The sequence below is a fragment of the Lissotriton vulgaris genome, chromosome 11 (genome assembly GCF_964263255.1).
Source record: "Lissotriton vulgaris chromosome 11, aLisVul1.2, whole genome shotgun sequence".
NCBI lineage: Eukaryota > Metazoa > Chordata > Amphibia > Caudata > Salamandridae > Lissotriton > Lissotriton vulgaris.
The window spans coordinates 479,990,883-480,135,061 of NC_141699.1; positions in this window are offsets into that span (position 1 = coordinate 479,990,883).

The following is a 144,179-nucleotide window of genomic DNA, read 5'->3' on the forward strand; positions in this document are numbered from 1 at the left end:
TACTTTTGGTATTCACAGAATGAACTTACTCATTTCGGTATTCACAGAAGTTGGGACTACTAACTTTAGGACTCCTAAATGCCTTCTGTGAATACCGAAAGTCTTAAAATTAGGGTTTTTCTCAATTTAGTAGTAGTAAAGTTAGGACTCCTAACTTTAGGACTCCTAAATGCCTTCTGTGAATACCGAAAGTCATAAAATTACGATTTTTCTCAATTTAGTAGTAGTAAAGTTAGGACTACTAACTTTAGGACCCCTAAATGCCTTCTATGAATACCGAAAGTCTTAAAATTAGGATTTTTCTCAATTTAGTAGTAGTAAAGTTACTAAATTGAGAAAAATTAGGATTTTTCTCAATTTAGTAGTAGTAAAGTTAACTTTACTACTACTAAATTGAGAAAAATCGTAATTTTAGGACTTTCGGTATTCACAGAAGGCATTTAGGAGTCCTAAAGTTAGGAGTCCTAACTTTACTACTACTAAATTGAGAAAAATCCTAATTTTAAGACTTTCGGTATTCACAGAAGGCATTTAGGAGTCCTAAAGTTAGGAGTCCTAACTTCTGTGAATACCGAAATGTGTAAGTTCATTCTGTGAATACCAAAAGTAGTAAGTGCATTCTGTGAATGCCAAAAGTAGTAAGTTCATTCTGTGAATACCAAAAGTAGTAAGTGCAATCTGTGAATACCAAAACAGTAGTAAGTTTAGGAATGAGTCTTAAGTTCATTCTGTGAATCGGGCCCCATGTCACAGTGCTACTGTGCTTCATGCATGACTCATGACTTCCACTTTTTGGGATTGCCTATGTACAGGGGTACAGTGAGCCCTCCCCCTCCCACCCCTTGCTTTAGGAACTACAGCAGGGGTGAAGCACTTGGAGGGCCCCTTCTGTCTGCAACTCTGCAGACAAAGGCTCAGCTCATAATTAATGTGAAAAAGTGAGTAAGTGAAGAGATGGGTAGATGGCTGGATGGATTAGTAAAAGGGTGGATGGATGAATGAAAGGGCGAATGAATGGATAATGAGAGAAAGGATGGACGGATAAGGGAGTGGACGGATGGATGAGAGAAGGTAAATACATGGATGTATGGGTAGAAGAGTAGATGGGCGGGTAAATGGATGGATGAGTGGGTGGATGAGTGAAAGGGTGGATGATAGGCGAGTGAATTGGTGGATGGATGAGTAAACTGATGGGTGGATTGATGAATTGATAAGTGAAAGGATGTATGGATGAGTGAAAGGGTGGATGTAAGGCTGGATGAGTGAGTGCAAGGGAGGGTAGATGGACAAAAGGGTGGATAGATGAGTGAAGGAGTAAAAGGGTAGATGGATGAGAGGAAGGACGGATAGATGAGTGACAAAGTGAAAGGGTGGATGGATGAGAGAAAGGATGGATGGATGGATGGATGAATGAAAGGATGTTTGAGTGATAGGGTCAATGGACGGATTCATGAGTGGATGACTAGATGGATGGGTGGTTGGAAGGATGGATGACTAAGTGAAAGGGGATGGAGAGAGAAAGGGAGGATGGGTGGGTGACAAATGGTGAATGGGTGGAAGAATGAGTGACTGGGTGGATGAATGAGTAAGTGAAAGTATGGCTGGAAGGGTGAAAGTTTCAATGGCTAGATGGATGAGTGAATGGATGGATGAATGGATAGGGTGAAAGGAAGAATGGAGGGATGGATGAATGAAAGGGTGGATGGAGGGATAGATGAGTGGAATGATGGATGGATGGAAGGATAGATGATGGATAGGTTTGCAAATGGTTGAATATTGATATGGATGGGCACACAGATGAACAGACAGAATGAATGGTGAAAGATTGATGAATGAAAGAATGATTACACCTTAAAATGCCCATTAACTTAAGTAACATTTCCTATACATTGACTTTCACATTTATTTGAGTCATTGTCTCTATATAATATGTGTGTGATGTAATGCACCCAACACTCTGTCCTACTTACTTGGGATGAGTAGCACTATAAAAGAAATTAAATACACATGAGAGAGGGTCTTTGTGGAGATGAGGGGCACCATTGGAGGGTGGTTGCAAGACCGGACTGACTGGACCGGGCATCATGCGTTTCCCTGGGAGGCTGGAAAGGTGGGGTGGGGCGGTTTTGTTACTACAAAAAGACCTGCACATTTGCTCAAAGCTGCGCATACTGAAAAACAATTAAGTGCACAATTGGCTCAACCTAATATAAACTTATTTTCACTTGTACTTAAGTGGTTGTCAATTTAATAACTGATATACTTTTGCGCAACCTCCTCTGATGTGTCTATAAAACGTACCTTCTGTCCAGAATTTCGACTTCCTGTCCGGAAATTTTGTCCTGAATTTTTACACTCACTGTCCTGAATTTGCACCCATGCCAGTTGGTCACCCTAACTAGAGTCGATGAAGTGGGTTGCGAAGCCCTATAAAAGACTTCACGTACAAGAATCGAGATACAGCAGAAGAATGTGTAGGGACCGACCTAATACAGAATGATGCAGCCAGTCCCATGTGGAGAATTCTTGACGCCACTGACAAGGGCTTTATGTGGGATGCAAAAAAGCAGGGGTGTCTAAAACGGGGGTGGTCTATGTAATTAAGGGTATGGTTTAAAGAAGTAAACTAAATTTCTGTGATTCTGATAGTGTGCAAACCAATCGGTATTTTGGTTCCTCTCTGATTTTTCTGTACTTGTATCCAGTATATAACACAACTGACAACCTAAAATCAGCCAGGACTATTGGCTTTATCACTGATGGTTAGCTCTTCAAGATAAATAAGTAACAGCAATTATTTTGCTGTAAATAATTACAATTGATTTTTTCAAATTCTGAAATTGTGGGACCTGTGGAAGCTGTAGTGATCTTCAGAGTGTTTTAATCGGTCAAACACACAACGCACCCACTCATCTATAAACACTGTATTTTATTTTGCTTTATCAGCCTTTAGACAGCTGTGTATCTCCAGCACAAACATTACACAAAATGGCAACTGGAATAGTGACCAATTGCTCTGTGCGCTCTACAGAGAGGCCAACGATTGGATGGCTGTCCTCTGAACAACTCTTTCGACCCAGTAAAAGGAAAGTCGTAGGATTATTAAACCATGTGGATGATGAGGAGGAGTGAGTGGCTGAGTGCCCCTGTAACTGGTGCCTGGGTGGCTTTTGTTGATTGGCCATCTTCCGTTTTTCCTCAAAGGCACTTCCTAGTTACTGATAAGGCCTTGCATTGGGTGCGTGGGTAGCACCTCTCGCTTCCGGGAGTGAGGGTGGAGCTACGCCTGGGGTGCACAGTGTGTCTCCTGCTCCCTGTATACAGGGGACATGCCATAAATTTGAACCACAGGCGGTGACCTGGGGTTGAGGTCACAGGTAGGGGTTCATGGGTAGGACACGTGGGTACATGCAGGTAGGTGCACCGATGCTACACACGGGTGCATGCAGGTAGGTGCATGGGTGGGACACGTGGAGGTATGCAAGTAGGTGCATGGCTGGGACACATGGGTACATGCAGGTAGGGTTTCATGTGTTGGACACGTGGGTATATGAAGATAGGGGTTCATGGGTGGGATCACGTGTGTGCATGCAGGTTTGTGCAAGGCTGGGGCATGTGTGTGCATGATTTGAATTGGTTGCAACAAACAACAAGGCTTTTTAAAGAGACCGACCAGCTATGGCACCTGCCGTGTGTCACATATTTTAGTTTTAAACAATCAATTAATGACGGTGCCCCAGAAAGGAGGAATAGCCTGAAACCCCCCAAGAAGGCCTAGGTCCTTAGATGCAACAAAACATAGGATCTGTGCACACGTCAGCTATCTCACTGTACAGAATTGACAGGCAAATCATGCACAATATAGCACAGAGTCAATGAAGTTGATATGATCTTGATTGATGTTAGTCTTCAGTTCAGAGTATATTTGCAACGCCCAGCCAACACGTGTTTCGTCAGGGTGGTACACCCACAACTTAGTCAGGGCTCTAAAATGTACAATGGCCGCATGTTACATACATGTAATTGCACCACATACATCATAAACTCATTTGTATCACATTAAGGTGCTTAAGGGTTAGTGTGAGTTTACTAATCAGACTTGAAGAAAGGGGTATTACAAGAGATAGACCTGGCCCCTAGACAGGCCTGATCATATCACCGTGAGTAGCGTGCGCCCACTATATCTTAGTGTCGCAAACATGCACTTTCCATTTTAGTCATTATAATTCTTCCTAGTGATTGAACAAATGTGCACTGCAAACGGTCACCCAGGCTCGTCTGTGACCCCATGGACACCCGAGTAAGAAGAAAAACGGCGAAACCAAGTAGAAAGGAAAGTAAAATATAAATAAGTATGACCTAAAGTACAATGGTAAAGGGTTTAGCACAGCTATGCTTCTTACCCAATGGGCAGTGGTATCTCAGCTTATGTTGTGAAATCTCAACGCTGTAGGGGATGTCAATAAATTTGCCTAAATCAGTATTCAATCTATGCATATCTAATTGTACATGGCACTATAATTATGCCCAAGTGCCTATGGAGAGTACCTCACATCTCCGCCGGTTGTACTTCCGTCCCGGCTGCCAGGTTAAAACAGAGTAAAAGTCGACACTGCGTGTAATCAGCAGCTTGCGCTCAGTATGGTATCCTTCTGTTGTGGAACACTGGGGAAAGGAGAAGGACGTGAGCACTGTTATCCTTTTGCCTAATTATGGCAATTGATAAAACCGATTAAATTCACTTAAAACACTTCTAACGTACTTCCTATATTAAGCTTATATGTCCCTGTTAGCTACTATCAAGCTGTTGTCATGCTTTTAAATATGTCAAAACCAGGTACCATACATTAGCGTTATCCCTTCGACACAGCTAATCTGTATAAGCCTCTTTTTATATAATAAAATTAGGGAATGTCTGACATAATATCGACAGACAGAATATCGAAATGCAAAAATATCGGAGCAAAAATATCGACAGCAAAAATATTGGAATCCTATCTTCATTAAGGTAAGTACAAAAATATCGAAAAAATAATATCGTAGTACAAAAATATCGTAATCAAAAATATCGTTTTTTTAAATGTATTAATAATAATGTAAAAATAATTTTAAAATACATATAATTTTACAAATATTAAATAAAATATCAAAACAAAATTAAAACTAATACATATACATTTAAAATAAATAAAACACTTAATAATGTAATGTAATTTTAATTTTTATCATGTAATTTATTTGATTTAATGTAATATTTTTTTGTTTTTACCCTGTACCCCTGTACCCCAAAAACCCAAAACTGACCCTGAACCCTAAAAATATCCCTGTACCCCAAAAACCCAAAACTGACCCTGAAACCTAAAAATACCCCTTTACCCAAAAACTGAAAACTGACCCAGAACCCTAAAAATACCCCTTTACCCATGAACTGAAAACTGACCCAGAACCCTAAAAATACCCCTTTACTCAAAAACTGAAAACTGACCCAGAACCCTAAAAATACCCCTTTACCCAAAGACTGAAAACTGACCCTGAACCCTAAAAATACCCCTTTACCCAAAAACTGAAAACTGACCCTGAACCCTAAAAATACCCCTTTACCCATGAACTGAAAACTGACCCTGAACCCTAAAAATACCACTTTACCCAAAAACTGAAAACTGACCCGGAACCCTAAAAATACCCCTTTACCCAAAAACTGAAAACTGACCCTTAACCCTAAAAATACTCCTTTACCCAAAATTAATTAATATTATTTAATTACCAATTAATTATTAATTAACAATAACAATAAAGTAAATATATTAGCACATTTGCTGGAATTAATTTAATTTAATAATTAATATTATTTTTCCCAATTAATTAATTAATAATAACAATAAATTATATATAAAAAAATACTATAATTAATGTAATTAAATAATTAATATTAATTGATTACCAACTAATTAATAATTATAAATATGTACAAAATTATATTAATTATTTAACTTATTAATAGAAATTAATTACCAATTAATTATTATTTAAAATATGTACAAACATATATCAATTAATTAATTATTATTAAATTACTTCCCACCCTATTCCCCTATAAACCCATAACCCGCTACAGAACATATTTATCAATTAATCAATGAATTAAAAATAATTAAAAATTATTTCTCAATTAATTAATTAATAATTCCTTTAATTAAAAATTAATTTAACATAATTAAATTACTTCCCACCCTATTCCCCTATAAACCCACAACCCGCTACAGTAGTAAAAGACAATATTTAATTAAATTACATTAAAAATAAATAATAAAACATAATAAATACAATATAATATACACTAAATTTATTTAAAAATTGATATTAGTAACATCGAAGTTATTAATTTCGATATTATTGACATCGATATTTACAACTTCGATATTACTGATATCATACCAATATCGATATTAAGACTGTCGATATTACTTACCTTCGATATTTTGTCCCATCGATATTTAAACTTCGATATTTTTGTATATCGATATTTAAAAATCGATATTTTGTCTGTGTACCAAAATTAGGTTAACACATATAAATACCTGTATGTTCTACTCCAACGATATTTACACATATGTCTATTGGCCGCCATTCTTGTTTGAACTCCAAAATTGTATCATGGCCAAGGTCAATAAAAAGTGAAAGACTGCTCTGTCCCTATCTTATTCAATCTAGTGCAACAATCCAGCCATAGCATAGCCCAATTCCTCAATGCACTACCATGAGGACATCGGTATGCCAAGTATCCTGTCAAGCCCAAAATCGGCAAACTCTCATCCTATTAAATCCTGTACTTAGCGCTCAATAAACAGCTCCTCTGTCTGCCCTTCCCCGTCAAGTCAGGCACATTGCCCCCCTACCCGATCGTGTGTCAAACGGCGATTCAAAAGTAGACGCCGCAGCTCCAGTACTGCTGCTGGCTCGCGTCCTCGCGTGTGAATGCGGAAGTGCATTCCATGCGTCCTTTTTCTTTCAGTCCTTCAGCGCTCTCTATGGAAGCTGGAGCGCTCACCCTGCACCGGAAGAGGCATAATGGCCCACCGGAAGGGGATAAACGCTGTACTCCATCGCACTAATATTTATACGTTACATTTATTAATTTGACACCCTCGCAACCTTATTAAAGCATAATACTGCTATATTTATATACTATTATATATCTAAAATTTGCGACCGCTCAAAAGTGCACCTAATTTCAAAATAATCATTTCCTTACATCCATACCATGTGCAGCCACAAATAATTGTCTAGGCTCACAAATGGTATCAGATGTCAGTATGCTAATCTTAGGAGAGGAAAATGACCCTACCCATGTGGAATCAATCAGAGGTGGGCCAGCCTATAGAAAATGTAAATGAAGACAGATATGGTGATCAAAGAAGGAGAGGAAAGGTGATTTTGTGACTGAAACACTATCTCCCATGTAACCCTAATGTGGTCACGTGCGTTATCAATGTGACATCATAACGCTACTGTAATATCCGTGTGTGAATTGGTTGTGCCTCTGGTTTTGCAGAGAGTACCGAAAAGCCAGGGTCGGGAGGGCTTGCTAAGTATTGGAGAGGGAAGGGGTGGTGTCTACTTTACACACAAACTGTTCTCTCTTCTGCCAACCGCTTATCCTCTCATCTACTGCCAACTCCTCCTCGACCTCCAGTGCTATGAGGCAGCTCAGCTGGCGCGAATCGCTACACCCATGCTTTCAAAGCAGCAGGAGTTACCTGGGAGTGATGCAGGACGGCAGAGGGGGTGCTCAGACTGAAGAGCAGGCGGGGGGCATGCAGGGCCCTGGGCTGCAGCAGCAATGGCCCCGCCATGGCTCGGGGCTATGTCCTGCATGTGGACCTCCTGGATTTGGTGTGGGTTGGGTCCGAGGCCTGACAGGTTGTGCTTGCACCAGGGGAGGGCTCTGATGTGCAGGGTCCGGGGCTTGCCAGGCTGCGCTTGCATCAGTGGGTGGGTGGGCTCAGGGTGTGTAGGGAGGCAGGGCAACGGGGCAATCTTTGTCATGTGCAGTCTGCAGGAAGCAGAAAATACTTACATGTGCAGTGCTCTCGATGCCAGGAAGTGGCCCCCTTACAGAGCGAGTACTGTTCTGCAGAGTCTTGCCCTTATGAATTTGACTAATTTTTATACAAATTCTTTAAAATACAGTTTTCCTTTAATTTATTTTAATGTGGGTGATGTGTGAGAGTCTATGACGTGGATTTTGTTGTGTTTAGGTTTCATCAAACATCCATAAATATTTTTCTTTTAGATCAAAACCAGATCCCATCTATGAGAAATGGGAGGGGGTCTCAAGAGATTATTTGCAGTAATATCAGTGAGCTGCTGATGTGTTACAATATTGAAAACACACGGCAATGTCCCTGAATTTTTAGAAATAAACACATTTAGAATTTGGATTAGTGATTCTGTGCATTTTCAGTGACCTGGCCAAAGATGGCATGATAGAGCTGAGACAGGATCAGAAATTAAAAACTGTTCTGAACAGGGGCCCCCAAAATCCGTTTTCCCCAGTGCACCCAAATTCCTTAAGATGTCCCTGATCACTGGGTTAACAGGCCTACTTACAGAGATCCCTCTAAATGCACATCCCAGGCTCTGACTGAAGAGAAACAATGTAACTTGTTACATTGTTTCTCTTCAGTCCTGGGTCAGAGCAAGGGGCTCAGGGCAGGCTCACAGTGCAACTGCTGCTTCAGAGACAGAGGGGCTTGCTTTCCAGCAAGCCTCTCTCTCACAGCTCTCACCCAAGAGCTGAGGGGCCCCCTTCACTCACTGCAGACTGGGCCCCCCGCGCCGCGGGGGCTACCGGGATGTTTGTTACGCCCCTGTCCCCGGTGGCCCGAGGCACTGCCATTCTGTTCCTGGAGTATCACCAGGCACTAGAGAGCCCATTTGGTAAAAATAAATACTCCTAACTATGCGAGCACAAAAAAGTGCGAGCCTTTAATTACTTAAACAAGAAATCACAGGAAATGAACTAGGACAATAAAAGTGGAAGCAAATGGTTAAAACAGGCATTGAAATTGAACAAAAACAAAGGGAGCGTGAAAGGGCGGGCAATTTAAATCTCAAAAGGCTGCTTTGAACAATTTAGGCTTCCTTCATCAAACCAGAACGTATTTTGTGACCCATGGACACCCTGTCAGCCCAGTAGCCTTCTGCGTGCCTGTGTCTATCTCAGAATCTGACACAAATAACATATTTGTCCGTTTCAAATAATCATGTCCTCCTTGGTACATTAATAATGCTAATGTAGCATTCACACTCCATATCACCAGCATAATCAGTAAATCCACAGGCAGTGAAGCCATCTCATAGGCTGAAATCCATTGTCGACCCAGTCTAACTGACTAGAGACCCATTGGGTGGCTGCCTGGTTTTGCAGCAGTGGAAGCCCTTTAATTGTCGTAGGTAGGTAGACACTTTATTGTTCATTTGATTATTACTTACAAATTGTCACTCTTACATAACCATATGACACATCATAACTTAATAAATGTTTTAAAAGGATTGGTCGTTTTAAAGTACAGTTAAAATATTCGTAATAGATACAAAAATGGCAAAGTAACATTGATTTTTAACCGCACCAATCTATGGTTGAAACATTTGATGAAGTCCTACTGCACTTAGTATGCCCATAATGCCTTAAATGTCCTATTTACACTGTTGTGGATTAGTCCTTACGAGAGACAGTGAATCAGAAAACCTTGGCCAATCCAACCCAAAAGAAACTTCATCAAATTTTTTACGAGAGGTACAGACAATAAGACGCGAAAACAGAACGCAACAAAGACAGGGTCCAGGAGACAAAAAACCCTGCAGAGGGAAAAGAGCCGGAAAAAAAGCAATACAAAAAAAAACTGAGATCAGGGGACGGAAAGAAACAATAACAGACACAGAAGAAGTTTAAGTGGTGAATCTGTCATGCAAACCACTCACTAATGATATGATCTTCCTCTTGAGTAAAGGCCTTAGCTTCAATCCCCACAAATCAGGTGACTTGTGTAGATCTTAAGTAGATTTATTTAAATTCATTAGAGGCTTGAAACTAAAAAAAACATTTTACAAACATGCCTACGGGAAACAGCTGTACAGCTAATATTTACAATACCAACTCTCTTAGCTTCCAAACCATCGACGACATCAAAGACACACACTTATTTTTATCCATCACGGATCACTGAAATATTATCGAGCCCAGTAATATCGACTTACAAAAATATCGATGAGAAAATATCAAGGGACAAAATATCGAGTTTCTATCTTTATACAGGTAAGTACAAAAATATCGACTCTAAAATATCGACTGTAAATAATATAGACTGTCAAAATATCGTTTTTTTTATATGTATTTAAATTAAGTTAAAACTAATATAATAATAAATATATTTAATATAAACTTAGTCAAAATGATTAAATGAATGTAATATTAATAAATAATTAATGTAAATTACAAAAATATATAACAAAAATATTAAATATATATATATATATATATATACATATTATTAGCTAAACATATTTAATATTATTACCGTAGCATAGCAAAATGGTTAAAATTTATTGTAACAACTATAGTGAATTCAACACTAGAAAAACGCTGGATAGCGTGGGGGAAAAATTACTATTCCCACTCCAGTGGGTGCAACAGTAGGGAAAACGTTGGATAGCGTAGGGGTAAAAATTACTATTCCCACTCCAGTGGGTGCAACAGTAGGGAAATCGTTGGATAGAGTAGGGGTAAAAATTACTATTCCCACTCCAGTGGGTGCAACAGTAGGGAAAGTGTTGGATCGCTTAGGGGTAAAAATTACTATTCCCACTCCAGTGGGTGCAACAGTAGGGAAAGCGTTGGATAGCTTAGGGGTAAAAAATACTATTCCCACTCCAGTGAGTGTAACAGTAGGGGAAGCACTGGATAGCGTAGAGGTAAAAATTACTATTCCCACTCCAAAGAGTGCAACAGTAGGGAAAACATTGGATAGCGGAGGGGTTAAAATTACTATTCCCACGCCAGTGAGTGTAACAGTAGGGAAAGCGCTGGATAGCGTAGAGGTAAAAATTACTATTCCCACTCCAAAGAGTGCAACAGTAGGGAAAACATTGGATAGCGGAGGGGTTAAAATTACTATTCCCACTCCAGTGGGTGCAACAGTAGGGAAAGCGTTGGATAGCGTAGGGGTAAAAATTACTATTCCCACTCCAGTGGGTGCAACAGTAGGGAAAGCGTCGGATAGCGTAGGGGTTAAAATTACTATTCCCACTCCAGTGGGTGCAACAGTAGGGAAAGCGTTGGATAGCGTAGGGGTAAACATTACTATTCCCACTCCAGTGGGTGCAACAGTAGGGAAAGCGTTGGATAGCGTAGGGGTTAAAATTACTATTCCCACTCCAGTGAGTGCAACAGTAGGGAAAACATTGGATAGTGTAAGGGTTAAAATTACTATTCCCACTCCAGTGGGTGCAACAGTAGGGAAAGCGTTGGATAGTGTAGGGGTAAAAATTACTAATAATTAACAATTAACTATTTTAATTATTTTACATAATTAATTAATTAATTATTATTAAATTGCTTCCCACCCTATCCCCCTGTAAACTCACAACACACTACAGAAATTAATTTACTAACTATTAATTATTTATCAATTAAATATTTATAATTAATTACCAATTATATTTTAATTAATTACCAATTAATAATTATTTAACAATTATTAATAATTAACATAATTAATTAATTATTATTAAATTACTTCCCACCCTATCCCCCTATAAACCCACAACCCGCTACAGAAAATAATTTACTAAATATCAATTATTTATCAATTAAATATTTATAATTAATTACCAATTATATTTTAATTAATTACCTATTAATAATGAATTAACAATTATTATTAATTTACATAATTTATTAATTATAATAAAATTACTTCCCACCCTATTCCCCTATAAACCCACAACCCGCTACAGAAAATAATTTACTAAATATTAATTATTAATTAATTATTATTTTTTACCAATTATATTTTAATTATTTACCAATTAATAATTAATTAACCATTATTATTAATTTACATAAATAATTAATTATAATTAAATTACTTCCCACCCTATTCCCCTATAAACCCACAACCCGCTACTGATTTATGTTACACAATTATTAAAAATTATTAATAACTACCTTATTTTCGATTTCTTTTTGTCTATATTCTATCTAGTCGATATTATGTCTAGTCTATATTTTTGATTCGATATTTTGGCTATTAATATCGATATTACTCGATATTTTTGTAGTCTATATTATGTCTGGTCGATATTTTGGCTAGTCTATATTTTTTACTCGATATTTTGTCCAAACGATATTTTGGAATCGATATTATGTCTGTTTACCTCCATCACTGACACAGATGACCCTCCCCGCAGTGTAGAACTCTTGTTACAAGATTTAGCAATTGACCCCTACTCTACCATCCCTAGTGGCCTCAAGAACAAGTCCAAATAGACACCAACCCAATAGGGCGGTAATTCCATCAATATTTTCCACAACCTTGTGCTGGGAGACTTAGACAAATTTGAAAACAGAACTCACACTGGCTCGCACAGAACCAAAGATATTTTGACAAGAGTCTTACGTCTGGCCCTTAAAACACTGAGCAATGAACAAGACAACATCATAAGAGAGGCAGATAAAGGGGGGAACGCGATTATCATGAACCACTTGGATTATCATGATGAGATACTAAGCCAATTAAAGGATGACTCTTGTTAACACCTTAGCAGCAACCCTACAGGCCCTGTGACACTTTTGATTAACAAAAATCTCCAGAATTGGCAGACTCAAGCTCTGATTGACGAAGAGGAAGCCTTGTACATGAAAGTAGTTAGACCCACCATCCCTTGGTTATACACACAACCCAAAGTGCATAAACAAGCCACCTTTTCACCTGGGAGACCTTTCATTTCTGGTATAGGGGGTCCCACAGAGAGATTGGCTCAGTATGTGGACATATTTCTAAACCCAATTGTCAAGAATCTACCCTCCTTCTAACAGGACACTAAACAAAAGTGTAAACTAGGTGTTAATCAAAATGGATATGGGGGAAGAGAATAGCACAATGGACAGAGTACATCATTTACTGGGGACGGTACATTGATGACTGTTTCCTACTTTGGTCCGTATCACAAGAGAAACTTGACAGGATCTGCAAATACCTCAACTCCAATGATATGGACATGGAAGTTTACATGTCACTCCAGCAAAACCAGTGTCAACATCCTTGATGTTGAACTATATGTCAAGGGAGACACCTTCACAGCAGACTCTACCGCAAAGAAACATCCTGTAAATCCATCCTGCATGCGGAAAGTTCGCATCCTCTCCACCAGATAAAGACCATTCCCGATGGAGAATTTACAAGAACGAGGAGGAACTGTAGTGAGGACACTGAATTTGAGAAGTGTCTGACAGACATGAGGTCAGATTCACCAAGAGGGGCTACATACAACAAACTAGAAGTAAAGTTGCTAGGAGAATTGTCAATACTACAAGAGGCACTGCCCTGCGACCCAAGACTAACACCACATCTCCTAAACAGCCTGTGAGACTCAACACGGATTACAATGAGATTAGTGTCATAATGAGAAACAACTTCAACAAACACTGGGGCACCCTACTAGCAGACAAAACCATGGGTGATTCCATCACCACTCGACCCCAGATTACTTTCAGGCGTGGTAGAACGTTAAGGAACAGACTTAGCCCTACGGTTCCACGATCAACTATGGTCTCCACCTGGCTCACCCCCCTCTCTTTGGGCTTCCACAAATGCAGCTGTTGTGGTGTTTGTAAAGGGCTAAAAATGGAACGAAGGAATTTTGTGGTTGGAATCGACATAAATACAACATCACCCACAATATCAATTGCAACACCAAGTATGTTGTTTACATCCTAGAGTGCACATGCAAGAAATACTATGTGGGAAGTACTATCAGGCCTTTAAAGGAACGCATCATGGAACACATCAGAGCAATGCACAATGCAGATGCCAGATAACCAATGTCAGTGCACATAGAGGCATGTGCAACACAAGGATTACGAAATAATTTGACCTTTTTCGGAATAGATGTTACCGAACCCAGCATCAGGGGAGGTAATCGTGAACTGAGGCTAAGAAGATTCAAGGCAACTTGGATAATGCGCTTACATGATGTCAAACATGGTCTTAACATCGACCACGAACCTCAATATTTTTTGGGATACTAAGGTTCTTTGGCTGGTCACTGATTCTTTGAATGAGTTAATTCTGTTTCATTTAAGAACCACTGACCATTCCACTCTGGTCCATTATTACCACTTCTATTCTACCATGACTGATCGTCAATGAAACACCAATGTGTACTTCTGCTTATCTCCATAACCTATTACATGATTTCCATGACTAAACTTTTTTTGAATGGTACCTTTTGTTGATATGTACACTTCTCTGTCAATGATTACTTATCCTGTTAGACCGTTTTCCAACCTGTGCTATGTTTGTTTAAATATTTTGCATTACCATGGATATTGTTCATGCTCACATAATATGATCTTACCAAACCTTAACCTTACTTCAATCCTTTACTTCTTTTTCTAGACTTTTTTCTAAATCTTTTACATTTTGTCTGGGATTACTTCATACTGCAGTGCCGACCCGCATTTTTGTTTGATTTTGTTACTCTCCCCCCTATTTGTGCATTTCCGAGGTTTTTCTGGTTTTGCCAAGCTTTATTTTGCAATTGCTTTGAAATGCTCATGAGCACTTGCACAGACCCGCGTTTTTGTTTAATTTTGATATTCTCCCCCGTATTTGCACACATACGAATTATTTCCGATTTGTCAAGCTTTATTTCGAAGTTGCGTTGTACCGCTGATATGCACTTGCACCACAGACACACGTGCCCACTTGCAGATTTGCGTGTTTTACTTCTTGTCCTCGGTGCGGATATACTCACTTCCTGGGCCATATAATCTTTAGGACTGGTTATGACCCAATGACACACTTGGGAGTATCATGATCATAGATAGCAACAAGTCTCACACTTTTAAAAACAATAGCAGCAAATTATAAATGTAAGAAGCAAGATACAAGGCTCAGGAATTATTGCCTCTAGTTACCGGAGCGGGTCGCAGCATCTGACGCTTTTATTGCATCAGACGTGCGTCTGGTTCAGCTGCTAGAAAGCTGACCCGGCGCCAAAGTGCGAGTGCGAGTGTAGGTTAATTACGAGCCCCACTACCCCCAGAGCATTGAACACAGCTCTCCCTGGACTCCTGATAGTGTTAAATTATTAGGAGCACATTTTTAAAACAATGTCAGCAAGTTCCTCGTTTAAAAACAAATAGCAGCAAGTTACACATTATAAACGATAGCAGCAAGTCTCACACTTTTAAAAACAATAGCAGCAAATTTTAAAAGTAAGAAGCAAGATACAAGGCTCGGGAATTATTGCCTCTAGTTACCGTTCAAAGTACCTGGAACAATCTATGCACATGTCAATGATTGGTTGCTCCAATATGTTCAAAGGTGTGACAAAAGTGCTTGTACAGAGTGACTTGTGAAAGAAGGTAGGCGACTGAAGGTAAAAACACAGTGAAAATTGAATAAAGTGCACAAGCCGCCTGTAAAAGATGTTCTTTAAGGGTCCAGGACACAAGCTTATTCCCCCTTGGGACTTCTAAGGAACTTTCCTAGTTGCCCCTGGCGAATTGGATCATATTTGTATTGGCTGATGACTAACAGGAGGCTTGTACACTGTGTTTGATATTCTCTGTATTTTTACCTTCAGTCACCTTCCTCACAGGCCACTCTGCATGAGCACTTTTCTCACACCTTTGCTCTTTTTGGAGCAACCAATCATTGACATGAATATCGATAGTTCATAGATTGTTCCATGTACTTGTAACTAAATCTATGCAGTGAGCAGTAAAGTTCATCTGGGTTGTGTGGTTTTGTTTGTTTGAAAGGTTATTGAATTATGCTCCCTTAAAGAAATATAGATCCCCCCCCCAACAAATTGTGGTTGGTACAGACAGGGCTTTCTTGGTGTCTTAATTTCAAAGTAAGCCTGTATTTCTCTAGTCAGGAAGTACATACATATGTCATCTTACAGATACCAGGAATCAAGCCTCTAGCATGGTCTCTTGGTGACATTCAATCCCCCCATTGGATCCTGATTTTAGAGTGGTCTGAAATGACCCTGGGAGAGAATATCTTCTGCGGCGACCCACTGGGTATCGGTTGCAGGCGAGAGTAGGAGGTCTACATGGGAGACTGTCTTATGAGCATTCAGATGTGTGTGTGTACTCTCTGCATCAGGGATGCCATGCACAACATATGCCTCAAACGCCCAAGGAAGTTATCCACCTTTCAGTTGGTTAGCCCATGTTATGGGATTGGTCGTGGGGTGGCCAAAGTGTCCAGGTCAATGTCTGGGGTGGTGTTAAAGTCCCCTCCTATTATTGTCATGCCTGTGGGACGATTTGAAAAGATCTTCGTGGGAGCCTCAAATGTTTGGGCTGGCAGGTGGGGCAGCACATATACACTCAGGAGACTGTATTGTTATCCCGCAAGGAGGCCACCCACCACTTTATATCGGCTGAGGGTGTCTGTGATAACTGATGTGACCTCTAAAGGGAAGGTTCTGTGTAGAGTATCCCAATCTTCTTAAATCACCTCGTGAATCCAGCATAGAAGGCCCCGTCATAGCCATTCATTGTAGGAATGGACAGCAGGAGCAAATGAGATTCATTACTTGTAAAGCAGGATAGATGTTTGGGATCGTTTAGCATATTTATGAACAGATGTCCTTTAAATACGGTCTAGGAGGCTGTTAAAAGTCCAGTAATTAACAGAATAGTTAATCTCGGGGTGAAGCAAGCCTAAGTGCCTCCCGGTCCCAGGAAGCACTTGTATTGTAGATTGGAGGGATTAGTCTGGTTGATCTGGTTGGGATGGTTCAGGTTGCTGTTGAGTATGTTGCTGGGTGTGTCACAAGGCCATATGGTTGAAACCAAGAGAAGTGAAATGAAAAAAAAATACATGTGACCCCACCCCCAACATCTCCCCCCATACTTTTACCCCAGCATCTGTCCGTCTAAACTTCCCCTTAAACAAAATACTTGTGCTACAATTGGTGGGCTTTTTAGAGGTGGACTTTCTCCTGAACTCTGATGTCTAGCATCATGTCAATAGAGCACCGTGTGGTGTGAATTCGGTAGCACTGGTGCTGTTTTCCATAATGCAACTCCATCGGCTCTACACAGTTGAGCCGTCTACCCCAGTGAACTCTCTTGCAGTTGCACATCCTCGTGGTATTAGATTCTATCAGCTGCTTTCAGTTGATTTGTGTCAGGTCTTACTGTCTCTGGTGCATCTCCCTCCCACCTCCCCAACTCAGAGGAGTCAGGAAAGCCATGAGAATAGCCATGGCTCCTCCGAGACTGTGACCTTCACTTTGACCTATCTCTGGGAAAATGGACGAAGTCTGGTCAATGGGTGCTGGGAAGTGTGCCTGTGTCTGCAAAACGTTTATTGGAGGGCTTCTCAGCCACCAATTTCCGAGTGTCTTTTGGGGTTTCGAAGCAGTGGAAGGGACCTTTGTGGATCACTTTGAGTCTCTCCGGAAACATGAGCATGTAGTGCAGGTTCATTGCTTTGAGTTTACACTTCGCTTCCTCAAATGATTTCCGCCTACATTGGGTCGCTCGGGTGTAGTTTGGAAAGATCTTAATGTGGGAGGAGTATAACAGTTTCTCAATTCCGATGTCTGAGTATACGTCTGATCAGTGGGTGCGGAGGTTCCTGAATGCAGGGGCTTAGCCAGGGATCAGTGTGCTCTTGATCATAAACCACTGCAATAGAATACACTTCGATATCCAGGATGTCAGCCAGATTTCCAAGAAAGTTGTTGGGTCTGTGGATTTGGCATCCTCCAGGAAAGCAATAAATCAGAGGTTTTTCTTCGATGACCTATGACCTATTCTACGCATCTTTGATCCGTTGTTACAGGATAGCTGCCACAGATGATAGTCACAACACTGTTTGCTTAAGACCATCAACTTTGCCTTCTAGATTCAAAACCCTGTCCTCCACCTCCTCAGTGACCTAGCCTGCGATGTTATAAAGATCTTGGTGCAGTAGAGAAACATCCACTTTCACTTCTCCAATTTGTGAATAGACAATGTCTCTGGAAGCCTAGATAGCTTGGTAAATAGCTGTTACATCAAGAGTCCGAGGTGTGCCGGGTATGGGGACCACCAATCTGAGGTACCTTAGTGAGTCTGTCCATCTTGGATTGTGCCTGAGTTTTGGAACTTTTTTCCTTCCCTATCCTGCCAACTTAGTGGCCAGAGTAGACCTGGTAGTCGCTGTCTCTGGAAGACGTGGGCCAGTCAGGTGTGATAGCATGAAACTGGATCTTCATATCCCAGTTTGGCCTCAGGTTGCCTCTGGAGCTTCAACAATGATCTGTTAAGATCGAGGACCATCCCCAAATGGCTGTGTCTCCTTCTGGTCCACTTGCTTCCCCTAAAAGGGAGGCAGGGTGGCGGCACGAGCAGCTGGGGATCAGAAGGGCAGCAGAGGTGGGTGGGCAGCACAGAATCATCCGGATCCACATGTTTTAGGTTGCCAGCTCCCAGCTGTGTGGCAGATGGGGGGAGGGGCGGCTCTGTTGCACCCTTCCCAGCTTGGCAGTCCAAGGTGGAAGGCCTCTTTAGGTGACGGGAAGTGCCTCAGGCCCTGAAACTCATCTCCTCTACCAGGGCTGGTGGGGAAAGACCAAGAAAGTCCCTCCCCATGCGTGGGTTTGAGATCTTGAATGGTAATACACCCCACAGCTCCGCACCTCACCATTCCAGCTGCACCACTACTCCAGCTGAAGGCCCCTGAGGCCAAGGGGCCTGAGTCCCACAATGTGACTGGGCACCAGTGCTGACTTCCTTCGGTGCTCTGCAACAAAATCAGAAATGTCATGGGCCATACCATGGTGCCAACCGCGATGTAGCGTTGGCTGCTGTGCCTCAGCCCATTTCCCACTTGCGGGATCACAGGCCAGGATGGGAGGCCCATTAATGGTGGCTGCAGCCTCTTCTTTGTAATCTGGTCTCCTCGGAAGGGGCAGATGAGTCAACTTTACTGCCCACCTGAGAGCCCAGAGCATGTTGGATGCAGGCTGCCCAGGAAGGGAAGGCTCAATGGTCAGTCCCTGCCACGTCGGTGGACTGTAAATTCTGGCAACCCATGAAACCACAGCCCCTGCAGAGTATGTACAGCTGCTCCGAGGATGTACAGGAGGAGGAGCGCTACAGATGGCTGAGGATGGCAGAGGAGGTCCGTGAGCAATTCTACAGTGCGGTCGCCATCTTGGCCAGTCAGGCCATGCCCCCATTATAATATTTTTTTTTGTTGTTTTTATTATTATGTTTAAATAATAAATGTATTATGTACAATATTATGTTTATTAGTTTTTTCAATTATATTAAAGTATTTATTATCAATTTATGTTTGTAAGTTATAATTCTGTATATATATATTTTATACTCTAAGTATGGAGTTTTGAAATGTAATATTATTTTAAAAGGTAATCTATGTATTAAAGTGTATATGTTGTATGAGAGTTAAGATTCAAAATATGTACCTATTTATTGACAATATTGCTGCCTTCTATACATTTTTTGCAATATTTTAACTTTAGCTACAAAGTAGGTTAAGTTAATATTTCTGTTCTTGCTATTACTTTCACAATATTTTTGCTGCATATATTTTTATCGCTGACATTTCGTCAGGCAACCCAGTAATTCTTTGTATTATACCTACTTGATGAAATAATAAATAAAGCTCCTTATATTTTTCTTAGAATAAAACATCTGTAAATTAATCACATGTACGCTTCCATATCGGATCTTTCCTTTAAAAAAGGCCAATAAGTCATACATAAAAAAGTGAAATACCTAAAGACTTTTGCAAATGTTACTCATTCCCTCGCCAAATAATGTAACAAATAATACAGTCATCCTAAAAAGAAAGAAATATAACACGACTCGGCCACCCCCGTTCTTAGGTTTGTTAAAAATAAACATATAATTAAAAAGAAAATATTTTAATGAGTATTAAAATGCATAGAGGCATGTTATTAACAGGGTGGCGAAGAGAGACGATAGCCGTCTTGGCTTAACACCTCTCTTCGCCACTTCCGAAATGCAAGTCTGCACCATATTATCAAGGACGTGGTGCAGCCTGACGTTTCCCCTTGCGGTGGTGATACGTTTTACAACGTATGGCCAATGCAGGCACCCTTGCACCAGAGTGCAAGGGTGTCTGCGAGCTGGGAGATTTATTCATGTACAGGAAGGAATTTAATATGTATATTTAGCAAGGACCCCCTGAGTTAATGAATTGAAAAATTCCTAGGTCAGGGAAAGTAGTACAATTGAAAGGTAACAACCTAGGTAATTTAAAGGTTGGGGTATCGTAATGACACGAGATGATGAAGAAATGACTACAGCTAGCTAAAAAACAACAATTTTATTTTTCAATCGACATAGTAAAAAGGTTCATTCATATAACATAGAATCAAAATTTAAAATTCATAATACATATATAACATGAACAGCAATACATAAAAATTAATGAATCAAAAGAGAGAGTGAGTGGCATGAAAATAAAATCTCTACGCGCGTTTCGGCGGCCAGCGCCTTCTTCCTGGAGCAGCCACATAATATCTATAGATAAAAAATACATACAGAATATAAAATTACATCGTTTCGCAGTTACATGTGAATAAGAACAAGGTCTAACAGAAAAAAGGGGGGTCACATTTTTAGCAGCTATAGTTCATAAAACATGATTTCATTGACGTTTATTCTATTGTCATTTTCTTGCGGTATTCTTATTTATACATCAGAGGATTTTCAAGGTGAATATACCGGGTAAGTAGCCCAAGTAAGGTGCCATTGATGGGCATGGGTGCCAAGGAATCATGACAAATTATTTATAACAATGACTTTTGGCTTCAGGATGACTTGGTGGGGGACGTTGTGTTAATTTTTTTGTGTTTATAAAGAGACGTTTACCGGCTGTCTAAGTGATAAGACAACCTTAGCGGTTCGTATACTGTTGTATTGTCAATGATGAACAATACACCTGGTAATCCTATTTACTTATATATGGTAGGTAAAATAAATGGCAAATTTTGATCTTTAAAGATCTGTGCTCAAGCATTTAATTAAATTAAAACGCTATGATCAGGCAAGTAGTGTAAATCAAGTGGTACTTACTAGTATAAAAGTATTGTACTATTAATCAGGTGTTTTTTTCAAATTTCTTTATTGTGATTCCTTCTGCATCCAGTATGGGTGAAACTTAATGAAGAAGGAAAACTGAATTTAGACAAGCTATTGAATTTTTCTAGTAATCGTGCAAGCGGCATTTATAAAGGACGAGCATATTACGTTGTTTTTACCTGGTTGATTTGGTAATAAAAAGGATACTGCCCGCCAGCTGGAACCCTTTATATCGATATACAATGGATGGTTCAGATGATAGATTCTTCCAGCGTTAATTTCGGTTTCTAATATTATGGAGTATAAAGAAACATAGAGGATATTTATTTTCTGTTTTATCAGAGTGCAATTGTTTGGAAGATATCAAAGGCAACTATCTTACCTCTAAGTTTTGGCAAAAAATATTTAACATCTGGGATAAACAGCTTTTACTCTAGGAGTTGTCCCATTAGAGGAGTATTTGTTTCAGTAGCAAGGAATTTAATCCTGCACATAAACAAACCTTAAATGCCATTTTGTAACTTACGTGTGTGCTGCTTCATGCAGCACACATGTAAGTAACAAATTGGCATTTTTAAAAAGAGTATTGTTTATGTACAGGAAGGGACACCTTCCTTTACGTAAACAAACCTTGGCATTTTGCTTTTTCCATGTGTGCTGCACAAGGCAGCACACATGGAAAAAGCAAAAACGAGGAGAAATTAAGCATTTCTCCTCGTTTCGCCACCTTTAGACCAGGATTTTTCTGGTCTTAAGTTCAGCGCTGCCACCTATTATAACCAAGCCTGATAATAGGTGGCAGCATGGAAGTGAATGGGCCTTGCGGTGGAACGCCCACTGCAACACCCGCTGCACACCCCCTTTCACAATAAGTTTATCATGAAAAGGGCCATATTACCAAGGCAGCGTTAAGCCAATTAACTTGGTTTTAAGCCACGCTAGTTGCCTTAATGCTGCCTTGATAATAGGACCATGCAAATATTGTCACGTTATCAGCCTTAAAGTGCCGCTAACTTGGCGATAAGTCCTTGATAATATGCCCCATAGTGTCTATCATTTCTAGAGGTAGACCAATTGTCATTTCAGCAAGAAATAAAAGATATATTAGGTGATCTGCTCCGGCAAGAGGTTATGCATGTGAAATCCCTTCATAGACTCAGTCCAAGGGGGCTCCCAGAACGATGTTTGTGCTGGATTTCAGATTCTGAGCTGGGCATACATTGCACATGGACTGAGTTTTTCCTGCGCACATTTCTCTAGGTGTTACTCAGCGGAAGGTGCACGAGAATGGCAGGTTGTAAAGTAGGAACATATGAAGCAAAACCATTCATTATAAAAACTGCACCTTGACCCTCAGAACTTTGAATTGGGTGGTAAAATCCAACCGGAGTAAGAGCGCCTTTTGTTATGTCGCTTCCGGCGATGTTGCAAGTCTTCTCCCTCACCTACCTAAAATATGGAAGCTGGCTCTTCTACACAACTGAGCATTTTTCTTTCAGTTCAGGCTGGTAGGCATGTCATAGTCAAAACATCTAGGGGCAGATTTACAAGCCCCTTGCGCCACTTTTGTGTCACTTTTCCCATGTTAAAAGTGACGCAAAAGTGGCGCAACGGACTTGTAAATCTGCCCCCTAATTTCAACTTTTTTGATGGAATGATGCTGTACACCTAGGACATTTGCTGGCCCCAATCTCTGAATGAAATGTAAAAGACAGTTGAGGAAAAAATGTTAATACCAGTCCAATGTTGCACCAAGTGAGCATGCGCCACTCTTTTTTCTATTCGCCTGAGGTATTGCTTTTTGTTATTTCTGTTTTTCAAATCCTAATTTATCTAATGTACACTACATTTTTCCTACTGTAGTAGTTTAAAAAGCATGCATTTCATTACAAATTTTCAAGACTGCTCATGATATATTTTTGTTTCTCATGATCTTGCTTAGCCCTCAGGCGAATTATTTCTCTACTGGAGCCACTTAGGCCTGTGCTTGAGGAAAGTCTGTGCTTCATACTACAGGCCAAATTCACCTGTGAATGAGCTGAGTAATACTTTCTTAACCATCCCTTAGATTAGTGCTCTGTTTTACTGCTCACACAGATGACAGAGTGAGAAGGTGTCCCTGTGATCTAGTGTTCTACCCTAAATATCACCATTGCTTACAGACATTTCTTCAAAGGCTACAGTGAGGGTATTCAAACAACATTGGATTGCAATAGTCACGCAGCCTAAATTACCAAGCATTGGTAAATGCAATAGGTTTTGCCCTTGTGATTAATAATGAACTGCTTTTTGTTGAAACTATAGCTTGGTGAGTAGTTGTGCAATATAAGTTACTGAAACCCTGTTAAAGTGTTATGACTTGTTTATTGAAAAAGACAATATATTGTGATGTTACTGGTGGTACTATAAAGGGAGATTAGGAAAATTGGGGAGGACAAAGAAAAAAAAACATGTACCCGATGGGAATTCTATTGATTTTGTCAATTGTTTAAAGAAATATTGCAGAGCATTTTAGATGCTGTGCAATATAACTTTAAGATTTTTCAAAACGTGCCATGACATGGACAATAGGAGAAACCTTTTGGCTTTGCCAATGCTTGTTTTAAGACAGTAAGTGGCCTGGTGATGTCAGGCTGTAGCCCTAGACTCCAGGGAACCCACAACATGTTCGAATGATGACAGTAAAATATTCCAGATTGCATAAGGGCAATTGTTTATGTCTGTGGCTCAGGTTGCCAACATTTTACTGATCGTTAGAAGCAAAAAAAATCTTTTCTTCTCAATACGTGGCAGAGACATTTGCAGGTGCAGCTGGGTTTCACTGTGCCAACCAATATTAGATTTGAAGGTGACCGCTCATAAAACCACCGGCCAGTGACAAGGAAAGAAACAGATAAGTTCCACTACCCCATGCACTGCCATCAACACAGACTCAGCACAAAGTGGGGAGAGGAGTTGGATTAACGATTAGGGTGGGTGACCTTGAATCTGGGGAACTGGGTTGGAGTTTCGGCAATGATGCTGAACATCCTGTGATTCTGGGCAAATCACTTAATTTCCCTGTGCCTAATAAAAATGAATGTGTCCTCAAGTAACACAACTGGTGCTATGTAAAGCACTCTGATATCCGATTGGGGTCAGGTTTGCGCTATATAAAACTCTGTGAAAAAAAAGTGTTCAAAATGTCATCCTTTATGCTTAACACTGGTTTCTGGCTTCCTTGCCCAATCCATTAATGGCACTCCAGTGCAGTGTGACATTGCCTCTTAACAGGCAATATGGATCTCTAGCTTCATTCATTAAACACGCAACATCTCAAATACACGAGTCCTTCTGCAGAGTCCAGTGTTCAGGGTACCCCAATACTTCCATTTAACAAAGCCCAATGCATCATGCACCCAGGACCCATAGGTCCAGTGGAACTAAGAGTAGTTTAATGCTTCACCCGCCCCTGGGGCCTTCGGGTCCTCCAGCCCGGATTGGTTGCTCTGCGCAAGGTAGGGAATTACAAGGGCTGTTTTGTAATGTCTGGCAAAGTTTGCCTCACTCATCAATGGCTCCGGTCCTGTGGTGTTGCTTTTTGTTTCTGTTAGGTGGGGTCTTTATTACTTGAAATGTCATCTGAGGCTGTGAAAGAAGCCTTACAGGCATTATGTGCAGCTGGGCATGATGGCCTAATTAAGCCCAGAGTATTATTCCAGACGTGGGTAGTAATGGGTCTGAGAGGGTGTGGCATAACAGCCAGAGCTACCAACTTGGGAATTGGGTTTGAGTCTCAGCGTTGGCTCAACATCCTGTGATTCTTTGAAAATTACTTAATCTTCCTGTGCCTTAAAAACATGAATGTCTACTTGGCTAATCCTACTGGTGCTCGTGTGAAGTAGGTCTAGTTTGCGCTACATAAAACTACAAAGATAAAATAAAATAAAATGTCACAGTCCAGGAGGGAAGCTGTAGGAGCTGTTGAAGAAAAATATAAATGTAAATGTGCAGTCCCTGTTAAAAAAAGAGGCTGTGGTAAAGGTGCTAGAGCCTAATGAAGGATGCATACATTCCTCCACATGCATTGAGGTCATTTCCCCGATACAGGGACCCGTAGTTGTCAGTGCTACAAGAGCGCTGGGTGAGGTTCACGGTAAGACGAAACGGGTGCTTCCAGCGCCAGCACATTTGGCTCTGTGAGAGATGAAAAATTGGATGAGGGGGGAATTTCCCAACTAATTCAAAGGGGAAGGAGTAGGAGAAGTAAAGCCTACTAACAGGAGGGAAAGGGTGGGAATATTAACTTGGCCACACATGTTGCTGTTTCACAGGATACTCAGACACTGCATGGGAAGACACACAGAGTTACAGGTGAAAAGAAGACGCTGCACACTGGGGAGATGGATGGCAGGGGCAGGAGCGAGGTGTAATTACAACCTGGGGGTTGTCAGTGGTGCACGTTGTGGGGTGATCATGCAAAGGAAAGGGGGATAAGGGAGTGAGCATACATTCAGTGGCAATGGGGGTAGACAAGAAGGAGAGTGATAAGTTGGGAAACAAGAGAAGTGAAAGGCGATGGTGGGAAAGAGAAATTCTGGCAGGTCTGTTCCCAATAAACGGTTGCTGTGTCCACTTGTGGCGTCCCCAGCAGGGAAAGTGGTGTCTGTGAAGGAAATCGCCATTTTGAAGCCTAAGCACAGACAAAGGAAGTACAAAGGGGGCACCCGGCTTGACGAGAATGGTAGTTGAATTCATTCAAATGTCATCCTTCAAATACCATACACTGTTAGTCCCCAGAACAATAATCCCAGTCAAGATTTTGGGTAAAAAAATCGAAATTCTAAATGTGCCATGACCCATAACGATATGTGGATGCAATAGAATTATGTTGGCAGGAAAAAGGGCCCCCAACTCACAGAAAGAACTCTAGTAGAAAATAGTTAAAGAATTCAGCAACCCCGCTGCATGTCAACTTCTACTCATGGCAAGAATGGGTTGACAACCTTTCGTCCAATTTCGTAGAGAAAATAGAGATAATTTACAGTCAGTTTCCACCTAATACTACAACCAAACAAGAGACCAACAAATCTTCCCCTCCATCCACTCCCTCTCTCAAGCAATTCTGCACTATCACTGAGGAAGAGGTAGCTCTTACCTTGAACAAAATCAAATCAGGATCTCCATATGACCCAGCATCCTCCCAGATCTTATCGAAAATTGCCCCAGTCCTCCTCCCACACCTATCGAAAATCTTCAACCTCTCACTATCCCAATCTACTGTCCCCATGCATTGGAAGAAAGCCACAATCCGACCAATTCTGAAAAAACCCACGGCCGACCAAAAACAACTTGCCAACTATCATCTCATCTCCCTCTTACCCTTGTTTGGAAAAGCTATGGAATAACTTATTAATGGCCAGCTTTACAAATACCTGGAACACAACAACCTGCTGGACCCATGTCAGTCAGGCTTCTGGGTGTGCCACAGCACCGAAACCGCCCTGCTCGAAATTGTTGATAACATCAGGCTCCCTCTCGACGCAAGACAATCCGCTATCCTGATCTTGCTTGATCTATCCGGGGCCTTCGACACCATCTCCCACAACACCCTGCTGGAACGTCTGTTGGAGTTTGATATTGGGGCCCGGCATTAAGCTGGATTAAGAGCTAACTGACTGCCAGGTCCTCCAAGGTTCGAATATGCTCTCTCTCTCTTCCACAAAACAGAACATCGATAAAGGAGTACCCCAGGGCTCCATATTGAGCCCTACACTCTTCAATCTGTACGTGTCACCCCTGGCTAAGATTATTCGAAATTATGGGTTCGATACAGTGTCATACGATGTTGACATGCAACTACTAATTACACTCGGGGCAGACCCCAATAACACCAAAATCAGATTTAATCAATGCATGACGTACATCAGTGACTGGATGGCGAACAACCACCTTCTACTCAATGCAAGCAAAACTGAAATTCTACTCTTCGGCAATGCTCAGAAAATATGGACAGACGACTGGTGGGCATCATCCCTGGGCCCCTGCCCACCACCCAAAACTGCAGCACACAACCTGGGCATCATAATAGATAACAAGCTTTCCATGGCTGATCACATGAACACTACGATCCGCACTAGTTTTCGCCTAATGAGAACCCTTTGAAAAATCTTTAAGTGGATTCCTTTACCATCCCGGGTGCCCCTTGTTCAGGGTCTCATCATTAGTCAACTAGACTATGGAAATGCCCTACTAGCCGGCATCAAATGAGGAACATTTGTCCAAACTCCAAGTATTGCAAAACATGGCGGCCAGATTGGTTCTTAACCTCCCCCCTGCACCCCTTCTGCCCCCAGTCTGAAAGCCCTCCACTGGCTCCCCATAAAAAAGAGGATCATTTTCAAAATATGCTGCCTGGTCCATAAGTCGTTGAACAGCAATGGGCCCAAATATTTAGCCAATAAACTGATAAGATACAAACCAGCCAGACTCCTTTGCTCGTCCAGCAAACTCCTCCTAGCTATACCTAAAGTGCGCACACTCAGAAACAGAGACAGAGCTTTCTCCAAAATTGGCCCAGAAACCTGGAATGCCCTTCCCCTACATTTTCGTGCAGAACAAAACCACAAGGGTTTTCGCAATCTACTAAAAACTTGGCTCTTCCAGCTTTAACGAGTGACCATTGACAGGTTATCTGAGTATTCTGCTGGCGCTGCGAGACCTATGGGTGATACACGTGCCTAACAAATACCAAATACAAATACAAATACAAATGCATCTAAAGTGGAAAGACATGAACAAAAATACAATCAAAGGGGCATGACAGAGGATGTGGAGTAACAACCAGAACTGTCGACCTTGGATCTGGGGAGCCAGGTTCGAGCCTAGACGGCAGCTCAACATCCTATAACAGCATGCTTGAAATGTGTGATAACAGAAAAAGATTAAATCAAGGACACTGGCTGCAGACAACAAGCACACTTCAAATACGTGCGGGCAGGGGAAGATTAGGTAAAGGTAAACAAATAACTCAATGCAGACAAAGCGAATAAAAGAAGTTGAACCCACCAACGTGGGTGAAAAGGAGTACTTGGACCAAGGGTCACTGATAAAAGTAACACACAAGGAACAACCACAGACAGCATGCTGCAACCAAGAGAAACAGAGGAAAATTAAGTGGCAAGCACATAAACTAGAGAAAGGTGAGGGTGGGATGCAAGCCCCTTTTAAGATTTATTTTAAATACAATAGATTTCACAAGCACAGCACAAGTGCTGTGCTGGCAAAACCTAAAAAGTAACATGCCCAGAAGATCATAAATAAATAGTTTAGCAGCTTTTTCTTTCTAAGTATTTTGGCTGACAGAGTGGAACAGTGTGAAGGATGTCTTATCTTCTAATCTAGACGATGTCCTCACTGTTATAAAACTCCAATATCCTGCACTCGTAGGGATTCTAAATTGAAGTTGATTTCAGCTTCAACTCATTTCTAATGCTTCTAGTAATCTTTATCGGTGGCTAGTCATTTTGAGCTAAGCTAGGATAAGCAAGCAGAATTCCACTTATTTGTAATGCTAGTTATCTGTAGACTAGTTTGTTGGTAGAAAAGCTAATGCCAATATCTGTGCTGTTTATGAAACTGTTCAGCTACCCAAAGTGTGGTATTATCCAACATATCCAATCCAATACTGATCAACATCCTCTACCTGACTCAGCAGTCTTTTGCTTTACCTTCATCAGGGTTATCTGAAATTGTGGGGCTTTGGCTGCACATGTGTTGTGACCTTTTTGAACATGCATGTGAAAATATAACCATAAATAGGGTTTGCAGCCAAAAAAGACAAAAAAGTATGTTAACTTGGACAATTGAAACTATACATTTTTAAGGGAAAATAAACATTTTGATTTATATGATGTCATTGTTTACTGTTGCAATTCTGCATCAAAGATTGTTAGACTACTTTACTTGCAATGAAACTACAGTAGTGATAATATTGAACTAGAGGGACTGGAAAAGCTTGAGTAACCCTTATTAGTGGAAGAGACAGAGATGAAAGAATAATACAATGAGAAGATCAGGGTACCAAAGTCCAGGAATTAGCCAGAAGTGTAAGTCACATCAAAATATTTGCAAATCCATCACCGGTCAGTTCAGAAAGTGTAAGGAAAAGTGTGATTCTAAACTTGTCTTTAAGCACAGCTAATAGAGTTCAACAATCCCAGGTGAGGTAAATCCAGCAGCAGGCATTTTCCATGCCAATAAACAATTCTACTGCAACATAATTTGTGAGATGTTTCGTAATATGGAACAAGATAACACTGCCCAAAATGTATTAGGAAGACTCTCCTTATCGTGTTGTTATGAGGAAAGTTACAGTAATCCACAGATTTGAGCAAAGATAGACTTTCTCTCTAAACTGTAATGCTCTTTATCAAGTTAGTGAACAATACACTGAAGATCAGAGGGCAGCTAGGTCAAAATGTCAACACTTGATATATTAAATCATTAATAAGTATAGAATGACTAGTTCTTTTGTATTGTAGAGGTACATTGATTTTGATCAACCAGCAAATTTACCAAGGGGCCTAGTCATTTATGGATATATAAAGTAGTACTCCTGTAGTATTAATATATGTACTCGCAAATGCTGTCCATATAAAGACGTGTTTGCACAAGGATCAGAATTTAGCCCTGTACTTGTAATGAGGCAGTCCTTGCAAAATGGGGAATATTTGCTACTAAATAGGATGGGTTTACTGAAATATATAAGAATAAAAATTGTTAAACACTTTTTTAAATAAACAATATAAATTGTAAAACATGCCACAAGTTAAATAAACCTAAGAGTGCAACAAGGCAAAATTCACATGATTTTACACACTGCAATTGCAAGGGTGCAGGGAGTGAAAAGTGAAGACTAAAACATGCCTATCAACAACTGAAATTCATTCTCACATCAAATAGTCAGAGCTTTTTCAGTCCAAGCCCACCACATCTGGAACAATCTTTCTCTTTCCCTCCGTTTAATTGAAGAACTCTTCCAATTTCAAAAATCTTGAAAAAATAACTCAGAGTCCAATAAATTGTTGTTGTAATTGTTGAGTGTTGTATTTAGCTGTTGTCGGTGTCAGGAAACCTTTCTATGTACCTGTAGTTCTTCACAAATGTAGAAATAAATAAATAATAGCAATGTCTCTCCACATAATAAGGTTAACAACTATTAAGCTTTACCATGTTGTGAATTTCTTTGTTGCCTTGCCCTCATGCTGTGAAATAATTGTGTGGGGAAGAGAGAGGGGATAGACAGGCAAAGGATCAACATCTTTGGGATGCCCAGGGAAGCAGTCATTATCAGACAGAGTTTTCCCCTGAAATGATCTTTGACACAGTTCTAGGCTGGGAGCCGGTGCTTGAATCAGGTATACCCCACTTCCAGGTTATCCCTGTTAAAGGCAAAGTACTGGCTTCATGCCATATCCTTTTTACTGGGTCTTTCCATATAGTCTCTGTAGGCACTGTAAGCATCTCACAGGAAATCCAATCTCACTGCTTGCAACAGGTAATGAGATGCGTTACCAACTGCGGGCGCCAATGTGTGTCCATGCCCCACCTACAGTCAAAAAGGGAACCGATGCCAAGCGAAATCCATGCCATTGCCCACATCTTTTGGATATTAGGGCCATTATTGCACCTAGTTGGCTCTTCAGTAGCACCACCTGAGAAAACACTATTTCTGCATCAGACAAACATGGCATACAATTAATATGCTGTTTTCTGGAACCAAATGTGATAGTTATATCTACTGACATTTCTCTTGCATATCAGTTGACTTTTAGCTAAATGAAACAGCTCAATCTAGCACAGTAGTGTGATTGGCAGAGAAAACCCAAAGCACATCCACTCATTGCTTTACCACATAACAATAAACAATAAGGTTTAATTCTAAAAACATCAATGTATAGATTATGTAATATCGTTTTAAGGGATTCACTTTTTAATAAATATCTCATGATTTTGTTTTAGGAGTATGCAAAAACACACAGCCACAACAGAGGTCCTATTAAACATACAGAGATACACAAGCCCTAACTAACTCAATTGTGGTATAGTTTAGCTGCATTTTTCATGTCTTGACGATAGATGGGGTTGCTCAAACACCTCCCAGTAGTTGAGTGCCAGATTGTTGTAGCCTGTTGCACGACATTGCAATTCAAAGTGGCTTACATGTAGACCTTTCCTCAGAACAACAGCCCATCCAGGTTCACAGTGTGGGACACAGATTAGTGGTCAGTGTCTGCCCATGGGTGATCAACTAGTAGCCTATTTTTAGGTCTCGCCTGTCGATGCGCATGCGCATCGAGCAAGGCGAGAGTATTGCGAGTTATCCACTCTTTATCTGCACTGCAAGGAATCGTGGCGATTCCTTGCAGTGCCCGTGACTTTTAAGGTCAATGCGCATGCGCATTAAGGTTATGCGCATGCGCATTGACCTTAAAAGTCACGGGCGCGTGCATGTCCGTCTTTGTTTACCGTGTCGCATTTCTCCTCCCCCCTCCCCTCTCTTCCCTTCGGCTTGTTTGTTGATTTGACCCGCTCCGCCCCCTCCCCTTCCCACCGTGTCACATTTCTCCTCCCCCCTCCCCTCTCTTCCGTGTCGCACCTCTCCCCTCTCCGCCCCCTCCCCGCTCCGCCCCCTCCCCTTCCCTCCGTGTCGCGTTTTTCACTCTTGAATCCTTCCTCCCCTCCTATCGCTCCTTCAATCCAAACACCCCCCTTCCTCATCGGCTTTCTTTTATCCCTGAGAGAATACTTTTAAATAGGCCCCTGCTGGGCATTTTTCCCATTCCCTTCATCTCTGTCACTTTCTCTCTGTTGTATATGCGTTTCTCTTCATGGGAAGCCACTGTCCCCCTCATCGCATGTCACTCTCTCCTCTGAGATGCTTCCTCTCCCGGTCTTTTTCCCCTCTCTCGCTATTGTTTGTTTCCCTGTGTGGTGTCATCCTCCCTCTCTGCCCCCTCCCTTCCTTTTCGTTGTGTATCTGTTTCTACTGCGGTTTCAGCCTCACATCCCGCCCTGGCTCAGATGTCTCTCTCTGCAGCTGGCTCGCAGGCCCTGCTGGTGCCTGACCTCCTTCCGTGCCTGGGAGCAGCCCAGCCCCGCTGGCTCCAGGGGGAGATTCCAGTCTGATGGCTCAGGGCGGGCCGCTCCTGCGGCTCTGGAGAGACACCAGCAGTGTGTGCTTCTGCCTGCCCTTCCCAGAAGAGGCGAGCCCTGGCTCCCACGCGGCCTGACGCTCTCCCTTCGACACCCTAAGCCATGACTGTCGGCCACATGCACACCTACATTCAGACCCTACAATCACAGCACTAACACCGACCCCTCTGCCCCCCCCCCCCGGCACTCACGCCCAGCATTCATCTCCCTGCAACCTACCAACCACACATATCCTTGCTCATTTCTCCTCCCCCCTCCCCTCTCTTCCGTGTCGCACCTCTCCCCTCTCCGCCCCCTCCCCGCTCCGCCCCCTCCCCTTCCCTCCGTGTCGCATTTTTCACTCTTGAATCCTTCCTCCCCTCCTATCGCTCCTTCAATCCAAACACCCCCCTTCCTCATCGGCTTTCTTTTATCCCTGAGAGAATACTTTTAAATAGGCCCCTGCTGGGCATTTTTCCCATTCCCTTCATCTCTGTCACTTTCTCTCTGTTGTATATGCGTTTCTCTTCATGGGAAGCCACTGTCCCCCTCATCGCATGTCACTCTCTCCTCTGAGATGCTTCCTCTCCCGGTCTTTTTCCCCTCTCTCGCTATTGTTTGTTTCCCTGTGTGGTGTCATCCTCCCTCTCTGCCCCCTCCCTTCCTTTTCGTTGTGTATCTGTTTCTACTGCGGTTTCAGCCTCACATCCCGCCCTGGCTCAGATGTCTCTCTCTGCAGCTGGCTCGCAGGCCCTGCTGGTGCCTGACCTCCTTCCGTGCCTGGGAGCAGCCCAGCCCCGCTGGCTCCAGGGGGAGATTCCAGTCTGATGGCTCAGGGCGGGCCGCTCCTGCGGCTCTGGAGAGACACCAGCAGTGTGTGCTTCTGCCTGCCCTTCCCAGAAGAGGCGAGCCCTGGCTCCCACGCGGCCTGACGCTCTCCCTTCGACACCCTAAGCCATGACTGTCGGCCACATGCACACCTACATTCAGACCCTACAATCACAGCACTAACACCGACCCCTCTGCCCCCCCCCCCCCGGCACTCACGCCCAGCATTCATCTCCCTGCAACCTACCAACCACACATATCCTTGCTACTAAATCCACAAAACGTATACTCATACTGCTGGCACCTGCCCAAATAACCACTGCCGCCCACATAACACCCACACACCCCTAGCATGAACACCCATGCACTTAGGACAATCTCACCCACACACCCCACTGCATTGACATTCTAGCTCATGCCCCTTCATCCACTTCCCTGATACTCGCACCTAGCAATGACTACATTGTGGCATCCTGCCCACTCCTAGCGAGCACACTACAATATGCATCCGCCCCCTCACTCTCTCTGCCCACCCTCAACGCCTCACCCTCACTCACCCTCACCCTCACCCTCACCCTCACCCTCACTCTCACTCACCCTCACTCTCACTCTCACACACCCTCACTCTCACCCTCACCCTCACTCTCACTCACCCTCAACACCTCACCCTCAACGCCTCACCCTCAACGCCTCACCCTCAACGCCTCACCCTCACTCACCCTCACCCTCACTCACCCTCACTCACCCTCACCCTCACTCACCCTCACTCTCACTCACCCTCACTCACCCTCAACACCTCACCCTCAACACCTCACCCTCAACACCTCACCCTCAACGCCTCACCCTCACTCACCCTCACCCTCACCCTCACTCTCACTCACCCTCACCCTCACTCACCCTCACCCTCACTCACCCTCACCCTCACTCACCCTCACCCACCCTCACTCTCACTCACCCTCACTCTCACTCACCCTCACTCTCACTCACCCTCAACCCCTCACTCACCCTCACTCTCACTCATCCTCACTCACCCTCAACCCCTCACCCTCACTCACCCTCACTCACCCTCAACCCCTCACCCACACTGTCAAGATCGTTTTGTAATAAAAAACAAGCATAAAAGGAAAACTAAACAGACACTCACACCAACTCGCTCATCCATTTTTAAGACTCACTGCCGGGACCAGGCATATACGCTTCGCTACTCGGTTGGTCCACACTCCACATAAAGAGCCACAGAAAACAGCTGAGTAAACCATTTGCCTCAGACACTGCTGAACCCTAAGGTCTTGTCCCCACCTCACTACCTAAGTATGTACCTAAGCCAAATTGTCATACTCACTTACGAACACATACCACTCCTCCTTCTGCTGGCAGGCAGCCTAGCCCCTTAAATTAAAACAGGGCCAGTACCAAAAAAATGAAATGATAATAACACTATGTCATTATCATTTTAATTTTCATGTGTGGCGAATCTCCCCCGTCTTAGCGGAGGAGCCGTCACTGCTAATGCACCTTCACTTCACCAACTCAGTCGGGTTGTCGGTGTAGGTTTACCATCAGTGAAGCTAGCAGGGACACTGCCATGGAAAAAATGACAGTGTATCTGACTTTAAATAGAGAGGCACACCGTCACTTTGGCTGACACTTTAATCTGTCACATTTGTGGCAGAGTACCCTCTCTACCAAACTCTAAATCAGGCACTCTGTACGCTCATGACCTCTTTCATAGGAAGCAAAACACTTTCTCTGCCTACCAATCCCATCTCACCTGCATTTGGCACTTCTCCTGACTTGTGTGACCAAATTGTCCCTTCCCATCCAGTGTACCCATTTCCTCGGAGGGTGCAGTTCTGTCAGTAAAGTTACCTGCCTGCAACTAAAGACAACTTCGATTCTGTGGTGAAATCAGCACCTGAGGATGGTAGGACTGTTTCTCCCCAACCTGGACAACTAAGTTAGCTGTTCCACCTGGGTTGGAGGATTGGTTTGAAATATTATTAGGACATTTATAACATTTATTTTCTGAGCCAGACACCATACGCCTGCTTTCCGACTTGGATTCTTTGTCTCTATCAAAAGCCCCACTAATAAAGCAGGACATACGTTGGATCTTGTATTTACTAACTCTTCCAACTCACTGGTAGAACCCCCCATTTCACAGGTCTAGACAGACAACTCTACTATCAAGTTTCATTTTAGCTGGGAGAAACCATTGGACACTAAGGTAACAGCACCAAGGCTGATTAGAACTTGGAGGAAGGTAGCACTCTCATCAGTTACTTCAGCTTCCCCCAGCCTTTTTTGAATGACCATGTAGATATAAATATGGCATTGAATGATATTGAGGGATCCTCTACTCAGGCATTAGATACTAGCGCCCCTTCTGTAAAAAAAGGAGAAGACAGCTTCTAGAATGCTGTAACATAAATGGAGGACTACAATTAATAAAAATTACCTTTAAAACTGAATCAGGAATGTATCTAAAAAACATTAAAGAAGTAAAGGAGACTCGCATAGTAAAGAGGATAAACAACTCTGGAAATTGTACCAACGAACTATACAAAATTTTGAAGGAGTTCACTAATCTCTCAACCTGGGCCTCACCAATCCCTGCTTCCCAGGATCTTTGCAATGATCTTGCAAACTATTGTGAAAATAAGATTTCCAAAATTTATAAAACTTTTTAACCAAAACAGCTGATGATACCCATCTACTCTGTCATCACCTATCTGACGCACTTGGAGGCTTTTGATCCTGTTGTTCCTGATCAAGTGTTGGCCCTGATTAACAAGAACAAATCTGGATCACTAGAGGATCCTGCCCTGTCATATAGTATGACCATTCTGGCCCCAGCCCTTCTCCCCACGATCACAGACCTGCTCAATCTCTCATTGAACACAGAAACATTTCCAGTAAACTGGAAAGCAGCTTGTGTTAGACCAATTAAAAAAAGAAAAGCATGGCAGATCCCCCAGAGTTGGCAAATTACATGCCAATATCACTGCTCCCTTTCCTCTGGAAAGTTATGGAGGCCCTAGTAAATCAACAACTTATATCTGGAGACGAATTCTGTGTTAGATCCCACTCAGTCAGGTTTCTGGGCTTCGTATAGCACGGAAACAGTGATAGTGGAGGCTCTGGTTTCTATCAGACTTTCTGTGGATGAGGGCAATCCAGCTATGCTGGTTCTTCTTGACTTGTCTACACCATTCAATACCATCTTGCCTCCAATACTAATCCAAAGATTACTGGAGATTGGTGTCGGAGATAGAGTTCTAGGCTGGTTAAAAAGCTGTTTGAGTGATCGCACCAGCTTGGTGCAGTTAGACCGTTTGAATTCCAGATCTATGGCCGTTGACAAGAGGGTACCACCCTTTTAAACATATCATCACTTTGGGGCCAAACCAGGAATCTACTAAATTAAAATTCAGGGAGTATAGGGAAAGATTTCTTCCTGGATGTTAGGCGCGTAGCTCCACTTGAATTCTGGCAAGACTGAGATTCTGCTTTTTGGGAAAGATCATTCCGTCTGGTCAGTGATTGGTGGTCCACAGACTGGGGTCAATCCCTACCAAAAAAAGGTAGTTCCGAAATCTAGGGGTTTTAATCTCTCTATGAAAGAACTTGTTAACTCGATCACTGGATCCTGCTTTGGCCTGATGCGCCTTCTTAGGAAAGCCTTTCAATGGCTAACTTTGCAGAAAAACAAATCACTCACATAGGCAGTCATTGTTAGTCACATTGATTATGGTAATGCCTTAATAGTAGCAATTGATGAGGGCCTGTTAGCCAAACTCCAGGTTGTACAGAACACGGCCGTCCATCTGGTCTGTAACCTGACACCCGAGCTCCTTCAGAACCCACTCTCAAATCTTAGCACTGGCTATCCATAAAAAAGAGCACCCTGGTACACAAAGCTGTAGACAGAAGTGGCCCACAATATCTGCAGAACAATCTGCGGCTTTACGTTCCTACACACAACCTTAGGTTCAATGAGCAACTTGTATTGTGCCTGTGCCGTAAACAAATGGCCAGGCATGGTCGCCATTCCTTCTCATTCTTGGCCCTTCAACATTGGAACCAGCTATCCGTTCATCTACGCTTGTGTTCTGATCTAGTACTGTTTAAAGGGTCCTTGAAAACATGGCTTTTCTAATTTTTATTTCTGACCTGTGTGGGGTGCAGCAGTGCTGAGAGACTCGAGGGTGGTTTGTTGCGCTTAACAAATATCAATAATAATAAAGAGAGGAAACAAGATGTTCCCTGATGTGAATTATTTTATAAAAGCTGTAAAATACAGAGAAATTTTCTTTTCTTGTGAGTGAATCTCTAATTCTCTATGCAGTCCTTCATGAGTTCTAGGCCAACAGCTGAGCAGATTAGACAGCATGGGGAGTTAAACAACAGAATAATATTTCCTTAAATACAGACATATGTTAGCTTCTAATTATATATTATGCCATTTTTTTATCTAAAGGTGTAGTGTTCTGTAATATGTGACTACTTAATTTGTTACAATGCGACAGACATGAAAGTATACATTTGTGTTTATCAGTTCAACAAATGTGGAAATATGCAATTATATGACTCCATTTATTCCCAAAACACAAAAGAAATATGGGTAAATACCAATTAGATGGCAAAAAATAAATATGGATACAGAACGAAATAAAAAACACAAAACCTAATTATAAGGTGTGCTAAAAAAGTTACGTGAAAATGTAATGTTGTTAAAATTAGGCGTTAGGGAATGGGGTGCACATCACTTGGCTGGGTTGCCCATGTCTCCCGGTATGGAAAACTGGGAATATTGGAATTTGATGCTTTGGTTATGGAGGTGGTTAATGTGTCGGTGGCCCTGGTGGATTGTTATCAAGGTTTGTATTTGGTGCAAGCAGATTACTCCTAAGGTTTGTTTGCGTGTGCCTGACTAATTATCATGGTTCTTCTGTTGAGGTTTGAACCTCACTTGAGCCTGCTGATTGATACTGGCACTTTATTATTATTAACTACATGGCAGTCTCCTTTCTCCATAAACAAAGATGTTCCCACCATCCTCCACTTTCAGATGGTGCAGCATCCTTATCAGGCTCTCTGTCCCCGGGACCTGCAAGATGAAGGTGAAATAAGTTTGCAGTCAATAAAGATTGCGTGCATGTCGCCACCAGACTTCTCTCACATTAGCTGTCAGCAAAAAGTCCTATTTTAACATAGTCACATGACAAAGTATTTAACCATATGATGTTAATAATTGATCCTTACACGGCCATACCAATGAAATATAATGCCAACTCAACTACTACAGCCAGCTTTATTCCCTTTGTGGATGGACCCCTCAATGCTAGCGGCTGATTCAGTGTTCTTGAAGACGGCAGGAAAGGTTAGTTTTGTGAATATGAGACAGAGGAGAAAAGTTAGTTGAAGTAAGAAAGTGAATTATTACTTCACGTGTACAGTATACACCAGAAGTAATAAAGTCACAAGCCTGTTAAGACCAGGCAAAAGTTTAAGTAATTAAGCCTGAGCTCAAATCCTGGTAGCTGTGGTACAGAACAGACAAGTTTAACTAAGAGAAAATGTGTGAAGCATTTAAAGTACCAAAACAGTTAAAAGCTTAAGATACAACACAATCAAAATCCTTCTCCAAGTTAGAAAATTTGAGTAACATTTAAGAAACAAATGCCACCAAAACAACAAAAACCAATGAGGTGAATGCGAGATATGAATTTTAGAAGATTTAAGGAAAAATAGAACTAAATGCCAATTATAGTTTATGATTGTGAGAAGTTGGCCTGATATATGATGTTTCCAATTCTGGAACCACTTTGTATCAGTCCAAACAATCCCTTATGGTGTCTGGTTGTAAGTCAACCTTGTTAGACAAGCTATCCTAGGGGTAGCATGGACTAAGCAGCCTTAAAGGCTTAACTTAAGAGGTTGTGTTAAGCGAGCTGTTTTACCACATACAATCCTGTAATCAAATGAAAGGACACCACACAAGTATGTATTATAAAAATATATGTGTTTATTTCTAAATTAATACCCAGTACTCTTTATGAGCAAAGGGGCACAAGCGTTAAATCAAAAGCACAGTATAACATACAAAGTTGCACAATTATGGATGAGGGCGGGTGGCCACTCAAACCATATACTAAAAAAATGGTATAAGAGATACCAATCGAACAGTGGTTTGGCCTAGGGCCTAGAGAATCGCTGGGAGCAGTCAGGACTAGCAATGCTGAAGTCGGGAGAAGCCCGCAGGACTCGGGTGCAGCACGTAAAGTGCGGCTTGCACCAATGCAATGTCAATGGTGCGTAAAAGTTACACAAATAGAGTTTAAGGACACTTCCGCTGAACCTAGAGGAACAAAACTTTAGACACAGACCCTAGAGGTGTGTACCAGTGTGGGAACACCGGCGTTGTAATGTTACCTCACCCACAGGAAGCGGGTGCATAGGGTCGAAGTGGCGTCGGGTTTTGACACGCAGGTTCTTGGCGCTTGAAGCTGAAGATGCTGCAGGCGGCTCGATGTGAAGAGTTCCGGTGGATCCAAGGGTGGATCTGAAGTGGTGAAGACCTGAAAGCAGAGGGGACAATGATCAAAAGTCACTGACCAGTGACCACCGTGGAACCAGGTTGGAACCAGGCAAAGTCGGGTGCAAACAGGTGATCAGTGGTTGATTCTCTCTGCAGCCACGTGGACACGAAGAGGTCAAGGACGTCCAGGAGTCGATCACGAGCTGTCCCACAAAGGCTCTAGCTGTTGGCAGTGTCGGCAACTCGATTAAAGCAAACAGGCCTTGGCTAATGCAAGCCACGGGGAAAGTGAAAAAGGCTTATTAATCGGACCAGCAAGGTCAGAGCGAGTACTCCTTTCTACAGGAGCGGGGGCAGGTCTAGAGCAACCAGACCCGCAGTGTAAATTGTAGGTTTCGTTGCCAAGATGGCCGCTTACCACGTGGCAAGTGGCTGGGATGGCGAGTCAAGTGGCACAAAACAAAAAGGCCCCACGCAGATCGTGGAGATGCTGGAGGGCTGATCTTTGGTGCAAATACAGCTCGGTTGTGGGGCTTCCCAAACTCTAAAGCACAGAGTGGAGGGTGCCTTGGGTGCTGCGCAGTCAGCGTCTCGGGGGTCTTCTAAGATGTCCGGTCCCACGTCTCTCGGTGCCTCCACGGGTCCCTTCTTTGCAAGAACTGTGGATCGGGCTATGAGAAGTCTGGAAAACTGGGTCTTGTCAGGCTTTGCACTCGGGCTCCGGTGGGAGATGGCGGCAAAGCAGACGTCGAGGTGCTGGGTGGTGCCTGTGTTCACAGGGTGGCCCCTCCTAGGCCACAAGGGAGATGCTCTTCAGTCTTCTGTTCATCAGAATGTCGAAGTCCAGTCGTCTTCTTAGTTTAAAGGTGACTTCAGGATGATCTGAGTTGCATTGGCACTGCTCCCACTCTTATTCGAATCTGAGGGGTGGATCTCCTGCTAGGTCCCTCCCTATGGGTGGGACCAGGAAGGGGGGCGGTTACACCCCCTTTCCTTTGTCCAGGTCACACTGGAGCTGGGGCTGGTGTGCCCCAGAACCAGATTATGCAAGGGGAAGCCTTGTGCTCCCCAGGCACTGTCTGGTTTCTTTCAAACCTCCCTGCCACAATCCACTATCTCCTGTCTGGGGTGGTGTGACACCTCCCTGTGACAGGAAAGCCTTTGTCCAGGCCTCATCTGCTGAGTTTCGGTCAGCAGCAGGAGGTCAGACATGTGTCTGTGGCAGAAGCATCCATTTTGTGGATCTGAGGCTCTTTTAAAAATCAACCGCGTTTTAGCAAAAGTAACATGTCGTCCCCTCTAGAGGGGTGGAATGCTACCCCCGTCGCCAGGACTGGCGAGGGGGTAGTATTCCAATTCGTATGACACCTTACACGACATGTTTTGATAAAGCCAAACCAAAGTTGACATATAACCGCGAGGATTATAATGCACTTAATAGTATATGGTTTGGCATTATCCCGGAACAGCTAAGGGAATTGGTCCCGACAGCTGCAGACAGGCTCAGCTCATGCTAGAGCACCCCCTCACATTAAACCATGCACTCTGCCTTCAGGATTGTTAAGGCCTGCCATAGGAGTGGCTCACAGGTTTATATGTGCCCGGATAGGTTTAGATATAGGCATACTATATCTAAGCAAGGGGTGATTACACCACCTTGCCCCAGCTGAGTGATCAGCCAGTTGTGTCAATTTTAGATAGCCAGCCAGGGGTGGCAAAAGATATGCTGCAGCCCCTGGTAGGCCTTGGATGCACCTATGCCCTGGACACCTATAGTGCTCTGTACAGGGGCTGATAAGGTGACCCAAGCCAATCTAGTTATGCACCTAGGGTACATGGAATCCATTTTACAGAGAGAGCAGATAGCCTGGGGCCCTGATTAGGAGGGAACCAGGCCAACTAAGTCGAAAACCAGCTAAACACAAGGCAGAAAATCTGGGGTAACCATAGTCAGGTAGCCACCTTCCTAAAAACCCCCCTCCCCCCCAAACGAAAGGAGATAAGGCTATCCTTGGCCAGGTAAGCCTATATTGCCTGAGTGTCCATATAAGGAAGTACCTGCACTAGCATGGGTACCCCCTGTCTCATGGTCCACTAAGCAGTCCCTCACCCTAGGGGTATTAGAGGGTCTCCACCATAGGGAATCACTACCTTGGGTGTGTTTATGCAAAGTTAAAGGCTGGTTTGGATATGGAGTATTGAAGTGAGGCTCCACTAATTTTGGGCTCAACTTCCTCCAATTATCTTCCACCATGTGTGCCTTTCTTTCTTCAACTGAGTTGCACTGAGCTCTCAGGGTCACCCTCTGGCTACCTAAAGCTGGAGGCTGGGTCCCTCTGTTTGCTGGAGGGACAGTTCAGGTTTGGGCCCTTTGGGTCCCAGGTTTGGATGTGCCCAACAGAATCCATCTGTGGGAGGTCCCTAACTGTTTTTAAGGGGGCTCCCACAGGAGTTTTTAAAGTTTTCACCTTACTAGGGCTACTAGTTTTGGTGCCCCTAATCTGTTGATGGGGGTGCTTTATTTGACAGGGGGCCCTCTGGGTCTCACTGTCCTTCTTGTCCTCTGCAGCCCTGGGCTGACTAAGGCAAGGTAGAGAGGGGCAGGTTACCTGCTCCAGACTGGGTCCCACCTGAGAAGGGTCCACTGCCATCAGAGGCTCTGTCAGGCCAGGCCTAACAACCTCTGACTTTACAAGAGAGATTGACATTTTAAAAAATAGGTTCCTAGTGAGAGGCTATGATAACAAAATATTAGAAACAGCACATAAGAAAATCAAGAAAGTCTCCAGAAAAACTACGCTAAAAAGGAAACAGAAAGATCTTAACAAAGAGGCTAATAACAAACTGGCACTCATAACTCAGTATAGTGCGAACAGCACCCAGATCTATAATGCTATCAGAAAACATTGGCATTTGCTCCAACTAGATAAAGATCTTGAAACCTATGTTGGCAATAAACCCCGTGTTATATACAAAAAAGGGAGAACCTTAAAAAACCTACTCAGTCCCTCGATTATAAAGAACCCGGGTCACAACAATGAAGTGATTGATGGCATTAAAAAATGGATGCCTATCAAACCGTGTGGATTTTATAGATGTACCTTATGTAACATGTGCCAATTTGCGTTGGACAAAAAAAAGACCTTCTCTTACAACACCAAACAAGTACACCACATAAATCATTTTATTAATTGTAATTCCAAGCTGGTGGTTTATTGCATCATCTGTTATTGTGGATTGATCTACGTGGAAAGTACTGTTCGTCCACTAAAAGAACGATTACAGGAGCATGTTAGAGCCATTCGTAACAACAATGCTAAGTACCCCCTAGCAGCACATTACAACAAAGAACACTCAGATTTGGAAGTACTTGGAATCCATTTTCATGGAATAGATATGATTAAACCTGTTCCAAGAGGGGGTGACAACACTTTAGCTCTACGCAAGCTTGAATCTAAATGGCTGATCAAACTCCGTGCAGTTGATCAGGGACTGAACATTGATAGAGAGCTCCATGTGTTTCTCAAATAGTAATCATTATGTGTGTTGTCGGAGACTTATCCATTATTCTGTATCAATTCGATCTATAATGGTACTGTTACCTGACATATTGTGCCGATTTTGAATTATCTGTGTTTACTTATTGTGTTCTGTGTATTCATGGAGCTTAATGAATATTACTGGATTACTGTAACTTTATTCATTTATGTCAATATTCGAACAATTGAATGTGATACTGTGACATAATGTTCAAAATGAATAGATTGTATCTAATTGGTTGGGGTAAAGAAGGTAATTTTACTTGCTTGTTGGTAATACCACTCTAGACTGCGGACATTTCATATACCTTTGTTGTACTATAATGGCTGCTCCGTTTTTCATACACCTATTACAAGATGTCTGCCGGTATAGAACGCTCGATACATATTTTACCACAAGTACCAGTCCATGAAGTTGGGCGTACTCAAGATCATTAAACATTACTCAGGAATTTACATATTATGCGGTGACCGAAATAAGTTTGTACCTAATACCTGATTGTTTTCGGAAATGTGGGGCCTTTACGATGGTTCGTGCTTTCGATCTTTACAAATTTACTCCTACGCGGTTAATTAATTGGGGCAGCTGTTATAAACTTTACTAGTACTGTTTGCGACGCCTTAACCCTTTTTTCCAACATTAATTTGGTCATTATGGCTTATTTTATGTTCTGGCGAATGCTACAACATGGCCGCCATATATCTCATGATAGTTCGAATAAGGGACCCATTCCTCTGTGAGACCTATACGTGGTTTCCTTTCTTAAGCCACGCCCCTTGCGTTTCACTTAAAAAAGGGCGCGAGGCTTTAGCACTAGTAGCTGGCAGCAGTGGAGGTGTCAGGGTGACGTTACGACTTATAAGGTATGTTTAAGTACTAACCCATGGACTCCCGGGTTATCTTAAGGAGCAGAAGGATTATGCAGGATTGCTAACTATGTGTTTAGAATTTTGGAACTACCTTTATCTAATTCAGTTGCTTGTGTATACTAGCTTGAACGCCCGTCATTTACCCAGCACTTGCTTGAGGACTTTAGCAAGCATCACTCATAACGGGGACATACCCGTTTTTGTAAATAAATTGTTTTGCGCAATATTTCCAATAGAGAGGTTCTTCCTACTCGTGCCCCTGTTTATTAGTACTGTCCCGGCTAACGTTACAATATGGCCGCTATATATCACACGATAGTTCGAATAAAGGACCCACTCCGCTTTGAGACTCACACGCGGTTTCCGGGTTTATGCCACGCCCCCCGCTTTGTACTTAAAATAAGGTGTGTTTAAGTACTAACCCATGTACCTTCGGGTTATTTTAAGGAACAGAAGGGGTATGCAGAATTGACAAAAATGTATTTAGAATGTTAGAACGACCTTTATACAACTCAGGTATTCGTGTACATTAGTTTGAACGCTGTTCATTTTCCCAGCGCGTGTTTGAGAACTCTAGTAAGCAGCACTCATAACAGGAACATGCCCGTTTTTATAAATCATTTTTCTGAGTAATTTTTCCAATACAGAGGGTTTGCCTACCCGTGCCCCTTATGTTTAAACGTCCGGTGTTATTGGAAAGGGCACAGGCGGATTAGGGTCTGTCCTTCCGTGACTACAGAGTTGGCGTTCATGTTTCATCCCTATCATAGGACACTCGGACATATATATATTGGAGAATACTGTTTGCTACTATCTCATGCCTTTAATAACTATCTAGAGCTGGTATATCCCTGACGCCTGTTTATTTATTTTTCTCCATTCTCCTACTATTTAGTGACTTATCATGGTCATCAATCAGAATTAAGAATAGTTGAATCCACCTCCACGAAGCATGGCTTATATTTGATTAAGTAAGTAGATATATATGGTGACTGATTACTTGTTGTTACCTTGCATTTAAATTAACAGTTAGACTGCACTTTTGTTTCACCAGATTTCCAGTGTAGACATCTAATTTTTAAATTTTATCCTGTCCCATTGCAATAGTGTTAAATGAAGGATTTTGTTTTCCTGTCAGAATTCGTGCACTTAGATTCCATATAGGGATCTCCTAGTGGCAAATAACTATGCCTTAACTTATAATACTCTTAGTTTGTTGATTACACAATATCTTTACAGACTGTTTCTCCATTATAGCATGTTACAATAATTTCTTGCCCCTACTCTTAGGTCTTTCCTTTCTTATTCTCAACTGTTGCCCTGGACATCATTTCATGCTTTTCAAGATTTCACACCAGTAATCCGTACTATAAAGATTGTGTTCTCAAGATATATCTCTTCCAGGTTTGTCTTTAATTATTATTTTGTCGCTTTATGGTAGAGACCTTACTATAACTCCTACTTAATTTGTTAAAACTGGTATTCTCAATATCTTAGGACCGATACTACTGGTGTGTCAATATAACTTGGCTTCATCTACTTTTGACAACAAGATTCGTGGTATTTGACACCAGTGCTTTACTTCCGTCTTCTTGGGTATGTTTATGTTTATTTTTTCTTTTCCTTTTAATTTATGATCTAGAATCGAACATAAAGGGATTGGGTGCCGTTACTTTAGGTATTCTTAGATTCATTGCCTTTATAAACTCTTTGTAACATGACCATGACATTCAATCATTTGTTTCCTGGAATCCTGGCTTGAATAGGGGATTCTATGGCTGATACAACTTGCATATTATGTGTAGATGTTGCTCATTGACCCTATGTGATAAGTGTAAGATGAGGATATGTGATAATAATCATGAACAGCAACTGTCTCCACTATCTCGTAGGACACCTTCATGGTTGGTTGTTATTATGCTTCTTGTTCTTCATTTTTATTTCTGTTTCGGTGGTTTCTCTGTAAGGTGGTTCTCACCATTTAGATAATTTATGTTTGTGTTAGACTTTTGTATATATGTTTTTCTTGCGATATTGTATATGTACAGTGTATATTGTGTAAATATTGATTTTAGTCTTTCTATACTTCCAGCCTTGAAAAAGTCTCCAAAGAGACGAAACACGTGTCGGCAGGACAAGCTGGAAACAATTTTTAAATGATTATGAAATAAAAAGATTTGAAGTCTAACACCTGGCTCTGGATCCATATTTTGGAAGTCTTTCTCCTATCAATTAACTGTTTTCGATAAACTTATGATAATTACTTGAATAATTACATATTTTGTGAGGGTGCTTGATCTATGCCTGTTCTTTCTTTGATACCTAACAACCTCTGGGGCAGTTCCTTCATCAGGGTTAAGATCAGTTCCCTGAGGAGGCTGATCCTGTCCTAATGTCTGGTGAGGGGGAGATTTCTCTTCCTCCTCCATGCTCTCAGTTTGGGTGGATTGATCCATCATTTCAGGCTTTACAACACACATATCTGTTTGAGTTTGGGCTGTGGCCATCACAGCCCCACCAACCTTTTCAGGAGGAGACTCAGTTTGGGTTTCTGCTGTTATCATAACAGCTTTGCTATTCTGTTTTGGAAGAGCTTCTGTTAAAGATGGGGCAGAGAGTTGCCCAGCCCTACCAACCTTTTCTGGAAGGACATCTTGGGTTGGGGCTATAGCCAGTACAGCCCCACTAACCTTTCCATTGGAGTTTACCATTCTAGAATGGATTTCCTGTTCAACCTCAGCCCAGGCTGAGATTTCTAAATCATTACCCAGTAGGCAGACTACAGGCAAGTTTGGTGACACTGCCACTCTCTTTGGGCCAGTGACACCTCCCCAGCTGAGACTTACTACTGCCATGGGATGATTTGTTTGGATACCATGAATGTTTGTTACCTGGTATGTGGCACCTGGTAAAAGTTGCTTAGAGGGGACTATACAGTCAGCCACCATGGTGATGCTAGCCCTTGTGTCTCTAAAGGCTTCAACTTTCAAACCATTGATGATGGGTTCTTGTCTATATTTGCTCAAGGTATTTGGGCAAACAGAGAAGTTGGCAAACCCCATGCCAGTCTCATAAACAAGATCATTTGGGGATGGGGACCTGGATAGGCCAGGGTCCTCCTGGGCTCCAAAAGTAAACCCACCCAGATTCCTGGGTGTGCTCCCACTTCCTGGGGGATTACTGCTGACAGTAACAGGAGGTGTTGGAGCTGGCTTTGGAGGTATATTCTCTTTATTGCCATTCTTGGGACAACAGTTGTCTGTTTTGTAATGCCCAACCTGTTTACAGGCATGACAATAAGGCTTTTTCTCTGTTGAAGAAGTGTCGCGGGGCCCACCCTTTTCATTGGAATTTTGGGGCCCTGGGGAAGTTTTTTCTTTACTTTTATCCCCACCCTTATCTTGAGGCTTGGTAGACTCCTTCTTCTGGTTATTGTCCTGATTCTTAGGCCTAATCCTGGTTCTGACCCATTTATCTGCCCTCTTTCCCAATTCTTGGGGAGAGGTCAAATCTGAGTCCACCAGGTGCTGGTGTAAAAGCTGGTTCTGACAATTACTTAGGATCTGCTCCCTCATAATCAAATCATACAATCCTGTGAAGTCATGTACTTTGCTGCCATTTAGCCAACCCTCCAGAGCCTTACTTGCACAATCAACAAAATCAGTCCAGTCCTGAGTCTGTGTCTTCTGGGTGTCTCTGAACTTTAACCTGTATTGCTCAGTGGTTAAGCCAAACCCATATATCAGAACACTCTTCAGGACTTTGTAATTGTTGGCATCCTCATGTCTGACAGTGAGGAGCCTATCTCTCCCTTTCTCTGAAAAGGAGTACCATAAGATTGCTGCCCAGTGTTCCTCAGGAACCTGCTGTACCATGCATGCTCTCTCCAGAGCAGTCATCCATTTGTGGATGTCATCCCCTTCCTTGTAGGGGGGCACAATCTTTGTCAGGTTTCTACTATCATAGGACCTGGGTTTCTCTTTAGGAATATTGCTGCCACCAGTGGAATCTAATCCACACATTTTTCTTTCTCTTGCTAAAGCAAGTTTAGCTTGAGCCAAGGCTATCTCTTCCCTCTCTATCTGGAGTTGGACAGCCCTCATCCTGGCCCTATGCTCTTTCCTCTGGGGGGAAGTCATTCCCCTTTGAGATTCTCTTGAGACACTAGAAACATGAGAGTCCCATGATGGAGATCTCACCCTTCTGTTGCCTGGGAGAATTAGGTTATGGGATCTGGGGAGGTGCTGGCCCTCTCCATTCCCTAGTAGGTCCAAGTTGGCTTGGCTAAGCCTCCCCACTGGGACCTGGTTACCCCTCTGACTCTGAGCAGGCTCATCTACCTCTGAGCCTTCTTCCTCCTCTTCCTCCTCTCCTTCTTCCTCTTCTGGAGTTATCTCATGCTCAAGGGGGTTCACTCCATCTCCTAAATCTAATGGAGCCTGACTCTCCTTATCTAAGTCATCCTTTTCCAGAATGGCTATCAGGGAAGGAATGGTAGGGCCTCTGCCCTTCTTTAGCCCTCTTGCAGTGCACAAGGCACACAAGTCTTTGTGGCTAAGGTTGTCATATCTGGAAGTTGCCTTGGTAGGGTCAACTATCACAGGGGCAGAGCCTGAAGCTCTTCCTGTGTCAGACATGGCTGCTAGTGAGGTGTAAGTGGTGCACTTACCTACATTAAGTGTTTTCCTACTGTACCTTGCTAGTGAGTTGTAGTCAGGGTGTGCTAATCCCTTTAATCTACAACTACTAAGTTCAGTAGAACTTAATATGCTAAGCTTTTGATTTTATATGTACCTAAGGTACTTGATGTGATCTTTCAATTTGATATAAAGATTGCAATGGTAAAACAAACAGCAAGCTCAAATCCGCACCGCTGCGCACCAATGTGAGAAGTTGGCTTGATATATGATGTTTCCAATTCTGGAACCACCTTGTATCAGTCCAAACAACCCCTTATGGTGTCTGGTTGTAAGTCAACCTTGTTAGACAAGCTATCCTAGGGGTAGCTTGGACTAAGCAGCCTTAAAGTCTTAACTTAAGAGGTCGTGTTAAGCGAGCTGTTTTACCACATACAATCCTGTAATCAAATGAAAGGACACCACACAAGTATATATTATAAAAATATATGTGTTTATTTCTAAATGAATCCCCAGTACTCTTTATGAGCAAAGGGGCACAAGCGTTAAATCAAAAGCACAGTATAACATACAAAGTTGCACAATTATGGATGAGGGCGGGTGGCCACTCAAACCATATACTAAAAAAATGGTATAAGAGATACCAATCGAACAGTGGTTAGGCCTAGGGCCTAGAGAATCGCTGGGAGCAGTCAGGACTAGCAATGCTGAAGTCGGGAGAAGCCCGCAGGACTCGGGTGCAGCACGTAAAGTGCGGCTTGCACCAATGCAATGTCAATGGTGCGTAAAAGTTACACAAAGTTAGTTTAAGGATACTTCTGCTGAACCTAGAGGAACAAAACTTAAGACACAGACCCTAGAGGTGTATGCCTGTGTGGGAACACCGGTTTGCAATGTTACCTCACCCACAGGAAGCGGGTGCATAGGGTCGAAGTGGCGTCGGGTTTTGACACCCAGGTTCTTGCCGCTTTAAGCTGAAGATGCTGCAGGCGGCTCGATGTGAAGAGTTCCGGTGGATCCAAGGGTGGATCTGAAGTGGTGAAGACCTGAAAGCAGAGGGGACAATGTTCAAAGTCACTGACCAGTGACCACCGTGGAACCAGGCAAAGTTGGGTGCAAACAGGTGATCATGGGTTGCTTCTCTCGGCAGCCACGTGGACACGAAGAGGTCAAGGACGTCCAGGAGTCGATCACGAGCTGTCCAACAAAGGCTCTAGCGAATGGCGGTGTCGGCAACTCGATTAAAGCAAACAAGCCTTGGCTAATGCAAGCCACGGGGAAAGTGAAAAAGGCTTATTACTCGGGCCAGCAAGGTCAGAGCGGGTACTCCTTTCTACATTAGTGGGGGCAGGTCTAGAGCAACCAGACCCGCAGTGTAAATTGTAGGTTTCATTGCCAAGATGGCCGCTGACCACGTGGCAAGTGGCTGGGATGGCGAGTCGAGTGGCACAAAACAAATAGGCCCCACGCAGATCGTGAAGATGCTGGAGGGCAGATCTTTGGTGCAAATACTGCTCGGTTGTGGGGCTTCCCAAACCCTAGAGCACAGAGTCGAGGGTGCCTCGGGTGCTGCACAGTCAGCGTCTCAGGGGTCTTCTAAGATGTCCGGTCCCATGTCTCTCAGTGCCTCCACTGGTCCCTTCTTTGCAGGAACTGTGGATCAGGCTGTGAGAAGTCTGGAAAATTGTGTCTTGTCAGGCTCTGCACTTGGGCTCTGGTGGGAGGTGGCGGCAAAGCAGACATCGAGGTGCTGGGTGGTGCCTGTGTTCACAGGGTGGCCCCTCCTAGGCCACAAGGGAGATGCTCTTCAGTCTTCTGTTCATCAGAATGTCGAAGTCCAGTCGTCTTCTTAGTTTAAAGGTGATTTCAGGATGATCTGAGTTGCATTGGCACTGCTCCCACTCTTATTCGAATCTGAGGGGTGGATCTCCTGCTAGTTCCCTCCCTATGGGTGGGACCAGGAAGGGGGGCGGTTACACCCCCTTTCCTTTGTCCAGGTCACACTGGAGCTGGGGCTGGTGTGCCCGAGAACCGGATTATGCAAGGGGAAGCCTTGTGCTCCCCAGGCACTGTCTGGTTTCTTTCAAACCTCCCTGCTACAATCCACTATCTCCTGTCTGGGGTGATGTGACACCTCCCTGTGACAGGAAAGCCTTTGTCCAGGCCTCATCTGCTGAGTGTCGGTCAGCAGCAGGAAGTCAGACATGTGTCTGTGGCAGAAGCATCCATTTTGTGGATCTGAGGCTCTTTTAAAAATCAACCGCGTTTTAGCAAAAGTAACATGTCGTCCCCTCTAGAGGGGTGGAATGCTACCCCCGTCACCAGGACTGGCAAGGGGGTAGTATTCCAATTCGTATCACACCTTACACGACATGTTTTGATAAAGCCAAACCAAAGTTGACATATAACCGCAAGGATTATAATGCACTTAATAGTATATGGTTTGGCATTATCCCGGAACAGCTAAGGGAATTGGTCCCGACAGCTGCAGACAGGCTCAGCTCATGCTAGAGCACCATCTCACATTAAACCATGCACTCTGCCTTCAGGGTTGTTAAGGCCTGCCATAGGAGTGGCTCACAGGTTTATATGTGCCCGGATAGGTTTAGATATAGGCATACTATATCTAAGCAAGGGGTGATTACACCACCTTGCCCCAGCTGAGTGATCAGCCAGTTGTGTCAATTTTAGATAGCCAGCCAGGGGTGGCAAAAGATATGCTGCAGCCCCTGGTAGGCCTTGGATGCACCTATGCCCTGGGCACCTATAGTGCTCTGTACAGGGGCTGATAAGGTGACCCAAGCCTATCTAGTTATGCACCTAGGGTACATGGAATCCATTTTACAGAGAGAGCAGATAGCCTGGGGCCCTGATTAGCAGGTAACCAGGCCAACTAAGTCGAAAACCAGCTAAACACAAGGCAAAAAATCTGGGGTAACCATAGTCAGGTAGCCACCTTCCTACACAACCCCCTCCCCCCCAAACGAAAGGAGATAAGGCTATCCTTGGCCAGGTAAGCCTATATTGCCTGAGTGGCCATATAAGGAAGTACCTGCATTAGCATGGGTACCCCCGTCTCATGGTCCACTAAGCAGTCCCTCACCCTAGGGGTATTAGAGGGTCTCCACCATAGGGAATCATTACCTTGGGTGTGTTTATGCAAAGTTAAAGGCTGGTTTGGATATGGAGTATTGAAGTCAGGCTCCACTAATTTTGGGCTCAACTTCCTCCAATCATCTTCCACCATGTGTGCCTTTCTTTCTTCAACTGAGTTGCACTGAGCTCTCAGGGTCAACCTCTGGCTACCTAAAGCTGGAGGCTGGGTCCCTCTGTTTAGTTTGCTGGAGGGACAGTTCAGGTTTGGGCCCTTTGGGTCCCAGGTTTGGCTGTGTCCAACAGAATCCATCTGTGGGAGGTCCCTAACTGTTTTTAAGGGGGCTCCCACAGGAGTTTTTAAAGTTTTCACCTTACTAGGGCTACTAGTTTTGGTGCCCCTAATCTGTTGATGGGGGTGCTTTATTTGACAGGGGGCCCTCTGGGTCTCACTGTCCTTCTTGTCCTCTGCAGCCCTGGGCTGACTAAGGCAAGGTAGAGAGGGGCAGGTTACCTGCTCCAGACTGGGTCCCACCTGAGAAGGGTCTACTGCCATCAGAGGCTCTGTCAGGCCAGGCCTAACAACCTCTGGGGCAGTTCCTTCATCAGGGGTAAAATCAGTTCCCTGAGGAGGCTGATCCTGTCCTAATGTCTGGAGAGGGGGAGATTTCTCTTCCTCCTCCATGCTCTCAGTTTGGGTGGAGTGATCCATCATTTCAGGCTTTACAACACACATATCTGTTTGAGTTTGGGCTGTGGCCATCACAGCCCCACCAACCTTTTCAGGAGGAGACTCAGTTTGGGTTTCTGCTGTTATCATAACAGCTTTGCTATTCTGTTTTGGAAGAGCTTCTGTTAAAGATGGGGCAGAGAGTTGCCCAGCCCTACCAACCTTTTCAGGAAGGACATCTTGGGTTGGGGCTATAGCCAGTACAGCCCCACTAACCTTTCCATTGGAGTTTACCATTCTAGAATGGATTTCCTGTTCAACCTCAGCCCAGGCTGAGATTTCTAAATCATTACCCAGTAGGCAGTCTACAGGCAAGTTTGGTGACACTGCCACTCTCTTTGGGCCAGTGACACCTCCCCAGCTGAGACTTACTACTGCCATGGGATGATTTGTTTGGATACCATCAATGTTTGTTACCTGGTATGTGGCACCTGGTAAAAGTTGCTTAGAGGGGACTATACAGTCAGCCACCATGGTGATGCTAGCCCTTGTGTCTCTAAAGGCTTCAACTTTCGAACCATTGATGATGGGTTCTTGTCTATATTTGCTCAAGGTATTTGGGCAAACAGAGAAGTTGGCAAACCCCATGCCAGTCTCATAAACAAGATCATTTGGGGATGGGGACCTGGATAGGCCAGGGTCCTCCTGGGCTCCAAAAGTAAACCCACCCAGATTCCTGGGTGTGCTCCCACTTCCTGGGGGATTACTGCTGACAGTAACAGGAGGTGTTGGAGCTGGCTTTGGAGGTATATTCTCTTTATTGTCATTATTGGTGTAGGAGAGTAGGGTCTGCTATCCTATGGTCACCCCAAATTTTTGGTTTTTGGTTCACTGGTTTATGACTTAATGTGGCTGTAGGCCTGCTAATCAGACCCACAGCCTGCTGTTCTCTCTCTAAATTACTGCCAATGCACTTTAGGTGCATTACAAATTGGAACTGGTTCACCTTATTAGCCCCTGTAGTAGTGTACCATAGGTACCCAGGGCATAGGTGTATCCAAGGCCTACCAGGGGCTGCAGCATGTATTGTGCCACCCCTGGCCTGGCCTCCATATTTGACACAACTGGCTGATCACTCAGCTGGGGTAAGTTGGTGTAATCACCTCTTACTTAGGTACAGTGTGTCTGTGCCTAACCCTAAACTGGACACATATGTTCCTATCAGCCACTCCTATGGAAGGCCTCATCAATCCTGGAGGCAGAGTGCTTGGAAATATGTGAGATGGTGCTCTAGCATGAGCTGAGCCTGTCTGCAGCTGTCGGGAACCACTCCCTTAGCTGTTCCGGGATATTGCCATACCATATACTCTTAAGTGCATTATAATCCTCGTGGTTATATGCTATCTTTGGTTTGGCTTTATCAAAACATGTCGAGTAAGGTGTCATACGAATTGGAATACTATCCCCTCGACAGTTCTGTCGACGAGGATAGCATTCCACCCTTCTAGAGGGACACGACATGTGTGTAGCCTTAACCCCGGTTAAAGTTAATCAGAGCCTCAGCATCACAAAATGGATGCTGCCACCACAGACACGAGTCTGGCCTCCTGCTGCTGACCGAAACTCGGCAGATGGTGGGGTTTCCTGCCTTGGGAGGTGCGAGCACCACCCCAGACAGGGTTTTGTGTATTGGGTAGGACAGGGCTGGATAGAATCAGGCATGCCCTGGGCACACAAGGTGTCCCCGTGCATAGGCCAGTCCAAACCGGTCCTGGGACTTTCCAGACCCAGGCTTGGCGCGGAACTGGACAAAGGAAAGGGGGTGTAACCGCCCCCCTTCCTGGTTACTCCCAGAGGAGGGACCTAGTAGGTGATCCACCCCTCAGATTGGGAATAAGAGTGGGAGCAGTGCCATTGCACAGCAGATCATCCTGAATCAACTTGAAACTAAGAAGACGACTGGACTTCGACATTCTGCTGCTCAGAAGACTGAAGAGAATCTCCCTTGTGGCCTAGGAGTGGCCACCCTGTGAACACAGGCACCAACCAGCAACTCGACATCTGCTTTGCCGCCGCCTCCCGCCGGAGCCCGAGCCCAAAGCCTGACAAGAACCAGACTCCCAGACCTGTCAGAGCCCGATCCACAGTCCCTGCAAAGAAGGGACCCGTGGAGGCACCGAGTGACGTGGGACCGGACCTCTTGGAAGACACTCGAAAAGCTGACTGCGCAGCTTCTGAGGTATCCTCGATGTTGTGCTTTGGGGACTGAGAACCCCCAGCACCGAGCAGCCCTTGCACAGAAGATCAGCCCTCCAGCATCTCCACGATCTGCGTGGGGCCCTTTTGCATTGTGCCACTCGACACGCCATCCCGGCCATTAGCCACGTGGTCAGCGGCCATCTTGGTGACGAAACCGACGATTTACACAGCAGGTCTGGTTGCTCCAGACCTACCCAAGCTCCTGTGAAAAGGAGCACTCACTCTGACCTTGCTGGTCTGAGTGTTAAGCATCTTTCGATTCCTGCGTGGCTTGCATTAGCCAAGGCCTGTTTGCTCTGATCAAGTAGACGACACCGCCAACAGCGAGAAACCTGCGTGGGACAGCTCGTGACCGACTCCTGGACGTCCTTGACCCCCGGTGTCCACGTGGCTGCAGAGAGAAGCTACCCGACAACGCCTGTTTGCACCCGACATTGCCTGGTTCCAATCTGGTTCCACGGTAGTCACTGGCTAGTGACTTTGAACATTGTCCCTTCTGCTTTCAGGTCTTCACATCTTCAGATCCACCCTTGGATCCACCGGAACTCTTCACATCGAGCCGCCTGCAGCATCTTCAGCTCCAAGCACCATCGACCAGCGTGACGAAACCCGACACTACTTCGACCCTGTGCACCCGCTTCCTGTGGGTGAGGTAACTCTGCTCCGCCGGTGCTCCTGCACTGGTACACATCTCAAGGGCCTGTGTCTTAAGTTTCAGCTCCATAGGTCACTCGGAAGGTTCCTAACTTTCTAACTTTGTACTTTTTACGCACCATAGACTTTACATTGGAAAGTGCGTGCACTTTGAACACTGCACCCGAGTCCTGCGGGCCTTTCCCGACTTAGTCACTGCTAGTCTCGAATAGCTCCAGCGATTCCCAAGGCCCTAGGCCTGTTCCCATTCCTATTGGTATCTCTTATACCACTTATTTAGTATATGGTTTAGGTGGCCCCTAGGGCTCATCCATATTGTGCAGCTTTTGTGTATTTTAAACTGTCTTGTGATTTAACGCTTGTGCTTCTGTGCTCATAAAGAGTCCAGGGGATTTTATAGTTAATAAATCAATATATATTTTCAATATATATCTGTGTGGTGTCCTTTCATTTGGTATTCAAGGGGGTTGTGTATGGTAATACAGCTGGCTTCACATGCCTTTCAGAGTTTAGCCTAAGACTGCTTTGTCCACGTTACCACTAGGATAACTGGTCTATAAGGTTGACTTACAACCAATCATCATAAGGGTTGCTTGGCATGGTACAAAGTGATCACTAGAATTAGTGAGCATTATATACCAGGCCAACTTCTCACATTGGTGAGCAGCGGATTGGGATCTGAGCTTGCTGTTGTTTTACCATTACAATCTTTGAGATTATCATTTGAAAGATCATACAGGTACCTGCTAGGTACATATAAAACAAGACTAGTATACTTAAGTTCTACTGAACTTAGTTGTTGTAGAGCAAAGGGAGTAGCACACCCTAGCTACAACTACTAGATAGGTTTAGTAGGTAAACACCAGTGTAGGTAGATTGCAACACATCCACCCACACTAGAGCAATGTCTGGAGCAGAGGGTTCCACTGGGAACATCCCTGTTGAGAGTGACCCTCCAAGGGCACCATCCAAATTTGCTATTTTTTCCTTTAAGGAATTAAGACAGCTTTGTGTCTTAAGGGGTCTGAAGACAGGGCCTTCCCCTACTACAGACTACCTAAGAGAGCTCTTAGACCAGTCTGAGACTCTAAAGCCCTCTAAGGCAAACCCCACAGGGGATGCTGAAGGAGGCCATCCTTCAGAGGATGGCACTGTAGACACCCCTGCCCCTATCATCCTGGTAGATGAGGAAGCCTCCACCACTGGAGCTCCTCAGGTAGATGAGGAGGAAGAGGAAGAGGAAGAAGAGGAGGAGGAGGGAAGCAGTGAGTCAGATGATGACAGAATAGTCAGGTGCTGGTCAGTAGACTGAACCAGGCTAACGTAAGCCTACTTGGGAATGAATCAGGTAACAACCCATTCAGACCCCCAGGTGGACTTAACCAGAAGCCTAGGAGGAGAAGGAATCACTCAGGTGACTCTAACAACTCCCATGCTTCTGGAGGCTCTCATGGTCACTCCAGAAGGGAGATGACTAGCCCTCAGAGAAGGGAACATGAGGCCAAAATGAGAGAGGCTGAGCTTAGGATCCAGATGCGAGAACTAGAGGTTGCCCTGGTCCAAGAGAGACTTGCTAGAGCAAGACAGCCTAGAGAGAGTGGGGTAATAGAACCCACTGGTGGCAGCAATATCCACAAGGATAAAGACAGGTCTTTTGATAACAGAAACCTGAGTAAGATTGTGCCCCCCTACAAAGCTGGGGATGATATCCATAAATGGATTACTGCAATGGAAAGAGCCTGCAGAGTACAGCAGATCCCTCAGGAGCAGTGGGCAGCAATCTTGTGGCTCTCCTTTGAAGGTAGAGGCCGAGACAGACTCCTCACAGTTAGTGATGGGGATTCTAGAAACTACCTGGTCCTGAAGAGTGCTCTGATTGATGGGTTAGGCTTAACCACTGAACAGTACAGGTTAATGTTCAGAGATACCCAGAAGACACAGACTCATGACTGGTCTGAATTTGTTGAGTGTGCCACTAAGGCTCTGGAGGGATGGTTGCTGGGAAGCAAGGTTACAGACTATGAAAGATTGTATAATTTGCTGATGAGAGAACACATTTTAAATAATTGTCAGAACCAGCAGTTGCATCAACATTTGGTTGACTCAGATTTGACCTCTCCCCAAGAATTGGGAAAGAGGGCAGATAAATGGGTAAGAACCAGAGTTAAGCAAAAGAACCAGAACCAGAACCAGGGTGGTGACCAGAAGAAAACAGACCAGAAGGGTGGGGAGCAGAAATCTAAAGACCAGAAGTCTTCAACAGGGCCCCAAACTGAGACAGAGGGTGGGTCCCAAACTTCCAAGAAGAAGAAGAAAGAATGTCAGAAGAAACCCTGGTGTAAAACTTGTAAGAACACCTCTCACTGGACAAGTGAGTGTAAAAAGGGTGGAGCCCCCAGCACTGCAGCCCCTAAGGCAACTGCACCCACTAGTACAGCTAGCAGTGCTGGTCCTCAAACCAAGGGGGTAGTGGGTATCACTTTGGGAACTGGAGGAGATTCTGACCTAGTCAGAACCTTACACAGGCTGTTCTGATCTGTGAAGGGGACATAGATTTGACCCCTGACATAAGTCCCAGTAACCTGGGCAAATACAGACAGACGCCTTTGATCAACAATAAAGTGGTTCAAGCTTACAGGGACACATGTGCCAGTGTCACTATGGTGACACCTAACTTTGTGGACCCTGGATAATACATGCCAGGTGATAATTACCTGGTGACCAATGCCAGCAATGTCATTACTACACATAGTGTGGCACTTGTTAACTTTTCCTGAGTTGTGGTTAGTGCTGATCTCCCAGTAGAATGTTTGTTGGGCAATGACCTGGAGAACTCTCTATGGTCAGAAGTTGAGTACAGGACTCATGCAGAGATGTTAGGGATATCATCACATGTCCTTGCTGTGACCAGGTCACAGGCCAAAAAGTGCCTCTCTGAACCTCAGGTCTTGGATCCTGGAAAAATGGACCAAGCACCTTCCAAGAAGAAGAACAGGAGGGTAAAGGCTGTGCCTTCCCACCTGCCTGCAAGTGAGGATCAGGCTTCAGAGGAAACTGATCTTGAGACCCCTGAAGGAACTGTCTCTGAAGAACTTGAACCTGATCAGGTTGAGTTTCTGGGGACAGGGGGACCTTCTAGGGCAGACTTGGGGCAGGCTCAGTTAACCTGTCCTTCTCTTGAACCCCTCAGACAGCAGGCTGCTGCTGAGGCTGCTGGGAATGCTCAAGGTGCCCATAAAGTTTATTGGGATGAAGGACTCCTTTACACAGAGGGTAGAGACCCCAAGCCTGGTGCAACCAGGAGGTTGGTTATACCTCTGCAATTTAGGGGTTTCCTTCTCACCTTGGCCCATGATATTCCTTTAGCAGGACACTTAGGCCAGAATAAGACCTGGGACAGGCTTGTCCCTCACTTTCACTGGCCCCACATGTCTGAAGACACCAAGGAGTTTTGTCGCTCCTGTGAAACCTGCCAAGCCAGTGGTAAAGCAGGTGGAACAACAAAGGCCCCCCTGATACCACTACCTGTGGTGGGGGTTCCCTTTGAAAGAGTGGGGATTGACATTGTTGGTCCAATGGATCCCCCTACAGCATCTGGGCACAGATTCATACTGGTGGTAGTGGATCATGCCAACAGGTACCCAGAGGCAATTCCACTTAGGACCACAACAGCTCCTGTTGTGGCCAGGGCCTTACTTGGAGTTTTCTCCATTGTGGGGTTTCCTAAGGAGGTAATATCTGATAGAGGTGCCAACTTCATGTCAGGATATTTGACAGCTATGTGGAAGGAATGTGGTGTCAACTACAAGTTCACCACTCCTTATCACCCACAATGCAATGGGCTTGTTGAGAGATTTAACAAGACCCTAAAGGGCATGATTAAAGGATTACCTGAAAAGCTCAGGCGAAGATGGGACATCCTACTGCCCTGCCTTTTGTTTGCTTACAGAGAGGTCCCTCAAAAGGGGGTTGGCTTCAGCCCCTTTGAATTGTTGTTTGGGCACCCTGTAAGAGGACCCCTGTGTCTGGTGAAGGAAGGATGGGAGTTACCTCTCAAAAAGCCTAAGCAAGACATAGTGGACTATGTACTTGGTCTCCGCTCCAGGATGGCAGAGTACATGGAAAAGGCATCCAAAAACCTTGAGGCTAGCCAAGAATTACAGAAAGCTTGGCATGACCAAAAGGCTGTCCTTGTTGAATTTCAGCCTGGACAGAAGGTATGGGTGTTGGAGCCAGTGGCCCCAGCAGCACTCCAAGACAAATGGTCTGGACCCCATACCATTCTGGAAAAGAAGGGAGAGGTTACCTACTTGGTGAACCTAGGAACTCCCAGGAGCCCCACAGGGTGCTCCATGTAAACAGATTGAAGGCGTATGTCAGCAGGGAAGACATGGGCTTGCTCATGGCTACAGATGAGGGACAGGAGGAGGAGAGTGACCCTCTCCCAGACCTGCTCACTCAGAACCCTGAGGATGGTTCAGTTGATGGTGTGGCCTTAGGTGGCAGCCTCACTGAGCATCAGCAACATGACTGCAGACAAGTTCTACAGGCATACAGACATATGTTCTCATTGACACCCAGTCAGACTAACTGGTGTACCCATGTGGTGGACACTGGTGACAGTCTTCCTGTAAAGAGAAAGATTTACAGGCAACCTGACCACGTGAGGGACTGTATAAAGACTGAGGTGCAAAAGATGCTGGAATTAGGTGTCATTGAGCCTTCAGAGAGCCCCTGGGCTAGCCCAGTGGTTCTGGTCCCCAAACCTCACACCATAGATGGCAAGAGAGAGATGAGGTTCTGTGTGGATTACAGAGGACTCAATGCTGTCACCAGGACAAATGCACACCCTATTCCAAGGGCAGATGAGCTCATTGACAAGTTGGCTTCTGCCAAATATTTGAGCACATTTGACTTGACAGCTGGCTACTGGCAAATCAGGTTATCTGAGGAGTCTAAAGCCAAGACAGCATTTTCTACCCCTAGTGGGCATTATCAATTTGTGGTGATGCCCTTTGGTTTGAAAAATGAAATGCACCTGCCACCTTCCAAAGGTTGGTGAATCAAGTCCTCACTGGGTTGGATGGCTTTTGTGCAGCTTATCTGGATGATATTGCTGTCTTTAGCTCCACCTGGGAGGATCACCTGGTCCACCTGAAGGAAGTGCTTGAGGCTCTGCAGAAGGCAGGCCTCACTATCAAGGCAACCAAGTGCCAGATAGGGCAGAGCAAGGTTGTATACCTGGGCCACCTTGTAGGTGGAGGCCAAGTTCAACCACTGGAGAGTAAGATCCAGACCATCAAGGACTGGTCCCCTCCAACCACCCAGACTCAGGTCAGAGCTTTCTTGGGCCTGACTGGGTACTACAGGAAGTTTGTTAAGAACTATGGGTCCATTGTGACTCCTCTTAATGATCTGACATCTAAGAAGATGCCCAAAAAGGTTCAGTGGACAGAAATCTGTCAAAAGGCATTTGATGACCTGAAGAAGGCCATGTGCTCTGCACCTATCCTGAAGAGTCCTGACTACTCAAAAGAGTTCATTGTCCAAACAGATGCTTCTGAGTTGGGAGTGGGAGCAGTGCTTTCACAGCTTAATGTAGATGGCCAGGACCAGCCCATTGCTTTCATTAGCAGAAGGCTGACCCCCAGAGAGAAACGTTGGTCAGCTATAGAGAGGGAGGCCTTTGCTGTGGTGTGGGCCCTGAAGAAGTTGAGACCATACTTGTTTGGCACTCACTTCAAGATTCAGACCGACCATAAGCCCCTCTTATGGCTTAATCAGATGAAGGGTGAAAACCCCAAACTACTCAGGTGGTCCATTTCCCTACAGGGGATGGACTTTACAGTGGAGCACCGCCCAGGGACTGACCATGGCAACGCAGATGGTCTCTCCAGGTACTTCCACTTAGAACATGAAGACACAACTGGTCAAGGTTAGTCTAATGTCCCTGCGTTTGGGGGGGGGGGGTTATGTAGGAGAGTAGGGTCTGCTATCCTATGGTCACCCCAAATGTTTGCTTGTTGTTTCACTGGTTTATGACTTAATGTGGCTGTGGGCCTGCTAATCAGACCCACAGCCTGCTGTTCTCTCTCTAAATTACTGCCAATGCACTTTAGGTGCATTACGAATTGGAACTGGTTCACCTTATTAGCCCCTGTAGTAGTGTACCATAGGTACCCAGGGCTTAGGTGTATCCAAGGCCTACCAGGGGCTGCAGCATGTATTGTGCCACCCCTGGCCTGGCCTCCATATTTGACACAACTGGCTGATCACTCAGCTGGGGTAAGTTGGTGTAATCACCTCTTACTTAGGTACAGTGTGTCTGTGCCTAACCCTAAACTGGACACATATGTTCCTATCAGCCACTCCTATGGAAGGCCTCATCAATCCTGGAGGCAGAGTGCTTGGAAATATGTGAGATGGTGCTCTAGCATGAGCTGAGCCTGTCTGCAGCTGTCGGGAACCACTCCCTTAGCTGTTCCGGGATATTGCCATACCATATACTCTTAAGTGCATTATAATCCTCGCGGTTATATGCTATCTTTGGTTTGGCTTTATCAAAACATGTCGAGTAAGGTGTCATACGAATTGGAATACTATCCCCTCGACAGTTCTGTCGACGGGGATAGCATTCCACCCTTCTAGAGGGACACGACATGTGTGTAGCCTTAACCCCGGTTAAAGTTAACCAGAGCCTCAGCATCACAAAATGGATGCTGCCACCACAGACACGAGTCTGGCCTCCTGCTGCTGACCGAAACTCGGCAGATGGTGGCCTGGACAAAGGGTTTCCTGCCTTGGGAGGTGCGAGCACCACCCCAGACAGGGTTTTGTGTATTGGGTAGGACAGGGCTGGATAGAATCAGACATGCCCGGGGCACACAAGGTGTCCCCGTGCATAGGCCAGTCCAAACCGGTCCTGGGACTTTCCAGACCCAGGCTTGGCGCGGAACTGAACAAAGGAAAGGGGGTGTAACCGCCCCCCTTCCTGGTTCCTCCCAGAGGAGGGACCTAGTAGGTGATCCACCCCTCAGATTGGGAATAAGAGTGGGAGCAGTGCCATTGCACAGCAGATCATCCTGAATCAACTTGAAACTAAGAAGACGACTGGACTTTGACATTCTGCTGCTCAGAAGACTGAAGAGAATCTCCCTTGTGGCCTAGGAGTGGCCACCCTGTGAACACAGGCACCAACCAGCAACTCGACGTCTGCTTTGCCGCCGCCTCCCGCCGGAGCCCGAGCCCAGAGCCCAACAAGAACCAGACTCCCAGACCTCTCAGAGCCCGATCCACAGTCCCTGCAAAGAAGGGACCCGTGGAGGCACCGAGTGACGTGGGACCGGACCTCTTGGAAGACACTCGAAAAGCTGACTGCGCAGCTTCTGAGGTGTCCTCGACGTTGTGCTTTGGGGACTGAGAACCCCCACCACCGAGCAGCCCTTGCACCGAAGATCAGCCCTCCAGCATCTCCACGATCTGCGTGGGGCCCTTTTGCATTGTGCCACTCGACGCGCCATCCCGGCCACTAGCCACGTGGTCAGCGGCCATCTTGGTGACGAAACCGACGATTTACCCAGCAGGTCTGGTTGCTCCAGACCTACCCAAGCTCCTGTGAAAAGGAGCACTCGCTCTGACCTTGCTGGTCCGAGTGTTAAGCATCTTTTGATTCCTGCGTGGCTTGCATTAGCCAAGGCCTGTTTACTCCGATCAAGTAGCCGACACCGCCAACAGCGAGAAGCCTGCGTGGGACAGCTCGTGACCGACTCCTGGACGTCCTCGACCCCCGGTGTCCACGTGGCTGCAGAGAGAAGCTACCCAACAACGCCTGTTTGCACCCGACATCGCCTGGTTCCAATCTGGTTCCACGGTAGTCACTGGCTAGTGACTTTGAACATTGTCCCCTCTGCTTTCAGGTCTTCACATCTTCAGATCCACCCTTGGATCCACCGGAACTCTTCACATCAAGCCGCCTGCAGCATCTTCAGCTCCAAGCACCATCGACCAGCGTGACGAAACCCGACACTACTTCGACCCTGTGCACCCGCTTCCTGTGGGTGAGGTAACTCAGCTCCGCCGGTGCTCCTAAACTGGTACACATCTCAAGGGCCTGTGTCTTAAGTTTCAGCTCCATAGGTCACTCGGAAGGTTCCTAACTTTCTAACTTTGTACTTTTTACGCACCATAGACTTTACATTGGAAAGTGCGTGCACTTTGAACACTGCACCCGAGTCCCGCGGGCCTTTCCCGACTTAGTCACTGCTAGTCTCGAATAGCTCCAGCGATTCCCAAGGCCCTAGGCCTGTTCCCTTTCCTATTGGTATCTCTTATACCACTTATTTAGTATATGGTTTAGGTGGCCCCTAAGGCTCATCCATATTGTGCAACTTTTGTGTATTTTAAACTGTCTTGTGATTTAACGCTTGTGCTTCTGTGCTCATAAAGAGTCCAGGGGATTTTATAGTTAATAAATCAATATATATTTTCAATATATATCTGTGTGGTGTCCTTTCATTTGGTATTCAAGGGGGTTGTGTATGGTAATACAGCTGGCTTCACATGCCTTTCAGAGTTTAGCCTAAGACTGCTTTGTCCACGTTACCACTAGGATAACTGGTCTATAAGGTTGACTTACAACCAATCATCATAAGGGTTGCTTGGCATGGTACGAAGTGATCACTAGAATTAGTGAGCATTATATACCAGGCCAACTTCTCACAGTTGGGACAACAGTTGTCTGTTTTGTAATGCCCAACCTGTTTACAGGCATGACAATAAGGCTTTTTCTCTGTTGAAGAAGTGTCGCGGGGCCCACCCTTTTCATTGGAATTTTGGGGCCATAGGGAAGTTTTTTCTTTACTTTTATCCCCACCCTTATCTTGAGGCTTGGTAGACTCCTTCTTCTGGTTATTGTCCTGATTCTTAGGCCTAATCCTGGTTCTGACCCATTTATCTGCCCTCTTTCCCAATTCTTGGGGAGAGGTCAAATCTGAGTCCACCAGGTGCTGGTGTAAAAGCTGGTTCTGACAATTACTTAGGATCTGCTCCCTCATAATCAAATTATACAATCCTGTGAAGTCATGTACTTTGCTGCCATTTAGCCAACCCTCCAGAGCCTTACTTGCACAATCAACAAAATCAGTCCAGTCCTGAGTCTGTGTCTTCTGGGTGTCTCTGAACTTTAACCTGTATTGCTCAGTGGTTAAGCCAAACCCATCTGTCAGAACACTCTTCAGGACTTTGTAATTGTTGTCATCCTCATGTCTGACAGTGAGGAGCCTATCTCTCCCTTTCTCTGAAAAGGAGTACCATAAGATTGCTGCCCACTGTTCCTCAGTAACCTGTTGTACCATGCAGGCTCTCTCCAGAGCAGTCATCCATTTGTGGATGTCACCCCCTTCCTTGTAGGGGGGCACAATCTTTGTCAGGTTTCTACTATCATAGGACCTGGGTTTCTCTTTAGGAATATTGCTGCCACCAGTGGAATCTAATCCACACATTTTTCTTTCTCTTGCTAAAGCAAGTTTAGCTTGAGCCAAGGCTATCTCTTCCCTCTCTATCTGGAGTTGGACAGCCCTCATCCTGGCCCTATGCTCTTTCCTCTGGGGGGAAGTCATTCCCCTTTGAGATTCTCTTGAGACACAAGAAACATGAGAGTCCCATGATGGAGATCTCACCCTTCTGTTGCCTGGGAGAATTAGGTTATGGGATCTGGGGAGGTGCTGGCCCTCTACATTCCCTAGTAGGTCCAAGTTGGCTTGGCTAAGCCTCCCCACTGGGACCTGGTTACCCCTCTGACTCTGAGCAGGCTCATCTACCTCTGAGCCTTCTTCCTCCTCTTTCTCCTCTCCTTCTTCCTCTTCTGGAGTTATCTCATGCTCAAGGGGGTTCACTCCATCTCCTAAATCTAAGGGAGCCTGACTCTCCTTATCTAAGTCATCCTTTTCCAGGATGGCTATCAGGGAAGGAATGGTAGGGCCTCTGCCCTTCTTTAGCCCTCTTGCAGTGCACAAGGCACACAAGTCTTTGTGGCTAAGGTTGTCATATCTGGAAGTTGCCTTGGTAGGGTCAACTATCACAGGGGCAGAGCCTGAAGCTCTTCCTGTGTCAGACATGGCTGCTAGTGAGGTGTAAGTGGTGCACTTACCTACACTAAGTGTTTTCCTACTGTACCTTGCTAGTGAGTTGTAGTCAGGGTGTGCTAATCCCTTTAATCTACAACTACTAAGTTCAGTAGAACTTAATATGCTAAGTGTTAGACCTGACATCATTGGCTTGAGTCTCTCCTCCATTTTTTCTGTTTGCCTCCACTGTTTTACGATGTTTTGCTGGTATATGCTTTGGGCGCCGTGCCACTGCTGATCAGTGCCATAGCGCAAGTGCTCCCTAGGTTAAATTGATGTATCTATTGTATCCATGTTTGGCTTTTTTGGTTTACTGTCAGTCCCTAGTCTAGTGCACCAGGAGTGCCGAGGCTTGTAAATACAAATGCCGCTCGTGGGCTTGCAGCACGTGTTGTGCCACCCACAGGAACGACCTCGTAAAAGAATGTCTACGGGTCGGTCATTGCGAGACCCACGTGCAGCCTAGTGCTGTCACGCAGGCTGCGCAAGTATACCTACTTGCCAGCCCCTCAAACCTTCCCTTGACTTCATGTTAGTCACCCCTACAGTAGGCCCGCGGGCAGGGTGCATTGTAAGTATAAGGTAGGACACGCCTGACCAAGTTGGCGTGTCCTAATAGTGAATTACCGCCATCTTCGTTCTTCACTATTGCGAGGTAGACTGCTCTCCGTTGGGTAGAATGGGCCGCCGGAATCGTTAATGCTATGATCCTAGCTGGCTCGGGGAGCATGGTGCAATGTTGAGTTTGGTATCCCTGAACTCGGGGTTTAATTACGCATCCGTTGGTGTGGATGGTTTTTGGACTCTGGGTTCGAAAATAGCACTTTTAGAAAGTGTCTATTTTCGTGTCTAACCATTTCTGGTTTCTGCTGGTCTTGCGTGTGTGTGACAGGAGCTGGGTGGCTCCAAGAGGTCTGGATGAGTCAGTGTGGGATGAGTGGGACATTTACGTTGAGAGTAGGGGGAGAGTAGTTGCTGATAGCCTGCCCTGCCTGATACAATGCTGGCTCCACCTCCTGCCAAGCGGCTGATGGCTCTGTGCCTGCCATGGACGATCCTAGCCCCACCTCCTGCCAGGAGGCCGATAGCTCTGCTCCTGCCAGTGTCAATGCTGGCTCCACCTCCTGCTGGGCGTCTGAGGACCCAGCCCTGCTCAGTGAATAAAAGCAACAAAAACCCCTGCTCTAGGAAAATTGCAGTGAAGTCACAGTAGTTTCTGGTTGTGGAAAACAGTAGTAAAATGAACACATCAACATATTTCAAAGTCAATAGATAGCATTATGCCAAGAAAAAGTTTGAAATGGAGTAGAATCCTTGTTATGGAAAGCAGTTTATTGTTTCTCTTGTTATGGCCAGGTGCTTCTGCCTGGCTCCGCCCACAACAGACCCAGGATGTTGGGGAATCCCCCTGCATGGACAAAGGGATCAAAGCCGGAAAGGGGTATAAGAGAAGGACCCCTGAACCAAGAATTTAGATCACTTCTGACAAGGAACCCTGTAACCAAGGACAAGAGGCCTGCTGATCTGAGGACTTGCCTACCCCTTCTGCCAGTGTGCTGTTTGCTGGGGGGAATCCTGCAGTGCTTCTTTATTTTTGCCTAGGAACCAGGAGAGAGGAACTGTGTGTGTACTCTCATGCTTGATAAGAAAATCTCCAAGGACTGGAAGAGTGCCAGTCTCCTGCGGAAGTCACAGGGCTAAAAGACTTCATCTGCTTAAAGTGCTATTTGCTGGAACCTGTGAGTCCGGCACCTCTGAAAGAGCCAGCAACCTCGACGCCGACGGACGTCGCCGAATCCAGCTCGACGTAGTGGGTAACGGCCCCAGTGTCCCGCTTCCTCGACGAACGGCCGCCGGGCCCGAACGACGCCAGCAGCAACGCCAGTGAGTGGGAGTACGGCTCCAGCTCCAAGGGACCTCGTGTCTGCACCGCTGCTGATCGCATCGCCCTCGTGCCCTCTCGACGCCGTGAGCGCTGCTCACTCTGTGCAACCGCATCATCGACGACGCCTGCTGAGGCCTGATTGACACCGAAGACGCGACGCCGGATTGCTCGACGCCGCTGATCATCGTGTGCTTCATTTTCCTAAAGGCACTGTGTTGTTGGGGGTCCGTGTGACTCCGGGCTCGACGTAGCGCTGCTCGCGGTCGACGCCGAACCTTTGGAATAACTTTGCCTCGACGTCGTGTAGCCCCCGTGTGGGTTACCCTGTTGCTAAGAACTGTATTGCCAAGAAGAAGATTTGCTTTAATACTAAAGACTTTTGTCCTAAAGAAGAAACCACCTTTGAACTATCCTTTTTCCCTTCCCGGAGTATTTATTCAGATTGTGTACATTTTTGTCGGTATTTGGTCTTGTGCTGAGCCTTATATAAAAATACTTATTTTTATAATACTACCGTGTCGTGTCCATTTGTAGTGTATTCACTATATTACTGTATGTCGTCATAAATGCTTAACACACAGCCTCTGAGATAAGCCTGTTCTGCTCTGCCAAGCTACCAAGGGAGTGAGCAGGGGTTATCGGAGGGTGTGATCCCCTTGCCCTGACTGGAAAAGGTGTGTCCCTATTTGTCAGAAGTGTATACCTCTGCCCACTAGAGACAGCAGGTTCTAACATTGGATGCAGCGGTGAGGATTTGGACCTTGCATTTATGACCCATGTGCAGTGATTAGTGTGCGCTACATAGTGAAAGCAGACCATAGCGCAGTCACAATCTAATTGGGAAGGATCCTATTTTTTGTTCTCCGCTTTTCTGAAGCTTGATTTTTTGAACACTGCCAGTTTTGACCATGAGTGACACCGGAGTCACTACCCCTGTTGTTGTTGAGGAGGAATTCGACAGAGCGAAGTTAAACGACTACAGATTGGAGGAGTTGAAATCCTTTTGCAAGAAGTTTAAAGTTCCGACCAAAGGTCTCAAGGCTAAGGAAACCTATCTCAAAGCATTGCAGGCCTGGTTGGAGGCCAGAGATCCCACTGATCCGGTGGTGGTACCGCCAGTGGAAGGGGAAGAGGAGGCGCCAGCGAATGGGCCTGAGTCCTCTCCCGGAAGCAGTGTTTCCTCCAAAGGTCTTTCCCCTGAAGAACGAGAAGAAAGGGCGAAGGAGCGTGCATACAACATGGAAATGGCAAGGCTAAAGATAAATGGGCAGTTGGAGTTAGAAAATGCAAGAGGTAGAAGAGAAGCTGATTTGGAGATCAAAAAGTTAGAGTTTGAAAGAGAGAAGTTAGCTTTGGAGCGTGAAACCAAGTTGAGGGAGTTGGACATCCAAGCTAAGAAGTTAGAATTGAATCCCTCTGGTGGCAGCATTCCATCTGGGCCTGCAGAAAGTAAGTTTTACTTTCCCAAAGATTTGATAAAAGATTATCATAGGAACGAAGATATTGGTCAGTGGTTTAAAGCATATGAGTTAGCATTGTTGGCCCACCAGGTCCCTGAGAAGAATTGGGGAGCGGGGTTGTGGGGTCGCTTTGTGAATGAGGGAAGAGATACCCTGTTAGACATGCCTGTTGCGGATAGGATGTCGTATGCTCATATGAAAGATGCTTTAATGTTGCGATATGGCCTAACCCCCGAGAAGTACAGACAAGCTTTTAGAGAATGTAAGAAGTTGCCTGGTACGACGTGGGTTGAATATGTGTCTTATTTTTGCAGAGCCATGGATGGTTGGGTGAAGGGCAGCAAAGTGGAAAGTTATGAAGCTCTTTATGATTTGTTTGCTTGGGAGCATTTGTATAATAACTGTTTTCCAGAGCTGCGCCAGAATCTTATTGATAGCAAGATATCTAACCCTAGAAACTTGCTGAGGAGGCGGACCGCTGGGTCAGTACCAGGGTCCACAAGGGTCCAGTGGTAGACTCAGCCAAAGGTGGGCAGGGTCCCCAGCAGAAGAGTGGGGGGGACAAGGGTAAACAGAAGGAGTCCCAGAAATGGTCCCAAAGTAATCCCCAAGGGAACCAAGGGAAAGGTTCCCAGCCTCCCCCTGAGAAGAAGCCAGGGGCCCCGATGGGTAAACCTGTTCATAGGGGCCCCCTAACCTGCTACACTTGTGGGCAGGTGGGACACCGGTATTACAATCCCCAGTGTCCCATGAAAAAATCGAATGCAGCGCCGAGTGCACCCCCCGTCAGTTGGCGAGCGTAGCCCTGGGAGGGGAGGAGATGGTTGTCCATGGTGGGAGGGGTCCCACAGAGATGTCCCTGGTCTCGCTAGGAGACATGCAAATGGTCCCTCCACCCCCTCTGCCTAGTAACACTAGTAAATATAGGCAGTGGGTGACCATTAATGGCCATAGAGTGGAAACTCTCAGAGACACCGGAGCGAGTGTGACAGCTGTCAAGTGTCACTTGGTGTCCAGAGAGCAGGTGGGTCCCCACGCATTCTACCCTGTGATAGCTGCCGACAACTCCCAGAAAGAGTGTGAGGTAGCTCAGGTTTCCTTTGAATGGGGGGGAGTTTCAGGTACTCTTCAGGTTGCTGTGAGGCCTGCCATGCCTGTCGATTGTCTCCTGGGCAATGATTTAGAAGACTCCCCTTGGGCTAAGGTGGAGAGAGAGGCGCACTTGAAAATGTTGGGCGTGCCAGAGTGGGTGTGTGCAACCACTCGTTCGATGACAGCGAGTAAGGGTGTTGATGGGGTCCCGGAGCCTGAAAGTACGGCCCAGGACCCAGCTGTGAAGAGAAGAGGCAGGAGGCGCAGGAAACCGGCCCCCGTAGTTCCCGTGGTCCAGGAGGAGGTAGACCCTGAGGGGGATGCCCTTGAGCCCACAGGGGAACAAACTGCCGAACTGGGAGACTTGTCCGAGCTGACCCATTGGCAGCAGGATGGTGGTCCCACCAGGGAGGAATTCTGTGCTGAACAGAAGGTGTGCCCTTCTCTTGTGGGCATGAGGCAGCAGGCCTCACCCCAATCCTCAGGTGATCAGTCAGGGTCACATTTTGTGTACTGGGAGAACGACCTCCTGTATAGCGAGCCTAAGGCTGCTGAGCCTGGGTCAGCCCGTGTGCTGGTGGTACCCCAGCGCTTCAGAGCCTTCCTACTGGGGTTGGCTTATGACGTTCCGTTAGCTGGACATATGGGGCAGGACAAGACCTACGACAGGCTTGTCACCCATTTTTATTGGCCTGAGATGCGAAGGGATGTAGACATCCATTTTAAGACTTGTCACACTTGCCAGGCAAGTGGGAAAAGCGGAAGGAAGCAGAAGGCTCCCCTCCAACCTTTTCCAGTGGTCAGCACCCCCTTTGACCGGGTGGGTATTGACATTGTTAGGCCCCTGGACCCCAAGACAGCCCTGGGCAACAGGTTCATCCTGGTCTTGGTGGACCATGCCACACGGTACCCGGAAGCCATCCCTCTCCGAACAGTGACGGCCCCCGTGGTGGGACGGGCACTGATGGGTGTTTTCTCCCGGATGGGGTTCCCCAGAGAGGTGGTGTCAGATCGAGGCACCAACTTCATTTCGAACTATATGAAGTCTCTGTGGAAGGAGTGTGGGGTAACCTACAAGTTCACCACTCCTTACCACCCTCAAGGAAATGGGCTGGTTGAGAGATTCAACCGGACCCTGAAAGGCATGATCATGGGTCTTGAAGAACCAATGAGGCGGAAATGGGACGTCCTCTTGCCATGCCTGCTGTTTGCTTACCGTGAGGTGCCGCAGAAGTCTCTAGGATTCAGCCCCTTTGAGCTCTTATACGGTCACCCGGTAAGAGGTCCTTTGAGTCTGGTCAAGGAAGGCTGGGAGCAATCTCCCAGGAAACCTCCCCAGGATGTATACAGCTACATGCTGGCCTTTTGGAACCAGACTCGGCGCTTCAGAGAACTTGCTCAGGCAAATCTGGAGGCCAGCCAGGAGGAGATGAAGCGTTGGTACGACCGGAATGCCACTCTGGTAGAGCTTCAGCCTGGTCAGGAAGTGTGGGTCATGTCCCCTGTGGAACCTTGTGCGCTCAAGGACAGGTGGACTGGACCGTTTAAGGTTGTGGAGAAGAAGAGCGATGTCACCTACTTGGTGGACTTGAAATCTCCCAGGAACCCCTTGCGGGTCCTGCATGTCAACCGTTTGAAGCCCCACTTAGAGAGGTCCAAAGCACGCATGCTCCTAGCTACAGATGCTGGAACGGAGGAGGAGAGTGAGCCTCTTCCTGACCTCCTGTGTGCTAAAGAGCAAGACGGGTCAGTGGATGGTGTGGTCCTCTCTGACACACTGACCCTTGAACAGAAATAGGATTGTCGCCACCTGTTGGGACAATTCCCGGATCTGTTTTCCTTGGTTCCGGGTGTCACTCATTGGTGTGTCCATGACGTTGACACCGGAGACAGCCCTCCTGTGAAGCACAAGGCTTACAGGGTGACTGACAAGGTTAGAGCATACATTAAGGAGGAGGTCCCCAAAATGTTTGCGTTAGGGGTGATTGAGTCCTCTAGCAGTCCTTGGGCCAGCCCAGTGGTCTTGGTCCCGAAGGCTGCAGCGCATGGTGCTTCACCAGAACTTCGGTTCTGCGTCGATTACCGAGGACTCAATTCAGTCACGAAGACTGACGCGCACCCCATCCCCAGAGCTGATGAGCTTATAGATCGGCTGGGGGCTGCCCGGTACCTTAGTACGTTTGATCTAACGTCTGGGTACTGGCAGATCGCCTTGACTGATGGGGCAAAGGAGAGGTCCGCATTTTCCACACCAGATGGGCTATACCAGTTCCGGGTGATGCCCTTTGGGATGAAGAATGCCCCTGCCACCTTCCAGAGGTTGGTCAACCAGGTCTTGGCTGGACTGGAGGATTTCAGTGCCGCCTACCTGGACGACATCGCAGTGTTCAGCGCCAGCTGGGAGGAACACTTGCGCCACCTCCAGGAAGTGTTGTTGGCCCTGCGCAGAGCAGGCCTCACAATCAAAGCCAGTAAGTGCCAGATTGGGCAGGGTTCTGTGGTGTACTTGGGGCACCAAGTAGGGAGCGGCAAGGTGGCCCCCCTGCAACCCAAGATTGATACCATCCTGGCTTGGGCACCGCCCAAAACCCAAACTCAGGTGAGAGCCTTCTTAGGACTCACGGGTTATTACAGGAGGTTTGTCAAGGATTACGGCAACATTGTGCACCCCTTGACTTCGCTGACTTCCAGGAAGCAGCCACGAAACGTGATCTGGACTGATGCCTGTCTAACGGCCTTCGACACCCTGAAAACTGCAATGTGCACAGCACCTATACTCCAGGCACCCGACTTCTCGAAAGAATTTATTGTCCAGACGGACGCTTCAGAGCATGGCGTGGGGGCTGTTCTAGCTCAGGTGAATGAAGAGGGCCGAGACTTACCTGTAGCCTTCATCAGTAGGAGGTTACTTTCCAGGGAAACGAGGTGGAGTGCGATAGAGAGAGAAGCATTTGCTGTGGTCTGGGCGCTGAAGAAGTTGAGACCCTACCTGTTTGGGACTCACTTCCGGGTTCAGACAGACCACAGGCCCCTCAGATGGTTGATGCAGATGAGGGGTGAGAATCCGAAACTGTTGAGGTGGTCCATTTCCCTACAGGGGATGGACTTTACGGTGGAACAACGCCGTGGTACAGATCACGCCAATGCTGATGGTCTGTCCAGATTTTTCCGCCTTAGTGAAGAGGACTCCCTAGGTCAAGGGTAGTTCTCCCCACATTTCAGCTGTAGGGGACACGTGTTAGACCTGACATCATTGGCTTGAGTCTCTCCTCCATTTTTTCTGTTTGCCTCCATTTAGAAGACTCCCCTTGGGCTAAGGTGGAGAGAGAGGCGCACTTGAAAATGTTGGGCGTGCCAGAGTGGGTGTGTGCAACCACTCGTTCGATGACAGCGAGTAAGGGTGTTGATGGGGTCCCGGAGCCTGAAAGTACGGCCCAGGACCCAGCTGTGAAGAGAAGAGGCAAGAGGCGCGGGAAACCGGCCTCCGTAGTTCCCGTGGTCCAGGAGGAGGTAGACCCTGAGGGGGATGCCCTGGAGCCCACAGGGAAACAAATTGCCGAACTGGGAGACTTGCCCGAGCTGACCCATTGGCAGCAGGATGGTGGTCCCACCAGGGAGGAATTCTGTGCTGAACAGAAGGTGTGCCCTTCTCTTGTGGGCATGAGGCAGCAGGCCTCAGCCCAATCCTCAGGTGATCAGTCAGGGTCACATTTTGTGTACTGGGAGAACGACCTCCTGTATAGCGAGCCTAAGGCTGCTGAGCCTGGGTCAGCCCGTGTGCTGGTGGTACCCCAGCGCTTCAGAGCCTTCCTACTGGGGTTGGCTCATGACGTTCCGTTAGCTGGACATCTGGGGCAGGACAAGACCTATGACAGGCTTGTCACCCATTTTTATTGGCCTCAGATGCGAAGGGATGTAGACATCCATTGTAAGACTTCTCACACTTGCCAGGCAAGTGGGAAAAGCGGAAGGAAGCAGAAGGCTCCCCTCCAACCTTTTCCAGTGGTCAGCACCCCCTTTGACCGGGTGGGTATTGACATTGTTGGGCCCCTGGACCCCAAGACAGCCCTGGGCAACAGGTTCATCCTGGTCTTGGTGGACCATGCCACACGGTACCCGGAAGCCATCCCTCTCCGAACAGTGACGGCCCCCGTGGTGGGACGGGCACTGATGGGTGTTTTCTCCCGGATGGGGTTCCCCAGAGAGGTGGTGTCAGATCGAGGCACCAACTTCATTTCGAACTATATGAAGTCTCTGTGGAAGGAGTGTGGGGTAACCTACAAGTTCACCACTCCTTACCACCCTCAAGGAAATGGGCTGGTTGAGAGATTCAACCGGACCCTGAAAGGCATGATCATGGGTCTTGAAGAACCAATGAGGCGGAAATGGGACGTCCTCTTGCCATGCCTGCTGTTTGCTTACCGTGAGGTGCCGCAGAAGTCTCTAGGGTTCAGCCCCTTTGAGCTCTTATACGGTCACCCGGTAAGAGGGCCTTTGAGTCTGGTCAAGGAAGGCTGGGAGCAATCTCCCAGGAAACCTCCCCAGGATGTATACAGCTACATGCTGGCCTTTCGGAACCAGACTCGGCGCTTCAGAGAACTTGCTCAGGCAAATCTGGAGGCCAGCCAGGAGGAGATGAAGCGTTGGTACGACCGGAATGCCACTCTGGTAGAGCTTCAGCCTGGTCAGGAAGTGTGGGTCATGTCCCCTGTGGAACCTTGTGCGCTCAAGGACAGGTGGACTGGACCGTTTAAGGTTGTGGAGAAGAAGAGCGATGTCACCTACTTAGTGGACTTGAAATCTCCCAGGAACCCCTTGCGGGTCCTGCATGTCAACCGTTTGAAGCCCCACTTAGAGAGGTCCGAAGCGGGCATGCTCCTAGCTACAGATGCTGGAACGGAGGAGGAGAGTGAGCCTCTTCCTGACCTCCTGTGTGCTAAAGAGCAAGACGGGTCAGTGGATGGTGTGGTCCTCTCTGACACACTGACCCTTGAACAGAAACAGGATTGTCGCCACCTGTTGGGACAATTCCCGGATCTGTTTTCCTTGGTTCCGGGTGTCACTCATTGGTGTGTCCATGACGTTGACACCGGAGACAGCCCTCCTGTGAAGCACAAGGCTTACAGGGTGACTGACAAGGTTAGAGCATACATTAAGGAGGAGGTCCCCAAAATGTTTGCGTTAGGGGTGATTGAGTCCTCTAGCAGTCCTTGGGCCTGCCCAGTGGTCTTGGTCCCGAAGGCTGCAGCGCCTGGTGCTTCACCAGAACTTCGGTTCTGCGTGGATTACCGAGGACTCAATTCAGTCACGAAGACTGACGCGCACCCCATCCCCAGAGCTGATGAGCTCATAGATCGGCTGGGGGCTGCCCGGTACCTTAGTACGTTTGATCTAACGTCTGGGTACTGGCAGATCGCCTTGACTGATGGGGCAAAGGAGAGGTCCGCATTTTCCACACCAGAAGGGCTATACCAGTTCCGGGTGATGCCCTTTGGGATGAAGAATGCCCCTGCCACCTTCCAGAGGTTGGTCAACCAGGTCTTGGCTGGACTGGAGGATTTCAGTGCCGCCTACCTGGACGACATCGCAGTGTTCAGCGCCAGCTGGGAGGAACACTTGCGCCACCTCCAGGAAGTGTTGTTGGCCCTGCGCAGAGCAATCCTCACAATCAAAGCCAGTAAGTGCCAGATTGGGCAGGGTTCTGTGGTGCACTTGGGGCACCAAGTAGGGAGCGGCAAGGTGGCCCCCCTGCAACCCAAGATTGATACCATCCTGGCTTGGGCACCGCCCAAAACCCAAACTCAGGTGAGAGCCTTCTTAGGACTCACGGGTTATTACAGGAGGTTTGTCAAGGATTAAGGCAACATTGTGCACCCCTTGACTTCGCTGACTTCCAGGAAGCAGCCACGAAACGTGATCTGGACTGATGCCTGTCAAACGGCCTTCGACACCCTGAAAACTGCAATGTGCACAGCACCTATACTCCAGGCACCCGACTTCTCGAAAGAATTTATTGTCCAGACGGACGCTTCAGAGCATGGCGTGGGGGCTGTTCTAGCTCAGGTGAATGAAGAGGGCCGAGGCTTGCCTGTAGCCTTCATCAGTAGGAGGTTACTTCCCAGGGAAATGAGGTGGAGTGCGATAGAGAGAGAAGCATTTGCTGTGGTCTGGGCGCTGAAGAAGTTGAGACCCTACCTGTTTGGGACTCACTTCCGGGTTCAGACAGACCACAGGCCCCTCAGATGGTTGATGCAGATGAGGGGTGAGAATCCGAAACTGTTGAGGTGGTCCATTTCCCTACAGGGGATGGACTTTATGGTGGAACACCGCCCTGGTACAGATCACGCCAATGCTGATGGTCTGTCCAGATTTTTCCGCCTTAGTGAAGAGGACTCCCTAGGTCAAGGGTAGTTCTCCCCACATTTCAGCTGGAGGGGACAAGTGTTAGACCTGACATCATTGGCTTGAGTCTCTCCTCCATTTTTTCTGTTTGCCTCCACTGTTTTACGATGTTTTGCTGGTATATGCTTTGGGCGCCGTGCCACTGCTGATCAGTGCCATAGCGCAAGTGCTCCCTAGGTTAAATTGATGTATCTATTGTATCCATGTTTGGCTTATTTGGTTTACTGTCAGTCCCTAGTCTAGTGCACCAGGAGTGCCGGGGCTTGTAAATACAAATGCCGCTCATGGGCTTGCAGCACGTCTTGTGCCACCCACAGGAGCGGCCTCGTAAAAGAATGTCTACGGGTCGGTCATTGCGAGACCCACGTGCAGCCTAGTGCTGTCACGCAGGCTGCGCAAGTATACCTACTTGCCAGCCCCTCAAACCTTCCCTTGACTTCATGTTAGTCACCCCTACAGTAGGCCCGCGGGCAGGGTGCATTGTAAGTATAAGGTAGGACACGCCTGACCAAGTTGGCGTGTCCTAATAGTGAATTACCGCCATCTTCGTTCTTCACTATTGCGAGGTAGCCTGCTCTCCGTTGGGTAGAATGGGCCGCCGGGATTGTTAATGCTATGATCCTAGCTGGCTCGGGGAGCATGGTGCAATGTCGAGTTTGGTATCCCTGAACTCGGGGTTTAATTACGCATCCGTTGGTGTGGATGGTTTTTGGACTCTGGGTTCGAAAATAGCACTTTTAGAAAGTGCCTATTTTCGTGTCTAACCATTTCTGGTTTCTGCTGGTCTTGCGTGTGTGTGACAGGAGCTGGGTGGCTCCAAGAGGTCTGGATGAGTCAGTGTGGGATGAGTGGGACATTTACGTTGAGAGTAGGGGGAGTGTAGTTGCTGATAGCCTGCCCTGCCTGATACAATGCTGGCTCCACCTCCTGCCAAGCGGCTGATGGCTCTGTGCCTGCCATGGACGATCCTAGCCCCACCTCCTGCCAGGAGGCCGATAGCTCTGCTCCTGCCAGTGTCAATGCTGGCTCAACCTCCTGCTGGGCGTCTGAGGACCCAGCCCTGCTCAGTGAATAGGCCAGGTGCTTCTGCCTGGCTCCGCCCACAACAGACCCAGGATGTTGGGGAATCCCCCTGCATGGACAAAGGGATCAAAGCCGGAAAGGGGTATAAGAGAAGGACCCCTGAACCAAGAATTTAGATCACTTCTGACAAGGAACCCTGTAACCAAGGACAAGAGGCCTGCTGATCTGAGGACTTGCCTACCCCTTCTGCCAGTGTGCTGTTTGCTGGGGGGAATCCTGCAGTGCTTCTTTATTTTATTTTTGCCTAGGAACCAGGAGAGAGGAACTGTGTGTGTACTCTCACGCTTGATAAGAAAATCTCCAAGGACTGGAAGAGTGCCAGTCTCCTGCTGAAGTCACAGGGCTAAAAGACTTCATCTGCTTAAAGTGCTATTTGCTGGAACCTGTGAGTCAGGCACCTCTGAAAGAGCCAGCAACCTCGACGCCGACGGACGTCGCCGAATCCAGCTCAACGTAGTGGGTAACGGCCCCAGTGTCCCGCTTCCTCGACGACCGGCAGCCGGGCCCGAACGACGCCAGCAGCAACGCCAGTGAGTGGGAGTACGGCTCCAGCTCCAAGGGATCTCGTGTCTGCACCGCTGCTGATCGCATCGCCCTCGTGCCCTCTTGACGCCGTGAGCGCTGCTCACTCTGTGCAACCGCATCATCGACGACGCCTGCTGAGGCCTGATCGACACCGAAGACGCGACGCTGGATTGCTCGACGCCGCTGATCATCGTGTGCTTCATTTTCCTAAAGGTACTGTGTTGTTGGGGGTCCGTGTGACTCTGGGCTCGACGTAGCGCTCCTCGCGGTCGACGCCGAACCTTTGGAATAACTTTGCCTCGACGTCGTGTAGCCCCCGTGTGGGTTACCTGTTGCTAAGAACTGTATTGCCAAGAAGAAGATTTGCTTTGATACTAAAGACTTTTGTGCTAAAGAAGAAACCACCTTTGAACTATCCTTTTTCCCTTCCCAGAGTATTTATTCAGATTGTGTACATTTTTGTCGTTATTTGGTCTTGTGCTAAGCCTTATATAAAAATACTTATTTTTATAATACTACCGTGTCGTGTCCATTTGTAGTGTATTCACTGTATTACTGTATGTGGTCATAAATGCTTAACACACAGCCTCTGAGATAAGCCTGTTCTGCTCTGCCAAGCTACCAAGGGGGTGAGCAGGGGTTATCGAAGGGTGTGATCCCCTTGCCCTGACTGGAAAAGGTGTGTCCCTATTTTGCCAGAAGTGTATACCTCTGCCCACTAGAGACAGCCGGTTCTAACACTAAGCTTTTGATTTTATATGTACCTAAGGTACTTGATGTGATCTTTCAAGTTGATATAAAGATTGCAATGGTAAAACAAACAGCAAGCTCAAATCCGCACCGCTGCGCACCAATGTGAGAAGTTGGCCTGATATATGATGTTTCCAATTCTGGAACCACCTTGTATCAGTCCAAACAATCCCTTATGGTGTCTGGTTGTAAGTCAACCTTGTTAGACAAGCTATCCTAGGGGTAGCATGGACTAAGCAGCCTTAAAGGCTTAACTTAAGAGGTCGTGTTAAGCGAGCTGTTTTACCACATACAATCCTGTAATCAAATGAAAGGACACCACACAAGTATATATTATAAAAATATATGTGTTTATTTCTAAATTAACCCCCAGTACTCTTTATGAGCAAAGGGGCACAAGCGTTAAATCAAAAGCACAGTATAACATACAAAGTTGCACAATTATGGATGAGGGCGGGTGGCCACTCAAACCATATACTAAAAAAATGGTATAAGAGATACCAATCGAACAGTAGTTAGGCCTAGGGCCTAGAGAATCGCTGGGAGCAGTCAGGACTAGCAATGCTGAAGTCGGGAGAAGCACGCAGGGCTCGGGTGCAGCACGTAAAGTGCGGCTTGCACCAATGCAATGTCAATGGTGCATAAAAGTTACACAAATAGAGTTTAAGGACACTTCCGCTGAACCTAGAGGAACAAAACTTTAGACACAGACCCTAGAGGTGTGTACCAGTGTGGGAACACCGGCGTTGCAATGTTACCTCACCCACAGGAAGCGGGTGCATAGGGTCGAAGTGGCGTCGGGTTTTCACACGCAGGTTTTTGGCGCTTGAAGCCGAAGATGCTGCAGGCGGCTCGATGTGAAGAGTTCCGGTGGATCCAAGGGTGGATCTGAAGTGGTGAAGACCTGAAAGCAGAGGGGACAATGTTCAAAGTCACTGACCAGTGACCACCGTAGAACCAGGTTGGAACCAGGCAAAGTCGGGTGCAAACAGGTGATCAGGGGTTGCTTCTCTCTGCAGCCACGTGGACACGAAGAGGTCAAGGACGTCCAGGAGTCGATCACGAGCTGCTTCACAAAGGCTCTAGCTGATGACGGTGTTGGCAACTCGATTAAAGCAAACAAGCCTTGGCTAATGCAAGCCATGGGGAAAGTAAAAAAGGCTTATTACTCAGACCAGCAAGGGCAGAGCGGGTACTCTTTTCTACAGGAGCGGGGGCAGGTCTGGTGCAACCAGACCCGCAGTGTAAATTGTAGGTTTTGTTGCCAAAATGGCCGCTGACCACGTGGCAAGTGGCTGGGATGGCGAGTCAAGTGGCACAAAACAAAAGGGCCCCACGCAAATCGTGAAGATGCTGGAAGGCTGATCTTTGGTGCAAATGCTGCTCGTTTGTGGATCTTCTCAAACCCTAAAGCACAGAGTCGAGGGTGCCTCGGGTGCTGCGCAGTCAGCGTCTCGGGGTACTTCCAAGATGTCCGGTCCCACGTCTCTCGGTGCCTCCATGGGTCCCTTCTTTGCAGGAACTGTGGATCGGGCTGTAAGATGTCTGGAAAACTGGGTCTTGTTAGGCTCTGCACTCGGGCTCCGGCGGGAGGCGGCGGCAAAGCAGACGTTGAGGTGCTGGGTGGTGCCTGTGTTCACAGGGTGGCCCCTCCTAGGCCACAAGGGAGATGCTCTTCAGTCTTCTGTTCATCAGAATGTCGAAGTCCCGTCGTCTCCTTAGTTTAAAGGTGATTTCAGGATGATCTGAGTTGCATTGGCACTGCACCCACTCTTATTCGAATCTGAGGTGTGGATCTCCTGCTAGGTCCCTCCCTATGGGTGTGACCAGGAAGGGGGCGGTTACACCCCCTTTCCTTTGTCCAGGTCACACTGGAGCTGGGGCTGGTGTGCCCCAGAACCGGTTTGACCGGATTATGCAAGGGGAAGCCTTGTGCTCCCCAGGCACTGTCTGGTTTCTTTCAAACCTCCCTGCTACAATCCACTATCTCCTGTCTGGGGTGGTGTGACACCTCCCTGTGACAGGAAAGCCTTTGTCCAGGCCTCCTCTGCTGAGTTTCGGTCAGCAGCAGGAGGTCAGACATGTGTCTGTGGCAGAAGCATCCATTTTGTGGATCTGAGGCTCTTTTAAAAATCAACCACGTTTTAGCAAAAGTAACATGTCGTCCCCTCTAGAGGGGTGGAATGCTACCCCCGTCGCCAGGACTGGCGAGGGGGTAGTATTCCAATTCGTATGACACCTTACACGACATGTTTTGATAAAGCCAAACCAAAGTTGACATATAACCGAAGAGGATTATAATGCGCTTAATAGTATATGGTTTGGCATTATCCCGGAACAGCTAAGGGAATTGGTCCTGACAGCTGCAGACAGGCTCAGCTCATGCTAGAGCACCATCTCACATTAAACCATGCACTCTGCCTTCAGGATTGTTAAGGCCTGCCATAGGAGTGGCTCACAGGTTTATATGTGCCCAGATAGGTTTAGATATAGGCATACTATATCTAAGCAAGGGGTGATTACACCACCTTGCCCCAGCTGAGTGATCAGCCAGTTGTGTCAATTTTAGATAGCCAGCCAGGGGTGGCAAAAGATATGCTGCAGCCCCTGGTAGGCCTTGGATGCACCTATGCCCTGGGCACCTATAGTGCTCTGTACAGGGGCTGATAAGGTGACCCAAGCCAATCTAGTTATGCACCTAGGGTACATGGAATCCATTTTACAGAGAGAGCAGATAGCCTGGGGCCCTGATTAGCAGGGAACCAGGCCAACCCAGTCGAAAACCAGCTAAACACAAGGCAAAAGATCTGGGGTAACCATAGTCAGGTAGCCACCTTCCTACAATGATTGTGCTAGGCCAGGAGCCAGGCTTGATTTTAGGCTGACCACAATGTGTACGTGTCTGAGACACCAATCAGGTTCACCTCACTCAGGGATTTCACCTTGGGAGTTAGGGTCAGCTGTATATACAATACATTCTGTTAAAGTGATTGCGGTTTGTGTTTTGACTTTTACTGAATGCATTGTTTTTTTTTTACCCGAGCTTTTTAGTTAAGAGTCGGGTCGCAAAATACTGAATTACATCATGCATATTAATGAGAGGGTTCAGAAACTGCAACACACTATGATTCACTGCCCTCACAGTTAAGGTGACCAGCAGGGGTTAGCAGACCACCATGTCTTTGGCTGTTTTTAAATATTGCATTTTTTTTATTACATGTAGATTGATTGCTTTTACGGAAAATGGGATGCATTTAAAAAAAGAAAAAGTTGGGACCACTGCCTCATCCTAAAAAATGTTCATATCAGAATGCACAACGGAACTCCTTCCCATGTTTGAATGAGTTAGTATTATCTTTATGTAGTTGGTAAAATATGTTTTACGAAAGGATTATAGTCGCACAACATTATTACATCTCTTTGAGAATCACTATTTTTTTTAGTCATGCCATGAACAAGCCACTTCCAAATAGTGATTCTGTTATATCCTAAGTATTCCATTTGTATGTAATCAGCTTAGGTCCTCCTAGCTGCTCAGTCAGAGTGAGAGATGGTAACAGAATGTTGGTGTGACTGTGATGAATGGAATGCCTGGGTGCCTCTGTGGATGAGTGGTGACAGTTGGAGATGGGCTGAGCAGCTAGACAGGCTGTTCCTGGTGTGGCTGGTATATGGCTGGTACATGGCTGGTACTTGACAAGAGCTGGCTGGGGTTATGTTTGTTATCACTTGGACATGGATCTAATAAAGAAGGTTTGGAAATACTACTTGGCTACTTGTGTCATCTGGTGCAGGATACAACATTATCTTGGTGACGAGCGGACCTGGACCCAAGCGAACTTAAGGATAGTACAGAGACCAAGAGACTACTAAGTAACTACAGTAACCAGTGAATCTACAAGAAAATTAAGCAGCTACATGAAGCAGAATGGAGTAAATGGCAAGCCAGCCCCACCAGTGTCCTTGTCAACGGACAGCCCCACACACCAGTGGCATTACCAACGGACACTACAGCCTGGTAATACTCCTCAAGACCTACAAAATGGCTTCTGTGAGTTGAATGTTTAGTTACACTGCAGCCACATGTTGGTGTTCCAGCCACATCGTTTGCAACCATAAGGCTTGGTGAGTTGGAGGGGCAGTTATCTACAGCCATTTAGGGTGTTGCAACCAAATTGATAAAAAAGGACCACAGTGACTTCAAGGTAAAGGAACCTCTGGTTATGAAGTCACAACATGCTCAATGTTGAATTTAGTACCAAAGTGAGTACATCTACTGGATACAACGTGCCTCTGTGCAGATGGGTGCCTAAGGAAGTGAGGGTCCTGCTTCAGTCATGTAGGTGTGGGCGAGAGATGAGAGGTGCCAGACCAATATTTTTACGATATGTGTAAGGATCCTGTGAGGTGAGCAAATTCTTTGTTCTCTCACTTGTCTCTGGCAATCCCTCAATATGTGACTTTTTACATCAGCTCCATCTTAAGTAATGACAGTGCCGCGTACAGCCTACACATGCTATGTGATGTTTGCTCTACTTTGTTCCATTGAACTTTAATCAAAAATGGTCTTGGGGCCAGTGGTGTGTGAAGAGGAGCACCAGTGGCAGTTCAACTGCTGAGGAGGGCGTTTTTGTTTGCTGCGCATGGAGTCAAAAGTGGTGAGACAGTCATGGTTGATTATTGTTTTGGCACATATGGGTCTCGTTTGGTTTTCTCTAACGCTCCACTGCCATTTGTTTCGGAGCACGTGCGCTGTTTAATATGCGCATACAACTTTTCAAATGGTTTTAAATTTGGCACTGCGCACGCAACCTTACCTGCGGTGCCTTCTTCGGATCCTGCATCACGCGTCGCTTTTCGAAATGTTTTCAAAGCTTAAACACACCGGGAGCCGCCCGGCACGACGCCTGCAGCATGCTGCCATCTTTGGATTGGTGTTGACACATTTATCTGTTGATGATCAGCCTTCGTTCTGCCAACCACACTGCTCCTTTCTGCAAAACAAGGTGCTCCGCTTTGCCATCCTCTCTGTCTTTGTTGGATTATTTTTTTCCCTTCTGTTGCAGTAGGCTGCCAAGGTTGGGTGTTACCACTGCAATCCACCATCACAGGATCGGGGGGGTCACGCTGTGGTGTGGTAGCGTTGGTGCTTGAGGCAGTCGCCTTCAGCAGAACTGACCTGCCCGCAATTTTTCCAGTGCATAGGCCTCGATCCGTTAGTCGTTAGCACCCACTAGACATGATGCTGGGCATCCCAGAGAAGCAGGTCCTTGTTGGCACTAGTAATAGCCACCTCAACTCTCAGAGGTACATCACAGGCTCTGCAGCATTAGGCACCACCACAGCTGCAGCAAGTGTCCAGGAGTTGCGCTGCCCCCTGCCACACCATGGGTTCCAGCGAGCTCCGTACTCCGGGCCACACCCAGGTCTGTTTGTCTGGGGTCCTCGCTGTCACCGATCCCAACAGCAGCCATCGGCGGGTTGCGATATCTGTCCCGGGAGGCACCAGCTCTCCCATCCATTAAGCAGCTGCGGCCGGTGCCGTCCGACATCTGCAGTGCATCCATCACAACAGGCCTCCCTCCGACCAGTTCTTTTCGGGTCAAATCCGGCCCTACAGCACCAGTTGGACCCACAACAGTTATGCCGCAGGTCCTACGGTATGGTTAACAGCAAGCGTTGGAATGGATGGCTGTTTAAAGGCAAGGGGTTCAGTAAGTTCAGTGGCTCTGGCTCGGGAGGATATATATATATGTAAAGAATCTTTATGGCACTGATTATGATAAAGAAAAAAGACTACTTAAGCCTAAAATATGTAGTGTGTCTTCAATGTTTACTACCACGTGGTTGTGAGAAAAAAATGCCCGGGAAAACTCTTTGTATTTAAACCATTGAGATTGTACTGACTAACGATCTGTGAACAAGGGCGGATGCCCGAAACGCGTAGGATCTGGTGGCTTAAGCGCAAATAAATTGTTTTTTTGGCCCATGACGAACGTTGGAGTGGCGTGGCTTCTTTTCAACATTGCTGCGGCGGCGGCTGTGATAATCTCTGGAGAGAGCCTCACTTGTGCATATATATATATATATATATATATATATATATATATATATATATATATATATATACATATATATATATATATATATATATATATACATATATATATATATATATATATATATATATATATATATATATATATATACAATAGATAAGTGTATGTGTAAATGGAACTGATCATGAACTTAGATCACAATACATTTAACAAGATTTCACAACACCTGCTTCAGGCTCTCCAACTTTGTTTAGACATCATCTTAATTCCATGCATGTAGGCAACATTTCCTGACACTATTTGGTCACAGGTTGGACATTACACAAGATAGCTCCTAGAACATGGATGACTTGTCTCTTATCTATCCATTACATTTCTACAGGAACCGCCAAACACCTCTGAATGTTTGGCTTTTGTAGCATAGAATGATTAACTTAGTTCAGGAAAAGGATATCAACATACAAAACCTTTGAACAGTGTATTTACCAGCATCTTTTGTATCCACAAAAAGGTATACATGTATCAATGTGTGTCAACAAATACTGCACTGAAAGCCTGTTTGCTTTGTGTGGGCCTTTCACAATGCTAGCACTTACTCCAAGTTACTCAAGTATATATCAAATATCTATATGACTATATGCATCCTGTGCTGAAATAGCTTGTCAATGTCTTATGCACAATGTTGATGCCTATGCTGTAGAAGATATATTTGTAGCACTCTGGACCCTGGATTGCCCTTTTACCTGCACAGGATAAGTAAATACATACGCCTTGTTACACTGCTTATACACTCCAGTACATAACCTAAACATTTACACATTTGACTGATGAATCTCTCTAGTCATGCATGGCAAAACCTTTACTAGTGTAAAAACTTGTCGTAAAATATTGTGGCTTGCACTTGGAATTTGGTACAACCTAACATTATTACTACATACACTCACTTCTAAGAAGTAAAGGCAACTCACAATATGCAGCAATATTGCACCTTGATAGATTTCTACTTTTGTCTAATGAGTCATAACTTGGAACTGGTTCTGTGTTTCCAAGATGGGAAATCACTATATACATGTGATGGAACATTCCCTTTTGACTCCATCATAGATTTAGCTTCTGGACACAAGAAAGGACAATGATCAATGGCTTTGTTTATCTGTTACTGTGTCACCAATGTGTACACATTGCTGTCGGTGTTGTTCTTAAATGTGTATGCCTCTCACAGATTTTCATGAGAAACCAGACTTGCTTACATCGCACTTGTGAAGGACTAAGAAGTCATGCAACACTTTTACTAGTAATAGGAATTAACATATATGTATGATTCTCAGCATATTTTGGATATATTTAGAACCTAAAATCTAGCCATTGAATCTGATTCCATTAAAAATCTATCTCACTTGCTCACTCTTATGTGAGTATGAAACTGACTTACCAAGGTGACGTCTAGTACATTCACTCTATGATGATTGCATTGTAAACAATGTCACCTGTATTAGGGATAAGCCTGGATCATGGATACTCGCAAATATTTCCCCTGGGTCGCTAAGTACTGTCTATGGCATGCCCGAGGACCACACCATTGGCAGCATTGCGAGGGTCAGGTGATGAAAGGTGGGCATAGGGGGAAGTGAATCAGATGCATGGTGTGGACAAAAGACCAAGGCCTAGATGTATCATCGTTCCTATTTGCAATTTCTTAATAGCGATTTTTACCGAATCGCTGTTAAGAAATCGCAAAATGGGATGTATGTTTTAAATCGCTATTTTTTTGCGATTCCTTATTATTCCTAATTTGCGAATTCGCAAATTGCGAATTCGCAAATTGCGAATTCGCAAATAAGGAATAGTTTCCCATTCATTCCTATGGGCCAGGAGGCCCATAGGAATGATTGCGAAATAATTCTCAAATTGCGAATTCACAATTTGCTAATCGCAATTTGAGAATTATTGCAAGGGTGCAGGGGTGTCTTATGGACACCCTGCTGCACCCCTGAAACTTACATGTGTGTGCATATGGCGCACATACATGCCCTTTGGGCATGTATGTGTGTCACATGCCACCCTCAAAATTGCAAAATGTTGGTTTTTGAAAGGATTTCGCAAATTAACACGAACCTCAAGTTGGTGTTAATTTGCGATTCCTTAACCTGAATTCGCAAATTAAAAAAGTTTCATACATGGCATTTAAGGAATCGCAAAATTGCGATTCCTTAAATGCTTAAGCAAGATAAGGAATCTCAATTTTTTGCGATTCCTTATTTTGCTAATTTCACATACATCCCAAAAGATGCAAAATGTCAGTTTGCGATTCGTTAAGGCCGAAATTCTGCGAATTTCGGCCTTAATGAATCGCAAAATGCTTGATACATCTAGGCCCAAGTCTTCACGTGACTTCTGTCTGCCACCAACACTCTATTCTCATGCGCCAAGAATTAAAGTCAAAGCATTAACTTCTAATGTAAAACATAAGATAATAATCATCTGATGGGTGAACTGCAAAATGTGAAATCAGAAAACCTGGTATCAGTCCTGGCTTCCACACTTGACGAAACTGTGTGATCCTAGGCAACTGATTAATTTACCTTTACCTCCTATTTTTTCATTACTACATAAAACAGTCTCTTAAAATATATGGGTTCAGGATGTGTGCTGCAAAAAACCTTCTCATTTGTTTTATTTAATAAACTATAATCTTGTTCCAATTATATAAGAGCCAAGGCTACACATAAGGTGCTCCTGACAAATTATTTGACTCCTGGTTCACTAATGGATTTGTTTTTGGAAGGGGCGGCATGAATGTTTCCAAGATAACGTGTAAAAACTATCACTACTAATATATGCCTCTCTATATAGTAATATAATCTGATCTACTAAGGGAAAACGCTCATGCATGTTAATAAAATACACTTTTTTGAAGTATGCAGAGAGTTTATCATGTTTTACATGTTTAGTGTAAGATGTCTTTAAAACTAAAGGTGCTCCTAAAGATACGTTTTCTAGGGCACCTTCTCTTCTTTACCGTTACTTTAAATAATGTGTAAATAAATGCTTGCCAGTTTGTTTCACAGCTTTCTGAATGTTCCTGCTCTGTCAAGTGAACAGCAGCCCAGTGAGGCATGTGGCCCCTGGGCCGTACTTGGAGTATCCCATGCCTAGATCATTCACAATAGGAAAGGATCATCACACCTGGCACATTAGGAACTAGTGGCGTGTTACATAAAACTGTCCCTTGTAGGAAGGTGGCTACCTGACTATGGTTACCCCAGATTTTTTGCCTTGTGTTTAGCTGGTTTTCGACTTAGTTGGCCTGGTTCCCTGCTAATCAGGGCCCCAGGCTGTCTGCTCTCTCTGTAAAATGGATTCCATGTACCCTAGGTGCATAACTAGATTGGCTTGGGTCACCTTATCAGCCCCTGTACAGAGCACTATAGGTGCCCAGGGCATAGGTGCATCCAAGGCCTACCAGGGGCTGCAGCATATCTTTTGCCGCCCCTGGCTGGCTATCTAAAATTGACACAACTGGCTGATCACTCAGCTGGGGCAAGGTGGTGTAATCACCCCTTGCTTAGATATAGTATGCCTATATCTAAACCTATCTGGGCACATATAAACCTGTGAGCCACTCCTATGGCAGGCCTTAACAATCCTGGAGGCAGAGTGCATGGTTTAATGTGAGATGGTGCTCTAGCATGAGCTGAGCCTGTCTGCAGCTGTCGGGACCAATTCCCTTAGCTGTTCCGGGATAATGCCAAACCATATACTATTAAGTGCATTATAATCCTCGCGGTTATATGTCAACTTTGGTTTGGCTTTATCAAAACATGTCGTGTAAGGTGTCATACGAATTGGAATACTACCCCCTTGCCAGTCCTGGCGACGGGGGTAGCATTCCACCCCTCTAGAGGGGACGACATGTTACTTTTGCTAAAACGCGGTTGATTTTTAAAAGAGCCTCAGATCCACAAAATGGATGCTTCTGCCACAGACACATGTCTGACCTCCTGCTGCTGACCGAAACTCAGCAGAGGAGGCCTGGACAAAGGCTTTCCTGTCACAGGGAGGTGTCACACCACCCCAGACAGGAGATCGTAGATTGTAGCAGGGAGGTTTGAAAGAAACCAGACAGTGCCTGGGGAGCACAAGGCTTCCCCTTGCATAATACAGTCAAACCGGTTCTGGGGCATCCCAGCCCCAGCTCCAGTGTTCCTGGACAAAGGAAAGGGGGTGTAACCACCCCCCTTCCTGGTCCCACCCATAGGGAGGGACCTAGCAGGAGATCCACCCCTCAGATTGGAATAAGAGTGGGAGCAGTGCCAATGCAACTCAGATCATCCTGAAATCAACTTTAAACTAAGAAGACGACTAGACTTCAACATTCTGATGAACAAAAGACTGAAGAGCATCTCCCTTGTGGCCTAGGAGGGGCCACCCTGTGAACACAGGCATCACCCAGCACCTCAACGTCTGCTTTGCCGCCGCCTCCCGCCGGAGCCCGAGTGCAGAGCCTGACAAGACCCAGCTTCATAGACTTCTCCCTGCCCGATTCACAGTCCCTGCAAAGAAGGGACCTGTGGAGGCACCGAGAGACGTGGGAGGGGACATCTTGAAAGACCCCTGAGACACTGACTGCGCAGCACCCGAGGCATCCTCGACTCTGTGCTTTGGGGTTTTAGAAGCCCCACAATCGAGCAGCATATGCACCAAAGATCAGCCCTCCAGCATCTCCACAATCTGCGTGGGGCCCTTTTGCTTTGTGCCACTCGACTCGCCATCCTGGCCGCTTGTCACGTGGTCAGCGGCCATATTGGCGTCGAAACCTACAATTTACACTGTGGGTCTGGTTGCTCCAGACCTGCCCTCGCTCCTGTAGAAAGGAGTCCCGCTCTGACCTTGCTGGTCCGAGTAATAAGCCTTTGTCACTTTCCCCATGGATTGCATTAGCCAAGGCTTGTTTGCTTCAATCAAGTTGACGACACCGCCATCAGCTAGAGCCTTTGAGGGACAGCTCGTGATCGACTCCTGGACGTCCTTGACCTCTTCGTGTCCACGTGGCTGCAGAGAGAAGCAACACCTCATCACCTGTTTGCACCCGACTTTGCCTGGTTCCAATCTGGTTCCACGGTGGTCACTGGTCAGTGACTTTGAACATTTTCCCCTCTGCTTTCAGGTCTTCACAACTTCAGATCCACCCTTGGATCCACCGGACACTTCTGCTTCCCATCGCCTGCAGCATATTCAGCTCCAAGCGCCAAGAACCTGCGTGTCAAAACCCGACGCCACTTCGACCCTGTGCACCCACTTCCTGTGGGTGAGGTAACATTGCAATGCCGGTGTTCCTACACTGGTACACACCTCTAGGGTCTGTGTCTTAAGTTTTGTGCCTCTAGGTTCAGCGGAAGTATCCTTAAACTAACTTTGTGTAACTTTTACGCACCATTGACTTTGCATTGGTGCAAGCCGCACTTTACGTGCTGCACCCGATTCCGTGGGCTACTCCCGACTTCAGCATTGCTAGTCCTGACTGCTCCCAGCGATTCCCTAGGCCTAACCACTGTTCGATTGGTATCTCTTATACCATTTTTTTAGTATATGGTTCGAGTGGCCACCCGCCCTCATCCAAAATTGTGCAACTTTGTATGTTATACTGTGCTTTTGATTTAACGCTTGTGCCCCTTTGCTCATAAAGAGTACTGGGGATTAATTTAGAAATAAACACATATATTTTTATAATATATACTTGTGTGGTGTCCTTTCATTTGATTACAGGATTGTATGTGGTAAAACAGCCCGCTTAACACGACCTCTTAAGTTAAGCCTTTAAGGGTGCTTAGTCCATGCTACCACTAGGATAGCTTGTCTAACAAGGTTGACTTACAACCAGACACCTTTGGGGTTTGTTTGGACTGATACCAAGTGGTTCCAGAATTGGAAACACTACATATCAGGCCAACTTCTCACATCCCTCTTACATCCAAACTAACACTCATGAGTAACTCATGAGTAACTGTTGTTTAGGAAACCAGTCTGTTATGCCCTGCATAGAATTCTTATGTCTTGCAGTTTACCAGTCCACCTGCTACTCAGCCTCTGTGTGTGTTTGGAGTAGAATGTTGGGAATGCTGTGATGCGTGGAATGTTGGGTGTCTGACTGAGTGAGGAATGACAGTTACAGATGGGCTGAGCAGAAGGCAGGCTGCTCCTGGTGGGGTTGCTGTGGCATAAGACCAAGGGCTGACTACTGGCTAACCTAAATCATTACTACCTGTTTATTTGGTCTACCAAGCTAGTGTACCTACTTACCATCCTGCTGTACAACTGGAATAAAGGTACTTAAGAACTTACATGGCTACCAGCGTCTACTTTCTACCACAGAGCACAACATATTTTGGCGACGAGTGACAGTTGGAGACGTTCCTACATGCCTACTTGTCTACAGTTGGTCTAGTAACCACATGATGAGAAGAAGCCACAGGTCTAATTTGCCAAGACAGCATAGAATCGACGCAACTTTAAGCAAACTAAAGGTGAATTATGAAGAGACTCAAGAGCTTCCAACGCAACACAAGATGTCACAAGCAACAAAAGAAATTGGCACAGCACTATTCGCAGCCCCACCAGTTTCCTGTATATCGGACAGCCCCAACTACAAAGAGCTGCACCGTGTGGTTGTGTGTACACCCACAAGTCCTACGCCTGCAAGAATATTCTACTTATTGGAAATGACTTTGTACTTGACTACATGTTACTTGGGCGCCACACACATTAAGATTTACATGGACAGTTGTCCTGCTCCAAATCCATCTACTGCCAGGTGTTGGCGCTACTTTGGAGGTGCATGAAGAATGACTTTGTATAATACAGGTTTCTACAAGCTGCGCAAGGTATTATTTCAAGATGGGGGCACAACGTGGAAAGTGCCTACATATTTACTCTGATTCCTCTCATCAAGGTGAGAGGCATGTCTACTTCAGGCACAGAGATTCCTACACACGGCCCTGCACTTCAAGTGAAGCAAGTCTGGTGTGGTGACTGTTTTGTGTATTTTTGTCTTTCAATCATTCTTGTTGCGGTCGGTGGCATTTGTGGACTTCTGGGGTAAGTTTTGTTTTACTCATATTTTGGGCCCCAGCCGTCTCCTCCACATTTGCCAGTTCAACCACCCTGTTGTAGTTTAAAATAACAACGTGCGCCATGCTCTGCGCGCGCTCTTACCTTCTTGTGGATTCTCTGAGTTTTTGTGACGCATTAGAATGCTTCTTTGTATCAGCCTCACTAAGCAGCAATGTTGGGCACACATCCTCGCCTACAACCACCCAGCACAGCATCACCTAACATGCCGCCATCTTGAGGTTGTCACCATCGATACAACATTGCCTTGCTTTGCATGTTGAAGCCAACCACGTAACGCAACTACTGTTGATCACCAGTCTCAATGCCAAATTCGTTTAGGCACTGCCGGGTGGTGAGTTGTCTACGAGGGATTTTCTACATAGTTTCTACATGGCCGCATTGAGTTTACACGTTTTACCAACTAATGACTTTGTAGCATGCTCGAGGCCAACACTCCTGAAATTGACTGAACACCATTGTGGGGTTTGTGATGTTTTAACGTCATGTACAGTGTCACTTCTTTCTTCGGGTAGCTCGAAGCATTTTTGTTGTTTCCTCGAGTGCAGCTTTGGCATGCTCATTACAGTGGGTTGAGATATTGTTTTCATGCAGCTATGATTTTCCTGTATTCACTGCCCAGTGTTATGCTGCCACCTAGTGCCAAGTTCGATTTTGACTGAAATGTTCTAATGTTTTCCGTCCAAGTGATGTTTATTCACACCATCTACCTTTCAGTTCCTGTACTTGGAGTTAGCAAGTCTGATGCTGGAAGCTTCGTTTTTTATTGTCTTTCTATGCAATATGTGTGTGGCAATTTTGAATTTTCTTGTGTACATTTAACTGTGGGTGTGCATTTTTGCAATGCTTGTTTATGCTTTCCTCATTTACAGAGCCTGTTTGCTGTCACCTGGAACCAATTTACTGTCAGTTAAGTATGTATGCAAAGTTTGTTTTCTTTGATGCTATCTAATGGAAATTTCATGTTCATAGCATACGTGTTTCAGCTTCCACATGTTATTCTCCCTTACGAAAGGGACGTTTTTACTCTTGTTTTAGTGAATTTGAATTTGAATTTGAATTTATTTTGCATAGTTAATAAAAAACATTGCAATATCTCCATTTTAAAATACATATACGTACTTACATTTTCACCGTAAACTTAATATTGCATATAATTCATTTTTAAAATCTTCTAAATTTAATACAAATTTGCAATTATGTTCATCTTAGCATCGATTTTCTTTGTGAGCTTAAAAAAAGAAGGGTTCCAGTGTCCTCTTTCCACTGCCTTCAGTGATTGGATAATATTAGACAACATTTTACATATGGTTCAACCTAAACAAGAAACAGCAAGTTAAGTTAAGAGTCAGGTTTCTGCATCTTTTTCTCCACCTCCTTCATATACTTCACATTGTCTTGTTTTAGTGTGCAGCTGTACTACATTATCCCTTATATTAGGGATGGGCATGGGTTTGGTTCTAGTTCCTTCCCATAAAGCGTTGACGCAACCCCTACACAGGGGTGGGTTTGTGGTTATGGTTCTTATAAAGCGTTACACGCGGCCTCCTCATTAAGGCGGGTTTGTGAGTGTGTTTCCCACTTACAGTGTTCAATAAAGTAACCCTCTCACCGGGTTGGGTTTGTTCATGGGTACGATTCCCATTAATAGTTCTTTGTTTGGTAACCCTTACACGGGGTTTCCTCCATTTAACATTGCATGCAACTTTTTAACTGGGTTGGTTTTGGTTTATGGGTACGTTTCCCTACACAGGGTGTATATTCATGGTTTATGGTCCCATATACTTAGTTAAAGTCTTAGACCCTTACAGGAGGGCAGACTTTATAGGTCGCATTTCCAAGTGTTTGTACCTCATATGATGGTTGAAAGATTGGTTTTAAGCTCCATCTTCACAATGTTTGTAAGATTCCTTATGTGTTGTCATTTGTTCCCTTACAGTAGGAATTGATGTTGCATGGTTTGTTTATTGGTTTTCTGCCAATTTACATTACTTTAGGTCATGGGTCCTTTCCCATAATTTTGGGCATAACTCCTACATTGGGTTGGTGTGCATTGGTTGGTTCCCATCTATGCTATACAAGGTCATTCCTACACAGGATGTGCATACATGGGGGTTATACCTAAATACAGGGGCGGGGTGTTTACCTTTTGCCTTACACACAAGATGAGGACGGAATGTTGCACAATGGCAAAATATTCACCCCTGTCACAGATCTGGGTTTAATCCATCGTTATTTTGCTCACAAAGCCACCCCAGTACAGACATGGCCATATGCAAATCAGTCTTGACCCTGTCCCTCATAGTAACAGTCTAGCCCAAACTGCCAAGCCATGTCTTCCCGGGACCGGAATCAAGCATCCTAGGACCGGTTTCTGGCTATCAGCTTTCTTCAGCCAGGATAGCTTGACTCCAGCGGCTTAGTGAGCAAGGGGCCCACGTCTGAGCATACCCCTCCCACATAGGGGGAACAGCAAAACACACAAGATGATGGATGGAATGTTGCACAATGGCAAAACATTAACCCCCAGCCACAGATTTGGGTGTAATCCATCGTTATTTTGCTCACCAAGCCACCCCAGTTCAGACATGACCATATGCAAACCCTGTGCCTCATGGGAAAAGTCCAGCCCGAACTGCCAAGCAATGTCTTCCCGAGACCGGAATCAAGCATCCTAGGACCGGTTTCTGGCTATGTCTGAACTGGGGTGGCAGAGTGGGCTAAAGAACGGTGATGGATTAAACCCAGATCTGTTGACTGGGTGTGAGTGTTTGATTGGTTCAGATGCTCCGTCCATCACCACCCCCTTTTGTACCTTTTGCCTTACACAACGACATTTTCTCATTTTGTTTTTTGGGAGAGGATGGGTCACTCTACTCTATTTTCAGTTGTTGTATATTATCCGTTCTCTCTACTTTGAATGGTTCTTTATCTCTCGTGATGTTCTCTTAAATGTACATCCTTGGTTTTGATCCATTCCTTGTAGTTTTGCTTCTTTGCAAAATAATTAATCTGTGCATTATGCAACAGAATGTTTTACAGTTTGGGATTTTGTTCTCTGTGTTGTTTTATTTCCATTCTCTCTGGTTTATTGCTTCTGATTCTTTCGTGATGCTTATCACTTTCATGCATCACAGAGTTTTGAATTATTTCTTGTGAATATATATTTTTTCTTGTCTACAGTTTTCTCTTTGTGCATTGTTGTTTCTCTGATAACAAAGTCACTTTTGTTTTTCATTTTAAAAGGAGGGGATTGTGTTATGCTCTCAAAGAATTCTTATTTCTTGCAGTTTACCTGTCCACCTGCTGCTCAGCCACTGTGTGTGTGTTTGGAGTAGAATGTTGGGAAAGCTGTGATGCATGGAATGTTGGGTGCCTAACTGAGTGAGGAATGACAGTTACGGATGGGTTGAGCAGCAGGCAGGCTGCTCCCGGTGGGGTTGCTGTGGTTTAGAACAAAATGCTGACTACTGGGCTAACCTACATCATTACTACCTGTTTATCGGGTCTACCATGCTGATGTACCTACTTACTTACCTGCTGTACAACTGGAATAAAGATACTTAAGAACTTACATGGCTATCAGCGTCTACTTTCTGCCACAGAGCACAACACAGTCCATTTGGTAGTGAACACACAGCAGGTGGTATCCTATTCCACAAATTCTTGTACTAAACCCTTCATCATACACCTTGTGCCAAACGTACACTTCCAAAAATGTCTCTGTTAGACATGTGTCAACATTCATGTAGGTATCAAAAATAGTTGCTGTAACTAAAAACGGTTAATCAACATGTTCAACTGACACTACAACTTATCCCGTTGCTGTTGGGCCCTCGACTGCCATCAAGCGCCGGATAGGCCACTGCAAGAATGTTGGCCATTAGGGAGGTCAGTGTGCAGTGCACATGCTTCCTACTTTGTGAGGACTTGCTGAGCTGGAGTTCAGCTGACTTTTGGCTCCAGCACGTAGGTCCTCTCACCTTTTCCTGCAGTGAATGCTGCACCGCTTGTAGACCCACAGGTCCAGCACCTTCCTGGCTAAAGCCTTCCAGATGTCCCGCTTCTGATGGGGATTGATACAAAAAAAGAAAGTAAAAAGAATGGGTTAGTGACTATTTGTTTGTCTAAAGTGATGTCACACAAGTTCTCTACACTATCCCAAGCATGACTGATAACTTAACATACCACGTGTGCATCTTCACGTTTTGACAAAAAATAGATATTTAAAAGCACACTTTTGTAGTGACCTGTTGACTACACCCCATCCCTTGTCACTTCCTACACTTACAAATTCAACACAGTGACATCATGTAGGCCAGAGTCACCTACATTTTCAGTGCTGTGAGCTACTTCCGATCATTGCAAAACATTGTGAGTGACTCACAGCCAAGCAACTTGTGCATTGTTAGGAGACCCCCTCATGGCCAGCTTCCTTGACTTGATGCCTGAAGTCCACTGAGCCAGATACTCTGGTTGGAGGTACATACTATGACTACGGGTACTGTAAAAGGTCTGCCATAAGTTTACTCTTTGGGAATGTATAAACATGTGGACCTATAGATCGGCTAACTTTGTACGGATGACACTATCTGTGTGGTAAAATCTTGTGGCACAGGACTATGCCTGGGCATGAAATTCTGCTCCGCACACAGAGTTTGCAGAGTTTTTCCCTCTCTGCACTCTGCATAGCACTCAGAGTTCCAAAAAACTCCACAGAGCAAGAAAAATCTTATACCAGACCACATCCCGGTGAGACTTCTCAACACTTCGGGTCGCAGATGTACGCTACTGCTCACATTGAGAAACCTTCAGTTCATATTGAGATAGTTGCCGCTTGAGTAGAACATATACTTGAGTGACAGAAAGAAGCAGCGCCCTCCTGTACTGCGCGTGGTGTAGTTGTGCTGATTTTACAGTGCGGGACAGTCGGAGGACAGTCATGATTGTTTAAAAGATACATTTATTTGTTGTGCGTTAGTGTTATGACATGCAATGGTAGCGTGGTGTGAACACCTACGTTTATGCCATTTTAGTCCCCCCCCCAACATTTTTTAAAGGATGTGTAAATAATACATTATAAATGTATTAATTTACAACAAAAAAAGTAATTACTTTTGAAAACCAAAAACGGACATTCAGATGTTAAAGAGTGACAAACAATTTTTACAGTAAAAAAATGTAGTGAATTCATATATATGTTGTACACACCATGACATTTGTGTGAATGAGCATATTTGTCTATGTGGGAAATGTCATGACTTTTTTTATTTGCAGACATTTGAACCCTGGGAGAGTGAGGAGACTATAGCCTCAAGTGTACCGCCCATTTCCAGACCTTGCCATCATAGAGGAAAGGGATATTATAAAAAAGGTCAGATTGAATAGGCAAACTATACTGGATTCATCTCATCAGCTGGATTCTGATCTTCTGTCATGCAACAGAAATCCCATAGCTATTACACCAATTGTCAAAGTCATGGTAGTACTTCATTTTGTGGCCACATGATCATTCCAATACACTGTGGCAGTATCTGGTGGAATGTCACAGATAACTTTCAGTGATGTTCTACATGAAGTTATTGCATCAATGAGGAGACACATCAACAGCTTCATCCACTTCCCATGACATGAGGATTTGGCTAATGTGAAGGGGGACTTCTACTCTTTGGGTTGCCTGCCACATGTGGTTGGAGCAATTGATGGCTCACATGTTGCCTTAGTGCCACCAAGCGCCAGGGAGAAAGTATACCACAATTGGAAGTACTTCAATTCAATCAATGTGCAAGTTGTCTGCCTACCTGATTTGTACATTCCAAGTGTCTGTGCCCATTCTCCGGATTGACCCATGATTCTTTTGTACTATGGAACAGCAGCATACCCCAGCAAATGTCCCAACTTGAACCTGAGAGGGCCTGGCTTGTTGGTAAGTACAATCAGTAATGATATTATTTGGGTAACAACAAGGTGAATCATCTGTAATTGTGTTACATATTTAGCCTAATTTTAACATTTCCATTTAGGTGACTCAGCTTATCCTAACTGACCATGGTTGTTGGCCACCGCTGAGGAATCCTACAATAGGCTTTTGGGCTCTCGAAGGCCAGATTTCACTGTCGGGACAAGACCGGTGCGGCCCTCTTCTACTCAAATGATAAGTTGTGCCAAATTACCATGGCTTGCTGCATGTTGCACATCGTCTTACGATGGAAAATACCGTACATCACTGAGGATGGTGAGCATGGAGAGCCACCTGGTGAGGATGTTGAAATGGCAAACTAAGATGATAGTGGTGAAGAGGAAGAAGTTGATATACTCTAGAATTTATTGCCAACTTCTTCACCTGATTGTAAGTATACATCTACATTTCATGACATTGATCTTAAACCAACTTTTAATCTCATGAACAGTCTGTGCTGGGTGTTTTTTCAGAGAGGGAAAATTTATGAAGTCTAGGCCTAAGATGTTTGTTGCTCCAAGTGTTGACACATTGACTACTGGGTTCATTGTAAACTTTGCATTTTTTTTTTGTTTTTAGAAAATGTATCATCCGAAGTACAGATTTGTAATGCGTCTCATGTGTCATCTCATTAGCATCACCTTTATTTGGACATTTGAGCATTGGAACATTTGCAGTTACATGCTTCTGTTGCAAAGTACATTGGGAACATGGGTTGATCCTGTGGAAGACAAACAGGCTTTGGGAGTACATATCTTGTACTGAGGCAACTTGAACAGTGATTGAATAGAAGTTTTGTAAATTGCATTGAACTTATTATCCGTAGAATGGTGTCCTCAAGCCAATAGGTGCTGCTTGATTTGCAGTAACCAAATGTGGTAGTCAACCAAAAGCAGTAATCCCCCTTCACATTAGCAAAATGTTCATTTTGTGTTAAGAGTATGAATAATTTGGTGGGTCTCATCATTGTAGAACAATCGTTTGGTTGCACACCACCTAAGTAGGTTGTGACATTTCCCTAGATACTACAAGGATGTATTAGACTGATTCTGTGTGCCCAAATGTGAGTACTGCCAGTATTTTGTACAATTTGTGCTATTGTTATGTAATTCCTATTGTAAGGCATGAGATGTGGCTCCAGCTGATGATGTTATCAAATAATATGTTGCCTATTGAATCTGAAATTTTTGATTATATCCGGTTCTTCCATGATAGACAGGTGTGGAAATGGAAAAGTCACAATGGCACAGAATATTTGTGCTTTGTATGTTTTTTATGTTTCATGCAAATTTGCCTGATCTATCTGCCGACAATTTCATTAAACAGTAGGTGATGGTTTTTGGATATTTGTATTATGTTGTAATCGTAGCAGATTTAGGGAAACCTTGCCTACTTGCAATTTACTTATAAACATCGCAAACCAGATTTAGGGAAACCTTGCCGACTTGCAATTTACAAACCCTTTTGTTGTCAAAAGTTTGAAAAGTATGATGAAATGTACTACAATAGCAGGAATACAAAACAATAACTTAAACATGTTTATAACTTTTATTGCATATAGGGAAATGAATCAAAAATGTGGATGAAGAAAACAAAAGAATACAAAGTCAGTCACGGTGAAATAATTTGTAGTCCAATGTCAAATATACACCTGTATTCCAATAGGTAAATGTGACCAGAAATAGTTCAAGGAATTAATGGTGGTTACACACTGGATGTAATTAGGATTGCTGTTTCTTGCTGGTGGTGTGGGTCTTGCCATCCTCTCCTGGTGGTTCAGAAGAATGTGTGCGCCTGCCGGTGTTTAGTGGATCAACAGTTGCAGAAACTGAGGTGGCTGATGGTGTTGCCTCTGGAGGCAGGCTCTCCCTTTCTGTGGCTGAGGCTGATGGAGTAGGGCCGGATTGAGTTGGTTCAAAGGAAAGGTAATATGGTGAAGGAAAAGCCTTGCACAGATGTATATAAATGTCCTACAGAACCCTAGTCAAGGAGCCCACATTGGAGTTCAGGTTCTGCATCTCAACATTTTGTTCCTTCTGCAACTACATCATCTCCTGCACCCCGGACAGGGCCTGGCCCATCATTTCTTGGGGCTGCTGCAATGATTCCAAGAACTGAGTGATGTCGGCTTTGGTGATACTGACCCCACTGGCCTCACTATGCTGCCCTGAAGAGTCACTGCCATTTTCCCTCACCCCACTAGCCTGTGGGCTTGGGACAGTGTGCCCCCTCCAACTAGTTCCTGACCGGACTGAAGGTGATGATGGCATATATTGTAACGGTCAACAAACGTTTTTTTTGGTACTAATGGCCTCAGTACTCTTACATGACGAAAATAACATGATCCAAAAAAACTCCACAAACAGTTTTTAAAATAGAGCATTAAATAGAGATTGATGAATGAACAACACTTTAGCATGTGGGAAGTTTTGGTGAAAAAGGGTAGAATTATCAGAATTAAATGGCAATATGTTTTTCCCTACACAGAGGCAAGGCATCGTGGTTGGTGTAGTTATTGCAAATAAACATTCACAACACTTGCAAAATTGTAACTTGAACACACCTTGTGTAAATCTGCAGTAATAAGGGAGCAGACATTTACAAGGGGAAACACATATATGTTATTTGGAGTATAAACACTTACAAGCACCATAACATCATTTGGAATGTGATGGCTACTGAAAGCTGTCATCGTAAATACAACTCAATTTATTCAACCAAACAAGCCATAGAAGATGTTACTGATATATTTGGGTTTCTATGTCCAAAAAATTGTACATGACACATAAGCAACAGCTAACATCAAAGAAAATGGGAGATTTGCATTTAGTGACACATTGAAAGGGTAAAACTTACCAGACTCCACTCCACCAGTTATTCCTGAGAAGCCTTCAGGATGTGGGATGGACAAGAACTTTTCCTCCCAGGGCATGAGATGTAATGGGGGGCTGGGAGAACCGCCACCAATCCCCTGGGCCAGCATGTGCTGCTTGGAAGCCAAGGAATCCACTCTCTGTCACAGGTCATTCCACCTCTCCCTAATTCAATCCTGGTTGCACAGATTGTTAGCAACAACATTTGCTCTTTCAACTATTCTGGTTCACATTATCCTTTTCTGAAACAGGTGTGTATTTTGGACATGTGCTTCAAACAATTGTGGCTCTACTCTTATGATTTCATCCACCATTGCTGACAATTTTCCTTCTGTGAAATGGGAGTTTTGGGGCCAGGCATTATGGAGAAAATTATATACATAAATTAAATTAAATGAACACAAAGGAACAAATAACATTTTTAAAGGAGGCAGAAAACAACAGGGACAACAACGAAAAACCTGCTTGACTTCGGAGAATCAGCTTCAGTGTTGAGGTGCTGTGGAATATCAAAGGACCATGGTCTGAAATTGGGTGTGTTTCATAGTGTTGTAGCCAGGTGTTCACAATGGTCCAATTGACATCAGGTGTGTGATACAAGCATCCACACTACAGCTACAGAAGCAGTGTAATGCTAACCTTGTCCTGTGACAGACTGACTCTGTTGGCATACTGCTGCTATGATACCACCAGGCCATCTGTATTATCTAAGTAGGCTCGGCACATCCCCTCTGCCCTGACGGAGTACTATTTGCCAACATTGGCGTCCACCGCATCGGCTGCAGCGAGCCACGGCCGCGACAGGAACCACTCTGTGGCTGCCAGTCAGCCCACATACATCTAAATCCCGCTGGATGGCTGCCGTCAGCTTGATGGAGTACTCCAGACTGAGGCCTCGGCGGGACGGCGGTACTACCACCAAGATCTAAATCAAGCCCTGAGTGTGGAACAAGGGTAGGGCTGATGGCCTTTTTCAAAGTTGCCCGGCGCTAACCGCCTCAATACCATTCTCGTTATCAAACAAAGAGGCAGGCGCTGGAGACTGTAAGGCAGGAAACAGAAGTTTTATTCCGACGGAGCAGAACACATCAGATCAGACAACAAGGTATCGTTTCGAGGTGCTCTAACAGCCTCTCTGAGGCCTGGCCCTTTATACTCTGGTTTATGACATGTGAGCATTCTTTATTGCAGAGAAGACTCTTTGAAGTATGAGAAGACATCCCCGGAATCCCCGTTTCAGGCCCACCCCCACATGTATCCACAATAGAGGTCCTCACCCCACATACAATAGGAGGGGGCTATCACGCAGCTGAGTGTTCCGCCGATTCTTAGGATGTGTGCGCCTGATCGTATCCCAGGGGGTGGGGGGGCCATGATCAATAGTAGCTCCTTTGTAGAGGAGCAACTCCATACAATAAGGGGGGGGCAATAAACTGTATCCCCCGGCTAGGTGGTGGCCTGGGACCCGTGCGGACAATCGGACTCAGAGGAAGGGGTCATCAAAAGAGGGGTATTCATGAAAGGAAAGGAAGTGTTGGTCAGGCGCGGGTGCAGCTCCCAAGGACAGTGTCATGCGGAAGGAGAGGGTTTATGACTTGTGCATGTGAGAGCGGGGGCAGCCAGGGTGTGCAGGGGATGCTCGCAGGGTCGGGGGAGAGCGCCGGCGATCAATCGTGTACAGGGAGACCATGGTATCTAAAATGGCTGTCGTGCATATTTGTACATGGATGACAAGATGGCGCAGATGATGTTCAGTTCGCAAACTAAAATTCCACAGTCCTCCCTTTTAACATGTCTTGCCAACTTGTCAATTCGGGTCTATCCCCATAAGGCCACGTACTTCTACCTCGTAGAGGGGACTCATGTGCTCAGATCGGAAGTCCAAAGTCATGGGGCACATGCAGGTAGAAATGAGTGCACACAAAGATGGCAAGCATTGAATACCTAGGCAACACCCACATAGTATCACAATTGGTATCAATATGAATGAAAACAACCTCCATCTCCAGCACTTCAGAGTGTCCCAAAACCAGCTCCCAAGTGACCATTCTTCTTGCTCTTGATGAACTTCTGAGGAAAGTCTTTGGAGGTGCTCAATTGCCTTGTAGACTGAGGGCGAGTTATCTGGCACATAGGTGCAACAGCTGGATCCGATGATGCGGCATGCTCCTCCACGATCGGCTAGAACAACGTCTAGAACCAGGCGATTTTGAAGGGTCACAAGGCGGACCGCCTGAAGCTCAGCCGTGTTGTTAGCGAGGGCGCCAGCTGTGATGTTGATGGTTGTTTCTATTGCCTGGGTCAGATGTCGGATGGCGCGGCTGTTCGCCATCGGGCCCCACAGAGGAACAAGTCCCTTCGCTGCATCCAGGAACTGTGCTCCAGTGGAGTCGGCTTGTCCAATGTCACTTGCGCGTCTCTGCCGATGATGATCAGCAGGGGCTACATACATGGGGGGAGGACGAAAGCGATGTAGCAAGTGCCTCTCCAACCTTTCGGAAGCCAGGTGTAAGCTTTGGTGCCACAAACAAAGTACATATTCGGAGAAGCAACAAAAGAGGGGGGGTCAATTGAGTCCAGTGTCTTTGTGATGTGGCAGACACTGCGACGTACCAGCTGCCTTCCCAGGCCTTCGATGCACACCTGGCGAGTGACGTTGATGACAGACAGGGCCACAGTCAGAGTGGCGGCGGTCCGCATCCGTAGGTGGGAGAAGGTGGGTCTAGCTGGATTATGGAGCACCTGCATTTCTACTCGCTCCTTTGCAGGGATGTCCATGAGGAAGGTGGAACCAGAGGGAACAGGACACAAGGGAGCAGATGTCCTTCCGGTTGCGTTCAGCCAGAACCCATGGTAGAAGTGTGACACTGTTTGACCAGAAATGGTGTTGTCCTTGTGGCTTTCTTGCATGAGGATCAACCAGGCAAGGCAGGAGCCATGAACTGAGAAAGGAGAAGGGATGAAGGGGATGGAGTGACCAGTGGCATGCGGGAGCAGCCCACAGATCCAGCAGTTGGTGGCATTTGCAGCAAGGTTGTGCTGGTGCAACAGTTGTACAAAGGAATTGTTCCAGAACTCCTTACGCCTCTCTCGGAGCTGAGGTGAGAGGGAGATCAGGTGATGCTCCTTCATAGTGGTTGGCTGTGCAGTGGTGAGCAATATCTGATGAGCAGGAGTGTTTTCCTCCAAGATCCAGAAGGAAGTCATGAGGAGGAGGAAAAAGAGGAAAGCAATGAAGAAGGCGATTGTCTTTGATTTGTGCATATTGTCAGTCTTTGGGTTCCTGTAGTGGGTATTCCCGGCTGCTTCCATCATCTTCTTATCTGGCGCTTCCATCATCTTCTTATCTGGCGCTTCCATCATCTTCAAGGTGCTCGGTAGCGGGCAGAACCACAGACTTTGTTTAGCTTCTCTCCGGGTAACCCTTGGTGGTGTTTGGGTCACCGTTCTGAGATTTAACTTAGTCTGCGGTCTACTTAGCCGAAGCTCCCTCCTTTCGACGCAGGAAATACCCTTCCCTGGTTGGCACAGTGGGATCAGGGAATTTTGCAAGTTCAAGTGCCTCGGTATCGGGATAGCAGTTCAGTGATGGTCGATCCTTGTTCAGGAGCTCTTCTTGGTTGTCGATGTCTTCGGTGGTGGCCAGGGTCGAGGGGACCCTCTTGCAGTGGTGTGCGTGCAGCCAGTGCCACTTCCCCTCCACTCGAAGAGCCGTCCGGGTGGTGATTAGTACTTGCCAGGGGCCCGTCCACCGGGGTTCCAGACTCTTTTCTCGTTGAAAATTCCGGACTAATACATAGTCCCTCGGTTGGATGTCGTGGCCCGGACCCCTGGAAGCATCGAGGATGGCCTGCTGCACCTGCTGATGAATGACAGACAATGTTTTTGTTAATTTGTATAAGTATTCAGACAGCAGGACGTCCGGGACGTCATGAATGGAAGTTGGTTTGGGGGCAGTCCAAAGGTTCATTGGTCGCCCGAATACAACCTCATAGGGGGTCAAATGGTGCTTAGTGGGAGTGGAGCGCATTGATAGCAATGCCAGTGGGAGGGCTCTGGCCATTTAAGTCCTGTGGTGGCCACTATTTTTGACAATTTCAGCTTCAATGTAGCGTTGTGTCGCTCCACCAAACCAGCAGATTGGGGGTGGAAGACCGCATGGAACCTCTGCCTCACACCCAACCCCTTCAAAATTAGCTGGATAACTTCTGCTATGAAGTGGGGGCCGTTGTCGCTCCATAAAATTCGACAGAGGCTGTAGCGAGGAAAAAACTCTTTCAGTAGTACTTTGGCAGTAGTCATGGCAGTATTATCACGGGTTGGATAGGCTTCCACCCATTTGCTGAAGGCACATACAATGACCAGTACATACTTCAAGCTTTGGCATCTCTCTAGCTGGATGTAGTCCATCTGGAGGACCTCAAAGGGGTGGTTGGGGATCCCAAACCCTCCCCGGGGTACTACAGTTCCTTTCCCGGGGTTGTGTTGTAAGCAAATAAGGTACTGCTGAACCAGACGTTTGGCTGCGTCGGGGATTTTGTCATTGTGCCAGACTTTGGAAATTAGTTCGACCATGGGGGCAGATCCTATGTGTGCGGGGAAGTGTGCCATAGTCAGTATGGGGATCAAGTATGAGTTAGGCAGCAACCACTTGTTTGCATCCTTTGTCCGCCAGCAGCCTTCATCGTCCTTCAGACCCACCTGTGCCCACTCAGTCAGTTCGTGAGGTGTGCTGGCCGACTGAATGTCTCTAATCGTCTCCCTGGCGTCAGTCCATTTCTCTGCTTGTGACCTGGTCACATACATGCGTGTCGTTGTCCTATTTTCCGCTGTGGTTCGTGCAGTGATATCGGCCAGTGCGTTTCCTTGTCCGACTAGGTCCGTCACCTTCTTGTGTGCCTGACACTTGATCACTGCTAATCGTTTGGGGAGTAGTACTGCCTCGATCAGAGCAGAGACTAGATCCCCGTGGAGGATGGGTGTGCCGTGGGACGTCAGGAATCCCCTTTCCCTCCATAAGAGCCCAAAATGATGAACCACCCCGAAGGCATACTGGCTATCGCTGAATATGTTTGCTGTGGTTCCTGTGGCTAGGATGCATGCTCGTGTCAGGGCAATCAGTTCCGCTGCCTGTGCAGATCGTTGTGTAATGCGGGCTGTCTCTACTACAGTTCGGGCCGTGGTGACTGCATAGGCAGCTGAAGTGGTGCCATCGGGGAGTTTGATGCAAGAGCCGTCCACCCACAGCTCTCCGTCAGGGTCAGGAAAAGCTGTGTCTCTGAGGTCAACCCTACTTCTAGTCTGTTCGTCCGTGAGGGTCACACAGTCGTGTACAGGGGGCACATTGGGATCGCTCTCTGGTAGGGGTAACAAAGTTGCCGGGTTCAGTGTGGTGCATCTTTTCAAAGTGATGTGGGGTGCGAGCAGAGTCAATTCGTATCCAGTCAGTCGGGCACTCGTCAGGTGTTGCGTCTTGGTTTGGTTCAGGAGGGTGTCAACTGCATGGGGTACTAGTACCGTGAGGGAATTCGAGAGCACGATCCCCTCACTCTGTCGGATAGAGATAGCAGCGGCAGCTACAGCTCGAAGGCAGGCAGGCAAGGCTCTGGCTACGGGGTCAAGAGTGGCAGAGAAGTAAGCACACGGTCTTTGCTTTGGGCCAATGGACTGGGTCAGGACAGATAAAGCGCACCCCTCCCTTTCGTGAGTGTAGAGGGAGAAGGGCTTTGTGTAATCTGGTGTTCCCAGGACGGGTGCTGAACAAAGGGCATTCCGCAACTCTTCAAAGGACGTTTGGCATTCGGGGGTCCAAGGGAGCAGGAAGGGGACATCTTTGGTCAACAAGGAAAGTAGGGGTTTTATTATGAGGCTGAAATTTGGTAACCACTGTCTACAGAAAGAGGTTAGACCCACCAAAGAACGGACTTGCTTTTGGGTTTTTGGGATGGGGGTGTCTAGGATAGTTTGGATTCGATCGGGCGTAAGTTTCCTCCCTTCTTTGGACAGGAGATGGCCTAGGTATGTCACTTGAGGCTGGCAGAACTGCAATTTCTTTTTAGAGACTTTGTGACCATTTTCTGCAAGGAAGTGTAAGAGTTGGACAGTGGCTGTGATTGCAAGTGGGGTGGTGTTGGCCGCCAAAAGGATATCATCGACATATTGGATCAACACTACTCCATCTGGTAGTTGGACGGCGTCCAGCTGTCTTTTGAGGGCCTGGCTGTAAATGCTGGGACTTTCATGCAGCCCTGTGGAGCTCTACAAAATCGGTACGAACGGGATTTTAGGGTGAAGCCGAAGAGATAACGGCTGTCTGGGTGGATGGGGATAGAGAAAAATGCGTTTTTGAGGTCAATGACAGTGAAGGTGATGGCAGTGGGTGAGATGAGGGTCAGGATGGTGGTGATGTCTGAGACTACAGGGTACTGGGGTACGACCACTTTGTTAACCTCCAGCAGGTCGATGATGAAGCGGTACGCTTTCTCGTCTCCCTCGCCTTGCTTCTTAACAATGGGTAGGATAGGGCTGTTGCAGACATTGCTAACTACTTCCTCGACCACTCCTGCATCTACCAGGGACTGGATGATCGCTACCAGTGCCTTCCCGCCCTCGGGCGATATCCGATACTGTGGGAGTTTCGGGAGTATTGCGTCTTGTCTTATCGTTATGTGTATAGGGTCAATCATCATTCGTCCCACATCGGAGTCATTTTTGGCCCATAGGTACGGGGGCAGGGTGTCGAGCAAGGACAGGTCACCGTCAGTTATGGAGTACATGTGTTGTGTTGGGCAGGATTTGGACATGCTCGGGTTGTCGTACAGGATGACTCGGACTCCATCTGGGGAACACCTAATGGTAGCCCGAAAATGCTTTAGTAAATCAATGCCCATAATGGCGTCAGGGGAGTTGGAGGAGAGCAAAAATGTTGTGTCAGTGAGGTTGTTTTCTAGGTCAAAGGAGATAGGTACGGACAGAGGGTTAGTGGAGGGCATCCCATCGAAACCTATCGATGTAATGTGTGAGCCAGACAAGGGTGCCCTTGGAATCAGTCATTTTGATAACACACTACGTGTCGCCCCAGTGTCTACCAAAAATGGAGACTTTGTACCCAGGACCTTAGCGGTGGCGTAAGGACCTTGCTGGTCAACACAGAGCTCGACTGGATCCCTCCCTTGCCCCTGGCAGTCCTATGCAAAGTCGGGAGCATTCTCGCTGTCGGATAGTTGATACTGGTTCTGTCGGGAACGGTCAAACGTGTTCGATCTCCCTGGTTTGTCACTGTTGGTGTCATTTGTGTACCCTCGTCCCTGTCCCCTATTTCTCGGTCCTCCTGCTACGTCCTTGGGGTCCCTATTTCTGTTCATTTCTAACAGAACCGGACACTGGGATTTCCAATGGCCGAATCCTTTGCAGAAGGCACACTGGTCCTCGCTAATGTCTCTACGTCCGATGTGGGGTGTTGGGGTGCGATCTTTAGGAGGTGGATTTCTAGGGGTGGTTGATTGGTAGTTCCCCCTGTGGGGTTCTCTTCCGACCGCTACCCCTTGTATCTGGGCTATCATCACCCTCTCTTTCAAATCTTTCTTCTTTCTCTCGGATGCCCTATCACTCTCATTCTTTTGATGTTCGTAATACTGAGCCATCTGAAGGATAGCTGCGGGTTTGGAGGCTCCCCAACTACTCTCGCTCGTTTGTAATTTTCGGGAGACCTCTTGTGATAGACCCTTTACATAATTTTGTACAAACAGGTGTTGTCCGGTGGCGGTGGTCATGTCTTGGCCACTGTAGTCGGAGAACACCGTCTCAAATCGGGAGAAGTATTCCGATACGTCTTCCTGGCGTTTCTGACGGCAAGCCGTGACTATCGACCAATCTACCTTTTTCTCTGGGATTAATGTCTTTAGCTTCTGAACTATTTTGTCTGGGAGTTCCAGTACGTCTTTTACAGGTTTCCTTCCGGGCTCTCGCTGTCTATCTAGTTCACCAAGTTGATTCCAGGTATGTCCGAACAGATCTGTGTGGTCAGCTTTCCGGATTTGCTTCCACACGTCAGCCGGCAGACATAACCCGAAAAACAAGTCAATGTCCGCTAAAGTCATTATCGTCGAACCCAAGGCTGTGCCTAATTCGGTATAAAATGCTGTCGGGTTCTTTCTTAAATCGGGCAGGGTTTGCCTAAAAGTTAAGATATCTTGTCAATCCCAGGGTTGATAAACCCAATTGTACACAACCCTCCCCTTTGCATCTGTGTGGTTGATATCGTCGTTTGTTCCCTGACCTCGTGGCGGAACCCAGTAAGGGTCCGCCTCTCTTATAGGCATCATAGTGTTGGCTACTTCTAATGAGGACCCGGTCGTTTCAGGGACCGTAACCTTGACTTCTGGTTTCTGTTCCGTGAGGTGGCGGAAGACTTCAAGCGTTTGCATGAAGAGGTCCGTCACATCGTGTTCAGTCCCATCTCCAACATCGACCTTTCTATATAAAGTTGTCAATTTAGCGGGCCCTTATTCTGATACCTATCCTCATATGCGTTCAGGGTGTGGTAGCTGAATCGTAAAATGAAATGCCGTCTGTGGCTACCGGCATGTGAATTGTGCATATCCATCGTCTATTCTTCGCTCTCCTTCCGTTCTACTAGTGTCTTCACTATCTTGTCAATCCCATCCCGCTCATCTTTGCTCAATCTATTTGGTCTGGCTGGTGGTTGCTTGCTAGCCTCGGGGTCATCTGGTGTCGTTACAAATGCAGCCGGTGCAGAGGCCGCAAGGGCCGGGGCACTAGCACTAAGGTCACTCTCGCTTGTATTTGGAACTGGTAGGTGTTGTATCGGAGGTTGGCAGGGGGCATATGGAGGGGGCATGTAGATGATTGGAGGACCTAGCAGTAACTCATCGTTCACCCGTTGTTTGGAGGGCAGCTCAGGGTAGAGCGTAGACGGGGTCCTAACAGGGCATTGGCCTGTCAACCCTGAGTCTTGCTTTTGTATAGCTTCCTTTCTTTCTTTTATTTCTTCTTCTAGTTGCTTAGCGGCTAGGTGGGCTGCCTTTCGTAATTCTTTCCCTATTTTTGCTTCTTCTCTTTTCTTTCGTTGTTCTGTTTCTTTGCGCCACATGCCGATACTATCGAGCATGGTGGGCGTAGTCTTATTTTTCTGGAGCGCTGCTTCTAACGTTTCTATTTTATGATCATCAAAGGAACCTATCAGTGGCCACTGACTTTCGGGGTCCTTCTTTGTATATTTATGCCATAACTTGTTATAAGCTATAGCGACTAGTCCATGCTTAATGATCATGTCCTTATTAGGGGTGCCCTCCAGTGGAGCCGGATGGTTCATCTCTAATAAGCGGTCCGGGCTAAACAGGCTACCAATCAGTGGGTAGAAGATAGGCATGACGGATTAAAACGGGGACAAAAGTCTGCACTACCTATCTTATCACTGCGTGCAAAGACTAGACAGAATATTTCTATTCTTCATTGTTTGCAGGCGGTGAATACCTCAAAAGAACCAATATCGAACAATCAATGTTCGGTCAATCAAACAATCAATGGGGAGAATAAGTAGGCACGACGGGTTACAACGGGGACAAAAGACTGCGTTACCTACCCTTTCGCTACCTGCAAAGAGAGAACCTGTTCTTCCCTGTTTGCAGACAGAGAATCTCCAGAAAACAATCCGCGAACAACAGTTCGGGCCAAACAATCAATCAGTGGGGAAGGAAGATAGGCACGACGGATTACAACGGGGACAAAAGTCTGCGTTACCTATCCTTCGCTACCTGCAAAGAGAGAGCCTGTTATTTCTCTGTTTGCAGACAGCGAATCTCCAGACGAATCAACAACAGAGTAATACTAGTATTATCCAAATCAAACAATCATTTCGCAATTTGTCGTATTTACACGACCTTACCCGGACCGCATGGACAGTTTCCTGTCTTCCGAATCCAGCGCCAGATCGTCCTCTATTCTTCGTGATTTCGCGGCACTCCTGATGGTTCCCAGTCAGGACCGTAGATCACTCGAGAGAGGTCTGTTCGGAATCAGTGAAGTTCAGATGATCGGCTGTCAGACGAGGGTCTATCGGACAGGAGCTCCCCTGATCGTTGCAGTCGTTCACTCTATCTTCAGGACCTCTCCCACTGGATCCACGAGTCACTGATGGGCCCACCCAGGGACGCCAATTGTGGAAAAAGGGTAGGGCTGATGGCCTTTTTCAAAGTTGCCCGGCGCTAACCGCCTCTATACCATTCTCGTTATCAAACAAAGAGGCAGGCGCTGGAGACTGGAAGGCAGGAAACAGAAGTTTTATTCCGACGGAGCAGAACACATCAGATCAGACAACAAGGTATCGTTTCGAGGTGCTCTAACAGCCTCTCTGAGGCCTGGCCCTTTATACTCTGGTTTATGACAAGTGAGCATTCTTTATTGCAGAGAAGACTCTTTGAAGTATGAGAAGACATCCCCGGAATCCCCGTTTCAGGCCCACCCCCAAATGTATCCACAATAGAGGTCCTCACCCCACATACAATAGGAGGGGGCTATCACGCAGCTGAGTGTTCCGCCGATTCTTAGGATGTGTGCGCCTGATCGTATCCCAGGGGGTGGGGAGGCCATGATCAATAGTAGCTCCTTTGTAGAGGAGCGACTCCATACAATAAGGGGGGGCAATAAACTGTATCCCCCGGCTAGGTGGTGGCCTGGGACCCGTGCGGACAATCGGACTCAGAGGAAGGGGTCATCAAAAGAGGGGTATTCATGAAAGGAAAGGAAGTGTTGGTCAGGCGCGGATGCAGCTCCCAAGGACAGTGTCATGCGGAAGGAGAGGGTTTATGACTTGTGCATGTGAGAGCGGGGGCATCCAGGGTCGGGGGAGAGCGCCGGCGATCAATCGTGTACAGGGAGACCATGGTATCTAAAATGGCTGTCGTGCATATTTGTACATGGATGACAAGATGGCGCAGATGATGTTCAGTTCGCAAACTAAAATTCCACATGAGAATGTAATCTTTCTTGGTGTTTTCTTGCAGGACACACATGAATGAATATGCATGAATTAAATATAAGCTCTTGTATGTCTCAAATATTCAATGCTTTGGGTGAGAAATAAGAAGTTATAAATGTGGAATACATAAATAAACACCCATATTGCATATATACATTTACTTGCAAATATAATATGCAAATATATCATGCATATCAATATTTGTACTTCAACTGTGACTGGGAAGTCGACATCCACATTCAAGCAATAGGGCGGCGAGGTGACAGCTTTTCTTATTTACTATTCTACTGAGCTCCATTCCCGCACCTATTTTCAGGATGCGTTTCCCAATTCACAGCCGGTAACGTAGCAAGGACCATAGGACCTGGTTCAAACAAGAAAATGTCCCCTTAGACTGCTGTATCATAAAAGAGAACAAGTATGAGGTTCGATTGGGGCCCTCATGGCTTTAGGCTGTGATGCACTACACCTGTGCACTATGATAAGTACGCCCATGTTTCCAGCTTCAGGGGAGAATAGCTTGGGTGCGCTAGGTTGTTGGCACTAAACAAAATGAATACGAGTGGTTATGCCTCCTTTAGGTGTCTGGTGATTTATTCGATCCTGTATTTGGTGCCTGTGATACACGAGTAAGGAATAGGTCATTGCAACATTGTTATTATGCTTGCAAAATTTGTGAATTTTACATCATGCGAAATTTGGGAAAGGCTACAAAATATTGCCCTGTTTTATTCCACGGAAATTACTTCTCGCAGAAAGTGACTTGTGGCAGGCATTATCTTCTCAGCCCAGTCCTCTTGCTGGTATGTCAGGTATTTTGAATGTAATGTGTGCGAGGTTCAATTTCCACATGAAACAAAGCGTAATTTCATTTTAAATTTCGTCATTTCCCTAAATTTCCTGAAATTTCACAAAGCAATATTTAGCAAATTTGCACACTGAATCCCACTTGCCAGCGAAGGTATGAGGCCTCAATGAAACTGGTCATATTATGATTGCCAAATTAATAATTTGTTGAACCTGCATCTCATTATGTTGTGTCATTTTGCTTTACCAGCCTTATTTGTTTAGTTAGTGTGTCATTTGCTACAATTTGTGCGCCGTAACTTACAAACTATTCACAGCCCCAAACACTGTCAAATACGTATCTGACGGTTGAGCACCCTCAGTTGATGCCTGATTTAGACTGACAACGTCATATTTAAAGTAATACTACATTTGTGTATCAAATATTATCTAACATTATGAGACTTTGTTTGAAATCTCTCTGACTAAAAAGTAGGGGGCAGATTTATGTTAACTGGCGCATCCCGAGGGATGCGCCAGTTAACGTGCGCCACAGCTACGCCACCCATGGTGCGCCGCATTTATAATGCGGTGCCCCATGGTGCAAAAATGGCAAAGATGTGTGACGCATCTGTGCCGGAAATGTGGCGCATTGCTGGAGTTACGTCGCAAGCGCGACGCAGCTCCAGCAAGGCTCGGGGGTGCCCCATCTACACAATGCTGCATCAAGACCTACGCCTGCTTCAAGCAAGCGCAGGGTTTAGACGCAGCATTGGCCAGAAAGTGACTGAGTGAAATCTCATAGATTTCATTCAGCCACTTTCAGGAGGCGTTCCTGCGCAGGAACGCCCCCCCCCCGGCGCAGGAACGCCTCCTTATGGCGCAGGGCTTTACAACGTGACGCATCTCCTAGATGCGTCACGTTGTAAATAGGGCACATTGTTTGCGCCGCAGTTGCGTCAAATAAAGTGACGCAATTGCGGCGCAAGGGCATCATAAATCTGCCCCTTAGTATTCACAAATAGATGTTTTGATTTCCATAACATTTCTCTTGCTTTGGTTCGCGGGATAACTCCTACACATGCTTTGGTCTGTGTATTTGTCCGGGAAATATGTAATTACCTCCAATGTGAAGAGATAAAAATTTACGCCACAAAGATCAAATTTACTAAATACCAGTAGATGGCACTGTTGTACAGCAGCTAAAAGGCAGGCTGAGCGTTTAGCTACGTCTTGTTAACTCTTTTGTAGTTCCTGATTGATGTTAGCTGTGACACAGACCAAGAATGCAGGTTGTGTTATTCTGTTGTTAACTTTACCGTGCCAAGTGGCAGGATCTGCACCTTTCCACTGTGCCAGAGAATCTATTCTTACAACCCAACCCGCTAGATATTCCAGTCAACAGTGGGCAAAACTGTAATTTGTTTTTCTCCAGCCTGCTGAGCTATCCCGCTCGTTTCCACCCATCTATTCGGTTCTTATCCGTGTATCCGATTTTTCCAGCTTTATTTTCACTTTTTATTTGTTTCTGACTGCCTTTGTGAGTTCATTTCCATTGCTGCCACCTTATCAGAGACCCCACCCGCGACGTTGACGGCACAGGAGGGGTAATAATGTCGCTACATTTCCGAGAAAGAAGTGGCAGCGAAGTAGGAGCCTTTTTCCCCATATTCTTCACAAATGTTCCCTCTAATGCTTTCCCTCATTGTGCTCTAATGTAGCTTGTATGTGCCATAGAGCACACCTCCACAGCGCCAAGCATCTCCTTCATAGGTTCCTAACATGCAGAAGGATTGGACATCCCTACTTTCTACTCTCTTACATCTGTGGAGGATAGATTATTCAAGTTTATACATTTTGGACAACACTGGTTACTATATATGTGGCTTAAACGTGGATAGCAGGCCCCCATATTCCCATTGTTTTGAGCATTTGCTGCTCAACCTTTCCCTTTCTTTATTAACTGTAATATGCAGCAGCAATGCCACGTGTTAGACCTGGCAGCCTTCGCGTCGTTTGGCCCCTAACATTTTGCCTTCAGGCCTCCTGTTTTGCTGACTTTGTTTTCGCTTGTCCGAGGACTCTGCACACTTTACCACTGCTAGCCAGTGCTAAAGTGATTGTGCTCTCCCCTTATAACATGGTAAGATTGGCTCATACCCAAGTGGAATATTGAATTTACTTGTGCGACCCTTGTAAAGTTGCACTACCTATGCCCAGGGCCTGTAAATTAAATGCTACGAGTAAGCCTGTGGCACTGAGTTTTCTTAAGTAGCACTTAAAACATGCCTTAGGCCTGCCGTTGCAGGCTGTGTGAGCAGTTTTAAACTGCCATTTCGACCTGGCAAAATGAACCTTTAGCCAGCCCCAAACCTTCCATTTTCATATATATAAAACACCCCAAGGAGGTCCTGTGCTGCCCAGAGTGCAGGGTGCAATGTATTTAAAAAGTAGGACACGTTCTTTTAAGTTTTACATGTCCTGGTTGTGAAATACTCATAATTTTGATTTTCACAACTGCAGGTCGTACCTCTCTAATGGATAAAATTGGAATTACCTTATTACATTTCATAAGTGCAATTTCCAAATGGGACCAGGTAATCAGTTCATGTTTGTTGTCTCTGGAATTGTTATGAAAAATACTAACTTATGTTGAAGTTGGATTTTAACCCCTTAAGTGCTGCTGACGGCCAATGGTCGTCAGCAGCGCTACCTCCCCAGTGCTGCGCACGACCATTGAACGTCCATTCAGCACTAGTTCTAATGGACAGCGCAGCACTGGGGAGAAATGTTTACACGCAGCTAAGGTGTTAAATTAAACTTTTGCAAATGTCACTCTCAGAAAGTTGGATTTTTTCTTGCCTTAGCTTTTTGGTGCCTGCAGCATGTTTCTGGTTCACAAGACTGGGCATTGTTGACAGCTGGGCTTTGTGTATTGCTTCTAGACAGCCACACTGAATGGGGAGGCTAGTTGTGACTGGATGGGCCATCACTGGCAGGATAGAAGTGAGGAGCTGGACTGAGCTCCAATTAAACTTCAGTAAGTTGTGTCCTGTCTCCACACAAAGGCTGCAGAGCCCCTGTGGTTAGTCTGATGCCAGGGCCAGGAAGGTAAGGCACCTGTGCACTTTTAAGGCCTGCGTCTAGAAGCCACTCCCCACTTTAAAGGCACAACTCAGGTATAAATACTGGTCCTAAGACACTAACTCTTTAGTAGACTTCTGGACCCGTGGATACTTTTCACAAAGGTGTCAGGATGCACTCCAATTTCATTCCAAAAGTTTCAAAGTTAGTTTATGCACTAAGGCTATGATTTGGTGTGCAACCCCGGTATAACACTCCGTCCATGAGTGCGAGTATAGATTCCTAAAGGAACTGGAACCTTGTCAGGTTGTCCAGGCCCAGGATGCACTACCATGAAAACAAACCTTAATCTGAATGAAGTCTTTTCTATCTTTCAAACCTTTTCATTCATCATTTTAATCCACTGTGCAAATGCAATCAATCTCCACTTTCCAACCTCAAATTCAATAAGGTGCCCACAGGCTTCCCATCCAGCAGCACAAGGTGGTTAACAATTCTCCATAAATCGATGTTAAAATCACTACCCAATGAATTTCGGTAAAGCATGCCCTTCATCAGGGGTGACTATAAAAAGAAACACTCTTGTCAACATGAGTCCTCCTCAAACACTTATACAGATTATATTCATAATATGAATTGTGTACATGCAAACTGAAAATGTAACAGCCTTAATCCCAGTAACCAAATGTGGTAACAGAAACACAGACTAAACAAAATTAGGTGAAGAAATAAGTGAAAGAATTGAGTGAAAATGTGACCACCAGAAATTAAAACGTGTTGCATGGTGAAGTAGAATACACCAGAAACTGTAAAACAATCTGTGCCATAAGTTTGAAAATTGTCAAAATTCTTAGTTACCCAGCTGCTCGCAATCTTGCTGGCAATCCTTGCATTACAAAATGAGAAATATTGCTACTAAAGTATTCCCCTAACATTGTTGTGTGCTTCAGAGTAGCAATAGACTTCTCTTCCACCCTTGTTCTATTCATTCTTTGCTTGTATTTAGGCCAATGGAATCCATGGCAGGCCATTGGAGACATTAACAGAGGCCAGTAAATAATTCTTCCACCCCTGCAGGCACATGATCTGACAATTCTCTTTTAATTTGCTCCATCTTTTTTTGTCTGATGCTCTAAACCACTCTTTGAGAAATAAAAGTCAACCTTTACATGCACACAGATTTGGTCGGTGGTACCCAAATGCCAAACTGACAGACAGAACAAAGTCTGCATACTAAGGGCAGTTTTACAAGCCATGTGGATTTCCTCTATAGCTCCCTCTCCCATGACTCACTGAACTACCAATACAAGGGGTAGGAATACACCACATTACTTATTTTTCGTGCAATAAAATGTGTAGCTCTATGATCCTTACCCAAAAGGTCCACGCTCGCACCAACACCGCATCAAGATCTCCAGCGCCGGCAATCTGCACATATCCTGCACCTTAAGACGACCAAGTATTCAGGAGGGGATGAAGGTCCAGCTTGCAAGTCAGTCCCCACTGTTAAATAACCCTGGGCGGGCAACTTCGCTACGCCCACGAAGTGGGAGTAGTGTTGCCTACTTCGCCCTTTGCAAAGTAGGTGAAGCAGGCAACACTACGCCCACTCCTTGGGTGTAGCGAAGTGCGCATTGGTTAGCAGACGGCGGCGTGAACGAGCAGAGGGAGCCCCGGGACGCCGCGGACAAGGTAAGTGTCTTTTAATTATTTTTATGTGCCCATTTCTTAAAAATTAGGTATGTTAGGGAGGGGGCATGCGCGCGTAGTGGGGCTACACGAAGTGCGCAGGTGGGCGTAGTTTCTCGCCCACTTTGCGGAGCTTCGCGTAGCCCCACTACGCCCAGGGTTACTGTTAAACTCGGATCAGGGACTTAAGGCCACAGAGAAAGCAGCAACGAACCTTCAAACAAACAAGCTAGCAGGCCTCAGCTGCCTCCCTGAAACCCCACCCTCTGCACAGTCAGCTCTCCATACCCTTTTAATGGATTCTTCAGAATTCATCTGTTTTACTGTTTTGCTGGCTTACAGGTTTTAATCATTTGTTGAATTGAAATGAGGAGAGCAAATCAAATTATCGCCAGCAAAGATCACCGCCAGCACTGTGCAGCACCCCGGTGGGGCAGTAGTGCCAGGGTTCAACGCAGAGAACGCCACCAGAGCCACTAGTCCATCCAGGCACACAACCTTCCGGTGAGAACTACCTGCCCCAGCATCCCTTGCTTCCACGCAGGTGCCACTGTGAGGGGGAGGTGCTTTTTGACACTACCCTTATAGCGCTGCCTCTCCCCCCACAGTGCAGGACGTGCGTGGGCACAGCCTGGGCCAAAGGTGGGCCCGTCCTTGCCCGTCATCTCCAGGAAGAGGCAGGGCAGGGCCACCCCCCTATCATCTGTGGCCAGGTAGCAGAACCGTCTTATGGTGAGAACTTTAATGTACTGTGATAGTGTATGACCCCTTCAGAGTTTATTAAATACGAACGGACTGCCTGTTTGGACCTGTTGGTTGCATCTTTGGCCCCAAAACGCCCTATTATTTCCCCTTCCTATCTCTACAATTTGTTTGGTGCCTGAAAGTTAAAGTATACTCTGAAATTAAGCGAGGCCCCAATATCTGCGCTGGTAGGACCAGTACACAAAAGGGTCTTGGCAGCATAGTTTAGGTTAATGGGGAAAAGAAAGACAATGGAAGAAAGTAGAGAGGTGGAGACTGGAGGGGCTGCAGCAAGTCAGGGTAACAGGGGAAAAGAGGCCAAGAAGTCACAAAAAATGGCTGGTAGTAATTGTGTAATGGATCGTATAAATACACTCATAAGTGAGTGTGAGGGTATCTTAGAATCCACATCCATGACACTAATAAACAGTAACATAAACACTCCCAGGCACAGCCAACCCTCTAAATTGGCCATCCCGGAAATGTATTGCAAACCAAATAATAAAAGACCGGTAACTAACAACAATGATGGGGAACGTGATAATATAGGAGTACCTTATTTGAACACCAGCCCGACCAAGCTATCGAACACATAGACCCTATAGTCATTTGTACTAATAGATTTCAGCCCCTGTTAAACCAAGATAATAAAGATAAAGGTCGGGGTGAAAAGTCTTTGATTGCTCAGACGCCATTGACATTAGTTACCCAAAGCCAAGATGTAGTGCCAGGATCCCACATAGAATGGCAGAAAATGTTCCAATTAGTCACTACATTAAGACTTGAAGTGGGGTCCATGAGAGGCATAATAGAGGAGCTATCCTCATTGATTAAGCCTTTAGTATTAGACTCAACCCGAGGAGGGAACGGAAGCGTGGAGAGTATAACCCCCAATACAACAAAAATGCACAATAGCCTGCCCGACCACTAGGGACATCCTTGCATGCCCTAAGTACTTTACTGTAGAGCAGGCACAATCCCCAAAGATTAATCCGGTCCTTTCCACCCAGATAGATGGCATGCTGGAGGTGGGTAGCCTTCCTCCTTTTACACCTACCGGGCTACCGTCTTCATGTACAATCCCATCCAAGAATTCCATACTGTCTTGGAATATTGCAGGGATGATCACGAAGATGGGTTCCCTCCAGTGGCACGCATTTATAGAGGAATATGACATCTGCCTCTTCCAAGAAACTTGGGCAGAGGCCCCGCTTTTCTGTGTAGGGTATCTAAACTATCATATTCCGTCTAGTAAGTGAGCAAAAGGGAGGCCATCGGGGTCTTGACCATTTCGTTGTGACAAGATCTAGAGTTAAACATACAGGTACTCCCAACTCAGAGTCACTCTATCCAGGCAGTTAGACTGACCATGAGTGAAGTTTGGAACATTGACATCTATAATGTCTACATGAGAGGTAGTGGAGGGAAGAAGTCGGGAGTTTTGGCAGCTCTGTAAATGCCATTTGAAAAGCAAACAGCTACCTCCAACGGAGGTGTCCGGGCACTGTCTGTATACCGCTTAGGAACCCTTCCTGGATTTTTCCTGTGGAATGTCCACTTCTGGGCACCCCCAAGGTGAAGCCAGGCATCCCAGCACTGTTGGGGCCGTTGTGGAGATTAAGCAAGCTTTTGCCCAGAGTTGCAGAGTGGGTCCTTTGATTAGAATAGGCACCGAGGTGAGAATTACCAGGTCCGAGGAAATTGAGCCCATGACCCGCCAAGGTGGGTATTGAACCCTGGTCCCAGACCAGACCTCTGCATCAGGGTCTGCCGCTCTAAACATTTGAGCCACACTCCTCTCTCAATGAACTCCTTGACTCACAACAGGAAGTCTTGAATATCATACTTGCCGGGGATTTTAACACGATGTTTAAGCCCCTAACTAAGGAGGGAGGTCACTTTACAGACGAAGAGGATAATACGTGGGGTATTCCAAAGTTGGTACTAGACCCTATAAGGAAGTGGTCCGATGTGGTTATCCAAATAAATGCTATCTGCAATTAAAAGGGTTTGGGGGGCATAAACGGGCGTACACACTCTGATAGATGCGGGGCTAACACTTTTAAGAATGGTTGCAGTGCCAACAGGATAGACTATGTACTGATGAGCCTGGAACTATGACACGCCATTAGAGACATGCTGGTCAGATATAGGCTTGAAAGTGACCATAACACCTTGTGCGTGACTATGGAACTAAGTAGGCATAAGGTACATACCCAACCAGTAAATGAACATTCTCTAGGTGACGTCATTCCATCTAATGACATGAGACGTCTTAAATGGGTAAAAATAATAGAAACGCCAGATCTGCTAGATAGCATTAACAAGAGTATGGATAGCGCTATAAACTAACTAGAGGACAGTGTAGCAAATCTCACGGCCCTAGACTAATCAACGAGCATCCACAACAAATCTTTTGAACATCTGCGTACCCCCTTTTTTAAGCAGGGCAGAAATAAAAATAGAAATAAAAAGGTCCCAAATCAGAAAGTTGGGCACTGGTTTAACAAAGAATGTCGAGAGGCACGTTTAGCCCTAGGAGCAGCCATCAAAGTAGGCGACCCTATAGCAGTTCGAGGAGCTAGGTCTACCTATAGGAGTACCCAGACAAAAGCAAAGAAAAAATGGGATGACAAAAGATGGCAGTAGCTAAGGGAGGCTTGTGCCATGAAAAATTCCAAACAGTTTTGTTTGGAATGTATATAAATGGGATAAAGTAGAACAGGCCCAGCAGCCCCAAAATTATGTATCACAGAAGGACTGGGTAAACCATTTTAAACCCCAATTCTCCTCAAAAGCAGCTGAAGAAGAGGGTAATATCATTAGAACACCTTACCAGGACAGGGCCTATGGGGGGCATCCTAATGAACGATAAGCCCTTAGAACAAGTTAAAGAGTTCACTTATCTAGAGGTTACCATTCAGGTTAATCTGAAATGGAACCATCAGCTCGATTTGGTGTCCCTTAAACACAGACAATTGTCGGGGTGCTACATATGGAACATAACACCTCATACACCAAGCCCATTAGCCCGGCACTCGAGATTTTGTAACTTGAAAATCTTCAGCTCAGCCCTTTACGGATCAGAGATTTAGGGGTGTGAGAACCTATCCATGCTTTCATCTTCAGAAAATAGGTTCCAGTGGAAAATTACTAGGTTACCACAATGAACCCCAATGTGTCCGTTATTGTGCGACCTTGAGTGGAATCCTTTTGTAGCTATAGCTAAACTCTGCCCCCTCCTATACTGGCAGAGACTCTGGACTACACCCAAACTTGCAGGATATGCAGCAGGGTTTCAAGACATAATAAGGGCCGAAACGTTTCACTGCATAAAATGGCTATGGGCGGTTAGAGACACTCTATCTAACATTGGTATGATTTCACTGTGGAACGATCCAATAAATTCTAATTTTCCCACAAAGAAGACTAGGGAAGGTAAAAATTGGGAATAGGTCCTGTGTAACACACCTAGAACCAGTGGGTCATCATCCCTAACTGGCCTTTTTCTGGAATGTAGTTATCCGAAGTTGGAGTCATACTGGGATCAAATTACAAAACCGCTTGACCAGAATTAGTATTTCTCCGAAGTTGGAGTCATACTGGGATCAAATTACAAAACCGCTTGACCAGAATTTGTATTTCCAGTTTAGGGTAGGCACACTGCCACTAAGAGCGTTCACTGCTAGATAAAACAAACCTAGTGTTGATGTGTGCCCGGTATGTAAGTAGAGTATAGAATCATTGGCTCACTTTCTGTTTGCCTCTGCTGGATATGATTTTCCACGTCATGTCTGCCTGTTATCAATTTATAAGCTTCTAGGGACAAGAAGGGCTAGCAATGCCGAAAGAATCCTGCGTTCTGACATATCAGCAATGATTGTCATAGCAATGCCAAAATACTTAGGGTGGTCGTAGGTCGTAGGTATTAAGATCTAACTCCCTACATCTAGCTCAGGATAAGTGAGGCAGTGATTGACGGTACCAAACTGAGTTATCAGAGTAGATGTTAGACTGAACCAAGTGTCAAATTTGCTTTAAAATGCTCTGTAAATTGTAAAACCCAAAATGTTTTAAACTAAGTTTTATTATATGAGATTTTATTAATTTTTAAGGCATTTGTAAAAATGTTACCTCCTAAAGGTTACCTTTGTTTGACCTTTCATCCTGGCTATGTATCATACTGTTGCAGATGTTTTATCTAATTAATTTTTATCTGTACTTTGTAAGTGCTTTTATGACTCAAATTATCAAATAAAGCTGCTTGGAATTGAAATGATAAAGAAAGGCCATGTGGCAGGCCAACCCCTGATGCCCCACACCTATTCCTTATGCCGCTCTTGCACTAAGCACTTTCTCCGGCACACCTGCACATTGTTACCGGCTGCCAAAACCAGACTGCTGTTAAACATATGATTAAGAGGCTGAATGGCCAGGCCATGCTGCTAATCACAAACCTGCATTAGCTGCCAGTCACAATTTTTGACTTAATTTACGCTTAATTTGCCATGAACCTTAGTTTTGACAAATGTTTGCATGCTAAGCACATCATACACTTTTCCGTATTAACTAAGTACGAATTTTAACTAGCATCCTGACTCTATCGATTATAGATCTTGGGGCAACTTTGCTCTTAAGGCTAGCACAACAATTATATGTGCCTCACCCGAGTATACAGGCTTTGATTAACAAAATCGTCGGTTCACTTCTGTATCTGCTTTTCGCAGGTTTAAGATTCCCCTGCTGTGAATTTTGCACTTTCAGATGTGGCCCGGGTCAGTGCTCAGGCTAACTTCACGCCCATAAATTATTACCCGCATATTAAACGTGTTTATCCTTCTTATTTAGGAGAGTTCTTTTTTTTTTGAACTGCCACAATGGTAATGTGCCAGGATATGTACTTTTACTATGAAATTGTCTAAATTGATGGATGCTTGTAAAGGTTTTAATTAACTGTACAATAAATTTACTTACTTACTTATGTAGGAGTCTTCATATCCTAGGTAACCCTGGGCGGAGCATGCGGAGTGCCTCTACGCGAAGTTCCACTGAGTTGGAAAGCAATTCTGTGGAACTTCGCTACGCTCCATACCCTCCCCCTTCAAAAATAATAAAAATTAATTAAACGGCACCTATCTTCCCTGTGGTTGCCTCCTCCTTTACATCTCCGCTCTCCTACCTCCTCTTTGCTGTCCTGCTTTAGTAATAACCCCTATGTTGCACGTCTTGCACGTACGTATGCGCACTAGCAAGTCATACAACATAGAGGCCATCAGTGAAGCAGGACGGCAAGGAGGAGGAAGGAGAGTGAAGAAGGAGGCAGCCATGGGGCAGGTTATTGCCTTTTAATTTGTTTTAATTCAATTGGGAGGTTGGAGGGGCCAGGTAACTACGCTAGGCCATGGAGTCATAGTTTTGCCTGAACTCTACGTTCACAGCTGAATGTGTAGTAGGCAAAACTACGTAAACTCCGCTGGTGGAGCGTAGTTACCCGCCGGGGGCTAATCCTAAGTTGCTCTTTCTGTCTCATCCCTTGGTCCGAGATAGACATTAGGTTAGCAGAAGCCTTGTCCTAAACATAAAATTGTGGTTGTCAATGGGTCCAAACACCAATAAATATTCCCTGTAACTGGAGCATAAGATAGACTGAAAGACGGGAAGCAGAACATTATACTTCTCTTGGGCAGTGGCAACACTTTTTAGTACAGCTACTACATACTCTCTGTGGAGCTGATCAACAACAGTTGACAGGGAAATGTTACTTTTTAATTTATAACAATTACTTATATAATGTTCAAATGATATATAAAAAAAAACACCAACATTTCTTAAGAGTCTTTTTTAAACATTTTTCAAACTGCAAAGTACAGTTATAAAACCCACTACAAGGATACTCTGCACTTGAGCCAAAGAGCATGAAGCTCCAGCTAGGAGTTATTTTTTTAATTTCCGAAATTCTTTATTGTATTAAAAAATATGGCAAGCCCTCTTAGGGTCCTAGGAGATGTACTGTTTGCTTTTGTTGCTTTGGAGTTGCTGCACTCACTGCAGCCCCCTCGCACAACAGGAACACAATTCTTGCAAGTGTGTATGCCCCTTTTAGGGACATCCAAGAGCTAAAAGAAAAACATTGCACTGTATTATGGGATGTTCCTTCCAGAAGCAGTGAGTAATAAATGAGCAGCTCCTGCTGCTCATTTATTATTCTTATTTTTTTCTTTTTCTGCTTTTGGGTGTCCCAGTCCCCACCCAGGGCATCCACATTGTTTTTTTTTATTTGGCGGGAGTTGCTGGGGGAGCCTCAAGGCCATTCCGGCTCCACTCTCAGCACCAATCATGGGTGTAGGTGAAAGCCAGCAATTATTTATTTTTTCAATTGTTGGGGAGGGACATGTTTCCCTCCTGTGCCTTTACAGGCCCGAGGACCCCACCCCCTGGGGCTGTACCCATTTATTTAGGGGAAGGGATGTGAAGCCCCATCCCTGAGCATCTACAAGCTGCGGAGACCCAATCCCCCTGGGCTGTTTCCTATGTTATGGGGAGGAGGCGTGCTGCCCACCTCTTGAGCCACTATGGGCCAAGGGGACCCCATAAACTCTGGCCATATTTTATTGAAGAGAGGGGATACGCAGCTCCCTACCCAAGCCATTACGGCCCCGGGAATACCATCACCCAGGGCCTAATCTGGGAAATTCACAGCAAACAACATTGAGGCCTGCAGGAGGTGCCCCAGGGGCCCCGTAGTCTCGTCAGTTCTCCTCATGCACCTATCCTGGGTGGATTGGATGCTGGCATTGCTCTCAGCTGGTGAGAGCAAGTGTTTTTCGTTGCTCCCGCCGGGCGGGAGCAATCTGAGTTTCCTTACCTGCAAAAGCGCAGGCAAGAAAACAAATGTCTGCTCCCATAAAGCTGGAGCATTGCTGAACCCACTGCCAGGTGGGAGCAGAAAAGTTTTACCCACCCATGCTATTGTGAGTGGGGAAACGATGTCCCAGGGTTGGGCACCATGGGGCCTTCAAGGCTTGCACAGGATGGGCACATGCCACCCACCCATCTAAATGTATGTATCATCCATGGGGATGTGGTCCCCAGCACATTTCAAGTTTGGCTGTGCCCCCCCTCGTTATGATATATTTGAGTTGGCCCCAGGTAATGGGGTCACCAGGCCTTTTCAGACTAGGGTAGGGAGGCTGCATTCCACCCTCCCATTTAATTTTTATAACAGCCCAGCAATGGTGTCACTGGAGCCTTGGGAAGGCTCTGGGATAATTGTCATGCGCCCCTCTTCCCTTTAATTTATGAACTGCCCTAGGGGGTGTGGTCCTCAGGATGCCAAAGAGGCTTGGAGGGGCTGCATGCCCCCTTCCTCTTTAAAATGCATTGTCCCACGTGCCCCTGCCACCCTGGAGGGGGGGGAGTGGGGGGCAGTAATATTTTGTAAACTCAGAAGCCCACACATTTTTCTTTTTTGCCCAAAAACTAAAAATATATATTTGGCCCTGGGAGGGGGTGGTCCCTTTAGGACAGCCCTCACCAGGCCTAGTGGAGGGCGAGGTATCCCTAGCCTTCCACCTTATAGTCTGAAGAAAACTTTTTCCATGGACTCAGGACTTTTAGGGCCTGATTATGAGGATGGTGGGACTGCCACCGACAGCCCATTGGTGGCGGTCCCACCACCATTGCAATGAGGATGCCCGCCCACCACATTATGATGGCAGGCGGATAGATGGTGGTCGGAGAGACCGACCACCATGGATCCAACAGGCTCAAGGAGCCCGTCGGACCATAGGAGGAAGTTGCATTCTCTACAATGGTGGTGCCTACCAGTCACTGCCGTAGGAATTAAAATGTCCCTTTCCACCTGCTGTTCCATGACGGTCAGCCCTAAGGGACTTTGTGGGCCTGTAGCAGGGCCCCTTACCACTGGCCCTCAGCTGCAGGTTTTGAGGGGCACCCATGACTCTCCCCTATATATCGCTGCGCCATGTGGAAGGCACCGCATGGTGCCTGCCACGTAGTGCAGGATATATGTAGAGTCCACTTTTTGTACTGCAACGTGTGCTACACCCAGCAGCACCCGCCACAATACAAAATATAGTCATTGCGACCTCCGTGGTGGTGGTTGCATCCTAATGCCTATGCCAATTACGAAAGGATGGCGGTAGGACGAAAGTCCTGCCGCCATCCTAACCAGCCCCTAAGTCCTGAGTCCTAGGATGGATGCCGCCACATTGATGTTGATCTCGTTTGGAGATCTTTCAGCTTTGCGGATCCTTCATGGCATGGAATATACAAAGTTTTTTAGTCTTTGTTTCTCAAACACTACAGATTGTATTTACAACAAATCACAAAAAACACACTTTCCGGACTAAGATCTAGCTTTCTGCCAAATTTAGTGTAATTCTGTTCAACAGTTGTTGCGTTATCACAACCTACAGAAGAAATTAATGAGGAAATTGAGTTTGTGACCCCTCCCCCCTTGGCATGTTATTTACTACACGATATTCTATTCTGACATACAACTCCAATCCTCGCTAGCCAAAAAAGATGTGTTCATTTCCTTGTATAGCTGTTGTTACCATCAAACTGTTCATCGGGTAATTTTAGCTCAAAAACTGCGCTGGCAAACACATGGACTCCCAGCAATTTATAATATTTCTGACAGTGTAATGCTTCAAGCCCAGCTACCAAAGTTAGCAAACAACTAAGCTGTCACTTTTTCCTTCCCGCAGAACAGCCAGATAAATATGACTCATGCTATGGAGAACGCGAGGTAGATGAGGCAATAAAGCAAGATTAATTCGGCACAATAGATAAGGGGTCTCTTGCCCCCCGGTGTAAATACATCATCATCATTTAGCTGAGCACCATAGCTTGGAGCACATTGGCGTCTGGATTTCGTCATCTAAAGATGGCCGTCTGATCTGAAACAAAGCATGCTTAGTGACCTGAAACTTATTCAGTTTATTAGTGGGGACGAGTAAACTGCTACAGTTAGGTTAGCCACCTTCCGCTGTGTGCAGATTCGACGCACCGACCTCTACTTTCTTCCCTAAACCTGTCACCAGTACACCGTCCACAGTTGAAGGTAACTTGCCAGTAAACTATCATAGAACCATTTGGTCTAAAAAGTGGAAACAAGAATTCACTTCATAAAAAAGTGTCATATAATTCAAGATAATAAATGCAAAATCAAAATACAATAAACGACATAATGTATGACCAATGCATAAATATGCACACACAAAAATATGCCTATTGGGGAGAGGATGTGGTCCGTCGGTTAGACTGTCGACTTTGGCCCTGGAAACCAGGGTTCGAGCCGCGGGGTCGCATCTACATTTTGTGATTCTGGGCAAATCAATTAGGGGCAGCTTTTAAGAAAGTGACGTATCTTTCCCTGCGCCACTATGGATGCGCCATATATACAATATGGCGCATATTGAATATATGGCGCACCATGCGTCAGTATGGCGCATATTGAATATATGGCGCACCATGCGTCAGAAATTCTGAAGCATCTGTTGATGCAAAAGTCACGTATTGCTGGAGTCGTGTCGCAAGCACAATGCTACTCCAGCAATGCAGGGGGGAGCCTATACTCATTGTGCTGCATCCCTCCTTACGCCTGCTTCAAGCAGGCATAAGAATTTGACGCAGTGGCATCCTAGAAGTGGCGCCGTGACTGAGTCACTTCTACAAGGCTTTTTTGCATTGGAACACCCACCCTGCATACGTTATACCTGATGCGGGTATAATGTAATGCAGGGCTTTACAAGGTGATGCATCTCCCTGGATGGGTCACGTTGTAAATTGGCCGCATTTTTATGCTGCTGCTGCGTCACAAAAAGTGGCACAACTGCGGCGAAAAAATGATGCAATGGGCTTGTAAGTCTACCCCTTAATCTTCCGGTGCCTGAAAGTGTAATGTGACTACAGTGCTCATGTAATGCGCTCCAATACCTTCGGGTCAAATTTGCGCGATATAAATATGCAAAAAAAATTAAAAATTGGTAAATACAAAAGGTCTGGATTTAATGTGCTAGCCATGCAGAGTTTGTATATTAGAGTGAGGCACATGGAACGGAGCCATCAGGAGTACGCAGACAGGGCTATAGTTGTATAATAGTCCTGTCTGCAGTTTAATGCAAGTACTTTAATGGAAGCAGGAGGACACATACAAAGTGCCAGTAGTACAAGTCGAGAGATGAATGTTCCACTGGGCTAAGACAAAACCGGTTTGTCAAAGTTCCAAAATGAAGGCTAAAAGAGACTAGACAAAAAAAGACAATAATTGAAAGGGGAGACCCTAAGGCACACTTCATCTGGGCTAGTCAGAAAGGTAACTTGTACTTTATTATTTGTTTATTAAATATATTAACTGCCTTTTTGAATTTATAAATCGATGTACATTCATTTTTATTAGAATGTAAATAAATTACATTTAATTAATTGCTCACTTTCAATAATAATTAATGCATATTGAGAAAACGTTTTATGCTTTAGATGAAAATCTATTTTTAATTTACACCTAAGAAAAATAGTTTTTATTTAAATTAATGTATTTAAATTAATCAAAGATTTATTTCAAAATTAAGCTAATAATTCTGTAGCATTTTATTTTTTACTTTGAACCACATTGAAATGAAGATATAAAATTAATTTACATTAATATCCAGCGTAAAAAATATATTTACTAATTTCTTTTAAAGTTTGATAAACGTGTTAAATGTTCCCACCCGTGTGGTTGAGTCTATTCTGGCTCATCAAGCAGAAAACATGAGGCTATCAAAAAAGGGGGGCATGGAGCAGACTGCCTGACATTCCAGCAAACCATTCACCCACATATATTGTGGTAAATGCAGTGCATGATTGCACTCAATTTAATTGAAAGTTTTTAATATTCATCATTGGTGGAGCAGCCAGTGTTGTGTACCTCTGGACACATATTTCAAGCTGAGGCTGTCTGTGCCTGCAGTAAATCTTGACAGTGGAGAGGAATGCAGTGCTGCTTAATGGTGGTAACTAATTTCTTTAGCATTTAACTATGGCTTCATTTGCTAAGGTGACAGCTGCTAGCCTTTACACCTCACTAAATTACTATGAGGGGGCTGCAGGTCATTTGCATTGCTGGGTTTTGGGGCTAATTACAACAAAATCCAGACTGATGGGATGATTACTAGTGGTTTATAGGGGATTATCAATATTGTTGTTGTTGTTAAAAACTTTATTTCGGACACTTGGGGCATAAAAGTGCATAAAAAAATCATCAAACATTTACGCAGATTTTTCAATGACTAAACTCCCATGATTTATGCACAGTTAAAACCACTGACAACCACATAACGGGTTTAGATTTATATTAAAAAGAACTGTTGTTACAATACACTTAGAAAGTTATCATAAAAATGTTATCATTTGGTCCTCGCCTATAATAACTTTAAAAGCCCTCTCCTGATGTGCCACATAGCATTTAAAAAACGAGATACTGTGAATACCATTGGAGGATCGGTGTCATATTTTAAAACTCTAAAAGCCTCTGCACAACCGACAAACCCTATGTTTTTACATAATTGGATTATCCAGGGTTTATGAGGCAAAACATAAGCGGGACAAAAGAACAACACATGAATTTCAGATTCAGCCGTTGAATTACAAGGGGGGCACACACTTGGATTCTCGGGAGCCCATGAGCTGGTATGCACTACCAATGGTAAATTCCCCAATTTAAATTGCAAATACAATTTCCTAGCCATAGGAGGGTAGATTATATCCAGAAAGGGTTTCTTCATATACACCTCTATTATTTGTAGAAACTCCATCGTCAACCTACCCTCTTTAGCACTTTCCTGGAGAGACACTAGGTTGGATTGCCTATAGTGTTTTACAAGGTCCGACCTGGATATCCTAGCATAGGATAGCTCTAGCGATGACCATAGGTCTGGCCTACCAAGCCTAGTCGAAAGTTTCCTGATGTGGGCCAGCCACAGTATTTTTCTAGAGTTAAGGCTGGGGAGGAGTTCCTTTAACTCGTCTTTGTCGGAGGACAATTCGGGAGTTACCTATACCCGCCGCCAAAAGGTCAAAGGCCTAAAGGCAATCTCTTCATCAATTTGCCTCATGCCCAGGTCCATACGGAGGGGAACTAATGGGGTGCATTGTGTAAGGCCTAAGAGCTGTCTCATGAATTAGTTTTCTAGCTTCAAAGGTCCACGGTAGAACTATGCCCCCAAAGCCCCGCCCCATATAATGTGGCCCCTCTTGCTTGGGCCTTGAATATCTCCACCACAGGAGCTGCTGGCTTGAATACAGATGTTCTAAACAGTTTCATGATCCGACCCGTTGTCTGGGTGAGCCTGAGCCTTGCTTTGGCCACCTGTGGGCCCCACACAAATTGCTCAGACAGTGAAATACCCAAATAATCAAATATCCTCACTTTCGCAAGGAGGGTGCCATGAAGAGAGGGGTTTGGACTTGTGCTCTTTGGGGGGTTGAAGACCATAAATTTGTTCTTAGATAAGTTAATCTCCAAACCTCACATATTGCAAAACTGTGCAAACCCATCCAAGATGCGTTGAATACCTAGAGGTGACTTGGACAATAGCAAAGTGTCGTCCGCGAACATCAACGCGGTATCTTCCCTTTAGCAAGCTTTGGGGCATCTGTGTCTTTTATGTTGTTTAAAAAAGCAATGAGCCCATTAATATAGAGACAAAATAGTGTGTGGGTTAAAACGCATCCCTGTCTCACCCCCTTTTTGACAGGAAAGCGTGAAGAGAGCTCCCCATATTTTCCGCATCTGACTTGTGCATAATTGTCAGTGGGAAGCCTCACTAACACATTGAGGAGATAAGGAGGAATCCCAAGGTCACTAAGCACTTCCCAGAGCTTCTTCCTTGGTACAAGATCGAAGGCCGACTTCAGATCAACAATTATAAGATAGAGTCTGCCACCCTCGATCTTCACCGATTTCCAGAATAGTAGCTGTAATCTAAATATCTGGTCCACGGTTGACATATTTGATATGAAGCCGGCCTGGTAGGGGCTCAAGACTCCCTACTCGTCCATCCACCCCTGTATACGGGACAATAAGACCCTGCCTATCCGCTTTTGAGTGTTATCGATTAAGCTGATGGGTGTATAGTTAGAGAGTAGAAGAGGGCAGCCCTTTTTAAATATGGGTACAATCTCCGTGTCATTCCAAGTGTCGGGGGATTCATGCCCTTGAAAATAGCATTGAATAGGGTACACAAGTATGGGGCCCAGATATTGGGTTCCTCCCGAAAGAGGTCCCCAGGGAGATTGTCAAGACCAGGGGCTTTGTTGGGGAGTAGGCTGTGAATAGCATTTCGGACCTCCATCAACGAGATATCTCAGCCCCCCCTCCTGGCAGTACTCCAAGATTTTGCTCATGATATCTGGGCTTGAGAAACCTTCCACCTCACAATCATACAGGGACCCGTAGTGTGACTCCTAAGCTTCAGGCGCTATATTTGGCTCTATAGCCGCACATCCCTCCCGCTCTCCTGAGCTCACTAACCTCCAAAACAATTTAAAGTCATTATCCTTCAGGGCAATCCTGAGGGCAGCCCACCTTTCTGTTTCCCATCCTTTCTTTTCCTCTTGCATAATCTTTCTGTGCCGGGTTCTGGCTAGTTTGATTCTTGGCCTGTCTTTAGCCCTAACCCCTTGCACAAGCTCCTGTTTTGTTTTACAGCACTTGTTGTTGTACCAGGAGCATTTGGGTAGAAATATTTCCCTCTTTGATGTTACCGGATAGACTAGATCAATCAGGTTTACAATTAACTCCTCATGGATTTTTTTAGACTTATCTCTGTCCCCTGCAAGTACCTCCACCTGACCCACCTCCCACATTCTGGCTATCAGGGGTATTGCAAGCAGGTAAACTTTAGCCAAATTGGAGGGAGAGTGTTGAGTAATGCTCCATCTAACTTTCCTTCTATTGTTGGTATTTTTTAGAGCACTAAACACAGTTGCTGGGCAGATACGCCTAAATTCCCCAGCTTCAGGATTACAATCAAAGTGCTGTGATCGCTATCCTGCCTCTGTTGTACGTGGAAATCTAGGACTTTCTCCCAAGTTCTAGTTTCTACTATGATATAATCAATTAACGAGAACCGGCCTTCTCTATTGAATGTAAATTTGCCAGGAAGGTCAGACTTAGTCCTCCCGTTGCATGCCCTCAGGGAGTGGGACAGCGTGAGTGAGTGGAGCTACAACGCCAGAGTGGACCATACTTTAATTGGGGCGATCTGCGGGTCAGGAATTGACCAGTATTTGTCTTCTTCTGAGGGAGCCTCCTGGGAATTATCAGTTAGAGGCTTGAATTGGCATTTAAAATCGCCTCCTATAAGCATCAGAGTTGCTGGGTCCAGGGTTGAAATGTAGCGATCAAGATGGTCTATGATGGCGGATTCTAGTCTATTCGTCACAGGTCGTGAATAGACATTAATTAGAGCGATTTTCATCTTAGCAGGGAATGACAGCAGAACACATTGAATATTGTTGGTGGGAGTTATCAACTGGTCTCCTTTGCACCCATGATGTGTGCCTACCCAGATCTTAAGTCCACCAAACGGGCGTCCCTCCCTCCCTTGGTAGCCAAGATGTTAAATGGTGCAAAGCCTACCCTTTGGTGTTCTTCGCAGGCCCTGGTCTCTTGGAATAGGCAAATATCCTGATTGTCCACAAAAGAACCCCCAGTCTGGACACACTAATTTGCTTGTGAGTCCTGCTAGATTCCATGAGAAATTCATAGTTCATTGCTCTCCGGTCCCACCCATATTGCTGCCTCCAGGGAGATGGTGTGGGGAAAAGGGTGAACAACCTGGTGGACCCTAGCTGATCTGACAGGAAATACACTGGGTTCTTCCACATCAATGTGGCCCAACTGTGTGTCGGGGTGATGGGGCAACCTCCTCACTCAGTTGGCTGCCCTCTATTTGTGTACTATGCCAGTGGTCGGAGACCACACCACTGGCTCCAATCAGACCCCTCCCGCCACACTCTTCCTCAGTCATTTGGACATGACACTGGTTGTCACAAATATCGTCAGTAAAGAAATCAACCCCCAGTCAGTCAACCTCCTCCAGATTTTCATATCTATTGTACAATGCAATGTTATACAAAGGGCGCCTACTGGGGTGGCCCCGCCTACCTTTCATAAGGGGACCGAGCCCACAGGGTGGATTAGCGGAAATGTACTGCCTCTAGGGTTGTAGTGTTGCTGGGGTAAAAACTATCCAGCGAGTGAAGGCTTATTCCTGGTGGTGCGTGGTGACCTGAATTAGGTGTATTTAACAATCTGCTAGCAGTGTCGGGGTTATTAAAATTAATAACAGCGCACTCCTCCACTTCAGTTTTTCAGTCATTTCCCAACCAGCCTACTCTGCGGACCATAATTATCTCTCCCGCTCTGGCATACTCAAAATGCTTATACCTTGCAAGCCATAATAGACATTTATTCCTAAGGTCAAGGTGGGATTCCTTAGCATTATGGGCAATTGGGGGGATACCTGTTATTATGGCAACATAAGGGGCACAGGCTGGGGGAAGATTTATGCTAGGGAGGAGGGACACATTGCTCTCGCTGTTGGAGTCCTGAGCTAATGGCAAATTTTGTTTACTAGTTGCCTCCCAGGTTGGAGGTTTAGCCTGGTCACCTCCACTCACTTCGGGTGTGCTCCTCCTATGACTAAGCTCTTGCCTGTCAGTTCTGGTTCTAGTGCTTATTTCCCTTTGTGTACCACTTGTTGAGGGGTCCTCAGTTGTGTGCATGGGTGTGTCCCTGTGTGTATGGGTTGAACCTTGGGAAGCGTCTTGACAACCGATGTCAAACCCTCCCTTTGCTTTCCTGGTCACAAGATCATGTCATTCAATGGCTCCAGTACCCGCCCGTGCTTTCTCCAAACTGTCTAGACGGCTGACTAAAGGAGCTATTTCTTCTTTAATAATGGCTCTCAATTTAATTAAAAGATTAGCCATCAAATTGACTACCCACAGTGGTTGTTCTGCAGTTGTGTTGTCTGTTTGATGTTTGCCCTTTAATGGCTCCGGCTCATCACCTTCGACGGGATCAACCTGGTTGCTCACACATGGTTTTTTATTTTTTGGCTTCGCACCAAGTGGTAATTTACGTTTCCCCTTATTTGGGATGTTAGTATGTGTACTATCCTTGCGTGCTTGTTTCTTGGATAGAACAACCTGCAGGAGGGCATCATGATGTGTGTTTGCATATCTTGAACCCCAGTTGGCGATGAGGGAAAGTGACCTGAGGCGGATATCGGCGATGGAATGAGCTGCGGTGTTTGAGTGATAGTTAGTTAGGGGGTCGTCTCAGACTCTTGTGGGAATATATCCGGGGTGATAGATAACCTTCTTTCTGTGTGCTCTATTTCCGTGGACACCACCCGATAGCCCTCTGAAGCATTTTTTCTATCGCTGTGGTAGGAGGCTCACATGTTGATTTATTTCTACTAGCGGCTACACTTTTTCCCATTTTCCCAACAACTATCATTACAGATCTCCTACGAAGTATACCTCGTCCCAACGCAGCCCCGATCCGGTTAAACAACCTTGGGCCTCAGAAAGGGGTCAGGAGCAGAGGACAGACTACCTAGAGGCACAATTAATGCAGTGATATAGAGCATATCTACCCCAAATTCATTTACAAACATACCAATCCCTCCAGGGCAATGCTCAGGTAATAGCACAGTAATAGCCCAAGTGAAAGAGGCATACAAATGTTACTGAAGGAAAGTCTTGTTAGCAGTCTTACCCCTAAGATTGACGGTGAGGTGGGGGGGTGAATACAACAGCTCAGGGAGGCCCTACCCTGCCTCTTCCTGTCACTGACAGGCGCAGTATGGGCCAGCCCTTGGCCCGGGCTTCGCTCTGGCGCCACCCACGCCGCCCGCATGGTGCAAGGCAACGCAAGTCAAAGCAAAGGCTTAAGTAAGATTTACTAAGCCACCTTGCATGGCTCTGCGTTGCTTAGTAAATCCAGAGTAATGCAAAGCAGTGTAAATCACTGCCTTTCATTACTCTACATGGGGAGGTGTTCCAAAGGTAGTGCATGGGTTTTCCCCATGCATTCACCTGTGGATTTTGATGCAATCTCAGATTTACTTAGGTTAGTAAACCTGGGATTTTACCAAAATGGTACACCTTCCCAAAAGAGTAACACAGGCACCCTTGCACCATGGCGCAATTTTGCCTGCCTTTGCGCTAGGCATCACTCAGAGTCAGTGCAGGAAGAGTGCAGGAATGCATCATATCGTAGTTAAAATGGCGCATTCCTGCTCTCTCCCTCTCACAGAGCACAGCAAGTTGTCTTCCTGTGTTGCACTGCATGACAATTTGATGGTGTTTGGACAAAATATTGACTTAAAAATATCAGGAGACAGAACTATTGAAAATGAGATATTGTGACACACAAATGTCGTGGTTCACGAATATCGTTGACAAGAGCATCATTTTGTGAGGTCATTTTAAATAGTATCTATTTTTTCTATATCATTTTCAATATTATAGTGGTTAAAAACATAGGGGGTCATTCTGATGGTGGTCAGATCACTTCCGAGGGCTCATCCGATGCAGTGTGACCGCCATCTGCTGCTGCTGTCTGACTGACGCATTTCAATGTGTGCGGTAGAGGCAGCAGGGGGAGGGACAGTCTGACGCTTTCAGTCAGTAATCCCTACAATAGGGACGGTGCCTTCTCAGGCACCGCTGTGGAGATTACAAGGTCCCTTTCTGCTGCCCTTTCATGGTGGTTTGCCCACCATGAAAAGGCAGACAGAAAGAGACTTTGGGGGCCACTAGCGGGCCCCCCTTCCCCACTGGCCCTCTTCTATGGGGCTCCCTAAACATCCCTGCACTCTGTGGCAGGTACTGCATGGTGCCTGCCACATGATGCAGGGATGTTTTTAAAGTGTATATTTTCCATTGCGGCTTGTGCTGCAGCTCGTAGCACAAGCCACATTAGAAAATATTCACTCTGTGACTGCCGTGAAGGCGGTCACATAGTAATGAGGGCAGAGGGACCGCGGCCTCCTTGTCTGGTGGTCTCTCTTCCACTATAGTGCTTATTGGATGAGACTCCGACCAGCATCATAATATGGCCACTTTTTATTTATTGGAAAGTGTTTTAGTTGATATATTAATGTTATGTGTTACTACTGTATATATAAATGTTATTTGTTTTTTTAAATAATATAGTAGTTAGAATTAACTATGGGTGGAAAATCCATTCCCCTCATGAAATTTGCGGATTTCCGCAATTTTGCAATCCGCGAATCTCGCGAAATTGCCGAAAAATCGCTGGAGGATTTCAGTTAAGGCTGGCAGCTTGTCGGCGCCATTATAAAATGGTTACAAAGTTAGCTTCAACTCGGGCACCTGCCTTAACTCTGTAAGTGCTTCCTGTGGGCCAAAAATTAAACCTCAACAGGAAGCACTTACAGATATAAATAAAGCAGGTGCCTGAGTTGAAGCTCAAATTCAGTAATGTTTTAATCAGCCCAAAACATTAGTGAGCACGGTCGAGGCTGGGCAAGTGTGCTTTAACCCCATATCTGCACTCGAAAATTAGCTGTAATACTCGAGGGAGGTCTTTGAATCCCTGAGCTTCTCGAGCGCAACCCCGTGTAGTTCCTGTGACCAGGAGGCTGCTTTCTCCTCACCTGCTGCCCTGCTTGCTCTCTGACCCTTTATACACTAGAGGCATGTGAACAACACGCATAGAAGCCCCGGGTCTTTGCATCCATGAGTTTCTCGAGTGCAACCCCCATGTTGTTCCTGTGACCAGGAGGCTGCTTTCTCCTCACCTGCTGCCCTGCTCGCTCTCTGACCCTTTACACAAGAGGCATGTTGACATGCACAGAAGCCCCACCTGTTTGGCCCCGCACCACACACTAGTGGTATCAAATGTCTTCACACCCTTTCCCAACTATGATGGACAGCTCACTCAAGGGACCCCCGTGCCTTTTGGTGCGGTGACAAAGTTACAGGCACACATGGTCAGTGGAGACAAATCTTCTGGCCCTTTACGCAGCTGCAGTGTAGGAAAAGCACTATATATTTACCCAAGCCAGCACTTACTGGATTAGCCAGTAGAAAGTACACCAGTGCAAATCGCAAAAAATCAGTGATTTCACGGGAAAATCCACGAATTCGTACATTGTTTTGCGATTTCGCGCGAATTCGCGGACCGTAGATCCGCCAAATTTGCCAATACTTAGTTAGAATGTGCTGCTGCTTTCCGACCGACGCATTACGATGCATGTGGTCCAACTGATGAATTACAATGCATGCGGTCAGGTGCCTTCCAACGTGCTTAAGGAGCCCATCAAAGGGTCAGTAATTCTTACAACACGGGCAGTGCCTTCTCAGGCACCTCTGTAGTGATTGCAATATCCCTTTCCGCCTGTCCTTTCATGGTGGTTCTCCTGACATGCAAAGGCAGGCAGAAAGTGACTTTGGAGGCCCCTATCGGGCCCCCCTTGGCCTTTGGTCCTCCGCTATGGGGTCTAGGGGGCACCGATTGTGCCCTCCTACACACCCCTGCACCATGTGGCAGGCACCGCATGATGCCTACCACCGTGTATATTTTCTATTGCGGCTTGTGCTACAGTAATGAGGCAGGGGGACCGCCGACTCCTTGTCAGGCGGTCCCTCTTCCACTACGGTGCCAGTCGGGCGAGAGACTCTGACAGACATCGTAATGATGCCCATAGTTTTTTAATTATTTGAAAGTGTTTTAGTTGATATATTAATGTGTTACTATTGTTTATATAAATGTTATTTACTTTTTTTTAAATCTTGTCATTTTAAGTGATTTAGAATTTTGTATTTAATTTTTTGTGGAAATGTATAGTCTTTCAGCGGATTGTTGGGTATGTAGGGAGTTAGGGTAGGAAGTTAATTAAGCAAAATGTAGTTATGAATTATTTAATACATTTAATTTTATTATATCATTGATATTCATGTTTGTAAATTATGAAATACTTTTTCATTTTGGTTAGATGTTATTTGTGGGCTGTTAGGTTTGTACGGGTATAGGGTGGGAAGTTAATTAATTCACAGCGGATTACCAATGAATTATTCATTGTTAATATTGATTGTTAATTATGTAATTTATGGAATACCTATTTATTTTTCTTATATTTTAGTTGTTAGGTGCTAGGTTTGTAGGTGTCTAGGGTGGGAAGTTATTAAGAAATAATTAATTATTTATTATTAATTGTTAATACATTATTTAATTGTTTTTTAGTATGTAAAATATTGGAATACAGATTTATTTTACTTATATTTTAGTTGCTCGATGCTAGGTTTGTAAGGGAAGTTAATTAAATGCTAAATAATTAACTATTAATTATAATTGATACATTATTTTATTTTAAATATGTACATTATGGAATCCTTATTTACTTTAATTATATTTTAATTGTTGGCTGCTAAGCTAAAGTTGTAGCGGTCTAGGCTGGGAAGTTAATTAGGAGATCATTAATAAATAATTATGTATTTATTGTCAATGAATCACTTAATTGATTTTATATATGTACATTTTGGAATACTTATTTTTGTAGGTATATTTTAGGTGTGGACTGGCAGGTTTGTAGGGGTATAGAATAGGAAGTTAATTAATAATTGAATTGCAACTATGTATTAATTGATAATTAATTATTTTATTGAACAGGAATTATGTAAATAATTAATTAATTTTAGTTTTTTATGCATACATACTTTTTTCATGTTAATGAATAATTTCTATATTGTGTTTAATATGTTTTCTACATTCATAATGTTACTTATATATGTAATGTGTATGAATTGAAGTGCTTGTCTAGTCTTGCTTAGACTGCAGTATGATTAGCAAATTTAACGTCTTCATACTTCAATACTTTCCCTTCTGTTGTGCTGTTTGGAGTGGGAATAGTACATTTTACCCCTACGACATCCAATGCTTCTCTGCTGTTGTCCTGTTTAGAGTGAGAATAGTAAATTTAACCCTTCTGAAGTCCAGCACTTTCCCTACAGTTGTGTTGTTTGACATAGGGATTGTACATGTAACCCCTCCGAAATCCAATGCTTTTCCTACTGTGGCACTGAGTGGAGTGGGAATAGTAAATTTTAAACCTCTGAAGTTCAACACTGCACTGCACTGTTTGGAGGCAGAATAATAAATGTAACCCATCCGAAGTCCCACACTTCTTCTACTGTTGTACTGACTGCAGTGGGAATAGTAAATTTTACCCCCACTGAAGTCCAACGCTTTTCCTGTTTTTTCTCAGACTGGAGTGAGAATAGTAACTTTTACTCCCCCAAAGTCCAACACTTTCCGTATTGTTATGTTGTTTGTAGTGGGAATAGTAAATGTAATCCTTCCGATGTCCAACACTTTTCCTACTATTGCGGTGACTGGAATAGGAACAGTAAATCTAACCACTCCGAAGTCCATCAGTAATGTCATTTGAGATGTCATCAGTGATGTCACCAGTGATGTCACTGACCATGTCATGAATGATGAAATATGTGATGTCATCAGCAGTGCATTGCATGGGCGCGAGTTATAGTTAGCATAACTAACTATAACAGCAGAATTTATCTGGTTTTGTACGAGGGAAATGTCCAACTAACTATAACGTCCCTGAAATCTGTGTTTTTTGTCAGTAAATTCCTAAGGTTTTTTAAATTCTAATTTCTAACTATAACGTCCCTGAAATCTGTGTTTTTCTGTGAATTTCAAATGTTTTTTAAATGCTAATTTCTAACTAGAACGTCCCTGAAGCCCGTGTTTTTTTCAGTGAATTTCAAAAGATTTTTAAATGCTTATTTCTAACTATTCCTACAGAGGTAGGACATGTGCAGAAAGAGGAAGATAGGCGCAAAAAGAAGCAAGGGAAATGCAGAAAGAGGCAACAGAAGTCCAGAAAGACGGAGAAAGGTGCAAAAAGAAGCAAGAGATGTGCACAAAGACCCAACAGAGGAGTAGAAAGAGGGCTTGTTGCAAAGTCATCCTGTGCCCCCAACTTTTTGCCGACTGGTACTGGTGGTAACTGACTCTGATTAACCAGGCCTAGAGCCAGTGCTATGCTAAAAGACACTTAGAATACAGTGAAAACACCTACATACACTAGGTACCAGTATGCGTTGGGGTACCCCTGTGAATGGCATGACCACCTCTGTAAGGCCATAGTACATAATAGGGCAGGGGGATTAAAATGACCTCTAAGTCAGAGTTGTAGTGTAGTGTAGTTTAGTTCCGTTAGTACCCTTTCATGAAGGACCTACGCTGTTTACGGATAACATATACTGTGTGCTTGGTGGCAAACTGACTTTGTACACCACCACCGAATATGTCAGCCTATGTTTTTGAATTAGCTAGCTCGCAGTGCCACTAGAATCTCCTGCTATCAGAGAGATTCGTTTTTGGCAACCTCAGAAAACAGTAACCTCAGACTCGTGGAAACAATATACTACTTTTCTCCCAGTCACTCGTGCTTGGTTGTTTTGCTCTCAGAGAGATAAACAGAAGAAACAGTCAAGCGTGTTTATAATAAGAATTTATTGTACCGATGTTCTTCTCATGTAAAATAAGTGCGCTTCTACAACTGTAACACAGTAGCAGAGATATAGAACTAGCAGTACAGTGAATAAAAAGGATTAGTATTGTTCTACCATTTTTCAATAGTCATGAACACATACATGAATATGAAATGCATTTATAAAATAAAGTGCGTAGTACTAAGATGCCTCTCTAGATGTACCTAAGTGTACCTAGCATGTGAGTAGGTGTGAAAGAGCCTAAGCCTAAGAACCTAAGTCTAAGAGCCAAGAATCCCACTAGGATTTAGTCAAACCCCCATACCTGAATAGGGAGAGTGTGGGACTGTATCCTGGATTTGAGCTGGAAACCCCACAAGGGATTGTCAGACCACTGTCAGCTGGAGCAATGTCTTGCCAGATACACAGCGTCTCTGGTCAGTGTGTCAGCTTTGAAGTCTCGGTTCCCTCCTGCCTTCTGATAGCAAAAGGTACTGTATGTATACAGTCTATGTGTGTGTGTTCCCCATTGTTCAGTATGAGGATGATGTTGGGGATTAAACCTTGTGCGTCGATGGGAGAGGAGAAGTGTACCTCCTGGAGAGTGCTCTCATAAATTATTCATATGTGCTAAGGTTGACGTCTTAGCAATATTGATTGGGAAAAATCTACCCTCGGCATAGAACTAAGTGAAAGGTTTAGTCCATAAAAGGTTACAGTCCTTATAAGGCGTTATGTTCATTCAAGGCAGTCTGATAATACATATTTGAGATACACATTTATAAAAGTGTCAGTGCATAAAATGATCAAGCAGTCATTTAAAATGTTTCAAAAAATTGTAATATTTCCTTTGAAAACTGTTTAAAAAACGCGGAGAAATGTTCTTTGTGAAAGTATGACATTTGTAGTATAGTTCCACAAAACACTGTTCTAAATGACTTCGATCATACAAGTTGAACGACTGCAAGGGTACTTAGAAGGCCATGCTTTGTTATAGAAAGTGTCAATTTGAAAAAGTTATTTTGAGTAAATAAAACGGGGAAAGAAAAACATTGTTGTTGCCTGCTGTCGAAGGGGACAAACATTGTAGTACCTTGCATAGCATGTCAAGTGGGCATAGATAAAACTTGTCAGTGCTGCCAACAGTTGTTGGTGAAGTAGCTGGTGCTGTATTTGATACCTCAGTGCCAACAGTGGAGCTGAAACCCACCTCGGTCAAGGGCAACTGCGGATCCTCGAGGAATACATGGATTTAGATGGGAATACGCTGAGGACAGAGTCAAGCATGGTACTGTAGTGGTTATAGCCTGGAGTCTGAGTCTCTTTGAATGACAGGAACCAGGAAGCACTCAGTTCTCGAAGGCGATGTGCACCCAGATGTTGTACCATGCGCTCACGGTCATTTCTTTCCAGGAGAGCTTTTGCAATCTTGCTGGCGGATGGTCTGCCCATTGCATAGCAGGTAAACAACAATCAGGATTCCAGCAATAGCAAGCAGGGTCAGAGGTAGACCCCCGAAAATGCTTCCAAATACGGAGTGTATAAAGTTAGGAATAACTCCGAGGATGGTCTGGAAGGTGTTAAGGAATCCTGACCCTATGGTTTTAAATAGGTGTACAACACCGCTTGTATCTGACATATTTAAGATACGACCCATCATTTCTGCGAAATGTCGGGAGCAGTTTGTACGGATTAGCGCCTGTATTTCTGTTGAGGTCCTCACAACTTAAAGTTCAAAGGTTTCTCGTGCTTAGGTCAATGGCACGGTTTGCTGTAAAAGCATGGCTTTCATTCTGCTCAAAGTATCAAACTGTATCAAAGAAATATTCAGTGAAGGCCATACTGGCGCCTCCCTGACTGTATACGTCAAAGGAAATGATACTTGCATACAGTAAGTAACCCTGGTGTTCACAGTGACCAGATACGCAAAGCCCAGGAGCATCCCACAACAACCTTGATCATTCAGCATCAAGTAACTCCCATTCCAAAGTAACTCAAACACTGGCGTGATCACGGCAGCTGGAGTTCCACTCATGTGGCAAGACTGATTCAAAACTGAACCCGTGCAAAACGATATCTTGGCACATGAGAGACCTGCTTAAAGCGTTCCTGCAGTTAGTATCACTAAGAAACACTTCTTGATCCCCACTCCGGCATCAAAATCTATATGGCAAATGCCAGGATTTTTTAATGTATTCTTTACCCAATTTTTCATATTTGCCTGCCTTTCTTTAAGGCAATAGTGAAACTGAAAGGTTGTGAACTGGAGAGTTATTTGGCCGTGGATTAGTCACTCTGTGGATGGTAATTCAGCCACTGTGAATGGAAGCCTGTTCAGGTTTTCAATTTTCAGCATTGTATATTTTGCTCCCCTTTGTGCCATTTCTATCTGTGCATCAATTAGATTGTATTCTGAAAACAGAGAAGTACTGTTTATGAAACCCCAAGGCACAAAGCCTGCACACAAAGATTGTAATGTCAATAACATAATGGAACGTGACTGAGATTGGCCGTGTTGTAATAGTGCCAAGTCCTGTTTCAGTATGTCAATAGCAGAATATACAATGTTGCCCAATGAATATACTTTGGAGGTCAAAGCTGTTAACCCATTATCCAAAACAGCTAAAGCTTTTTTAAAGTTTATACAGTCTATTTCCCGTATTCTCACTGTGGCTTCTTGTTGGGAAATCTTCCAGATTTCATTATAGACAGCATAAATGCCTGCATATATAAAATGTTTTTGACGTTGTTTCCTAGGTCCTAGTAGAAAGTCCCTAAGATCCATGGCTTATGAGAGTAAAGATAAGTGTTGTTTCACTTCTGCAAGTGTTGAGGTTTCTAGCCATTCTAGGCACAACTTCCCAACACTGTAGGATGTCACTACCCCTGGATGTTCTCTCTGTACATAACGTGGATCTGACCTATACATACTCAGTCCCCTGGTGATGTGCAGGAACCATTTATGACATGTGTTTGGGTCTAAGGGCAAACCACCCACTCCTTCCAATTTGGGTCTGATCTATTATACTTTAGTATGTCATCAATTGTTGTCCCTTCCTTGAAGAAGAATTCTGCCACCCCTGTGATGGGATTGGACACTTTGGAGTGTTCAGGTACTTTATCTTGGCTATTCCAAGGCAGTATGTCTGTTGCACAGGATCGTTTAAAAAGATCATCTGCTGTGGAATGAGGCATGCTCTAAATAGTGCCTCTGTACCCTGCACTTGCCAGTTCCTTGAACCCCAAATCGATTTTGAGTCAATTTCATCTTTCCATAGGTTGAAACCATGTTCAGACAATTGGGCCAAAAAGGAAGCAGAGTAAATCTGTTTAGT